This window comes from Chenopodium album, chromosome 26 (assembly GCF_948465745.1).
Source record: "Chenopodium album chromosome 26, dcCheAlbu1.1, whole genome shotgun sequence".
Lineage (NCBI taxonomy): Eukaryota > Viridiplantae > Streptophyta > Magnoliopsida > Caryophyllales > Amaranthaceae > Chenopodium > Chenopodium album.
The window spans coordinates 8,141,540-8,264,018 of NC_137859.1; the positions used below are offsets into that span (position 1 = coordinate 8,141,540).

The following is a 122,479-nucleotide window of genomic DNA, read 5'->3' on the forward strand; positions in this document are numbered from 1 at the left end:
AGCTTCATTGGATTACGATGATGAAATATGATCTATCACAAATATCAGTTAATATGATTAATGCACCAATTAAGATGTTTATTAATTTGTTATGCTTTAAATTCAAGCATAACATATTAATTCATCCACACAAATTTTTATATGTGGCTAGCCATATGTGTGTCCACTTCACATAATCACATGTAAGGCAATTAATTAAGTAATAGGGAGTCACGGTGATGAGCAAATAGGGTAAGTTTAACATATGTAGCTTACTTAAATTAGAAAAGGGGGTTACTTTCTGTAGACAATTGATTGTGTCTTCCCAAAAACCTAATCCAGTGATGAGTATCTTTCACGTCTTTGACTATCTAGTTATGTGAAGAGTTGAAAAGTCTCGTGAATTTTGCTTAAGCTTTAACCAATTCTAGTCTTTCCTAACTATTTTAAACCAAAATCATTTATTTCGTGCCTTTAAACACAAAGTAATTCTTTTCGTGTCCTTAAAATCATTAATTTCGTGTCCTCTTTATAAAAACGTTCAACCCAGTTTTTTTTTTCCACAATCTGGGTCCAATAATTGTGTAATTGTATAAGGCTTGAAAATAGTTTTCCAACGATATATTATAAGCCCAAATACGAGTTATAACGAAAAAGTTATAGCCAAAATACTAAATGGACCCAAACCGAGCCAATGATCATGTGGTGAGTCCATTAAGCTTTATCTCATTTCTAAACAAATTAGGATTAATTAGGAGCTTCCAGAAGTCTTTAGAAGTATCTAATGCGCCCACCATACTGGCCACCCTTGTTAAATCACGAAACCAAAAAGATCCAACCCATGTAATATCCAACTTATCTCCATTGAAACCATGGGCGGATCTAGGGGGGTTCAAGGGGGTTCATTGAACCCACAGATTTTTCGGAAAAAAATTATAAGTTTTAATTTTTTTTTTTAAAAAAAAAGAAAAAATAAAAGGGTTAAAACAAATTTATGTGAGATAAATAATTAAATGTGAAAGCCTGGCACATTGGTAATGGAGTGATTGTTAGAGCATTGAATCTCTTTCTAAGGTCTTAGGTTCGAATTCAGCTGCCCTCATTTTATGTTTTTTTTTTTTTTTTGTTATTCTTTTTCGAGCTGAGTTCTTCCTTTCTTCGTGAGTTTGTGAGACCGTTTATTCCTCTACTCTTAATTCTTAAATCTTTATTTTATGGTTAATCTCATTTTATGTTTTTATATTTTTTTGTTATTTTTTTTCGAGTTCTTCCGTTCTTCGTGAGTTTGTGAGACCTCTTATTCCTCTACTCCTCTTAATTCTTAAATCTTTATTTAATGGATAATCTCATTTTATGTTTTTTATTTTTTTTTTGTTATTTTTTTCGTGTTTTTCCGTTCTTCATGAGTTTGTGAGACTTCTTATTCCTCTACTCCTCTTAAATCTTTATTTATGGTTAATTTTATTAAAATTAGTGATAATTAGTTTAATTACATACTGATTTGTTTAACTGGTTTTGATATATTGTTGAATACTTGAATTGTTGACAAATTGAATTGTAGAAACTTAGAATTTTAGATTTTTACTTGGTCTTTTAATTGATAATTAGAAGAAGTTTACATTGTTAAATTTGTGTTTATTGGGGACTTGGGAATTTTTTTTTTTTTTTTTTAAATGTGTCATATTGATTCTTTGCAATAGAATTATAGATTTATAGAAGTAGTAATGTACTAGCACGCTTTCAAAGTATGAAAACTCGAAAAATGTTTTTTTTTTTTATTTATAATTGTGAAATCCATCCATTTGTAATTAAAAATAAAAAATAAAAATTGAACTTATGTATTGAATATTTAGTTAATATATGATCATCGTTTTTTTTTTTTTTTCCGAACCCACAGTTCGGAATTCCTGGATACGCCACTGATTGAAACCCAGAAAACACTCACCCACCTCTGTCAAAATTCAGAAAACACTCACCTCTGTCGAAACGAAACCCACTCATCAAGCCAGACAAGCGGTTAGCTATATCTAACATCTTGCTTGAAGCTGTTGAAGGTGCTGGTTTGCTGGAGTAGTTGATAAGATAAACTGCTTAAATCAATTCGAGCAATGCGACCCCTTTAATGATCAATGTTGCTTTGAAAACAATTGCAAATGCGTCAAAGATTAATTAATCGCCAATGGATCTGATATGCACGGCCATTACGCGTTATTAACTTTTTGTCTTTGTATGTTTATTTTGCATGCGTTTATTGTATGTTTTGCTTATTTATCAGTGTTATGTTGTTTAAATTGATGAGAACATTGTTGTTTATTTACCTATTAAATACATAATGGTCGTGGTTTTTACTAAGTAATTCAATGTTAATTATTAATCTATAGTAGACCCCGGATCATAATACTCCCGTACATGTGCGATGTGCCACCACCACCCTCCGGCCCTCCCTTTTAAATTAGTACAACATACGTACACGAAATAAAACCCGGATGAAAAAAAAATAACATTAGTTGAAGATAACAGAAACATCAACAAAAGAAATATCATTCAATTTAAAACAATATAACATGACTTTTAGGACTACTTTTTAGAAAGAAAATAAAGGCATGTTATGTTAACCTTATTTTCACTTATTTCATGTCTAATAAATTCTAATAAGTTTAGTTCAGGAAAAATAAGTTCAAATAATTCAGTTCATGAAATATATATATGTTTTGATAAGGGTTACCCTAATTCAAAATTACAACTAAAACAAGTTTTAATATGTTCAAATAAGTTCATCTAAATTCATATAAGTTATGATAACTTCAGTTAAGTGAAAATCAGGTGAATTGAACACACCCCTAACATGGTATAACCCGGGGTCATAATATAAATTGTGATTATCCTTTGATAATGAATTATACGATTACTTTGAAAATCAATTATAAAAGGAAATTTTATCAAATAAAGACTTTTATGTCATCACTTTTGTGGTAATTTTTTTATTTTTAGTTTTTTTTATTTTTTTTTAAAAGTGATTGACAAATTATGAGTTTTTATGGTTTTTGGTTGTGAGATGTAACCTTATCTCGGATTTTGGGTAATGGCTTCAATTCGTTAATAATCATGTGCATGTCACGTGAACTTTAAAAAAAACACGATTAATACATCTATTTACTTCTTCAATTAGGCGGGGCTAAATTGGTAAATCACTTAAAACCCCTTAAATGTCCAATTAATCTTGCATTTCGTTAATATTAATGCCTTGTTTTGCATTTCCGAATTGATCCAATTTCCATGACCAGAAAATTGCTTAGTTAAGGTTTTTAGGGGTCATTTCGACATTTAAGGGTCCAATTAGAAATCATTTTGACAAGTGCATTTTTTCGTGCCAAATAATTGCTTTGTTAAGGCTTTCGGAGGTTGTTTTGCCTCTAAAGGATTGAATTTAAGGTTAAATTTGACAAAAAAAAAATGTCTTGTTTTGCGTTTCAAGAAATGCCTCAATTTCTTAAGCGCATTTCTACACGTAAACTAAGTACGTGATTTGGTTATTTTTTCCAATTTGAACCTCAAGTTCAACTCTTAATGGTCAAAGTGTTACGATTAAATTATTACAAAACGGGGAGAATAATAGATAAGAGAAATAGTGATTAAAAAAAGTAGTATAAGTGAGATAGGTGGGTATGAGAAAGAAATATTTAGTGGGGGTATTTACCAAATAAAGGAGTGTTATAAATTTTACAAACGAACAAAAAATGTTGCGATTATTACGAAACAGGAGGAAGAGTATGAGAAAATTTGAAAAAAAAAGAAAGAAGACAAATGTGACATGACTTAATTACTGTATATACGAAGAAAAAAAAAAAAAAAAAAAAAAAAAGATGAGTTCCTAAATCATTTCATGCACGTATCCGTTATAACACGAAGAAAAAAATAGATAAATAAATTAGAACAAGAAGAAAAGGACAAATGCGATCATGTTTCACGAGTTGTATACTTGATTGATATATAAATGTAGGACACGGACAATTATTCAGTGTAGCCTTGTGCGTGTACTGTAGGTGTTGTATCCAATTCAAGTATGTGTATGTGTATGTGATTGTCATTTGACGAGTCGATGTCGGTATGTCACCTTTTTAGCTCTTTTAAGGACCTTAACCATACTTTACTACTTGTATGAGTTGTATGCCCTTGTATCCATTTATCATGCACGTCTTTCTATAGGAAACTTTACGGATTACTCTCTACAATCATAATGTAGGACACGGATGAATATTCAGTATGGCCTTGTGGGTGTGGGTGTGGCTGTGGGTGTATGTATGCATATATATGATTGATAAATGTAGGACATGGACAAACATTCAGTGTGGCCTTGTGGGTGTATCATGTATGTGTATGTGCTTTGGTGCTTGTCACTCAACGAGTCGATGTCAGTATGCAACCCTTTAACTCTCTGATCATACTTTACTACTCTCTCCGTCCTATAATAACATATTTCCTGTTTTCCTATTTGGAGATCTAAAATATTATTCCTGTTTCTATTTTGGGATAGTATGTGAAGACCGTTATTATACTCTCACTTTTTTAACTTTATTCATTGTGTTTAGCTTTAATTTATTCATAGAAAAAGTGATTGATAAATGTAGGGAATTTCCGATGGCTTTTAAAGCCATCGGAAATTATGTATTTTCAGACGGTTTTAAGTGGCCATCGGAATAAATATATCGGAAATTAATGTAAGGTTGGTGCACCCGGGTGCACCATGCGCATGGTGCACCCGGAAAGAACATTAGGTATATTTAAAAGAACATGGGAAAAAAAAGAACATTATAGATATTTATAAAGAACGTGAGCATAATATGTTCTTAAGTTTGATTAATATGTTCTTTGAGTTTGAAATATATGTTCTTTACTATATACAATATGTTCTTTAATGTATTTATAAAAAATAAAATAAAATAAAAAAACCGAGTAACCAGGAAAAAGAACATGTTCTTTAATGTATTATCATGTTCTTTTTGTTAAGACTTTATGTTCTTTGGCTAAAAGTGATCAAAGTTAGACCGGCCTGACCCGGCCCGATTTTGGACGGGTTTTGGGCAGAATTTTTTCGCCCCCACATCGGGTCGGACCCGAAAAACGGGTTTGGGAATGCGTTTTTATGCATTTTAGTTGATTATTTTACTCGGCCCGAAAAACCCGCATGACCGGACTATTTTGGGTGGGTTTGGGCACAAAAAATTTGGCCCAAAACTTGTCCCGACACGAGAAGTGATCTGATTTTTTAACTTTGGCCCGGCCCGCCCAATGATTACCTCTATCTTTGTCAAATGCAAGCATGTTCTTTTTTTTGTCAAATATTATGTTCTTTTTCAAACACGTTCAACCACCCGAGTAACCATGAAAAATAACATGTTCTTTTTATATAGACTCTATATTCTTTGTAATGTCATGCTCTTGTCAAACACAAACATGTTCTTTTGTCAAACACAGGTATGTTCTTTTTCAAACACTAGCATGTTCTTTCTTTTTTTTACCCATGTTCTTTAAAATATGTCTAATGTTCTTTACGGGTGCACTATACTATTTTCAATCGGAAATAGCGTGTTTTCTTGTAGTGTATCACCAAAAATTGCAAATGAAGATCATTAGGTTTCGTGAGGATAGGAAAGAAAGAAGAGGGGATTAGAAATAATGCGCCATCAAAATATTATTATACGAGTATGCGCATTGAAATAACTCTAAATTGTTACTTTATCAATCAAGACCATAATATAATTCATGAAAAATTAAAACTAATATTTCTATCATTGTGCGATGTACTTAAAACGGGCTCATCTTTTTAAAAGAACCCTCTTAACCTACAACTTGTTTAACAGGTTAACTCACCACCACTTTTCCTCCATCACCACCGTACCCCACCACGAAATCCCGCACCCCTACTTCGCAACTTGTCGCGTCGCGTTAGATCGAACATCCCCAACCCCACTAGATCGAATCATTGAAACCCCATCCAACCCAAAATCCATTGGCCAAAATAAAAGGAGAACTCAAGGAATGGGTCAAGAGATTTTTATTTGTTTCTTTATTTATTAAAAAAAAAAAATAGGGCCAATTTAACGTGACAGATTTTGGGGGTCAAGGAATTTTAATTTATTGTTTTTTTAATTATTCGAGAAGAGTGGAGTAAGGTCACTAGACACAGTTAAACAGAGCTGAATAACTAAAGTAAGGAGCTATTGGTTTGCTAAATAATTGACTATGAAACCCAATACTAGCTCTGAATTATTAGCAACTAAAGTAAGGAGTATTAATAAAAACACAAGCATAATACGAAGTATTAAGGGCATCCACAATAAGAAATTTGTTTAGAGGTTTGTGGAAATAAATTAGAGGTTTGTCCACAAACCTCTTATTGTGGAAAGAAGTTTGTTTCCAACAAGTTTGTTTATACAAATCGGTTCAAAGAGGCTTCCATGACCCACTTTTAGTTTTTTTTTAAGGACAGTTTTCAAATAGTCACAATAAAATTGTGGCCATTGTATTATATCAAATCAGAAGCGTTCATTTTTATTGACTAATGTGGACCTTTGATATAGTTTATTTTTATTTTATATTTAAAAAAATTGACAAAAAAAAAATGCACGTTCTTATCAGTTTCTTCTTTAATTACTTCTCTTCAATCTTTGTTAGTGATCCTTGTATACTGATTATAACAATAGGCTCCAAGTCTAACCATTCAAATAGAGTTGCTTGATGAGTTTCAAAAAACAAAAAACAAAAGAAAAAAAAAAAAATAAATAAATAAATAATAGAGTTGCTTGAATTCAAGATTGCTTTAATTTTTTGCTTAATCACAGATTTACAGGTACTCGATGCGGCAATATTGATAGGATACAGTGGATAGTTTGGTCTTTAAAAATACTTTAACTGCAAGTAATTTAAATCGACAACTAGTTTGCAAAAGAACAATGAAGATTAAATTACGTGTATCCACTTCAAAACAAAGAAAACATCAAAACAAAGAAATCAATGAATAAAGATTGTAGAGAAGAAACTGAAAAAGAACGTGGTAGTTTTTTATTTTATATTTTTACAGATAAAATAAAAAGTAAATTATATCAATGGTTTACATTAGTTAATAAATATAAACGATTGTGATTTGATTAATAAATTGTGGCCACTCAAAAACCATCCTTTTTTTAATTATTAATTTTTTTGCTTTAAACATTTAACTTCTTTGTTATTTGTTTTGATGAGTTGCATTGACAATGGGTCTAATACATAAATCTTTGAATATGTTTATCTATTGTTGATGAAAGGTTTGTTAAATGGAGGGTTTGTATAATGATGATGTGGCAAGTGAACAAACTCACTAGAGGTTTGTTCTATACTTCTATTGCTCATGCCCTTATTTTATTCAAAAACAAAGAAAAAAGACAAACATAGGTGTGCCGTGTACATGGAAGCTTAAACATGGTACAGATGAAGTAATTAAGTACGGGGTGGTTAGGAAGGAAACACAAGTAAACATACAACACGTACAATATAATACTCCGTATTATACTGTTGTTTTTATATATATATATATATATATATATATATATATATATATAAAATTAAACATCTCAAATCTCATACATTAATTTTGCTTATGTGGCAATTGAATTTCTTATACCTAAAATAAAATAAAAATTTCTTTTATCATTAATTCATTTTCATTCATTATTGTTAATTGTCAATTGTAGATGTCATATGACTTTAATTAATGAAGTAAAGTCTCCTTCAAGACTTCTGTAATAAAAAAAATAAATAATAATAATAATAAGAAGAAGAAATAAGCCCTTAGTTATGATGAATACTTCCGAAAAATGCCTTTTTTTTTTTTATTTATTGATAGATTTAGAAACCATAGCTGAGCGGTGTGACGCGCATCCAAGCTTAAAACATTCTACAGAGTAAGCAAAGCATACTTAGGAATGAAACACAAATAAACAAAGACAAACATACAACACAATAACACATACACTGCCGTGCGTGCACATTAATTAAATACTAGTAGCTACGAGTAACTAGTTAGTTAGGTTGACAGGTACCCCCCCAAAAAGGGCCGATGCATTTGTAGCCGGGGCAACATCCGTCAATCAATCCACAAGACTCGCCCGTTGTTGGGCACCATTTGCATTTAAATACTGGGCGAGTGATAGTCTCGCTGATTATTAATTTGCATGTCTTTTGAGGACAACAGTCATCTTTGATGAAATCACATTCTTCAAACTGTTCTTTACAACCAAGATTATGATTCACTAATGCACCACCACCACCACCATGGAGCAAGATGTTTGAAATTGCAACGCGCTCGTCGTCGCTAAATTCATCTCGGAGTCGGCCAGAAGCTGCACAACTAGTGCTGCTCATCACCACAACAATAGCAACCATTAACATTACTATCCATGTTTTCATTTTTTTTTTCTTTTTTCGTGAGGTTTTAATTAGTATTTTGGTGTGTAAAAATGGAGTAAGCAACCCCTCCTTTTATAGCCCCATTGCCAAAATTCCGTGCTGTCTTTTTTTTTTTTTTTTTTTTTGGTGGAATTTTCGTGCTGTCCATTGCATTTGTAAATTTAAACTTTATCAATATTTTAATTTATTTTGTGGTCTTGTTGGCAACACTATTTAATATACATTTGTGAGAGATTATTATATACATCCTGGTGTACGGTGCACTCAAATATATTAGTTTTCTCATTTGATGATAAAATGAATAATAATCATTAAAATGAGCAAATAAAACCCTTAGACACACCATACACCTGGGTGTATATAATAATTTCACACATTTTAAATGCGCTAATTGAATAATTAATAACTTTTATTATTATTGTGGAAATTTTTTTGAAAGAAGTTGATATTAATTAACTATAAAAAGAAATAAATTTAATAAAATATCACATGACAATATATTTTCTTAATTATAGATTAGAAAAGCTAATCAAAATGAAATATATAAATAGTAGGAAGTATAAAAGTCAAATTGTTGTATTTAAATACTAATATGAACGGATGAAGTCTAAAAGTAATAAAACTCGGCCTCCAAGTATACAACTTATTACTCTAGTTTATATACTCGTATATGCCCCACTATTCTTTTTTAATTTTTTTCTTTTGCTCCACCATTCTTGTCTATCTTGTTCATTCTTCACATGATTAATTCTTCGAACTCTTTAACTTTACTTTAATTTTTTTTCCTTTTACAAACCCACTTTAGGGGTATTGGGCAGCTAGGGGATTTTAGGGGCGGTTTCTAGGGTTTTCGGAGGGAAGGGAGGTGGGTTTTGGGGAAGGGAGGTCGATTTCAGGGACGGGGGATAGGCGTGGTGGTTGGGCACCGGTGTCGGTTGGGTCAGTGGTCTGGGCGTCGGCGCCTGCAGAGAATTTCCCTATAAATTTTAATAATTATAAGTAGTGTTAATTCTAATGATAAGTAGTAATAATTACCGTGCATGGCACGAGACATAATCTAGGTTTTTAAATATTATTCTATACTTTTTTCGTTGTTTTTTAAGTGCCCTCTACGGGAAAGTGTGCGGAGTTTTTGGTTAAAAAAATAATACTCTATCTGTTTTTAAATACTTGCTCCATTTCTCTATACGCCGAGTTTTAGGAAAAATTGAAGAAATTAATAAAATATAGAGGTAATGGGTAGTTAAGAAAATAAAAAAATTGTAAAAAATAAAAGTAATGACAGAATAGGAGGAGATAGAGTATTTTGTTGGGTCCACTAAGTGTGAGATTTTGAAAACGAAGGGTTCAATAATTTATAATTTCTTATGAATAGGAATAAAATATTTTGAAAAGTAAGAAAGAGAAATATAAATATGGGACTACTAGGTAAATGTGAAAGGGATAAATATTATATAATAATAATGGTGTCAAAAGGAAAAGAGAGAATAAATCTACTGTACAATGTGAGTGGGGTTTCTATGTAGGATAATGGGACACTAAAAATAAGCACCGTTTTTGAAAAATAGGGTACTTAAAAAAAACGTTTGAAGTACTCCATATCTTATAAATAATACCCAAATAGTTTAAATAGTGAATTGGATTTAGTATAAATTTTAATTATTAGCACGTAATATTTTACACAAAGTTTCATATGTGGCTGGCCACACGGTGTGGCCAGCCACAATTTTTTTTTATTTTTTAAAATTCTTTCTCTCTCCTCTCTATTCTCTTTCTCTCTCCTCTTTTCTTCTTCTTCAAGCTAGAACATTCATCTCATTTTCTCAGAGAACGTAACACAAATTTCGCAATCGTCATCAATAGTCGTCTTCATGGTTCGTTCGTCGGTGATTCGTTCGTCGGAAATAGTGGTTTCACTGGGAGGGTAGTGGTGGTTTGGTGACTCCGTCGTCGGAAAACAAGTTTAAAGTTTTTAAGGCCAAATTCGGCCATGAAAACTCTAGATCTAGAATTTTCATGGTCGAATTTGGCCTTTTTAGCCATATTTGAAGTGATTTTCGAAACCATTGTTAAATTTAAAGGTATTTGTTTGATTTGATTTTTTTTAATGGTTTGGTTGGATCGGAGTTTGTTTGTGGGTTAGGGGCTAGTGGCAAGGCGTTTAGGTTGGTAGTGGTTCGTTGTTGGTGGTAGTTTTTTGTTGGTGGTGGGTAAGGGGTTACTAGATCCTGGGTTACTAGGTGGTCCGGTTAGGGGTTACTAGGTCGTCGGTCAGGGGTTACTTGGGGTTACTAGGGGTTACTAGGTCGGGGGTTACTAGGACGGTTAGGGGTTACTTCGGGTTACTAGGTCGGCGGTCAGGGGTTACTTGGGGTTACTAGGTCGGTTAGGGGTTACTAGGTCGGGGGTTACCAGGTCGGTTAGGGGTTACTTGGGGTTACTAGGTCGGGGGTTACCAGGTCGGTTAGGGGTTACTAGGTCAGGGGTTACTAGGTCAGTCAGGGTTACTTGGTCAAGGGTTACTAAGTCAGTCAGGGGTTACTTTTGTCTTGGGGTTACTTTGTCATTTGCTGATTTGACAACCTGCCGCATGGTGCGGCCAGCCGCACCAGAAACCCACTGAATATTTTATTACTAGATGAAGCCCGTGCGATACACGATTTGTTTGAATTTTTTTAAAATATATTTTTTTATTTATGTGTTTAAATTTGTTATATAATAAGATAAAATTCCTAATATCAAAAGATAATATTTTATATTTAATTAGTTTAAACTTAAAAATCTCATTCGCCAATGTTGCTTACGTGGCATTTGAATTATTGAATTCTTAAAGAAAATAATAATCTCTTACATGACTCTCTAAAAACTCGTCAAAAAGCTCCCTTTATATATATATATATATATTACACCCTCTTTCTCGATTTATTTTTTTTTGGGAGTGTCCTACATTATGTTTCCAATTTCTGATCTTTTGTCAAAAATAATATATATATATAATACACCCTCTTTCTCGATTTATTTTTTTTATTTTTTTTGGGAGTGTCCTACATTATGTTTCCAATTTCTGATCTTTTGTCAAAAATAATTGTCAAAAAAAGTTACCAAGTATGGTTAAAGGTGACATTGACTCGTCGAATGACAAATATCGAAATATGTGATCAACTAATCAATTTAAAGGTCTTACACCTAAATGAACAGACTCGTGAAATATGCATGAATACATGATCACAATTCACACTTGTCATTTTTCTTCTTTTATTAACCCCTATTCTTTGGTGTTTTGGAAATAATTACTCCCTTCGTTTTAAAATACTTGCTTCATTTCTCCACTGGAAATTTTGACTTTTACCACCAAAAAAAATCAATAAATTGTTTTTTACCACCAAAACTTCTAAAACTTTTATTTTACCACCAAAAAAATTTCTAAAAATTGTTTTTTACCACCAAACGTCAAGAAAACCGTTAAATCTAACGGCTTAAAAAAATTTCCTTCGAATTTCGTGCGCAAAATATGTTTTTCATAGGTTTAGGGGGGCACTTTGGCCCTTGGGTCCAATTTGAGGTCAATATTGACAAAAAATGATCGGAAATGCCTCGTTTAGCGTGCTCACGCTAATCGAGGTTTTTTTAAACAAGCAAAACGAGGTATTTCCGATCAATTTTGTCAATTCTGACTTCAAATTGGGCCCATAGGGCCAAAGTGCCCCCCAAAACCCCTAAAGAGCATTTGTTTGACACGAAAATCGAAGAATTTAAAAAATTACGTTAGGTTTTTGACGGCAGGTAGTAAAAAACAACTTTTAATTTTTTATTTGGTGGTAAAATAAAAGTTTTAGAAGTTTTGGTGGTAAAAAACATTTTTTTGATTTTTTTTGGTGGTAAAAGTCAAAAAATCCTTTCTCCACGGCGAAATTTTGAGCGAAATTAGAAAAAGCAATAAAATATAGAAATAGTGGAGTGGGTGGAAGAATAAATAATTGTTAAAAACAAAAATAGTGGAGAAAATTGAAGGAGAGAGAACATGAAATTAATAAAATACTCCTTCTGTTACGAGTTACCCACCTTTGACCCCATCTGCTCAAAATGAGCTTTTTACCGGTTTGTCAAATTAGTAACCTATTTAAGAAGGTGACTTGACACGTGTCACCTTCTTATTGGCTTTCTTTTTTAAAAATATATATTTTTTAAAAAGAAATGATAATTAAAATCCCTTCCCACTTCCCGATCCCTTTTCGACCGACCCATCCTTGTCGGACTGACCTACCTCCCCTTGTCGGAGCTAACTCCTTCACCTTTCCGCAATTTCCCCTTCCTTGATTCTCTCTCCTGTCGGAATCCCTACCGATTTCTCTGTTGCTAACTTGTTGGGGGTGGTCACCTAGTACGGGTAAGGGATTTATTTCAAGTTGAATGGATCGGAGTGGTAGGACTTGAGTGAAGTCCCCGATTCAGGTGGGTTTAGGGCTAGGGGTTAGGCGATATTTGAAGGCGGGGTTTTGGGTGGTTTTTGACCTCGGTTTTGGAGGGCTAAATTGGTCGTGTTTCAGGGCGGGTTTAGTGGGTGAGATCGGGTTTTAGGGCGGCAGGGTTTCAGGTTGGTTGGGGTGGTCAACGTTTTAAGGTTGGGGATGGCAGGGTTTCAAGGTGGTTGGTGTTAAGGGGTTTTGTGGGAGAATGGGGGTGGTCGGGCCGTAGATTTCAGGGTTGCTGGGGTCTTGGTTAGTTGTGGTGGGGTGGTTGAGATTAGGGGAGAGAAAAAAGGTGGAAGGTTTAGGTGGTGATGTGGTGGTGCTTATGAAAGGGTGGTGATTGTGGTTATGGTGGGTAGCTAAGGCGGGAGATGAAAGATTGAAATAAATAAATAAATCAATAACAATAAAAGTAAAAAAAATCAAAATTAACTTGTCAAACAAGTTGTAGGTTAAAAGGCTCATTTTGAGCAGATGAAGGTCAAAGGTGGGATTGTTTTGGAAATTTGAAAAGGTGGGATTGTTTTGAGCAGAAAAACTAAAGGTGAGATTATTTATTTCTAATTTTCCATACAAATATTGATGGTTAAAGTTGTACACTGACATGTGTATAATTCAAAGTGTTGTTATTATTATAATACAGAGAAAGTAGTAATTTTTATGTTTTGTGAGTGCTGGTATGTTACAATCAAGTTTCTTCATGTTCCATGAAAATCTTAGTTACATATATACTTCCTATGTTATTTTATATTAAACTTATTTCCACTTCATTTATTGTCGCCTTTTCCATTCTATATATTTAATCATCAACATCTTTAATTTCTATTAAGAAAAAATTGCAATGAATAGATAGAATGAATGAATTTATTATTTGTGTTTCCCATTCCGTATATCTAATCATCAATACATCTATTATCGCGTTTTCCATTCCATATGTCTAATTATCGCGTTTTTTATTCCGTATATCTAATCATCAATACATCTATTATCGCGTTTTCCATTACATATATCTAATTACCAATGCCTTTAATTTCTATGCATATAAATCACAAAAGATGCCTTTAATTTCTATATATATGCATATAAATCACTAAACAAGATAAAAAGTGAGTGTAAGTCAAAGTATTTAACAAATAAATAAATAAAATAAATAAATTAAAATTTACCGAAGTAAGCATGTATTATCAAATTAGAGTTGATACTCTGTATGTGTAGACATGGCATGACAATAATATTAGTGTTTTGGACTCTTGCCTTTGCATTGCATGCCTACCACATAGGGTAACAAGATATTTTACTCTGTGAAACATCTCCCATCATTTTTTAGATACTCGCGTGAAATAAATATGGAGGAAGTATATAGATAATCGCAATTTCTACCCTACTCCTGGAGTACCGTGAGCATGATACTCCAGGGTCAAACGACCTCGTTCTTTTATCTATCCCTACCTTCTTCTCTGTTTTCCCCTTTTTCTTCTTGCTATACTTTGTTTTCTGTATTTTTTTTTTCAATTTCTGTGAATTTCTTCTTTCATGTTTTCCTCTTTTTCTTCCTGCTATTCTTTTCTGCCACTATTTTCTTTCAATTTTTGTGAATTCAATCAATTTTTTTCTTTCAATTGCAATTTCTGAAAATTAAAAATAGCACTAATTTAAAATAGAATAAAAGAAGATATGGTATTTTTGAATATCACATATTTAAAACAAAATAACAATAGACTTTAAATAGAATAACATCAGTTTGTGTACAAAGTAACACAAAGTTTAACCTAAAATAACACATAACTTGATAACTGAATAACTAAAACTTCTATTGAAAATAACATAAGATATTAAACAAAATAACAACTTAACTCAAAGGTTAAGTAGAATAATAGAGGATACATTAAAATAACAAGACAACACAAAGTTAGGATTTCATTAAAAACAACACATGATAAAAATAAGATAACATCAGGCTTAAAATAAAATATCATCATTTATGAAACAAATTTAAAAATGGTGTTTTAGAAAAACGTTAAATAATTCAGCCAAAACAAATCTACTTTCATAGACTAAAACACCACATGATGATCAACCCAAAATAACATTAGATTTTAAGTAGAATAACATTAGATATGAAGCAAAATAACATAATTTTAAAGAATAATATTAACAAATATAAACACATTTTAGAAATACAGATCTGACTTCACAATCAAAATAACAAAATATGCAATGTTGAATAACATAACCCTAGAAACAAAATTGATCAAAATAACAAGAACTTATCTAAAATTTTTGTTTTTAAATATGCAATTCTTTCATCTAGTTTTTCATTATCATTTAATTGGTTCACCATACTTGCTTGTTTTTATTGCAAATTTCATGTTATAAATGTACAATTGCAAAATAATTTATAAATAAAATTAAACAACTACTTACTTCCCTTGATATGCATTTCGGTAATTTAAGTTGTTTTTGGACATGATCTTGAAGTTAAATTTGACCTTTAATGGACAAGGACTGGTTCAAATGGAGAGAAAAAGTGAAAGTATTGGAGTAGAAATGAAATGATTTGATTTTTTTTCATCCACCTTTCTTTTATATATGGAGTTAGTTTCATGCTATTTGCTTTTCCTAAGTTGTTGTTTTGTCAAATTAGCCTTGCATGCTTTAATTTCGTTAACTGGGTTTTAATCCCATATATTAGATTGGGTTGGGCCTGGAGTACAATACTAGGTACTCCAGGAGTACCTAGTACTAATTGATCTTTTTTATTTAACATGTTTTGACTTACATAAATTATGATAGTATATATTCATATGCGTGAAATCTTGCCAGAATCATGTTGATGTTTTTTTTTATGTACTCCGTATATAAATATACTTTTTACTACCTTCACTAATTGCTATGTGCAATTTTGGGTATTATTTGTGAGAAATAAAAAATTTCAAAGTTGCAAATAACAAGTGACGGAGGTAGTATTATTTACTTGTTAATAATTAAACATATTATTAAATTTGTGTATTTAGAAGCATGATAAAAGAAACATGTCAATAAAAATATAGCTTAAAGTATATTCGAGGACATTAATGCCACGCATACCTTTATGTAAAAATTATCTATTAAAAAATGTAATATCAAAACAAATCTGAAATAAAAATCTTACATTTCAAAAAAAAAAAAAAAAAAAAAAAAAAAAAAAAAAAAAAAGCTCATTGAAAATATAATGGCAACTTTCACTTTTTTTACTCCCTCTTCAGCATCAATTACCTGACTCATGTCCTTGGATATACTGTGGTTATAATAAATCCTCGAGGGCCTCGTGGCAATGATACTCATCAACATTATGAAACCTTTAATTGCTAAATTGCTAACACTTCTAATAGTTTATGATGATGCCTACTTGAAAAGGTGATATACACTGCTATGATTATTATTACATTGCCGTTAGTACCATTACTAGGTTCAAATCCCGTGCAATGCACGGTTGTTAAATATTTTTGACAATAATATTACACAGTATAAAGTATATAACAAATATTTAGAAATATTCTTTTAGGTATATATGGAATATGATTAAACTAGAAAGAAAATACATAAGATATAAATAGTTTACTTAAAGATTTTGCAAAAAAAAAAAAATAAAAAAAAAATAAAAAAATAAATAAAAGAAGTGAAAAAGGCGGGAAAATTTTCCACAAGATAATAACAAGTGTCATTTTAGGTTTGCTTTTAGTATAGAGTAATAGATTTTCCCCGTTTCCTCCAAAAAAAAAAATTAAAAATAAATAAAAATAAATAAATAAATCTATGATTAATAATATCTGTAATTGAGCAATTATAACATGGTATAAAGTGTTGATATTCTAGAAGTATCAATGGAACGAATTTAACATAATTAAGTGAAAGAGATTTAAAAAAAAAAAAAAATTATATGTTATTGTTAATACGAGTATATTTTAAAAGAGGTCATACCAACAATATAAATTAAAGTAATTAATTACTCCCCCGTCTCTACTTTTTTTGCTCCATTCTTTTCACGCTCTCAAATACGCGTCTTAAAACGCATATATATTTCTTCATGTAATGAGTCGAATTAACAAGAATACTGTTGACTATATTATCTCTTATACATTAACGGTAATTTACGGTCAAAGTTTATGAAGTTTGACCCAAAAATGATAATGGAGCAAAAATAAAGGTGTGGAGGGAGTAAAGTTTAATATCTATTACGAAGTTAAGGGTGATCCTAATCTACTACTCTATTTTCTTATCATACAGCACATGCACGTACACAACCCCGTCTATAAAAGGAATAAAGGATCCTCCCCATCTCTTCATCTTATTCATCAATTATCAAACAAAAACAGGATAAGAAAAGTTGAAGAGCTCAAAAAAAAAAAAAAAAAAAAAAAAGAAAGAAACTAAGAGAAAAAAATGGAGATGAAAAAAGCACTAACTTTGCTAGTTTTGGCAACCTTTGTGGTGGTTGCTAGTGCTAGAATATCTGAACCCGAACCCGAAATCCGTCAAGTCCGGGACGTATTCCCTGAACCCCTTGCAAGCATTTTGCTTCAAGAGGTTGCTAAAAATGGCGGCAATGGTCTGAATGGTGGCAGTTGTAGAAATTTAGGGCAAGCTTGCGTACCATATGTCGAAGGGTACCGGTGTTGTTCGGGCTATGACTGCACTCCCGTCCCTGTTGTGTCATTTCTTCCTCCCGGTGTTTCAATGGAACTCAAATGTATTAAACTTCCATTCGTCAGCGCTGCCTAATGATCAAGTCGTAGGGAGCTAGAATGCCCGTAGCTAATATAAGTGTACGCTCGTCTACGTTATTGTAGCTTCTTTAATAATCATTACTCCCTCCGTTTCCATTTGTATGTTAGTATGAGTGTTGGGTTCGTCTCCAATTCTCGTTCAATAAATTTCATGTTGTGCTATGCGAGTGTAATGTGCTTTTGGGTATGTTCTAGCTAGTGTTCTACACTTGGTATCTAAGTAATCTTTAAGTTGTGATTATTGTTGCCTTTGTTGGTATTTTACAATCAAGTATTCAAGTTTCTTTGAATGATTTTATGGTATTCATTTTTAAAATGAGTATCAACATGAATTTATTTTTGATTTATTTTTTTATTTCACCATGAATATTCCAAAAATTACTTCTAGCATTTTAGATATTCGAAAATTACCTTAAATGTGGATTATACCATGGGATACTAGCAAGAGTTAAACCTAATTCAGTAAATAAAATTTTTGATCTTTTTGACTAATTAAAGAAGAAGAAAAGTAACATTAATTTTGGCCTTTGCAGAAGAAAAACAACGTTTTGAAATCAGTTGTCATGTTTTTGACTTATAATTGTCATTTTTTCATAAACTCAATCACTCAAAATTTTCATTTATGAAACTAAATATTTATAGACATAAAATCTCATGCCTTATAGGATTTTATTTTTAAGAATGCAGGATAAACAAACCTAAAAGATAAAAAATTAAATCTTAATAAACTCTATCTGGACTCTTTAATTCTTGATGATTGATCCGTATCAAATACTTATAAAAAATACTAATAACTTACAATACTATTCAATTTACATTCCTTTATTTTTGTATCTACCATTAGTAAATAAGCCTTATTAATAATTGAATTATCTTTGTTTTATTTTCCTACATAATAAATAATTAATAATTTGATTTATAAATCGTGCATTGCACGGACACTATGCTAGTTAACAAATATTAAGAGGTTAAGCGTGATCCTAATCTACTATTGTATTATCATCAGAAATATGCACATAACCTATCCCGTCTATAAAAGGTTCTTCCACATCACCTCTTCTTACTACTTTATTGTCATCAAACCAACTCAACAAACGAAAAATCGAAGTCCAAGCTGAAAAAAAAAAAAAAAAAAAAAACGAGCTCGGGTCATTTTATACGAAAATTCAAGTACCCCACATTTTCAGGTACCCAAAAATTTGTGTACCCGAATCTAAAAGCTCCTACTATTTAGAGCAATGTCAAGGAAGGCTCATCATGATACTGTCTACAATTTACATTTTATACGAAATTTTGGGCTGCAATGTGCAATTTTTTTTAAATGTCTGCAATTTGTAAAATACTAACTTTAAATGGCTACAATTTGTAAATTTTCCTTAATTTTACAAGAAAAAGATGCCAACTATTAGAAAATGCGATTTCAGTTTCTTCACTAATATAAAATTTAGTGACTGGTTTTAGAATCGTCACTATTTAGTTACTCCCTCTGTCCCATAATATAGTTCATCATGCTATTTTATTTTGGAGATCCAAAATGTTGTTCCTATATTTATTTTTGAATAATATGTAAAGACCAGTATACCCTTACTTTTTTAACTTTATTCATTGTACTCCCTAATTTGCCCTTGAATTTTGCACATGCCTTGTACTTTTTTTCACTTTCTCTATCTAATTTTTGTCTATAAATGTACTTTTCACTTTTATTAATGTATTTTAACCGCTTTCTCCTCCTAATTCTTAAATACCGTGAAAAGCCACAAACAAGAACTATATTATGGTACAAAGGAGTATTTTTTTTATAACTATCTCTATTTACTATATAGTGGTTGTTTGTTTATTTTACTGACTAAGGGCCTAATCTGATAGACTGAAAGAGTTGAACTGAATTGAACTGAACTTATTAGAGCTGAATTAAACTGAACTAAATATTGTATGAGATAAGGAAATTAAAAACTGAACTGAACTTATTAGAACTAAACAGAATTGAATTGAAAATAATTTGAAGAGAATAGACTCTAAACACGTGGCTAAAATCAAATCTCTCTATTAGCTAAAAATAAAATAAAAATTCAAATTATACAAGTAGTTGTTAAACTTCGTTTAATATATGGTTCTACAAAAATCAACCACAAAAAACAACAAGCTACTGCTAAAGTGCCTGCCAAGTATAATGATTTGCTTTATTAGTACACGCATGTGTCTCTGACTTTTTTATAGAGTAAAAAATGTGTAACACACTTTCGACTATCTTCCAATATAAACCATTATATTATTGAACTTCCGATTGATCCAAATAACAATTATTTGAGTAAAAATATCATCATCAATTTAATCTTTAATTTTCCGGGAGAAATTATACAAGTATTAACAAAAACACCAAAATTTTATCTCCAAAACTAAACATATATGCAGAGTGCCATATAGAAAAGGAAATATATTTAGGAAATTTTGACTTTTGCTACCTATCAAACATATCGATTTCATTTTTGATACCTATGAAAACTTTTATTTTATTTTACTACCTACCATATGCCCTTTTTTGAACTTTTGCTACCAGTTAACGTTTTCAGTAAATAATTTTGTTAGTGAGATCAAGCCACCCTCATTACCACCTTCCGACCACCACTACCTCCTTAGCCACCCTAATTCCTCCCCGTCAGCCACCAAATTTTTTTTTAAAAAAAAAAATTTTAAAAAAACCAGCCACCAAGCCCAGCCCTCCCGTAGTCCCGTTAGCCACCCAGCCCCCTCCCACCTGCCGACGGTCGGCGCCGGCGACCCCATCTCACACCCTTTCCCCTACCAATGCAACCCATCCCCCTCCCTTTTCCCCTTCTTGCTGCCCCGACCCCAGCCACCACACCGAAACCACAATTGCCAAACAACGAAATGCTTTGCCTCCTTCAATCTAGGTTTTCTTCTTCAATCAATTAATTCAATCATGAATTCTGGGTTTGCGATTGCAATTGTGAGTTTCTGAGGTTGAATCAATCTCAATCCAAATGAATAATAATGATAGTAATGGAAGTAATAATTAGCCGGAATCGAAGAAACCCAATGAAGAATCTGCGAAATAATCAACTGGGTCGAAGAATTTTTTCAAGAATTCTATCTTTAAGTTCATCTGTAAGCCGATTAATCTGCTGCAAGAAGCGATTTCAAGCAAGAAGATGGCTAAAAATGGAGGTGGATTGATATTATGAAATGGGTTGGAAATACTTTGAAGAATTTCCAAGATATTCAGTTGATTAAGCTCAGAGGTTGAAGAAGAAGCTCCTTCTACTGTGAATGATGATGATGTTGACTGAAGAACCGAGCTCGAAACCGAAGTGGCGATTGTGGGTTCGCTGGAGAAACGCCGAGAGGACAGAGGAGAGAGATTGGTGTGTGACAATTGTGGTTTTGGTATGGTGGTTGGGGTCGGAGAGACAAGAAGGGGAAAAGGGAGGGGGTTGGGTTGCGTTGGTGGGGAAAGGGTGAGGAAAAGGGTCGCCAGCGCCGCTCGCCGGCAGGGGGAGGGTGTTTTTTGATTTTAATTTTAATTTTATTATTATTTATTTATTTTTAAAATAAACTTAACGAAACCCTAACGAATTATGTTAACTGGTAGCAAAAGTTAAGAAAAAGGACATACGTTAGGTAGTAAAATATAATAAAAGTTTTCATGGGTAGCAAAAATGAAATCGATGTGTTTGATAGGTAGCAAAAGTCAAAATTTCCGTAAATTTATACAAATTTTATTTCTTGTCCAAATACTACCCTGTCTTTTAAGTTTACATTTTTTTTTTTATAATTAATATAAGCTACCAGACATATTACCCCAATCCCTAGCTAAAGCCCCGCTTACACTATTGATGAAATTTTTTATGGTATAGGCGTCTGTACCAAGGTAACAGACAAAATAAGCCAAAAAAACATAAATGTTTTGTAACAAAATTTGTTATATACCCCTAATGTACTGTATACCCGGGAAAATTTGCTCATTTAATCAATAAATGAGCAAATAATATTTTACTCATTTGTTGATTGAAAAATAAATGACCCAGAAAATACGGTACACTCGGGTGAACATAATAAGCCTCGTTTTGTAAAGAACATATACAACAATTTTGTAAAGAATACATAGTTGTTTTGTAAAGAATAATATTTAAGATTTTTTTTTTTCAATCTAAATATTATTTGTAATATTAATAAAGAACATGATAATAATATCGTGAACATAATTTATAAACAAATAATAAATGCAGTATAAAATAACCTAAATTTAGAATTTATAAAATAACAATTAAACTTGCTAAAGACTATACTACCCTTTTTATAACCCAATCTAATTTACTACGTAATTTTCATTTTTAAAAAATCAAAGTCCTTTCAACTTCCCCATTGCTGAATTCTCATCACATACTTATGAGTTTGATCATTCTGATCAGAAGATCAAAGAGGTAGAATAGAAGCAACAAGAAATAAGAAAATATTTTCTTTGGATTTTGGATTTTTGATATTTGATGATCTTTGATCGAGGGTTGGAGTTTCAAAACAATGAATTGACTTTATCAATGCAATATTAAGAAGCTAGATATCTGAAAAATCATTAACCATGATATGTTCTTGGCATTGTAGTCTGAAAGTTTATTGGCACGCACTAAAGGGCATTGGAAATTCATGCCGGTAGGCAATGAAGAGGCCTGGAATTCACAACCGGTAATAAAGAGAAGGTCTCGGAGATATTTTACGGTAGTTCAATCAAGGCCCCATAGGTATTTTATTAATTTTATATTCTCTCTCCCCTAATTCTCTCTACTACTTTGCTCTTGGAGAAATGGAGCAAGTATTTAAAAACTAAGGGAGCAGTTATTAAGGCAAAAGGTATGTTAAAAGAAAATTTATATATTTTTTTTACAAGATAAAGAAGGGTAATATTGAAATGATAAAATATGTTAAAAAATAAATTATCATGCATTTGTTGAAACCACACCTGGCCTGTATTTAGTACCTCCCTTTAGTGAACATTATTTCATAAATCAAATTAGATTACACTAACAATCTGAGAACATGAACATATGTTATTTTCACTCTTATTTTGTGAAAATATATATATATTTTTTTTCACTTTAGGTTTATGCTCATTACATTTTAATATATATTAAGTTTTTTTTATTATCATATGTTCATTACATTTCTATTATATGTTCTTTACTTCATTCCGTTTTTTTTTTTTTTTTTTTAAAAAAAAAAATGAAAATGATGTGCATCATACAGGCGCGCGCCTGTAGCGCATTGCATTATTGATATTTAATACTGTGTAATACATAGAAAACAAATCTAGCAAAAGATAAACGAAGATTAACTAGAAAGGGCTAATAAAGTTCCAAACACAAATATAATAATTTGGAATATTCTTCGTTTGTGCATTGATGAACATGCTTAGTTTTTTTTTTACAGGCGCGCGCCTGTAGCGCATTGCACTATTGATATTTAATACTGTGTAATACATAGAAAACAAATCTAGCAAAAGATAAACGAAGATTAACTAGAAAGGGCTAATAAAGTTCCAAACACAAATATAATAATTTGGAATATTTTTTTGATGAACATGCTTAGTTAAATGAACAAAATTAGAGGAAGAAGTAGTAAATGTATCAGAAACAAAATTAGAAGTAGTAAACGAATAAGAAAATTACGGCAGTTTTGTAAATGGCGAAAAAAGGGAAAAAAAATGAAAAATAAATAAATTAAAAAAAAAATTACTAGCTAGTAAATGAATTAGTGCAAGAAGAAAAGGACAAATGCGATCATGTATTACGAGTCTGTAAACATAATCGATAAAGGCAGGACACATTGAGACAAATACTCGTATAGTCGTATTCAGATAAATAAATATTCAGCGTGGCCTTGACGAGTCGATGTCGGTATCCTTTTTACAGTACCTCTTTTAAGGGCATTTAACCGTACTTTCCTACTTGTAGGAGTTGTATCCATTCATCATGCACGTCTTTCTATATGAAACCTTACGAATTACTCACTGCATGCAGATATGATTGATAAATGTAAGACACGGACAAATATTCACTATGCCAACGGACCTGTTCTAATTTGTTGAAAACAACTAAATTGAATTGAACTGATTGAGACTGAAGCGAAGTGAAGGAAATTAAAAACTGAATTGAACTGATTGTTTATAAGAGAAGGAAATTAAAAACCGAATTGAATTGATTAGAGTTGAACTGAACTGAAATTAAGCTAAACATAATAGGCCCTAAATTAATGCATCAACAACCATGATTAAAAAAAATAATTGATCCGATTTAATTTAACTTAATCACACTGAACCCAATCCAGTCATCCAAATTGACACCTCAGCATATGAAATAAGTTAGGTCTCGTGCTATACACGGTTACATCTACCGTTATATATAATTATAGATTATTCATTTGTAAGTATTATAATCATAAGTTAGTCGAGGAATAATAAAATTATGTGATATGTTGATTTTTTAGTTGTAGATTCTAATACACAACAAAAAATCTTTTTTTCCTTGTCACAACATTATTTTAAGAATATAATTTTAATTTATTTATAGTTGTCCAAATTTTTTTAAGAAATAATTTATAAAATATTTTCATTTTTAAAATATAATTATAATGTATTGATATAGAACATGTATATAAGATAATAATATTCTGTAAATAATTTATTTCCTTAATTAATACAAGTAGATTTAAAAAAATAATAATAATAATAATAATAATAATAAACCCTAAGGATACATGCATCAAGAGATGCACATGTCATTGCTGATATGTCTTTTAATATATAGTTATTGATTAATTGCCGTAACATTATGATATCACACACATTATGTGACATTGTAACATGCATGCCGACAAGGCAACGACCATACCACATATATCTTTAAATAGGATCATTTTTTTTTTTTTTTGAAGACATATAAATAGGATCATTTTGTTCATCATCAAACATACACAATATTTCAAATTTATCAAACATAAAGTGAGAAAAATGGAGATGAAGAGAGTTGTGAGCATGGTAGTTATGGTAGCCATTTTAATGGTTGCTACGAATATTCAGCCCATCTCGTGTGTTCGCGAAATCCCTCATATCCCTGATCCTGTTCATGCAAGCATCTTGCTTCAAGAGCTTACTCAGAATACCAATAATGATGTTCAATTAAGCTGTAGAAACAAGGACCAACGTTGCGTCCCACACTCAAGATTATACAGTTGTTGTGCGCCCTATCACTGCGCTCCCGATTCGTTATTTCCCGTTCCAAGTGTAAATTTTATTTGTAGAACCCTTCCGTTTGTTACACGTAATCGTCTCCAATGAACTTCCTCTCTAAACCTCGTTCTTGATCCGTACGTTGTTGTATTGTACCACTTCTAGCAAAGTATTGTGTTATTATCCCTGCACGTTGTTTAGCTGTTGTATTACCTTAATTTATTGCATGTTGTTTATCATCTCTAATAATTTTCCATGTCTTTTAATTATGTTGTGTTGTATGAGTGTTGGGTTTATCTCCAATTCTCTATCTTCATTTATGCTTAATTAATAAATTTTATGTTGTGTGTTGTTCAGTTGTTGGATTTTAACTGTCCATGTTCTACATTATTATGCGTGGTATGATCTGATGATTTTATTAGTTATTGGCTTTTGATAAAGAGTGTTAGCCACTCCGTTCCAAAATTTCTAACACAGTCAAATTTGACATATATAATTGCTAAGTCAGTAATTCCACGGTTCCACTCTACATGTATAAAGTGCAACTCTTGGTTAGAAATTTATGATTAAAGCTTATGATCAGTTTATATAATATATCTCTTTACATGAGAACCCCTTAGAAATGAAACATGGATGGATCATGGGCCTCTTTATATCTAGTTAGCGCAAAATATTCCATCTAAGACTAAAAGGAGGGGTAGATGAAATTTGAATCCACGATCTTAAAGTCATGTTGGCTCTAAAGCACATTTTGAAGATCATCTCAACAAAAAGCTTATTTTGATGACTGAAGTTCACGATCTTCTATCAAAAATAAATGTTGTTACAAATAATACTCATTAATTTGTAATGGACGCTGCTCGTTAGAAAATCCTAAATTGTTTGTAACCCTTGTAGGCATAACAAATGTTGGTTACCAAAGACCTGTTTTTGTGAGTTGCAACAAGAGGGAGTCTTTTTTTTTCACTAGAGAAAATAAGCATATAAATTGAAACAAACAAATTTGCCCTCGCAAGACATGGTTTTTCTTCTTACCTAGGATTATCTTTTCTCATTAAAAAGACAGGTTTTTTCTCCTTCTCTTTTGTAGCATAATTTGATTTTTTGAAATGAATTGTAGTGAATTTGCTTCATTGTTGAAAGATTTTGTGGGATTGTAAAATTTATAAATTTGTCAAATTAGGTTAGATGAATCAAATGAAATCCATCCTCATGTTGTTAGCTAGGGTTGTATGTTCCAACGACGATGTGAACAGAAGATGTTCCACAACACAAGTCGTACTCGACGATCATAAGTTACATAAAAGAATTCTTTGTTTGATTTAATATGTTATTATTTAAATTTGAATATCTTTTTTATGTCATAGGCTTTTTAAATTCTTTATTAATGGATTGATTTTACTTTTAAAAAAAAGAAAAAATTAACTAAATTAACCAAATAAAGCTTAATTTATTAGTCTGCGAGCAACTTGTGAATTGCTGTGATCAAACGATCATTGATAAAACTCCAATATAACTGTGTAAGAATAGAGGTGCTAATCGAACGAGTCGATCACGAGCAGAGGATTGCTCCTCTTGTGCTTGTTGATTTTCGAGTCGAGCTGAGTCGATCTCGAGTTACTCGTTTAAAAAAGGTTTAGGTCTCTTAAATTTCAAATATCTATTGATTATATTTTATTCTCTTCATATTTATTGATTAAGTGTCAAGGTATGTCATGTGGTCATGTGTATTACTTGTGAGTTGTGACGTTCTTTATATAATTTAACATTGTTCTTTATCTACAAACATGATTTATTTTATTTTTATTTGTAATGTACAATTAATTAATAACGCTATAATATTTTTATATGTCCATTATATTATTTTCATATGTCCATTTTCAATTATCGTTATTAGATCTTTATAATAAACTATTTTTTTAAGTTAATATTCATTGATTGTAAATATAAAGTACTTTTATAGTCACATGTTCATTGCGTACTTCAAAATGTTCTTCAAATTTTAGCCATAACATGATAGGTATATAAAAATAATGTTCATTATATAATATTATCATGTTCTTTATTAAATAATCACCGCCTAAAGTTCAAGCGACCAGCCACTAAAATTACGCCGCTGAACTTTGAGCTACCAGCCACCACCGCCTTCGCCTACTTCCTTTCAGAATTGTCAAGTACTTTTGAGAAATTTATGGCCTCAAAATTAGAGAATTTGGGAAAACGTGAATTGGAGAAAATGGAAAATTTGAAGTTTTTGGGATTGATTAATTGAAGTAACATAAATTGATAGTTAGAGAATTGGGAAAACGTGAATCGGGGAAAAATGGAGAATTGGGGAAGTAAATTTTTTAACATTAGTACCTTCTTCATTGATGTCATCATTTTTATTTTCCTTTTTTTTTTTTATTAAATGGTAATCTGTTGTAGTAGGTTACTTAAAAGTTAAGTACCCTCTTTGAAACTTTTCAAACTTCATAGCTGAAACTTTTGGCAAACTTCAGTACCTTCAAGTGTTATTAAATCCTTAATATTATATACAATGTTCATCATGGAATAGTACAATGTATATTATAACATTGATCATACTATATATGTACAAAAAATAACAAAACCATAATAATAGCTAAAAATACAGTATACTGGCATTGATTTCACAGAATTTAAAAGAACATAGTTAATAAATTAAACATACATACAAATCACTCCTATGTTAATATGAACCTTAATTTCAAACCTAAAACCTATAAATTAAACTAACATAATTATAATATGTAAAGAACATCATCTTCAACCTTTGATAATATAGTTTAAATTTGTATATACATAAATAATTAAAACAAAAACAACGATTTTCAGATTATAATTCTAAAAATTGTAATTACAATAAACAATAGTACCTTCTCTTTTGGTTAACAAATAATCAAATTCATTGATGATCGATATGGTTGCACAGCTTGTACTGTTAATTTGGTGATTGAAATTTGGCAGGATTATTATCATTGTAGTTGCAATAATGCTACTGGAAAACTCAGGTCATACAGTTCCACCACTAAATAATCATTTTGATTATGATATGCGCAAACCGTGGGCTAATTATAAGTCTTGAATATATTTCATGTAATAGAATTATTTTAGTAATGTATGAAAAAATCATTATTCAGTCAATGTTTGCGCTCAATGGTTCAATGCTTTATATTTGTCATTTTTTTTTTCAATGATATTTCCTTTTGCTTTACATTGTGGTATAACTATTTTTTTTATTGCCACAGACAGATAGGATATAAGTAAGGGATTATCATTTGAAATAACTGATTACTTTGTTAATCAAACTCACCAAGGTGCAAACAATAGGAGTCGAAGGTGTATTACCATTTGAAGTAGGCATCATCATAAACTATTAAGAATTTTCAGGATTAAGAACTTCTCAATCTCTCAACATTAATTAAAATCTAACAATTTCCTCAAAAAAAAAAAAAAAAAAAAAAAAAAAAAAAAAAAAAAAAAAAATCTAACAAAGTAACAATGCTAAGTATCATCGCCACGAGGCCCTCGCGCGAGGATTATTCACACAATATACGAGGCCTTGAGTTGTGTAATTGTTGTTAATTTAAGAGTAAATAATTGTAAGTTGTTTTTGCTAATATATTTTAAATGAGTACTTACCAATAATATAAAGCAATTAAATAAAATTTAATAACTATCACGAGGTTAAGTGTAATCCTAATCTACTATTTTATTATCATAAATCAAATGCACGTATACAACCCCGTCTATAAAAGGATCCTCCCCATATCTTCTTATTCATCATTATCAAACAAACACAAGCAACAAAAGGAAAAAAAAAAAAAAAAAGTTTCAAGTGCTCAAAATTAAGAAACTAGGTGAAAAAATGGAGATGAAAAAGGCGATTACTTTGCTAGTTTTGGCAACCTTTATGGTTGTTGCTAATGCAAGAATATTCGAAACGAAGCCCGAAATCCGGCAAGTCCGGGACGTATTCCCTGAGCCCCTTGCAAGCATTTTGCTTCAAGAGGTTGCTAAGAATGGCGGCAATGGTCAGAATGGTGGAAGTTGTAGAGATTTAGACCAATCTTGCATACCATACGTCGAAGGGTACCGATGTTGTTCGGGCTATGACTGCTCTCCCTACCCTGTTGTGTCGATTATTCCTCCCGGTATTTCAATGGAACTCAAATGTGTTAAACTTCCATTCGGAACCGCTGCATGATGATCATCTTCGATCTTCGACGTCCTAGCTTAGTCCACGAAGATATAAAATTGTCAAGTTGTAGGGAGCTAGTGTATGGCCGTCTATGTTATTGTAGCTTCTTTAATAATTAATTAGTATGAATGTTGTTTTGAATTTCAAGCTGTTCCATTAGTATGTCAGTATGAGTGTTGGGTTCATCTCTAATTCTCGATCAATGAATTTCATGTTGTGCTTTTGGATTTTAAAAATGTTCTAGCTAGTGTTCTACACTTGGTATTTTAGTAACTTATATGCTTTGTGATTGTTGGTATACTACAATCAAATTTCTTTGTTTGACTTGTTTTATTTTTTGCATTTGTCAAGTCAAATGCAAAAATCTAGTCATAAATCCTTTAGATTTTAATAATAAGTACAAATTACAACCGTTATAACGGATGTTTGGGATGGAACGATTTGGTAACTCACCCTCAAACAAAAAATAAAATCAATAACAAAACACAATTATAAACGAGACCACATTTATGAGGAAAATCATATATCACCCTTTGCTCTCCTAATTTGTTTCCATTTACTGAATTGATACCAAACGCCAAAAAAAATTAAAGATTAGAGACCGGGGTTTAGTTTAACAACTGGTCATGTATCTTACATTCTTACTCTGTTTTTTTCGACCAAAGCAATCGGCTCGTGCAACTTAGAGATCCGTTTAGTCTAACAATGGGTCTATGTTTCTTTTTTCCAACAGAAATAGTGGGCCTTATTGCACATTATTAGAGACCAGTTATCCTTACCCATGTATATAGTAGCAGCTTTTTGGTGCAGCAGACTACACTGTGTGGTAGGGGTTACCCAAGTTATTTTGTTAGGGGTTACCCGAGTTATTCAGTTAAGGGCGGGGTAACTCAAGTTACTCGACCAGGGGTTACTTAAGGGGTTCAGACAGGGGTTACTTGAGGGGTTTACTCAGTCAAGGGTTACTTGAGGGGTTACTCGAGTTACTTGGTCAAGGGTTACTTGAGTTACTCGGTTAGAGGATACTCAAAGGGTTACTCGGTTGGGGGTTACTTGAGTTACTCGGCAGGGGTTACTCGAGTTACTAGGTCAGGGGTTATTTAAGGAGTTCGGTCAAGGGTTACTCTAGTAATACGCTCAGGGGTTACTTAAAGAGTTCGGGCAAGGATTACTTGAGGAGTTATTCGGTCAAGGATTATTTGAGGGGTTCGGTCATGGATTACTCGAGGAGTTACTCGATCAAGAGTAACTCATGTAACCCCTGACTGAGTAATTTTGGTAATCTTGGAAACTCAAATAACCCCTGACCGAGTAACTTGGGTAATCCCTCACCGAGAAATTCGATCGAGTAACCCTGTCAACCCCAGGAATTGATAGATTCGAGATCCCTGTTCCTCAGTAGCTAGGAATCTTCTCGAAGCTGCTTTGGAACAGAAAGAAGCTACCACGCCGATTCTTCAACTTCGATGAAATAGGTTTAGTTCGGTCGATTAACCCTTGACCGAAAAACACGAGTAACCCCTGCTGCACGGTACATCAGGTCGCATAAAAAATTGTATGTATATAGAGATTTAATCCATGTCACCCATGAATTAAAAATATAAAAACAATAATAATACTAATAAAAAATTTCACTTCTGCTTTTTAGATATTTGAAAATTACCTTCAATACTTCTAATAAGTTGGATATGCACAAAGTCATCTACCCTCTAATTACAAGTTATGGTATTATTCACTACCCTAAAACATACAAGTATATAAGGAGTTATCATGTCAGCAAAAAATTGTGATGACTTATGCAATATGAGCAAATTTTGTACTAAGCACCTCCGTTTCTTATTATGTGTAACAAAGGATTATTTTATGTGTCACAAATAATACTTGTTTCTTGCATATAATAAGAAATAGAGATAGTAAATAAAAACATTAGCAACTAGATGGGTATGTCAATTTCTCAAACAATTTCTTTTGTATCTTCTTTGATTTCTCATATATTACTTGGATAGCTTGAACCAGGTAAAGATGAATTGAAGTCTTGAAGTACGTAACAACACATCTTTCAACTCTTTCACTACTTTCACGCAAGATTTGTCCACAAGTACTACGGATGTCAATGATAAAACTAGGTTAACAAGTACTTATTCTTCCTAATTGCTTGATTCATTTCAAGATTTATGAACAAAAATTCATCAGCTTTGACCGCGAAATTCCACTGATATAGACAAAAAAAAAGTCATGATACCTAGTATAATCATTCAAACAAATACTTACAAAGTAACAAAGCATCAACAAATATTTATTTTTTGTTGGTCAAATTACTTTAAAACCCTATTTTGTAATCTTTTAATCATTCTTTTGAAAAAATTAATTATTTTAAGTTTGGAATAGTAAAATAGTTAATTTTTGAGCAAAAAAAATGAATACTAAGCTAAAAAAAGAAAAATCATTATTATGTATATTTGACCAATAAGAAATGAATAAATAATTAGATAATCAAATTTGAGTATAGTGAAAGTCATTTTAAGGATAATTATCATATAATTTTCTTCAACTTTTTACACCTTCTATGAAAATCAAGGAAAAGCAAATAATGCTGCAAATAATAAGAGTTGGAGAGTTACCATATAATTTCTTCAACTTTTTATCAATGTCACCATTTGAAGTAGGCATCTCGATCTCTCAATATAATAGTTCGTATTAATTAACACTTCACGTTGCTAAATACCATTGCCACGAGGCCCTCGAGGATTTAATTCGGACAAAAAACGAGGCCTTGAGACATGTAATTGTTGTTGAATTGGCAGTAAAAAAATGTTCGTTATTGCTTATATATTTTAAATGAGGTCCTAATTATATAAAGTAATCAATAAATATAACGTAGTACGAGGTCAAGGGTGATCCTTATCTACTACTCCCTCCGTCCCTAAATTACATTCCTCTTTCTCTCCATTATGTGAGGAATTAATGCTAGAAAGAAGGAATGTAATTTAGGGACGGAGGGAGTAGTCCGTATTTTATTATCATCAAATCCATGCACGTACACAACCCCTTCTATAAGAGGAACCTTTTCTCTCTTCTTATTCATCATCAAACAGCACAACAAAAGAAAAAAAAAAAAGTTCAAGAGCTCAAAAAATAAGAAACAAAGTGAAAAAAATGGAGATGAAAAAGGCACTAACTTTGCTAGTTTTGGCAACCCTTATGGTAGTTGGTAATGCAAGAATATTCGAAACGAAATCCGAAATCCGGCAAGTCCGGGACGTATTCCCTGAGCCCCTTGCAAGCATTTTGCTACAAGAGGTTGCTAAGAATGGCGGCAATGGTCTGAATGGTGGCAGTTGTAGAAATTTAGACCAATCTTGCATACCATACGTCGAAGGGTACCGGTGTTGTTCGGGCTATGACTGCACTCCCATGCCTGTTGTGTCGTTTATTCCTCCCGGTATTTCAATGGAACTCAAATGTGTTAAACTTCCATTCGTCAACACTGCATGATGATCTTCTTCGAGATCATCGATGTCCAACTCAATGAATAGGTAAAGCTGTCAAGTCTTAGGAGCTAGACTGCTCGCTAATATAAATGTACTAGTACGGTCGTCTTTGTTATATGTTGTAGCTTCCTTAATTAGTACTCCCTTCGTGTTTTTTTTTCCTCAAGTACGTTGTTTCCCTTTGTATGTCGTAGAGTGTTGGGTGTATCTCCAATTCTCATTCAATAAATTTACGTCATGTAATATTTAATAAGAGTTGCTATGTAGACATGTTAATACTTCGTAACGATGCTTTGGACTGTTAACTTCGCATTGCATGCTTACAGCACAGGATAATAACTAGAGTTTATTTTGTGATAAAATTTTCATCATGGAAGTATATTAACAACAAATGTGATTTAATAAATGTTACTCCGTAATAGATTTTATCATCAATAATTTATAGAAAATTTTTGTCTAGAACTACTCTAAAGATAAAGATAAGAAATAAATTTAATCCTCTTATGCGAGTAGCCGAGTACACATCCTTTTCCCTAAATTAATTTCAGTTAATTCTTTCTCTAATATGAGTCCAATAATAGTAGCAACATACTAAGCAGTAAATTATTTGACAGAAATACTTGCGTGGACCTGGTCCACAATAATATTATTGTGAACCCGAGTTATACACACGCAACTGACATTATATTGAACATAGTGACCCTTATTTTTAACATAGTAACCTTATTTTTAACATAGTAACCTTATTTTTAACATATTGTTATAAACTTCAAGTGCGACGTTATAACCCTAATTTTAATATAGTGACCTTTATTATTTATATTGACCTTATGAAATATTTCATTAAAAAAATTAACCTCTTATAGCCTATATATTACCAAAATGACTTTTATTTTCAATATAATGACCTTCATTTTATTATAGTGACTTTTTTTTTTATTAATAAAACAACCACATTTTCTCTAATGTTAATGGTCCACAATAAATTAGTGTGAACCACGTCCATTTAAGAATTTGTAATTATTTGAATAAGTTATATGATGTGATGAAAATGCTAGAATTTCATTATATCACGAAGGTATAACACCGGCCACAACATGCAGCCCAGGCACTAACCATTAACAAAACCATCACTCAAACTAACTTTATCTTTCAAAAAATTAGCTTCTCTTTCTGGTTAAACTCCAAAAAAATCAATCAACCATAGAAACCTAGAAATTTAAATCATATAAAAAGATGGAGCACCATATATCAATTTATCAATTTTGGGGGAAATTCATCCGTTTGACCATGCAAAACTATAGAAGCCAGTTAGAATTTCAACCTAAAAATTCATAAACCAATCAAAATCATACCTAGGTAGGCGATTTCAGACTAAGAATCCAATTAAAAACATATAATTGAAGATTATGAGTATCAATTAGATTAAACACCACAATTTCAATAATTAAAATCATGAATAAAATACCTAAAAAATCAATTTCAAAATTCAACTTATGAGTGAGAAACAAACCTGAAAGTTAAGATGAATGTGCTGTTTATTGTAGCACGTACATCTTGAAATCTCAGTTGAATTGTATTGAAATGGGAAATCGAGTTTGGGAAAGCTCAACCGAATTTCATGTGAGGGTTTTCAAAACGAAGATGAGAGCAAAATTTTTTGGCAAGTGAACGAATTGAGGGTTTTATTTCGCAAATTTGTTTTTCAAGTCAAACGACAATACAAAATCAAGGGCATAATCATGTTATATATAGAGTTTTGTTTAATTAGGGTTTAAAAAATCAATTTGGGTTTTTTTTTTTTAATTGAAGTTAGGGTTTATAAATTAAATTTGCGGAGTTGATTTCATGGTTAATTAGTTGCAAAATTTGTTCTTATTTCGTGATTTACAGCTCATTAAGGTTGCAATTTGATATTTTTTTTTATTTGCAGGGATCTAAGGAGAGAGAGAATAGTTATGAATGTATCATTTGGCATTCAATTTAGGTCGATGATTGATCAGTAATGAGGGTTAGCAAAGAGAGATGAAGAAGGAAGAACAAAGGTAAGAATTAAAGGAAAAGAGAAGGAAAATTGGTGGCAGGCCCACAGTGGTGTCATTTAGGAACAAAGGTGGGAGTTTTTTTTTATGTTTGAAGAAATGTTGGAGGTTTAAAAAAAAACACTTGAGGTGGTAATTTCTAAAACATGAGCAATAGTTTGTGGTATTTTTTTTAAATTTTACTAATAACAACACGTATATATAATAGCGCTAATTAAATAACCGCTATTATAAGGCGAGTATCATTTTTTTATAGCGGATCCCCAAACCGCTGTAAAAAAATCAGTATAAAAAGCTAATTTACTAGTGTGCGTTGTTGGGTTAGTGTTGCCCAAATTTCATAGCCCAACTCATTATATGTCAAGGTTTATTAAGGTTTCTAGAAAATTCTAAAATAATCGAGCAATTGATGGAGAATGGTGGAGGAATCTAAAAACAATGAATGCTCTAGATTTATGTAGACAATTTGAAGAGCTTGTGTGTTGAAAATTCCACACACTTCCTCCACCTGCTTACATCACCTATAAATATAAGGTGTTGGGCATCATTTGGAGTATGTATCCACCTACATATCCTCCAATACTCTGATATTCTCATACACTCTATGAGTGACCCTCCACGCTTAGAGAGAATTTACCTAAAATTACCGCTCTCTAAGATACATATCATGATCAGAGTTTCTACATACACATAATCTCCCTAATCCACTATTCTTAATCTATATTACTCCTTTGTAAGTTCCTATAATGAGAAATCTCTTGTAATACTTACCCTTTCAGGGTTCTTGTACTCCTTTATTTTCATATAGTGGATTATTTCGACGCTCGTCGTTCGTGGGTTTTTTTTTGATAGTTTTTCCCACGTTAAATATTGTGTGTTCATTTTTACTACTTATCTTGCTATTACCTATCTCCTACTTATTTTATCAATCTCTACATTTTTAATTTGCTTTCGTTATGCACTCATCAACCCTAACAAGTGTTTATTATTAATATCTGTAATCGAATTTATAACATGGTATAAAAAGTTGAAATCTTAAATGTTTGTGTTCGAACAAATTAAATCTAAAAGAAGTTAGCGAAAGAGTTGAAGGATGTGTTATAACTTCGATCGAGAGGTCTTTAGTTGGTTCAATCTAACCTATCCAGATAAAATACGAGAAAGAAGACACAACATGTGCACTTTATTAGCTTCTTGGAAACGCAAAAGAAATATTTATATCGACATTCGAAAACATTCCCTACCTGATGATGTTTATATTAATAAAATTTGGTCTAATTGTTTAGACATCAAAAGTTATTACAATTTTTTGCTTACAGTTCTAATCTCTTATTTATATACTTGTTTTTTTTTTTAAGGGTTGTGAATGTCCAACTTGTTATGAGAAATGGAGGTAATTTTCGAAGTGGAAAATATTTTCTTATTATTCTTCATTGGTGATACATATGGGTTCATTATTGATTTGGTGAATGAAATTTGATTATATTGGCATAATTATTGTTGTAGCAAATCTAGCAATGGTACCACAATTAGGATTCGGAAACTCAATTTTACACTTCCACAACTAAATATACATGTCGATTAAGATATCTGCAATCCTTATGGCTAATTATAAGTCTTGAATACATTTCGTGCAATAGAATTATTTTAGTAATGTATGACAAAATCACTAGTTAGTCAGCTCAACGCTTTATATTTATCATTTTCTATATTTTTCAATGATATTTCTTTTTTCTTAATTTAGATTGTGGCATAACTATTCGTCTATTGCCACATATAGATACCTGTATACATGTAAGGGATTATCATTTGAAGTAACTGATAACTTTGTCAATCAACTCAACACAAAGCATAAACTATTAAGAATTTACAGGATAGATTATTAAGCAGTTAAGCACTTCTTAATCTCTCAAAATTAATTAAAATCTCACAATGCTAAATATTATCACCACGAGGCTTTCGAGGATTTGATTCACACAATATACGAGGCCTTGAGTCATGGAATTGTTGTTCAATTGGGAGTAAAAAATTGCACGTTATTACTAATAAATTTTAAATGCGGTCCTAATAATAATCATATAAAGTAATTAATTAATAAGTAATTACGAGGTTAAGGGTTATCCTAATCTACTATTTTCTTATCATCGTAACACATGCACGTACACATTACAACCACTCTATAAAAGGATCCTCCTCATCTCTTCTAATTCATCATTATTAAACAAACACAACAAAAGAAAAAAAAACATAGTTCAAGAGCTCAAAAAATAAGAAACTAAGTGAAAAAATAGAGATGAAAAAGGCGATTACGTTGGTCGTTTTGGCAACCCTTATGGTAGTTGCTAATGCAAGAATATTCGAAACGAAAACCGAAATCCGGCAAGTCTGGGACGTTTTTCCTGAGCCCCTTGCAAGCATTTTGCTTCAAGAGGTTGCTAAGAATAACAATAATGGTCTGAATGGTGGAAGTTGTAGAGATTTAGACCAATCTTGAATACCATACGTCGAAGGGTACCGGTGCTATTCGGGCTATGACTGCTCTCCCTACCCCGTTGTGTCGATTATTCCTCCCGGTATTTCAATGGAGCTCAAATGTGTTAAACTTCCATTCGGAAGGGCTGCATCATGATCTTCTTCGAGATCATCAGCGTCCTAGTCCACGAATAGATAAAGCTGTGAAGTCGAAGGGAGCTAGCTAGACTGCTAGCTAATATAATAAGTGTACGGTCGTGTATGTTTTTGTAGGTTCCCTAATTAGTACTTCCTCTGTTTCATTAAGCACGTTGTTTCCCTTTGTATCATTGTATGTCGTATGTAGAGTGTTGGGTTTATCTCCAATTCTCGTTTAATAAAGTTTATTCCGTGTATTATCTTATAAGAGTTGCTATGTAGATATGGCGATAATGTTTTGAACTCTTGATTGCCTTCGCATATGCTTACAATACAGGAGAACAACCGCCAATGGAGGAAATAACACAAAACACCTCCGACCATAATTTTCAAACATGTCTACAAAATCATAATTTTCAACCTTCAATTTACTCCTTCAGTCTATTTTTTTTTTTTTTTTCTTCTCACCATTTCTATTGTCTTTCTTTTATCGCACATTTTTTGGCATTATTTTTCTTTCAACTTCCACTTAAATAGGATATCATAATAATAATAAACTTGACAATAACATCCATTTTTTAAAACTTGGAATCATAACAAAATCTCATGATTGTACCGTAAGATAGTAAAGAAAATAGTGTATATATGCTCAACATGGCTAATAAGGGGTTAAAAGGTAAAATCCTAATGTTATATTCCGAATACTCTAAACAATAAAAGGAAAAATCCTAAGGAAAAAGAAAATTCGGAATGAAATAGAAACTACGAGTATATATATTTACAATTTAGGGAAGAATGAAGCAAGAGTAAAAATGAGTATTATTAAGCGTAATTTATTGAAAAGTGGTTTTCAAAAAAAAATATTGAGAAGTGGAAATGAACCCAACACAACACACATACAACATAGTCATTATTATGACTTGGGAGAATTAAAGAATAAACCCAACTAACGAACACTCAAACATCAATTAAAACAACATAAATTTTAAGGACAAGGATCATATTAATAATGACACACACGAACTTAAAATTAAATTTTGGAATGGGAATGCAATGTAGGGTAGAACAACACCCATCGACATATAATTGTGTGTTGAATATGATAAAGAAGTGATCACGTGTATGTCCTTAAATAATTTTATTGATAATAAGAAAGAATTTAACGAGTAGTGGTATGAGGTCGTGTAGCTTGCCACCTCAACTATTTCTAGCGAGGAAGTGTTTAGAAGGTTAGTTATTTATAAAAATCTGATATGTGTAACACACTTTCAACTTACACTACTATAACCTGGGCAATACAAATTCTTAAATGGACCTGGTTCACACTAATTTATTGTGGACCACTAACATTAGAGAAACTAGGGTTGTTTTATTAATAAAAAAAAAGGTCACTATAATAAAATGAAGGTCACTATGTTGAAAATAAAAGTCATTTTAGTAATATATAGGGCTATAAGAGGTTAATTTTTTTTAATGAAATATTTTATAAGGTCAATATAGATAAGAAAAGGTGACTATGTTAAAATTAGGGTCATAACGCCGTACTTCAAGTTCACAATAGTATTAAACGTTATACAACTTTTAATAAAGGTTACTATGTTAAAAATAAGGTTACTATGTTAAATATAAGGGTCACTATTTTCAATATAATGTCAGTTGCGTGTGTAAAATCTCGGGTCCACAATAATATTATTGTGGACCAGGTCCACGCAAGTATTTCTGTCTGGGCAAATAACGACAGTGTTTTTTACGACAGCTACTAAAACTGTCGCAATTTTTTTTAATTCTACAACAGTTTTAGTAGCTGTCGTAATATTACGACGGTTTTTTTTCAATTGTCGTTGATTAACGACGGATTTGGACAATAAAACTATCGTAATTGAGACACCCTAAATTAGAGTTGGAACCTGTATGTTCCAGATCCCAATTTCGTTCCAGGAACATGTTCAATAAGTTTCGATCCCCCATTTGAGGAACCTGTTGCAATAGGTTTCGATTTCGGTTTAAAGAATTGATTTCGGTTTCAAGAATTTATTAGGATATCTTGTTATGCTCACTCATAAGAAAAAATACTAGGAAATATGATAATTAACTATTTTTATAAACAAAAATTGTACAAGTTAACAACTACCGTCAATAATAAAAGTTAAACCTTAAACTCCAGCATTAACTTAATAATCCTCTTGACATTATTATGTACAAATCTACTAATGGCCTAATGGTTAATTATGGGTTCATATCTCTTTCCCAACATTTTTGTTTTTTTTTTTTCCTTTTCAAAATGTCCTTTTTTTATGTCATATTTATATCTGTTATCTTTAATAACAAAACAAAAAATCTTAAAAAAAGATTATTTGGATCATTGCTTAAAGCATTGAATTAGGATAATATTTAATTGATTACAGAATAATAAAGGTTTGATAAATATGCTTATTAAATAATTTTAAATCTATATATGCTTTGATGAAAGGATTCAAGATGATATGTTACCCTACCGGCTGCTAAAAAAACCTACAAAATTAATCACAGAAAACGATGGGACCTACGAAAAATAATGGACCTACAAAAATCAATCACAGAAAAACGACAAGCTAAGTACATACTAGTGATACTACTCGGTAGATGATTTTCCTTTCAATTATACATGCATGTGAACTTGACTTTAGAGAAATCATGTAACGCACTTATCCCCTATCTCTTAATAAGATCATATCTAACACATATACAAGTATTTGACATCGTGACACATGGATTCATCGAACACCATATATAAATCTATAAATAGGATGACTTTGTTCATCATCAAACACACACAATAGCATAACAAAAGATAAAAAGAAAAACAAATCAAAGTGAGATCGAGATGAATAGGGTTGTGATTATGGTAGTTATGGTAGCCATTTTAATGGTTGCTACAAAACCTCAACCCGTCTCGGGTGTTCGAGAATACCCTAATCCTCTCGAAAGCATCTTGCTTCAAGAGGTAACTCAGAATACCAACATTAATAATAATGGTCTCACTTGTAAGGCCTATGATGAACCTTGTATCCCATACACTGAAGATGGTTGTTGTGAATATAACTGCATTCCCATTTTCTTTTTCCCTTTTATGTTATTCAAATGTAGATAATTTTTCAAAAGATCTTGAACTCGATCGATCATGATCTCATAAGTGATAAGTTTGATTTGTGGTCGCGTGTTAAGTATTGTTCATGTACGTTGTTGTACCAGTGTACCACCTTAATTGTGTTGTATTGTCCAGGAAATAATTTGCATGTCATGTCTCGATAATTATGTTGTATAGTATGATCATTGGGTTTATCTCCAATTCTCTATCTTTATTTATGCTTAATTAATTAATTTTATGTTGTGTTTTTTGTGAATCTTGTCATGTTACGTATATATTATGCTATGACTCTATGAGTTAATTAGTTATTTGTATTTACTTTTGGGATGACTTTTTGAGTGGCTACAATAAAATTGTGGTCATTGTATTAGATCAAATCACATCCAATTATCTCTTTTGACTAATGTGAATCGTTGATGAAATTGACTATTGATTTTATTTTTGAAAAATATTGACCAAAAAAAAAAATAACAAATAAATCTCCCATGTTCAAACCCACTATCATTCGGTTTCCAATTATAAGATTTTAAATCTCCCATGCAAGGTTTAAAAATAAGAATTAAATTATACACTTTTAACATATACTAAGAAAATAACTACTTTCTCAGTTTTCCTAACTAATTTCTAATTAAATATGAATATGCAATTCCCAAAAGTGCACAATTTTCATATTTAATCAGAAAATTTCAATTAAATTATATTTTTAACTAGTGTTAACAACTCGTAAACAACTAAATAGCACAATATGTGTAGAAAACCCAAAATTTAAAATTTAAAAATTCAAATGGAATTTAATTTTCAAAGCAATGTTAAATAGGGTAGCTTAAAAAGGAAAAAAAAATATGACATCATCCTTGCATTTTTGAGGGGGGAAAAAAGTAATACCTTGACAGTGATGACATCAACGGTTGTTATTTTAGTATATTTACTAGATGAGGCTCGTGCGATGCACGAGTTTAACAATAATTTATGATTTCAACAATATCTTTTAGCTTATTTGTGTGTAATATGTACGTAGTAGAAATAATTTAAGAAAAATCTAATAAATTGATAAATTAATAAAGAGTGGACACCTCAATTCATATAACCTGTATAAAATATATGGAGTAGGAGAAAAAGAAACTCCGTAATGTTTATAAGAAAATGAAATAGTCCGACCTTCCTTTAATTCTCCAATGGAAATTGCATAATTAGTCCATTCAAATATAAAATCTATTAGAAAAATATATAGTTAATTTAGCATTTTCAAATTTTTATTTATGTTGATAAAAAAATTAATGATGTCACTATTAGTTTTGGAGGAAAAACTTTTTACAAGAAGTTGACATTTGGAAAGTACTGACATCAGCGATAATTATTTTAGTTATATTTATAGATTTATAGATAGAAGATTATACGAGTACTTTTAAGATTGAGAGCAACTGCCAAAGCGAAGTTGAAGAATGGACCTAGCCCAATTGTTAGTCTACTCAAGCGTTTAAGCCCAGAAATATTGGCTCAATTATAAACCCAGTCCTAGTCCTAGATTGGCCACGTTTGATTTATTTGGAGTGGAGATAACTTTGCTGTCCACATTAACAACCTCCTTAGACTTGTACTTAAAGTGTTTTTTATTTATTTATTTATTTTTTCCTTTTCCTTTTTCTTATACCTTCAGTGTAAAAGAGTCGAGCTAAGTCAAGTATTTCCATGCCTATGTCCATTTATTTTAACTTATTAGGTGAGCCCAACCGAGCTTGGGAGGTTAGGGTGTGCCAACACTGCCAATAATTCATGAATTGCTCGTTAGTTAACCACGTCAAGTTTATACAACATCTTCGATCTTCATATAAATTAAAAAACAAAATTTTATACAAAGTAAACAACTTCTTTTAAAATCAACTATTTCACCTTTCAAATCGAGCATAATAATTAAATATTAATCATAATTTTAGGGTTTTTTTTAAACAAGAATTTGTATTTAAATTAGCAATTGTGATATAAAAAAATTATTATTAAATGAGCGTTGGGCCTTTCTTATAAATAAGTTTGTTCATGAATATTAATAAATGAACTAATTGATGTACATATAAATGATTTTTCCATGAAAAAAAAAAAATCAAATCAGTGATTTTTCATGAATTAATATGAGTCATCTCGAGTATATTTTTGTTCATATACGTTGAAACTAATGTTTCAAACAAGTTTCAAAACTTATTCAACTCATTAACAAGCATGAGAGAGCTCAATTTTGTTGAGAATTTAAATTTGTTTACACCATTTATTTTTTTTGTTTTTTTTTTTTTTTGAATTGTTGCTTCACCAACTTATATTAGAGTACCACATAGATAGTTAAAGCCTTAATTAATAAATTCATAGTTGCTATTGAATGTTTGTTCTTGGACATTAATTCAATCATATTTAATGTAATCCCTCTAAATTATTCCCCTTGAATCAATCATTTGCTTTGGTGGAAGCAACACTAACTAATCAATCAAAAAAACCTACAAAATAAACCTCGTATCATAACCGACCTACACACTTCTTTTTCTCATAAAAAATAACTTTCGTCATTTTTCTTTTTTGAATGTAGCACTAAGAATCTAAGATCCTATTGGCCAAGAAGTGGGCCTACACAATCAATTCCACCTCTCATACATTGCCACGTTTGTAATTAAATATTCAGGGTAAATCATCATTCGAGACATTATTCCCCTCCTCTCAACTACTGCCACATGGTTCATGAACCTAAAGCTCCACATAAAACAAATTTATTAACTACATCAACATCAAACATTCGGTCGTTTCCATTTCTTTAAAGATTTTGTATAAAATGTTAATATTAAAAACATACATAGAGTGTTATAATATACTACCTCCGGTCCAAGTTAGTTGCAACTTTGGGGTATTATTTGTGAGATATAAAATATTCCAAAATTGCAACTAAATTGGACCGCAGGTAGTACATACAGTTACAAAGTTCATATTACTTTGTTTATGTAAAATTGGTTGTACTTTGTGCATGTACAACTAAGATCACTTTTTAATCCACATAGTTATGTTACTTATGTGTACCTTGTGAGGGTGAGGTATACCTCAAGTAGTCATAGCTTTCCTTCTGATTGTAAGAGATCTTGGAATCGACTCTCATCATCCGCCTTTGTGACTCCATCACATATCTGTAAATCTTGTAATTTCATCAGCCTATATTATTAACATTACCAAACAGCAAAAAATGAACTGCAAGTCACACTTATCATCATAATCCGTTTCGGTCCCTTCTTGTTTCCATTCCAATTCATTTCTTAAATCCATACCAAACATATATAAAAGTTGTCTTACACTTAACTTATGCTATGGTATAGTATTTGCAGCAAGCAAGAAAATTTGTGTAATAAATTAACTAATATATTATTTATTTAATTTGGACTTATGGAGTGCTAATTTGTTGAAAATGTACATAATTCAAAAATATTTAAATAATACTTCCTCCATTTTCTTTTACTTGCAACACTTCCCTAAAAAGAAAATGTCACAATACTTGCAGCACGCTATAAAAGGAAAGTTACTTTAGGGAAAAACTATACTGTTTCCCTTATTTAAAGCACATAGCCCACTAAATTACACTCCTAACAACCAGTCATCCCATTTAAAAGTGTATTACTACGTATATCATGTGAACCCCATATTTCTTAAATAACGTGAAAAAGTGTGTGTTGCATCTACAAGAAAACGGATGAAGTACATAATAATAATGTGGGTAGCAAAATTGCTAGGAAAAAAATACTTTTGAATTCTGATTTACTAAGCCTATTTTAATATTATAAAGTCAATTTATTCGATTTCTGATAATGTGTAGTTTTCTTAAAATAAATAAGTACTGCGCTCATAAATATAATAAGTATAGAACTATAGAAGTACATAGTCTAAACATGATACATACGAATATCGAATATATGATTACGTAACACTTATTTTCTCCTATATATACCCCCTCCAATAAACTTCTCAAACAAATCCAAAAGAACTTTAAAACATGGCTTCTGAAAGTAGTAGTAGCAACAACTCCTCCACATTATCTAAAGAATGGAGTTTTAGAAGCACCTCTTCTTCTTCAATCTCCAACAATAGTAGCACCACCACCAATTACCTTCTATCTCATTATATCCATATCAATATCGAACCGGCCGAAAAAATAATAATTCCGGTCCACCACCCTTATTACAAATGCATAGCCACCTTAAAAACACCAAACCACCACTACATCTCTTGCTTAGCAACCCATGATAAACTCCTCTACGCCGCGTCTGGCAACCAAATCACCACTTTCGATCTTACCACGTTCTCCCCAGTAGTTTCATTCCAGGGCCGGGATTTGTCCTCAGGAGGGTTCATCAAGTCCATTGCATTCTGCGAAGATAACAAAATCTTGACAGCTCATCAAGATAGTAAAATCCGGGTATGGAAACGACACCGTTTAGAAACAACCCTCCCAACAATGAAAGATAAGCTACGTCGTTTTGCTTGTGCGAAAAACTACGTGCAAGTTAGGAGAAATAAACGAAAACTTTGGATTGAACATAACGACGCCGTTTCAGGGATGACGTTAAGTAACGGGTTAATATATACCGTTTCATGGGACAAAACGTTGAAAATATGGAGGGCTTCGGATTATAAATGTTTAGAGTCGTTAACAGCGCACGAAGACGCCGTTAACGCCGTGGTGGTTTCGAGTAACGGGACGGTGTATACGGGGTCAGCTGACGGAACAATTATTGTTTGGGAAAGATATAATGATAAAGTGGTGCGACACTCCAGGTTAAGTACCCTGGAGAATCATAGATCAACGGTTGTGAATGCATTAGCGTTAAGTAAAGATGGAAAGGTGTTATTATCGGGCGGTTGTGACGGAGTCATAATGGCGTGGGAGAAAGAGGGGGAGAATGATCGGATGGTTGAGAGTGAGGTTGTTGGGAGTCATGATGGAGCTGTGTTGTGCTTGCTTGGATTGGATGGACATGATTTGTTTGTGAGTGGGGGTGCGGATCGGACGGTCCGAATTTGGGGGAGAGGTGAGGGCGAGTGTGGGAGTGGGAGTAGGGGGTTGTTTTGTTGCTTGGGTGTTTTGGAAGGGTATTATAAACCGGTGAGGTCGTTGGCGGTGGCGGCCGCTATTTCGAGGCCGGAAAACGGTGTCGTTTCGGTTTGTAGTGGGAGTTTGGATGGGGAGATTAAGGTTTGGGAAATTATGGTTTCTGAGCTCATTAACAATAGACCTCCCTACATGAAAAAATATTAGTGGTAAAAGTAGTGTATGGAGGGAGTATTAGTTATTACTAAAGATAGAAGTTTTATACGGAGTAATAGAGAATGGATGATTGTTTTAGGTAGGTAAAGATTTCTCCAAGGTAATTGTTATTGATTAGAATATACAGTATTGTTGTTTATACTACATTTTTGTCTTAGGGAAGTCCAAACTCCAAAGTTACCTTGGAAAAATCTTCATCCTTTGTATTGATGTACTGTAATGTTGTAATGATCGAATTGCCGATGAGAAATATTACTATAATACTCATCTAGCTTATGCTCCTGTCATGTTATAAATATATGCATGAATGTTTGTTTTTTTTTGTTTTTTTATTATTTTTTTTTATTATTACTATTATTATTATTATTTATCTTAAATATTGGCACAATTTTAATTAAAAATTTAAAATGCCTATATAAACTATAATTTATGTCAATTGATTTAAGTTTTCACATGTACATAAATAAATGAAAAAAAAAAAAAAAAAAGATTATCGATCTTTATTGTTTTAGCAATAAAAGAGCTAAGGATCAATAATACATTAGTATTAGTAATTAAATTACATTTGAAAAAAAAAAAAGTGTAAAATGATAGATTTTGAGATAGATCTACGGTGTAATATTATTTGTTATATATATGATCACCTCCATTTTAAATTATTTGACTATTTTTTTAGAGAAATGTTTATATATGAAGCTTTAAAGGTTGATCCGTTGATATAAGAAATTAAAAATGAAAAGATTGAGAATGAATAACTAATCATTTATCACAATAATCTAAATCTAAAAAATAAAATAAAATTGGCCTATGTGTGTTTGTATCATAATTCTCAAAGTAGCTAGGTAAGATAAACTGCTCAATATGAGAGTAGGGGAGAAGGGTAAGAAAAATCCTTACACTTATTAAAGTGTCCGTAATGAGAATTGACCTCGATCTCAAGGTTAGAAAGATCAATACTTAATTCCTTATTACCATTAGGCCAATATTTACTTGGTAATTAAATTCTTCGTTTATACCTATCCTACAAATATAAGTAGACAATTTGACGTATGCAGTAAAATTATGTAAACATAAAACGTACTGCAGTGGTACACATTGACATACAGAATGTATACAGTATACGCACTCCATGTAAGGGAATCATAACCTCCTGTCCTCCTAAGTCCTAATATCTATTGTAACACCTCTAAAGTCTCAACCAACTAGTACCTCGTATTTTAGTACAATCATAAACTTATTGTCAGGTTATTTGCTCCAAAAAAATTAATAAATTAACCTGTTAGGTTATAAGTCTGCTTCAATTGGAATTTTTAACTATAAGGTTATCCAATAATAAGCAGAAATTACATAAAATATGATTGAATGTACCGTAACAACCTAGCTACAATGCTACAATGCTACTCCCTCTATTCACCAAATATATTCCATCTCATCTTTGTATTCAAACTCTTTTACTTTTCAATTTTGTTTTGTTCTAATTTTGATGGTTTATGCCCTTTTTCATTAAACGTCCGTCGTTCATTACGAATGTAACCACTCGTTTCATTTGTTATATAGAATAATAGACGCATGTCTGTAATTAAAAACAACGCAATTATGTCTTTTTAATACAAAAATTTGAAAAAAGATAATTTGTTTCCGCTATTCCTCTCACTCTATTGTGAATCTTTTATGATGTACAACGGTAACCCGTTATAATTTAGTATAATACTTTCTCATTTCTTAACCAAAAATGTTTAGAAAAAGTTATGTATTTACCCACTGAACAATGAAATAGTTTGTGACAAATCCTACTAATGATGTTGACACCTTGAATTTGAGCTGCGTGATCGCCTTCGTAAAAGGATATTAATATCGATCAAGTGGGTAGGCTTGAAAATATGAGTCACTTGCAATTTGCAAATAATTATTGCCATACGTAATGATGCGTGTTTTAGGCTCAAGAATTAAATTATTGTGGATTTTTTTGTCATGAAAAAAAAAAAAAAAGAAAAAGAAGGGAAGTGGAATTTCAACAAGGACTATATATATATCCATGACATTATTTATACTTTAATAATTTAAATTTTCAAAGAAATTTAAAAACCCCTTTTTACAACCAATTAAATAGTATCAATAATATAATACTAAGATATCTCACCTGTTACATATCCTTATCAGCTACGTAATATGTTTTTCTAATTAATTATACTACGTACATTCTACGAAATTTGTAAGAAATTATCAAATTATTCAAGCAAATAATAGAATTTACAATTTATAATAGGAGCACAAATAATAGATTAATAAATGGTAATAACGCATCAATTGGTTGGAGATTCATTGTCTAGTAGAGTTAGTTGCAACTTATTATTAACAGAAACCGTACAAACACAAATTATATTGTTTAACAAATGTGAAGCATGCATGCTGATTGCATTTAATTTTTTGACTGAAACCGTACCAATACCACATATTATGCAGTTATTCACTATATGATGGATATTTATGTTTTTTTTTTCGTACAATAATCTACTTAAACTTAGCAAGAGATCGAAGTAATTACATGCACTTACACTTATTAATTGAAGGTTACGAATAATCATGAAGTCTTGGTGGTTATGTCACTTTGTGTATGATGTATAGGTCGAATTTGTAAATCCTTCCATCACCTCGATCCATTTTTAAGTTGTATATGGCTCTTATGGTTTATTCGGACCAAATAAAAAAAATAAAAATTATAAATCCTTATACGAAGTATATATGAAGGTTGTGTTATTATAACATTGAGTGAAAGCATTCCAAATCCATAATTACTCACATTAAATTAAATAAGTTTAGAAAAGATAATTTCTATTTAGATAAATGTTAGATTTTGAGATATTATGAAATTAGTCTATGCAACTCAAACAAGGAGGAGGAGTGTTTAGTCCACAAACAAGATCAAAGAGATTTAATTCTAAAATCAATTGGTAATAGTAGGCCAGAGTAATTTATCTACCTTATAAAGTGGAACTATCTTTAATTCTTTTTCCAACGTGGGATAATCACAAGTGGGTAACAATGGGTTTCAACGATAAAAATCAAATAAGTTCAAAAAAAAAGTTAAGACACATTCACAAAATAAGTTTGGACATTTAGACAAATATATTGTATAATTTCAAACAAAATAAAATAAACAAAACATAGCCTAATTAATCTAAAAATGGATTATTATTTCAAAACAAACAAAAATAAACAAACTTCCACTCCTAATTATTTGATTAAGGTTTTGATTCCCTAGATCTAAATAATAATCAAACATAATCCTAGCTGATTCAATCTTAATTGATTTAATATCAAAGGATTGGAATGTAGAATTTATTATACAATTAGTTTATTAGACTAGCTAACAAAAACCCTAGTGGTATAACACTAATCTAAGATGTACTTGTATACTAATAACTCTTAAATATAAAATATATAAATAATAACCTAAATTATTAAGTCCACCACATAATAATATAACGTCAACTAACCCATAAATAATCCAATCAAATCTAATAATTAAAAAATCGACCAAGTTAATCATCTTTTGTCTTTCAAATCCACACAAAATCAAATCTCATTTCCTATTTTAATAATGATTAAATGACATTGTTTTGGTAGTTAAGTTTAGGCTAATTAAGAAAATGATGTATGTATGTATCTTTCAAAAAAAAAAAAAAAATGATGTATGTGGCAGAGCTATATGCCTATACTAGTGTGGTCTTCCGTTTGGTCGGCGACTAGTTCTGCTGTTGGGTAATTTTTGTATTGACCAATAGTATTATTATTATTAATTAATTAATGGTTTCTTTTTGCTTTTAAATCTTTGATAATGTGGATGTTTATTTATAATATGGTTTCTTTGTCGGACCCTACTATTATTGATTATTTTGCTATTAATGTAGCATTGATGTCATATTATATTATTCAAATTCTATTTTACTTGTTTATGGTTTTTTTTTCTTTGCTGGAATTGGGAGACGTCGTCACGTGAAATAGACTTGCGAGCCATGAGAATTGAAGTAGGGTTCATTTTCATGTTTGTGTAGGATACTCAAAAGCATGCATTCAAAAAATGCATGATGCATTCAAAGGGAGCATTATGTTATAAAGTATATATAATCAAATGCATAATTATTTTTAAAAACTAAGACAAATTCATTAATGCGTAACTACGTACTAGTGACTCATTTTCTATAATGAAATGTGTAAAATTATATTGTTAAAAGAGTCAATATTAGTATTTTTCTTGTCTCAAAAGCACGTCATAGGAGCCATGCAAATTAAACAACATAAATATTGGGACAACGTTCGTTTTCATGTTATAAGTGCACGATACTCAAAGCATACATGCATGATGCATTCAAATTAAAGGGATCATATCTTCTAAAGTACTTGGTATATATTATCAAACGATTATAATATAATTTTCAGCTTGAGAACCCAAAAATATACGTCCTCCATAAATCATTTTCTCAAGTGGAATAAATAAATTAAATATTGTAATTATTAACTAATTATAATTTTTGTTACAAATTGTAATAGTTTAAAAACAGTACATATAAGTGATATAACACATGATGTAGAAAGTTAGCAACACATGAATGCATGATCATGCACTCGTACGTGTTGGAAGCAATGTGCTCTGCGCACATGGTATAATATAACATAAATGGACTATTGATTTTGGTTATTTTTTTTTTTTGGTGAAAATTGATTTTGGTTAATGAAAGCTTTGGTAGACACATGCATTTGAATGAATTTCTAGAGGTATTTTATTTCTATTATTTTTTTTGCGGTTTATTCTATATTAACCAGGTTTTTTTTAAAAAGTAATTAATTTGGTTATGAGACAATCTTATTGGATTATAATGCGTCATTTTATTATATCATCACAAGTTGATAATTATGTGTAGTATGTAGCATACTCATTCACTTTGAATTAATATCGACCTATTAATGTAATGTCAAATATACGTAGTATATGACTTTTTATACATTATGTATTTTTATACTTATCTTTTTGGGTATAGTTTTTTGTTTTTTGAAGCCTTGAAGTAAGTCAAAATATTAATTTAATAAACTTATGGTATGAAAGAAGGCATGCAATGCATTAAAGCTACTTCCTTGGAGTTATTCTACTCAAAAGTTGTAACAAAAGATGCTTAGCAAAAAGGCAAGTTTCTAATCATCCCCTAATGCCAATAATAACGACATTTTTTTTTGGGGGGGGGGGGGGGGGGAATGCTTACTAAAATCACTTTGTTAAACTCCATTTTTGTGGGAGCATGTGGCTTACACTAATTATCTTAATTAATTAAATTAATTAGCTTAATTAAAGGAATGAAGCATCAATACAGTATCAACTTCAACTATAACTCCACTAAACAAATTTGCAATTATATCATAATAGCGTAATTGCTTACGTCTTAGTTCATAATTAAGTATTATTACTAGTAATTAATTAATAAAACTTACATATTATATGTTTTTCTTGTATAATATTGGATCAACCAAATCAAATTATCCTTCCCCTGGAACTGCTTTGCTTAGACATTATAACTAATTGCACTTTTTTTTCATGCTCATTGCATCACATAATAATGATATTTTGTTACGCAATTTGTTCATCAATCAGATATATCCTACCCAATAACCCAATTAGCCAAAGATCATCCTCAGTATATGCCTAGGATCTTTTCATATTTACCGAATTAAATTCGAGTACTTCTTTTGTTTTCAAATATTTTTCTCACTTGATTTCTAGATACTTTATATATTACAAACTATTTCGTATTATAACGTTAATAAAATTATACGGAGTAAAAGCCTAATTAACATTTCATATGCTCGCTCGTTATTATTGCAAATTTTACCTTATGAAGTATTTTTTATTTTGAATTAGCTACCTTTTATGAGCATTTTTCTTTTTTTTTTTTTTTTTTTTTTCTTTTTTTTTTTTTTTTTTTTTTTTTTTTTTGCTGATAACACTACTCTAAAACAGCAATAGTTCAAATTTCAGCTTATGAGGCCCACAATCAATGCCATTCAACCCATTTACCTCTAATTACACTCACTAAGCCCCATTTACCCTTAAATACACCCATCATTTAGCCCCAATTAGTCAATTACCCATAATTAAGGGATTTTAAAATTTATTAAGGGGTAAATTAACAAAATAGCGTTGAAGTGTGTAGAATGGTTTTATTTAGGGCAATAAAATATAGGTTATTTAGGTGTAAGATTACTAAATGTTGGCCCCACAAGCTAAACTTTTGATGGATTATATCTCAAGGTAGTGTACACAAAAAAAGTTCATATACAGTACTCCATAGTTATTTGCAAATAGAAGTGTGAATTTAGGTGTTCGGGTCGGGTTTAAAGATGGCGGATCAGGTCTAATTTCAAACTTGAACCATAAATTATTGTGTCCATACGAGTCGAAATTTGAATCGGATATTTTTCAAGTCAGTATGGTTAAGTTTTGACACCTCTACTTGCATATAGAAAGTTATATACTACCTCCGTTACATATTATTTGCAACGATTTGACATAAAGTAGAGAGGGAAAGTGTCTAATCGTTGCAAATAATATGTAACGGAGGTAGCAGGGTAGTTTTCCAACAAAAAAAAAAAAAAAAAAAAAAAAAAAAAAAAAAAAAAAAAAAAAGAAAGAAGAAGAAGAAGTAAGGTAATTTAAACATTTTAATTTAAGGATAAGGATTGCTTAATTAGAGTCCCCTTAGTTTGGGCTGAAGAACACAATAATGTATACCAAACTTTTTCTATCAGCAAATAATACATATAAAAAAGATACACCAACCCAAATGTCTGGAATGCTGGGCCTTATACACAACTAGGTCCACGAATAATATATATTGGACTTGACGATTTACCAAACCAATACTTAGCGATGGCAGTTCTTGAATCCTTGTGCAGTTTACTCGGGTAACCTAATGGGTTAGTAGGTGGACAGGGTAACCTAATGGGTTAATCGAATCGGGTCAAAATACCAAACTTATCGCGTATTGCTAAGTGCTAACTAGGGCATTTTAGGTTTATAGTTACCAAATTGAAACTAGGAGTAATATAATTTGGTAAGGAATTAGATACAATAGCATGTACAAAGTACTTGCACATAACTCTTAGGCCTACATTGTGTTACATTCAATGTCATGTTATTTTAATAATTGTAGATAGCTATTTTGGATTAGTGATTGATGGAGATATGAATAATGGAATATAATGTGGAATTACTACAAGTGTTATATCTTTGTTAAAAAAAAAAAAAAAAAAAAATCTCACCTTTGATAAGATTCGATTGTTAAATATAAATTATGTATCAAGTCAAATAAAGTTGAAAGTCAAGAATTGATAAAATATTAGAATTCTTCACATTTTAGAAAAATTTGAAAGGACATAAGTAATTATAGAATTTGATGTACTTAGAGAGAATATAGGAAATCCCTTTTTTTATTCTTTTCATGAACGAAGTAGAGTATTAAGTAAATTATTAATTAATTCAATATAGGTCATACAAATTTGAAATTGTCATATCAAGTTATTCCAAGTTTCGACTATCTTTACTCTACTTATAAAGCCTGTAGCATGTCTACTTGGAAATTTAATACGAGTAGACAAGTAAGTTAAGTTTCTATAAGATGATTTCATGAGTCATGATCATATACTAGTATACTACATCATAAACAATATTTTTAAAATTATCATTTAGGTCCTTTTCATTAAAAATATATACGAAGTATATATATTTGTAATAACATGATATCATACTCTTGGAATATTCATACTACAGAAATAATTAAAGTTTCAAATCCAAAATTAATGGATATACCAATTTTAAGTTCCAAAAAATTAATGGAAAAAATAATTTCAAAACAAAAAATGCCCCCATGCAGGATCGAACACAGACCTTCAGTTTACAAGACTGACGCTCTACCACTGAGCTATAGGGGCCTTTTTATTAACATTTCCAAAGATAATTTATTTATAATAAAAACAAAAAAAAAGTACCAAAAAATCGCAAATAAAAGGAGAGAAAAACAAAAAGCGCCATTTCCAGTTAACTTGGATTCCATTAAAACACCTGAAGTTTCTTCCTCTCTAAAAATGGAGGATAATTTTGATCCTGTAAGTTTTTCTTCATCCTATTTACATTATTTTAATTCCTTCAATTATGAATTTTAATTGCTATTTAATTATTTTTAAATTTGTTGATTTTTCGGTAATTAGGACCTAGTTCACGCCATTTTCAAGCTCGTCTGGCGCAAAAAAGCACTCGGTTTTCACTCTTTCTTTCTCCTAAATGTTAATTACAGTCTTAATCGCGTAATTTGTGATTAATTATGCATTTAATTTGATTTTTGTGATTGTAGAGAGAGAAAGGAATGAAGGCGTTGATAATCTGGACAATGAGGTAAATTCCGGCACTTCATTTTTCATAATTGTAGTTTATTTTAATAAAATTCGTCAAATTAAGCAAAACCTAATTGATTTTTGAATTTTTTTTTAGCTACAGAAAAAATGTTTGGATTCTAATTTAGTTTAGTAACATATTGGCTTTCTGAACAATTCTATTATGTATGTTTGTTCGTCTGAATTCGATATCGAAATCGATGAAGCTCGGTGTAATTGTGAATATAAGCTAAATTGTTGAAATGGCTGTGTTTTCATGATAATGAACATTATATATAACATATGTTTGTAGAATTGTAGGTTTTGTGGAGGTTCTAATGGGGAGTGATAATTTAATTAAAGTTAGTGGTATGGGTGCTGTATTAGTGTGTGTTTGTGAAGATTGGAACTCGAAAGGAACGAGCCTACCGATAACCTTAGTTTGATTTCGATATCTTGCATTGTATATAGAACCGAATTTTCTTGGAGTAGGATACTAGGATTAGTAGGATATGTGCACTCATTGTTTTGTGATGTTTGTTTGGTCGCGATCAGTTGGGATTGTATTGCTTATATAGTTCTTGTTGTGTGGTTCATTTAGGTGAAGCAAACCCTTCATAATCTTACTATTATCTAATGCTTATATCGTTGCAAGATGTTTAGCCTTTTTCTACCTATATATGCTCTCTTAGTTAATCTTTGTATATGATCCTATCTCACACGTTTTTCTGTTATGTGATTGAACTCTTACTTGGCTTGTTTGTAAAGTTGAAGGGTGCTTTAATAATCTAGGGTAATTGCAAATTATATGATCAATGATGATGAATTTGATGAATGTTAGTTTTATGATTTTCTACCATTTGATATGTACTTCGTACTACACCAAAGAAGTGCAAATCTGATGCATTTAACTTTGGTTGCTGCAGGGAACAGCTGGGACTGCTAAAAAAATTCGGCCAACATCTGGTACATAAAATTACTTGGTCATGTTCGTTAATGTTTAATTTTGTATGCATACTTGCAAAGGTCTTGTTTGAATTTCAATGTGACACGTTTAAAGTTATTTCTGATTGCATACTGTCTTGCAATACTTAGTTTAGTGATATGAGGGCTGATTGTCAATTCTATAGCAATAATACAAATTGAGCCCTACCTTATGAGCATAGTGCAATCTTGTTTTTCTTCTGTTTTAAGGGGTTGATTGCATTAAAAAAATTTACTTCACAGTAAATACATATTTCTATGTTTGAATACTGTTTTCATCGTGATACCCAGAGCTCCGGTAGACAGAGAGTTTTGTGTTTTCTCTCTTCAGAAAATGTACCATTGTAGAAATTAGGTTCTTTTGTTAGTGTGGACTTCCCTTGTTTGGAATAAGGGCTCTGAGTTTGTTTCTTATGTTGGTGTGGCTTTCTGACTCAGACAAACCACTTAGTTCCTCAACCACATTAATGCTTGATGGTCAAATGCTTTTTCCTGACAGGCTCTTTTAGCTAATGATCGTAAAGAAAACTTTTGCCAGCGATCATTTTGCAAGTCATTTGTTCTTAGTGTTATCAGTTATGAATTACATAGTGTCAACAATATATCATCATTAGATAAGCTGGAGCTTTCTTCATATTAATGCGATGAAGATAACTTTAGCAGTGTAGGGTTTATTTGCTGACTTATATTTACATCCATAAATGTCAAGGGTGCATATGCAATCCATAATGCCTGTTATTTGTTAATCCCAAATTTATAAGCTCCACTTTTCTCGTCTTTGAAAGTGGGGGTGGGGAGACTCTTTTGGTATTTTTGATGCTGATTCTCTTATTTCATCAATTTAGCTTGAAATAATAGATGCAAGGAATCATATAAATTGCTTTATTGACTTGTAAACTTCAGCTAATGCAACTGCTGTGAAATTGAGTTGTGAACTTCTCCGGATCTTCATCGCAGGTCTGCTTTTAGCTATTTTATCTTTATATTTTCTACCATTTCCAATGATATTCTTGACATATGGAAATTTTTATATAAATTATATAACCTTATTTCAGAGGCCATTCAAAGGGCTGCCACCATAGCTGAAGCAGAAGGTCTTAGTCAGATTGAAGGTACTCATTTAGAACGAATTCTTCCTCAATTACTGCTGGACTTTTGAGGCACTGGAACGGGCACTGGAACGACCGTGATGTTTGTGTTTAGTCAAAATAATGTGTGATTTTGGAGTAAGTGAATTCAAGCATTAGAATATTCAAACTTAGAATCTTCAATACATGTTATAATCATCAATAGTGTGAATATAAAGAGGAGTATATTTGAAACTTTTGCACCATGATACGAGTATCTTTGCATGACCGAGCTGTATTTTGGCTTTCTTGTGCAAAATTTTCCATTACTCATTTACTCATACATTTATGCTGCGGTTGTCACAGAAAGGCTCAGTTGCTCCTCATTTTTTTGATTGGTAGCACATATAAAGTATCAGAAAACATTTGGATGATCTTTGATTCAGTAACATATTTTAAAAATCAGAACTATTACACTTAATAGATGCACTAGATATGCTTTCGTGTGGCCAAATCATATACTACATAGTCTACATTTGTTGCCATCTTGGTAAAATATTTAGCTTAGATTTAAGTGGCTGATTTGAGCCAACATAACCCTAACTTCCTTACTGTTAGGCCTTTTTTTAGGATCGTCTCGAGTGCAGAAGCAAGCAATTTTGAGCACTTGAAGCATTTGCTCTTCATACCCATTACCCAATAGCTTAGGATCAATTGCTCTTTTAGGATCCTCCGAAGACATGACATTCTTCATCCATATCACCAAGTTTAGCTCAATTGTGTCTTGAAAGAAAACATCCCCTGGTAGCTTTCCCATTACTATAACTCCAAGAACCACCCCGAGACTGTATATATCACATTTGTCTGTGAACCTCACAGTTTGGTGATACTCTGGAGCTATATACCCGACTGTTCCAGCAACATTTGAAGTTGACATGTGGGTATTCTCGATTGGCATTTCCTTTGCAAGCCCAAAATCCGAAATTCGAGGCTCCATATCATCATCAAGAAGGATGTTGGCTGGCTTGAGATCCCTGTGAATAATACGGGGATTATTGTTCATATGGAGATATTCAATTCCTGAAGCCACTCCGAGTGCTATTCTATATCGAGATAACCAATCTAACTCTGTGGTTCCATTGGCAAGTTTTGTCATTACATCTTGCAAACTACCATTTTTCATATACTCATACACAAGCAAATGACAGTTGGATCGTGGCACATGAGCAAGGAGAGGTAGCAAATTGCGGTGCCTGATTCTGCCAACTGTTTTAATCTCCGATCGAACTTGAAGCATCTTTTTGTTTAACATCTTACTATCTTCTTCAGTGATCTCTGCAGCCTCCTTAGGCGGTTCAAGTATCTTCTTTATTGCAATCATCTTGCCATTGCTCCCTGGCAACTCTGCTCTGTATACTTCACCACATCCACCTTTTCCTATCAACAGTAAGTTAGCCAAACCATCTTCTTTCTCCAAAAAAGCAAGGTCCTCTGCTTTCTTGATAAGTGGACTGTAGATTGATAGTCCAAAACCCTTCCCTCCACCACGTAACATAACTAAGCACATCTTCACAAGTCCCGAAAATATCATCCCGCATATACCCCCCACTATTGCTCCAGCAAGAAACCCAAGTAGCCATGCTGCGAGCTTCTTGCGTCTGTGGTGGCGGCGCTTAATTATAGGTGGAGATGGCGAAGGAGCTTGAGCAGGACCAGGGCTTGCTCTTGAACCGTGGCTCCTCCTAGTTGTATTTATATCAAGTACATATCTTCTTGGAACTAAGCTCTTCCTTGACACTTCTGATGATATATATTCTACCCCTTTTAGAGCAGGTAATGGACCTTGAATATAATCATTCCCAGAAATGTCAAAGAACTGCAAGTTCCTAAAAGACTTCAAAGATGCAGGAACCTTCCCAGTGAATAGATTATTAGCAAGTGAGATGCTCTCTAAATTCGGGAAGTACCTCAAGAAGGCCAAGTCCCCAACAAACCTATTCATGGAAAGATCAAGCACTCGAAGACGAACAAGTTTCGACAATTCAGAGGGAACATGGCCAGTAAAATGGTTGTTTTTAAGGTTAAGAACCTCAAGTTTCAAACAGTCAACAATTTCTTCTGGTATTTGGTCAACAAGATGATTAGTTGACAAAGTCAGTTCTCTAAGCTCCGAGAGCTGACCAATAACCGGAGAAATGAGCCCATCAAGCTGCTCTGACTCGTAAACAATACGAGTGATCTTCAAAACAGAGTTGTAACTTGCAACCCTCCGCTCACAAGAAACAGCAGGAGAATTGCAGGGGGTTCTAGTAAAAGAAGGGTGGTATTCACTTATGCCTAAGTCTCTTTGGATGACTTGAAAGGCTTTGTAGTCGGATGGGTCGAGGTATAGCTTCGCATGAGCGGCGAAGACGAGAGAAAAGAGCAGGGAGAAGTAGAACTGAAAACTAGTAAATGTAAGCTCCATTGGAGCTTGAAAGTGTAGAAAATTTTAGTGTTTATTTTGTGAAGTTTAGTTGATGAAGTGAGTATTACAAGAAGAATTTATTTATAAAGGCAATTGCCGTGTGGAATATTAAGGTTATTGGGCCTACTATTGACCGAGACTTTGATTATTTTGCGACGACTTGGGTTGGTTGGGTCTCTAACGTGCTCTTTGGGGCAGGGATACATAGTGACATTTTAAACTGTTTTTAGCATGATTTTTTTGATTATAAACCTTGTTAATTTGTTATAGATTTGGTTATTTTCATAAGAAGTACATTCTATTTTCCAACATTAACATATGCTAGTAGTAGTAATATTTGTGCTAAAATAATGTCTAACATCTTTAACTAACTTTAGGAAGTACTGAAGCACTATTTAATACTAATATAACTAGTAATCATTATGATATTGTTAAAATTGGCTTAAGTAGATCATTGCGCAATTAATTGTTGTCCCGAATTATTATGCTCTCCGAATCCTATCTCATTTTACATTATAGCGGTATAATTTGTATAAATGCCCACACACTATTCATGAGTTTTTTTTTTTTTTTTTTTTTTTTTGGGTGAATAAGCAATTAACATCAACAAGGGAAAATAAGTAAAATAGTTAGGAAATATAGAGATTCGTAAAATTTAATAGAGTATGTACGAAAATAAAGGAAAACTTAAGTGCAAAAGACAAGAGTGGAGGCTGTGCTTTTCTAGGCTTTGGGCCATGGGTTAGGCTTGATGTGCTAGCCCATAGGCCTAAACTCGGCTCAAGTAAGCCTAAAAATCGGCAAAGGGCTGAGTTGGCTAACATCACAATAAAAAAAATCTAGGCCCAAGACTAGCCCGCTTACCAGCCCTCATAATACAGGCTAGGACGGGCTTTTTAAGTGTTTGGATGGGCAACGAATGGGCCCAGGGTCCCAACCCAAAGCCATCATTACAGTGTAAGTATTATTACTTCCTCTATCTCATAATATTGACACATTTATCATTTCGTCCGTCCCAAAATACTTTACACGTTACCAAATATGGAATGAGACCACTAATAAAAAAAAATGTTGTACTCTCTTTGGGACCACAAACCCCAAACTCAATTAAATCCTACATTTTCGCTCTCGTCACTACCCACTACCTCCACCTCCCCCACTTTTTGTTTTCTTACAATATAAAAATACAAAAGAGAATTCTTTATCTAATAAACAAATATTATAAATGGACCTACTAATAATTTTTTTTAGGAAAAATACATTTTAATAATCTCAACTATTGGCGATTTACTTTTAAAAGGCTTATTATCTAATAATCCCAACTATTGGGTATGTTTGCCTAGAGTAGTCCCAATGATCGGTAACCTGTTAAAAATGTAAATTTTTTTTTTTTTTTTTTAAAAAAAAATCCACAGATGCTGAGAAAGGAGAGTTGAGAATAAGGGTTTTTTTTAGTTTATATATGAAAAGGAAAGTGGTTAGATATTTTGAAAAAGAAAATTAGGCTTAAAGTAATGGGTCAAAATTCGGTTTGTAATTCGATTTTCGGTTTTTTAAACCCCAAACCGAATCCAATCCATAATCCATCTTTTAAAATTTTTCCAAACCGATCCAATCCGAATAAAAAAAATCCAAACCGAATTACTAATTCGATTCGGTTTCAATCCAAATTACTTTCACCCCTAAGAAAGAATATCACAAAGAATGGCATCAGGTAGATTACTGATGTAACCATGATCCACAATACACCCCTGATTTGTTGGGTTTGACATTGAACCTTCTGACTGACATGATAAACAAAAAGAAAGAACAATCAAATATCAATCCAAATGCTAATTAAGGAAACCTTCAAATAATGACCATCTCAACATAACATCAAATTAAATTAACCCTAACCAACAAATAGATCAGAGAAATTAGCAAGCAAGTTATGAACAATCACAAAAGCCTGCGAACAGAAGGTTTCTCTTTGGCTTTTGTGATTCCCTAAAACCTGTTCTTAGGCTTTTGTATTGTGTTCATATACTGTAATATTTATATACTGTAATATTTTACTACGTAGTAAACCAATCTGATCAGAGAAATTTGGGATTCTATCCTAATTTAATTCTACCCAAAACCATAAATCAACCCCATAAACCCCAAAATTCCCTAAAACCCTAAAACCAACCTATAAAACCTCCAAATTCGACGCTAAAAACCCAAATTTCGCCCATAAATCCCAAATTCGTTAACTAAAAATTGAAAAGTTTAGGCAGTGATTACGTAGTAAAATATTACAGTATATGAACACAATATTTTCTCAAACCACTAAACTTACTTAACTAGTACACCTACTACAAATCAATTAAAGGTGATAATGACATACAAATTCGCATATCCAACACCGAATCACCAGTTTCTTGTAGTAGCAAAACAAACCCATATAAATGGCATAAAATCCCAACAATATTAACAGCAGAAACAAACAAAATTAATAAACTTAATTTTATTGAAATTTACCCATTTATTAATTGGAATTTAAATCTACACCTAAAGTAATCACCAGTTTCCTGTAGTAGCAAATCAAACCCATATAAATGGCATAAAATCCCAACAATTTTAACAGTAGAATCTAACAAAATTAACAAACTTAATTTTATTGAAATTTACCCATTTATTAATTAGAATTTAAATCTACACCTAAATTAATCACCAGTTTCTTGTAGTAGCAAATCAAACCCATATAAATGGCATAAAATCCCAACAATATTAACAGCAGAAACTAACAAAATTAATAAACTTAATTTTATTGAAATTTACCCATTTATTAATTGGAATTTAAATCTACCCCTAAATTAAAGAACGAAAACAAGACGATGAAGAGAAGCCTACGATTGAAGGCTGACGCTGCCGCCGTTGATCTAAGCGCAGGCCACCGACGGTCTGAGAGATTGTGAGGAGAGAGAAAGAACTTAGGGTTGAGTCTTGAATTTGAAATTTGAATGACAAAAAAAAAATGAGGTGCTGGGTGAGTGACTCTTACTGGGTTTCGAAAACTAATTTTTCTCCTAAAAATCAAACCTCCGAGTCTCCGGCTAGGGTTCACGCTTTTCGGGTTTTTTTTTTTTAATTTTAGGTGCAAATCGAAGGGCTTAGATCAGGTAACCACCGGAATTTTTTACCTCCAACCAAGTTTTCACCAAACATTAGTACCTTACATTTGTATTTACTTTAGCTTGTACTGAATGAGTATGTAGTTAATAATTGTATTATTTTATTTTATTTATTCAAATAAATAATCAAACATTAAATGTATATATGATTGTATATATAAACGCCTAATATCAATTTGCCTTTTACAATCTTTATGATGAGTTTTCATGGAACTTCTAAACCTACAAGTATATATTGTAGTTTTGGTGTCAACGTCACGAAAATCGATCAAATAAATTTATGCAACTCCTATGAAATTGAATGTGAGAGTTTAATTCCAATGAAATGCAACTGCATATGAGAAATAAGTTCTCATATCAACCAAGCAATACCGAAGTTCACAACTTTTTTTTTTTTTTGGTAGGAGAGAGATTTGATTTTAACTACAAACTTAGTCACTAAAAAAAGTTATTAAAGAGTGACGGTTTTAAAAACAGTCATTAAATTTTTATTTAATGAGAGTTAGAGATAAAAAGAAAGAGAGAAAAAAAAAACACTTTCTTCTCAAATTGCTCTGTATATATTGTCTTTATATTAAGTATATAATAATTCAGTTTCGTAAAATAAAATCCTTACAACTAAATGTTCCATGCATTGAGCTAACTTTGAATATATACAACTTTTTCATATTGTTTTTTATTAATACTTTGGGACTGGTCGAATTTCGTTTTCAATGATATGCATTAGTTTTTACAATGATATACTACATTAAAAAAATGATTCTCATCTCTCTTTGTAATTTATATACTTTATTGCAAATAATTAATTTCCCTTGCAGTCTTTATATACCCTATATATTTCCGAATTGCAACAGATGGAGAAATCTCGGTGTTTACTTGCTTTGTAATTTAGATTTTATCATAAACGAAGGACTTCATAGATATTGAACTGAATTGGCTTATTTTTTAGAGCATCATCAACCACGAAACCTAAGACACATACACAACTATGTAAAAATTGTTCAAAATGATTGAATTCATGAAGAATTAAGGTGTTTATTCTAATATAGTTACGTTTATGGATTAACAAAAAGTTGTAAAGTATTATTTTATTTGTATCCTACGAATTATTTTGAAACATTTTTTTATTTTATGCTTTTCATTAGCGCCATGCATCAGGCATCACATTATTCATATCTACATAATTTATATTTTCAATGTTGAGTTTAAATTTTTAGGCTCCACTAAAATCTTAATTACTACTCGCATTGTTTTTATCAGGATACTTAAATCTTAATAGTCACATTTCATAAATATTATGAAGTAATAAATAATCTGGTTATTGTTTTAAAGTTTTAAAAGATGACAATTAATAAAATAGAGAGGAAAAAAATATTGACGTTTATTCTGAAAAGTCATTGTGCAATATAAGATCACAAATATGAAAATGTACAGATTGAAAACAAAGATAGATATTGATCCTTTATTTTAATTTAAACAATAAATGAGAAATACATTATTATTCACGTGTTTCCCTTTCCTCTTGAATAGCTTTTACCCATATTATGGGTCGCGAACCTCTTGAGAGGGGTTCTCTGAAGGAAAGGGAATAATGGGGACAAACGAGGAGAGTTTAGATGGAAAGAGGTTGTTCGAGGCAGAGGGGGTAATGGGGGGTTGGGGAATAGGGATTAAGCTCCTGTCTAAGGAGGTAGAAGGGACAATAGGAGGTTGAGGAATAGGAATTAAACTCCTGTCTGAGGTAGATGGGACAATGGGAGGTTGGGGAATAGGGATTAAACTTCTGTCTGAGGTAGAGGGGGTTATGGGAGGTTGGGGAATAGGGATTAAACTCTTGTCTGAAGTAGAGGGGACAATGGGGGGTTGGGGAATAGGTATTAAACTCCTGTCTGAGGTAGATGGGGTAATTGGAGGTTGGGGAATAGGGATTAAACTTCTGTCTGAGGTAGAAGGGGTTATGGGAGGTTGGGGAATAGGGATTAAACTTCTATCTGAGGCAGATGGAACAATGGGAGGTTGGGGAATAGGGTTAAACTTCTGTCTGAGGTAGAGGGGGTTATGGGAGGTTGGGGAATAGGGATCAAACTCTTGTCTGAAGCAGAGGGAACAATTGGGGGTTGAGGAAAAGGGATTAAACTCTTGTCTGAGACAGAGGGGATAATGGGAGGTTCAGGGATAGGGATTATACAGGCTGCCAAGGTAGGTTGAGGGTTGGTTGGAGCAAGTAAAACAGATGCCAATACTAGCAAACTAACCACATTCTTCATCTCCATCTTCCACTTTAATTTCTCTCTTTAGTTTCTACTATAGCTAGCTAATTCTTTTCTTAATTACTTATGGATCTGATTTTGTAGATAGGAATGTTTGTGTGTGTTTGTACGATGTAGTAGATCACCCTTTTATACTATTAGTCTACCCTATTCCCTAGATGATTTTTTATTACATTTTTATTTATTACTATATCAATCAATTCCAATTATTTCTTGATTTAATTTGTATTGATTCTCTTTAAAATTAAAATGATATGCATGGATACACATATGATTTCAGTGTCTACATACGTGCATAATGCTCATATTTGATTTGTTAGTCATTATTATTTACAACTTTTTATTAAATTAATTTGTAAAAAAAATTGTTACAAACTTACAATGAACAAGTCTACATACATCTTATTGTCTAATTGTCTTACCTTATACCGAGTAATTAATTAAATAGTGAGATTACATGTCTAGCATGGAACCTAACCAAGTAAAGATAATTATGGGCTTTGTAGCACAATATCCTCACATTAACTAGTGTAAACAATACGGAATACCTATTTACTTATGTAAATAACCCATGTTTAAGATATTTCATCCTTAATGCTCGGCTCTATTACCTGTAGTATATTATGTTCATTTAGTCATTAGCTTGTATAGAAAAGATAAATGTGTACATAATTATCATTTTACATACTTTTTTTTGAAGGGGGGAGATTAAAATTCATTAATAATAAGCCATACGGCACTTACATAAGAGATCGTAATCGAACAATACAAAGACAACAGGACCAATTACAAGTTCGAAATAAAGGAAACTACAATTGCACGCGCAAAATGACATTCTTAAGTACCCTTGGCTCATATAACGCTGTCCTATGCAGCCTCTTGCAAGGGGGTCTGGCAATATGTTGTAGTTTCTGACGTGAACCTTCATTGGCTCAGAATCCCGTACTCCTCGACCTAAAATCAAAATTGGTGTCGTACACTTCACCATAGACAAGACAATCTCCGATTCAAACACGAATATCGGCATGGAAGCATACCCCTTTAGCCCAAACAACCAGATGATCAAACCGAAGCCCCATAGCCAAAAAACCCGGTTTAAATCCTGCACCAGAAGATCGGTAAACCGATCTGCAAGCCCCAAATCACCCAAACACACCACACAAACAGAAAAAATAACAAAACTAAAAATCACACAAAGGCACCTAAAAGAAAAAACAGGAAAAAACTTAAAAACTAAAACAACGAACGAAACCCTAACAACCCACCCCGCCGCCAAACCGAGCCCCACCACCAACGGTCCGAGGTTCACCAACCTAACCCACAAACCGCCTGATTTAAAAGCACGGACCGCTGAAACCCGCCCGAGAAGCCCAGACCCCACATACCCCCGAGCTGCGGCACCGACGACCCTACACGAGGGACTCAGAACGGCCCTACACGAGGGACTCAGAGGGCGATAACTCACCCTCCCCGTTCTCGAAATCAACGTCGCTACAACAGCCAAAGAGGTGGAGCATAGGCGCAGCGAGGAAGCAGAGAAGAAGTACGGCGGCAAGCCGGCCTCACGGCCGGTGATGAACAGAGGCGGCGGACGAAAAGGAGCGGCGCAAGTTGTAAGGCTGAAAAGACAAAAAAGCAAAACGGAAAAGGAAAAAAACAACTTAAGGGAATAGATCGGAGGCTCGCCGACGATTTGGCGTGGGCGGTGAGCCACACGGCCGCCGGCGAGCCTCATCGCCGGAGAAAAAAAAGAAAGACGGAGGTTATTTGGAGAGAGAGGGCTGGAGAGAGAAAAGATTGAAAATTAAAAATCTTCTTGTTATCATTTTACATACTATATTGGAGAAAGTATTGTTATGAAAGAACTTAGATCTGACGCATGTAGAAATGGAAAAATTAAGTAGCATAAGAAGGAACAAAATTAAAAGATCTTCCAACCCTTTGATGATAATAAAAAGTAAAATAATGTACGTGGTAGCCATTTAGGGTGCAAATAAGCATTATATACTTTGTGGTATAAGGAGGCAGGAAAGACTTGGGTAAATGGGAAGAGGAGGATTGATAATGATGATGATGTTAGGGCCTTTTTAGAGTCTAAGCATAGTGAAGGGCATGTGGAGTTATTTCAAACTGTGGGGTTACAAGAGTGGGACAGGTATCACCCCACTAGTGTTAGTGTGTCAAACCCATCTCCTTCCAACCCAACTGCATCTGGATCCCACCCACCCAATTCTTATCCAAGTGACCCAAATCCAAATGATAATGGATCCCAGCCTTCTCATTCACACCAATCTCAGCCCTTACCATCTCAAAAAAGAAACCTCAGTAATGTACAAGCTAAGGCAGCATCTACAAACATCCCAACAAAAGTGAAAGCCCAAGTAACTAGGAGGAGCCCTAGGAAGTTAAAGCTTGCTGAATTTAAGCCACATACAGGTGAGAGTAAGGCAGTTACAGCTGACAGTAAGCTTCCTTTAGTTTCTCATCCTAGATCTAAACTACAACCTAGGAAAGCAATTCAACCTGTGTGTAGGAGAAGCCCTAGGTTACTTAAGGATTGTGGGAAGGGGGATAGTGAGAGTGGTGATAAGGAGAAGGAAGTAGCTGTTATAGAGAAGGGCAAGGGTGTAGCTGCTGAGGCAAGTGAAGCAGGGAAGGTTGAAGAGAAGAGGCAGTTGAGGAAAAAGTGTACAAAAAGGTTGTTCAAAGAGGCAGATTCTGGATCAGAATCTGGGTCATCATCTTCAGAGCAAAGTGAGTTAGATATTGATTGGAAGGCAGGGGAAGAGGAGTTGGAAAGTAGTGATGAGGAAGAAGACAAGTGGCATGTCCAGACAAGAAAGAGCTTGTTAGGTGAGGTTCAGAAGTCTTTACAGATTGTGGCATCTAGGGAAAGTTCCAAGAAAGAAATTCAGGTGAGAGAGCAGAAGGTACTGCAGCTTGGACAAGACATTGGGTGTAAAAATCTAGAGCTGCAGGTTGAGGGAAGTGAGTCAGATGAATTAAGGAGTGCACATGGGTCAGATGAGGAAGAAGAGTCCTGTCCATGGTTTAGGGAGGACACTGACTTTAAGAAGCCAGTGGTTCTGCTAGAAAGGCAGTGTTTTAGCAACAACAATGTGCTCAGAAGGGCACTAAGAACCCATGCTGTTGAAAACAGGTATGAGTTTTATTACCTGCATAATGGTGGGAAAAGGATCACCATATTTTGTAGAAAAAGATGCAACTGTGTTTGGAATTCAAAGAGAAGTTGCTTGCCACAATGCAACTGTGGTGATGAAGTGAAGAGGTGTGAGTTCAAGGTGTCTGCCAGAAGAATTTATAACAGTTGTGCTTGGCAAATCAGGGAAGTGAGGTTAGAGCATAAGTGTATGAGAACTAGGGTGAATGCAATGATTTCAGCAGAATATTTGGCTGAAAGGTATGTTGAGGAGTGGAGGAGCAATCCCACATGGAAAATTAAGACCTTTAGAGCAAGGGTTTTGAGTGATTTGGGTATTCAAGTTGGATATTCATTGGCTTGGCTAGCAAGAGCCAGGGCAAAGTTCATGATTTATGGCTCTTCAGCAGAGCAATATGCAAGGGTTTGGGATTATGGCAAGACAGTGCTGAAGTACAATCCAGAGAGTGGGGTTTATGTTGTGGTACAAGGAGCAGATAGACCAGAACCTCCTATTTTTTTGAGGATGTACATATGTTTGGCAGCATTGAAGTGGGGTTTTAATAGAGGTTGCAGGCCTCTTATAGGCTTGGATGGGTGTCATTTGAAAGGGGCCTACCCTGGTCAAATCCTTGTGGCAGTTGGGAAGGATGGGAATAACCAAATATTCCCTTTTGCCTGGGCAACAGTAGAGGTAGAGAACAAGGAGACTTGGGCATGGTTCATACAGTGTCTTCAACATGATCTTGGAGATTGCAGTGAAGGGTTGGGTCTAACCTTCATGAGTGATAGACAAAAGGTTTGTCCTTATCTGTCTACTTTCTTTATTTCCAATGTTTATAAGTATGCTTCAGTTATTATTAGTCTAATTATTATGTGTGTATGACTTCAAATTGCAGGGATTGCTTGAAGCCTTTGAAGAATTAGTCCCAAATGCTGAGAAGAGATTTTGTGTCAGGCATATTTGGGCTAATTTTAAGCTGCAATTCACTGGATCCACCTTCAAGGAACTATTTTGGAATGCAGCAAGGGCAAAAACTCTGGTAAGGATAAGTGATGATATGTGTTCTGGTCATTTCAGATTTGTATTATTTTCATTAATCTTGTTAGTTGTCCTGTTCTTAAGTTTGGATAACATTAGGGATATGATATTCATGCTTAGCATTAGTGATGATATGTGTCCTGTTCTTTTATGGTATACATATGTGTTATGTTTTTAAGTTTGGTTCATTTAGTCTGGTGTATTGCTGCATTAGGTATGTTCTGGTTTGCATTAAGTCTGCAGTATGTGTGTGTGTCTCCAAAGCTCACCTATTTTGGTAGTGTGTATGTTCTGGTATTGGGGTGTGTGTGTTTTTTAGTTGCAGCCAGTGTGAATAATTCACTTATGTTAGTCTATGTGTATTGTTGTAGTTTGACTTTGAGGTTGCAATGGAGTCTATTAAGTTCCTGTCAGAAGATGCATATGAGTACTTAGCTAATATCAACCCATCACACTGGTCAAGACATGCATTTTCAGATTGGTGTAAGTCTAACATGCTCCTAAATAATCTTTGTGAGACTTTCAATGCAATTATAAAGGATGCAAGAGACAAACCCATACTAACTCAGATGGAGTGGATGAGGTGTTACATGATGAAAAGGAATTGTGAGAAGTGGGAGGGAGTTCAAAAAATGGAAGGGAAGAACATGTCTTATGTTTCCAAGGTTTTTGGGAGGATTGAGAGGGCTGCCAGGTACTGTATTGTCCAGTTGTCAAGGGGGGACAGCTATGAGGTAGACTTGAATGGGGATAAAGTGGTGGTTGATCTCAAAATGAAGTCCTGTACTTGTTATCACTGGCAGTTGACAGGGATACCATGTGTACATGCATATGCTTGTATTCTTGACAAAAGGGTGGATCCAGATGACTATGTTGATGCATACTACAGTAGGGCAACATACATTCAAGCATATCAACATGCAATCAACCCTATGCCAGGCCCCAAGCATTGGGAGAAGATTGACATGAGACCACCACTCCCACCTGCAGTAAGAGTCATGCCAGGGAGACCAAAATCCAAAAAAAGGAAGCTGGAGAAGGGAGAAGGAGCCTCAGGCAGCAACAACCAACAACCAAAGGGCCCTAAGTTTCAAAAAAGATGCAGAAACTGTGGCATCTTTGGTCATTATACCAAAAGTTGTAAAGCTGGACCAAAAGCTGAAGCTCCAAAAGAGGCTGAGCCAGTGCTGTCAACCAAGCCAGTCCTCAACACCCCATGGCTGCAAGAACAGAGGAGAAAGAAAGCAATGAAGGCTGCTGCAAATGTAAGCTACATGTCATGTAACTTACAGTTGTCAAATAGTGAAGTCTGTCATTTTTTTGGCTTATGTGTTTGTGTGTGTTCATTTACAGAAAGGGGCAACTGCAGGACCAAACAACATTGGTAACAAGAAATTCCCCCAAGAGCAGCAGAAGAAGCAAGCTCAAAGTTCACAGCAGGCTCAAAGCTCACAGCCTGTAACTTGCAGCCAAAATACTCAGGCATCAACAACCACAACAAGGTCCAAGTCTAAGGGAAAGAAGCCATGTGTTTGAAAAAGATGTCTAGCTGCCTTTTGTAAAACCTTGACTTTGGTTTCATTGAATTCTATTTTGAAAATGTATCACTTTAAGGTTCTGTAACAGCTTGGTTTGGAAGGACTTGTTTTTTTTTTTTTAAGCTTATGTTTTTTTTTTTTTTTAAATCTAAGTTCTTGTCAAACAATTCCTGTGACTGAATTTGCAATGATCAAAACAGTTGTTTAATTAGACATAAATTGTCCACTTTTCATTCATGCTTGAAATTGTTACATATGCATACTGTCCACTTCATTACAGCAGACTTAAGTACTAGCTTACAACATCAAGCTTCTTGAAATACAAACAAACACCCACTAACTTACCCCCTACACTAACCTAAGCTACTTTAACCACAACTAACAGCCCTAGCATCATCAAAACAAAACACAACACCTACAGGTACACACCCAAACCAGTTACTGCTCTGCTTCCCTTCATTGTTGTACCTCTTCCTGTCACCATTAAGAGCTCTACACTTCAGCTTGAGGTTGTCAATCTCATTGAGGAGGCACCTCCTCTGCCCATTGAGATCCTCCACTTCAGTTTTCAGTGAGCTTATCTCACCCTTCATGAGTTTTTTGTCGAGGATCAATTGATTAATCACATCCCTTTGCCAATCTGTCCCATCATCTTCATCCACCCACTCAAAGCTCTTGCAGCCCCTAGTCTCAGTTTTGGGATCATAGAACTTGCATGTCAAAAACTTCCTCCCAGGATTCTCTTTAGTCCATGAAGTTAGCCTAGCCATTGGTATGCCACAATCACACTTCTTGTATTTTGAAGGTGAACACCTAACCAAAGCTGCCATTTTTCACTACAAAATACACAAAAACCACGATGCATTACAACTTTTCATACTTGTTTCACCCACCAACACTTTCAATTTCATGATTTGCACACCCATCAAAAAAACCCCAAATTTAGATTACACTAAAGAACCCTAATTCGTTTTCCAGAAAATTATTGCAATTAACAAACACCTCCATTCAATTAAATCCAAATAAACATTCCTACATACATATAACCGTGCTAATTACACAAATAATTGAATAAAACTTGCTGAAATTGTTCGATTTATTAAGAGAACTCACCTTTTCGACCTTCGCAATTTCCGCCTACTTTGGCCAAACAATCACCAATTACCCACACTCACTGAATTCGCACTTAGTTGTTGTAAGAAATTTGAGTTTTAATTTGATGATTTTGTGATTTAATTTACTCCAATTGAAACCACAACCATCACAATGAAATCAACCAAGAACAATCGCATTTAAATGGGGGTAATTGAGGAGTAGCCGTTGGAGTGGACCCCACTTGACAGAAACAGTAACGGCTAAACCCAGGTGGTAGTTATTATGAAAGTTTGTGTGTTTGAGTGGTAGTATAATAAAATAAAATTTTTGATGGGTAGCAAATGTGAAACATGCTGCTTTCAGTGGTAGTAAATGTGAAATTTTCCTTAAAAATAAAAGGCAAATTTTCATGTAAATCGAGGTAATTAAATATTACATGTAAATCGGATTATTAAAAGTCATAACATGTAACCTAATTAAAAAGATTCGGGGGAAGTATGGGACTATATGATCGATAACTAGACCAAGGGGTGATTAGTCAGTTTGTAGTCTTAAATATGCTTATCAGCTTATGTCTTATCGTCAATAAAACCTGTGATCAAAATTTGTAGGGAATGTATGTAGTGAAAAACATAACAAATCAGAAAAAAGAACAAGTTTGTCACTAGAATTTAATAATCTTACATTCTTAATCTTAATACTGCATTACATGATCACACACTCTGTTGCAGACTATTACAAAGCTCTAAAACTCAGTAATTACTTGTAAACATATCAGAATCTTGAATTGGCACTCATTAACCATAAAATTGTTATACACTGCATAATCAACTTATCATATAAATAATCGAATGAACTGAATAATTTCGGGTTATAGAAGATGAAAGTAATTTAATCAGTGCAGCAGCGGTACATGAAGTACTTCTCCATAGGTCTTCCACACTCGGCACACACCACCTTCTCAGGGATACCGCCTCCAACCCCAGGAAGTATAAGCCGGTTGCAGTGGTGTGGAGTATGAAGTGCCAGCAAATGCTCCTTTAAAGCAGGTAAAAAACCTATCATTAATGCATTTTCCTTCCATTCGTCGAACTTCATGAGGCAATCTAGTATTGTGTCCCCTTTGGATCTAGCCATATCAGTTAGTCCGAACCACATTGTAGCCCACCCTTGGTCACTTCCATCGAAGCTAAGTACTGTCATCACTTCTTGCATAATCGAGTCATTCTCCACACCCTTTCCATGTTGCATTTTCGAGTAGAGCATGCACTCGAGCCTAATCCAAAAGTACCACATTGAGTTCAAGTCAGGCAAATAATGACTGAGTCTATCTCTGTCTATGGCTGTCACCATTTTCCTCAGTCGTTCCTTTGCATTGCTTTTCCCGGCATATACAAGCTCTAGAGTGATTCCTGCCTCGGCTGCTACTTTATTGGCAATGTGAGTAAACGCCTTTATCCACTCCATGTCTTCCCCTCCATACACACAAACGTACCTTCCTTCATGAGCCTACCAAAAAAAAAAGGCACACATTTATTAAGCATAAAACTCATTACAGTTATGCCAATGCAATGAATCTATTCTCTGTCTTTTCTCTGAAATATCATATAGAAGAAGTGAAATAACCGAAAACTGTTAAAAAAAACAGTGAAATTTGACAGCGATATGAAAGAGGATATACCCAATCAAGGATTTGAGGTTTGATGTCATCTACAAAAAGCTCAAGTGTCCAAGACTCATCTCTCCAAAGAGCTTCTTCTTTCATAGTAGTAAAAGGGTAGGCTAAATTTCCCCAAATCAAAAACATGTGAAGGGCATTTTGGCAAACAACTTTCCCTTGGGGGTCTAGCGCGACAAGGATCATTTTCTTTTCAAAATTCCATACCTCCCTAATATACCTTATAGCAGCAGGCTCCATAATTTTTGGGTGATGCAGAGTATACCATGACATCATGGACTCGAGTTGCTCGAATCTTTGCTGTAGTGCATCATTCCAAGGGACTGTCTTGTCTATTATCGGAATCCACACAATTTCATACTGCAGCTCAGGCTTTGACCTTGATTTTCTGTAAATTTGGTCTAGAATCATCAGCTCTTCTTCTGTGACATCAAAGTCTGAAATGAGTAACAGGACTGTTTTTCTCCTGAGGGCTTCAACATGAACCTGTTACACTTGAGTCGTTAGGATTCGATATTTTTTAGGTGGAAAATGAAGTAAAATGGATGGAAAAAGTATGTGGTGTAAGAGTTTACCCTTGAATTGGTAGGCTTTTCATAAAGGGGCATCATATCATCCTTCAAGTATATCAAATGCCTTAGTATCCTGGTGTTGTCAAGCTGTGGTAAGTCGAGGATGCGTACAAGATTGTTGTATGCCTCAATGTGTTTCTTCTCATCTGCATATCAAAATCATTTCTAAGAATGCCTACGAAGATTCAACTCGATGAATTCACTAATCCTACTAGATCAAACATTTGTCAAATATACTTAAAAGAAACAGAATTTTTAAGGCAATGCAGGGGAATCATGAAATACCTTACAGTTTTCTAAATAGTTTACAATGTTTATCAATCGTCATTATAGATCAAATACATAAATACTATTGTAAACAAAATTTCTAAGAAAGATTGTTACATTCTTAAAATAGTACTGGTTTGTTACATAAAGGATCTATCACGAAAAATATTACATTATTAGTAATGATAGATTAGGACAATGCAACAATTAATTTTGGAGGAAGTACGAAGAAGATTGACCTATATGCTGATAGCAAAGTGCAAGTTGTTGCATAAGGTGGTCATGAATGTTCCTCTCCTTATGAGCCAAGCTTGATAGCTCCCATGCTTCCGTCGTTGATGAAACATACCTACAAAACAATTGAAATATATAGTAAAATTACCAAAAGAATATTTAGTATAAAGTTAAACTAATGATCTGATTAGATTGTTTAAGTTAAGAGTAACTCACTCATAGCTCATCCCAATAAGACTAAAAATCTGCGTGGCACAGGCTACGACACTCCTGATAGTCCAGTAAGCAGCAGTTGGAATGTGTGTCATAGCAACAGATAAAGGCGGCTGCTCAGCTGAGATGTACTGCTGAGGCAGCTGCCTGAACTCCACAATCCTCTTTGTTACATCTAACATCGCCCCAATGAGACTGTTGAGGGCTTCAAAGCGGGATTTCAGTGCATTAGAGTGTTCCATTACATCAGGTAGCTGCTTGAGGACAGCAACAGACTTGGCGAGAGGGTGACTAGAGAAGAGCTGAACCACTAACCCGAACTCTCCATAGGCTATTGCTAGTGCCGTGAGAGCTATGGCTACCTTTGCATCCCATGAATAGCTTGACAGCAAGCTGAGAAGTGCCATTGTTGTCGCGTGTGCATCTCCTCCTCCCGCGCATTTGCATGTTATCTGCCAATATACAGGACATATGTTATGAAAACATGAAATAATATGCTATATCAATATCCACGGCCTCTGCTTTTACTTGTGTTAGAGAGTATTTTATTTTGCTCATTGGAGATTTTTTTATACTACCTCTGTTACAGGTTATGTACTTATGTGCAACGATTAGACACTCTCTACTTTATGTCAAATCGTTGCACATAACCTGTAACGGAGGTAGTAAGTATAATTGCCAATCTATGCAATGAATTTTACATCTATTTCATCAGTCTGAAGGTTTAAAATTTGTTTTTCCTTAGATGTTTATTTTTTAACACACAATTACAACATTCATATGAAATGACTAGGTGTGGTCCTGAAGGTCATGGCCGAAAGGGGCAACAATATTACATAAAATCGCGAGTAACACTCTTTTAGTACCTCACAGGAGACCTTCTGAATGACAAAAGCCAAAGCTTCAAGCATCCCATTTTCATCAACAATGGCTGCACCAGTCTTGTCATCCAAAGATTCAATATGTGCCCCCTGCATAATGAACAATAAAATGATCACAATCGAAAAAAAAAAACACACGTACAAAAAAATTAAAAATGGACCAAAGAAAACGAAGAAATAATAAACATACAGGAATGCTAGGGGCAGCACGCTTAAAGACATCCTCAATGATTTCTAAGATCGGCCTGACATCTACATCGCGGCCATCAGGAGCATGTGTTCCTTGGATCTGCTTCAGCATTGTGCTGTCGTCGGATGCAGCAAACATCCGACGTTCACTCCTAGCCATCTGCCTATGTGATGGTGCACTAGACATTTTTTTTTTCTTTCAATTCTTACCTACCTTTGTACTAAAAACTTTGTGATTGTTACTAGAACAAGTAAGTGTAACTGTTCTACTGGCGGTCAGTGAACTGAACATTATATAGTGTTAAAAATGTGTAACAATTTTACTTTTTTTGTTTAATTTCATAATAAGATAATGTGATATAAAGTCCTAAAAGATCTTTGAATCAAGTTCCTTACTTGCATAGAACCTAAAGCCATGTAATAAGATAAGGTTATGTAGCTTTGGTGGTCCCTTCTTCAACGTCTTTACAGCATCCGTCCTTAGAAGTTTAATATTATCATTTAGTTTGAACATCTTTGCTTACAAACAGAATTAGTTACTTCTTAGTTCTTTTTTGAGTAATTTCTTCCTCCATTTTTTAATACGAAGTTCTTGCGATTTTACTGTAAGTTACGATAAGCTTTGATCGTCATCAACATGACATAATGCCCAAAAAAAAGAAAGAAGTTTTACCTTTAATCTCAAGTTATAGTATCCTTTTCTTCTTAAGGTTGGCAATTTGCTTGATTGGCCAAATTTAACAACAATAAAGATGAGTTCTAGTGGTAAGATTTGATGATCTCTTTAAAAATTAATTTGGTTACTCGATTCTTCATTTCACTTCAATCAAACACCCGTGATAATAAAGTAATTTGGTGCTAAATGGCTTAATAACAGTCATTATAGAACTTCAACCATCAAATTAATTTTTTTGGTTTAACCGGTCCCCTAACCAGGCATCAATAGCGAGCTTAACAGTATTTAACAAATAAACATGTACATATATATATATAATTTTCGTTCTTTAGTACTTGTATGATTTAGTATTACAAATAAATTAAAGTTTTATCTTCAAACCGTATATACTACAGTGGATTTATATACTACAGTGGATTTATATACGAAGTACAATTTAAGAATTATTCATCATAGGTTTAACATCCAAAATGTCTCTAAGAAATGCTTCAAAAATGTTGTTAAAGAGATTTAGCATGTCTAATGTGAACATTTTTACATCTCTTAGCTTTACTTAGGGACATGTGGTTGAAAGTCAATTTTGCAAAAGTTAAATTGCTTTGGCCCTTTAAATTACTTTAACTTACGATAAATTTTGATCATTATCAACATGACATAATGCCCAAAAAAAGAAAGTAATTTTACCTTGAATTTCAAGTAATAATATTATCCTTTCCTTCACTAGGTCGGTAATTTGCGTGATTGGCCAAAATTAACAACGATAAAGATGAATCCTAGCGGTACAATCTGATGATTTCTTAAATATTGATTTGGTACTAAATTTTAATCACAAGTAGACTATTCCATACATGCACGTTAATTATCTTTGCAAAGTACTCGTAGTTATGTGAAGCTTAAGTTTTTCAATTCTTCATTTTACCTCATACAACGTGATAAAATATAAAGCTTATCCTTAAATTTAACTGTCGACATAATGAGATGGCAGCAAATTATAGTTTCATGCACTCTTTTTATATTAAATTAAAATAGACGTATTCTCATGTTCAACATGAATGTTATGAGTAGTTAAGTTGATCTTTTGATAATCTGTTTTAAATATTCTACAGTACATTTTCACATCTAGTTTACGCTAATTTTATATTGTCGAGTTGATCCTTTGACAAAATGCTTATAATATCCTAAGACACTTCTTTATCTAATTTGCGCTAATTTCATATTCAGATATGCAGGTACTTGTATCAGATATAAATATCCAAATTCCATTTACCGTGTAGTGTGGTGTAGCCTAAATCTATATTGCATTAGGAAAAGCATGTTTTGTGTGTTACAGTGTTGAAAATATGCAAGTATCTTCGTATAAAAAGTATTAATAGTACCATGGCCCAATACACGTAAGCCTATTAATTACTTTATTCTCTCAATATTCTACACAATGACTTGTTTAGTGTTGGCAAGAACAAGGAAAAAACGAGGTAAAGTGAACAATAACGAGAATAATGTTCCTGGAAATTAAAACAAAAGGTGAAGCAAATTCTCCTCTGAAATCTTTGCTGGAACATTGGAAACAACTTTCCTTTTAATTATGGGCCTTGCATTTCAAGTCTTGAATCTTTAAAGATAGGATAGAGAAGAGATGAATTTCAAACATTTTACTTGGAGGGAAATTAAAAACGGAAACACTAAGGTCATGTTCTCTTCACCTTAAAAAAATTAATATTAAGTAAAAATAATTTCAATTCAGTAAAAATAAGTTCAGTTCAGTAAAATGAATTTCAGTTCAGTAAAAAGAATTTCAGTTCAGTAAAAAAAGTTCAGTTCAATAAAATTCAGTTTTCTTAAAGAATAATTATAATAGAATATTAGTAAAAATAATTTTAGTTCAGCAAAAAATAATTTTTTGTTCAGTAAAATTAATTTAAGTTCAGCAAAAATAATTTCAGTTCAGTAAAAATAATTTCAGTTTAGCAAAATTAAGGTGAAGAGAATGGGGCCTAAGTATTAAAATTCAATATCAATACAAAATTAATGGACAAATCAAAAACACATTGAACACTAGTAAAGAGGCTAGAGTAAATTGAGTAATTTTTTATTTAATTTTTGTAACGGGGAGAACAGAAACTTACATAAAGATAATTTCTACAATAATCTTTTTTTTTTTTTTATCATCTATATATATTAGGGTTGAGTGACACTAATAAACGATGATCACTTTCATGTGCAAAAAAAATTAGAGTTATAGTTTGGTCATATAAAAACATTTCCTCCATAAATGGTCGTTGTTGACACTAATTGTTATGCAAAATCTTAACATCATATAGATGTTGTGGAGACTTGGGATCAAATTGACTAACCACATAGTATCGTTCGTTACTACTTAAATTGTAAAGTTTTTGGATGGAGTAATATGTTGTTCTATAAATGATGCTCTTCTATAATATATTAATATTTTCATCTTTTTTCTTCCTTGGAAATCCTTTAGTTAATAATCAACTAAGTTTTGTCTGAAGTATATGAGAATAATATGATTGCATTTCATGTGGTTCATTATATTAAAAGTAAAAGCAACTAAAGTAAAAAAAAAGAAATAAGATTCTGCCTAAAACCTTAAAACACATTTTGTTAGTAATAATATATTTATGAACCCTCGTACTAATAGTAATCATATATTAGTATGATCACATTTATCTTGTGTGAAAAAGTGGTATGGGAAAAAGCCTATAGGTTACTTACTTCACTAAATATAAATAATGACAATGAGATTTCTTTTGCCCTTTTATAATTACCACAACAATTGATCGATTTTGACCATTAATTGTGATTTTTGGAATTGAAGATAAAAATATCTATAATAATAATGTGAAATCATATTATTCATTTTGTTTTATATGTAAAACATATTTTTATTTAATTGTTTTAATTTTTGATAGATGTATGAAGATATTATTAAATTAAGAGATCAAAGTTTATTAATGTTCTGAGCTTTGACAAATCATTATTGACACAAAATTTTGGCAGAGTCAAGCAAGCTAAATAGGAAACTCCAAATATTTTACTTGGTCGTAATTGTTATTAAGCTCTTGAAGTTGCACATCAATGACACTTAGAAATTCAGTGAACATTTGAAAACTTAGCGAAGAAGTCTTTTGATCTCCCAATATCTAAAAAGTGGGGCCGTAGATGGGTAATTCATTATTAAAGAAAAATAATTAATTATTTCCAAATTTGGTCCTTTATAAGTATTTTCTAACAAATTTCCTTTGAAAATTTGTGCATCCACTCACTTTGCAAATTTCTCAGTGATCCCAAATGTCCCCCTCTTCCATCCTAGGGATGACCATTCACAGATTTAGATCACATTTAGGTCACTTTTGGGTTGTACTATAACATAATATAATGATTATTACAAAAAATAATATGGACTAAATTATGTTGACTTTTTGAGTTATTAGGTTAGGTTCAAGTTGAGTTTAAACTTCTTGATAACTCCAGATTGGGTCGGATTATGTATTGCCAACCCTACACCAGTACACCACATATTGCTTATGTTCTAGCCACTCTAGCCCACAAGTATGAGATTGCTTCACCTGTTTAACAAACATCATTTAACCCTATTATATATTTGGGTTGCAAATAAATTGAATTGGGCTATATATTCAATCAATTATCTTTACCCAACCCAAAACAATACAAATTTTTGCAAATGGATAATCCAAAATTCTAAAAAATAAATAAAAAAATAAAACGAAACTCCCAGAAAATTCTTTTTTTTTTTTTAGATAATAAAAAAAGAAAATAAGAAGAGTTGAGAAAAGAAAAGAGATGCAATTACTCTCATCTCCTATGTTGGCGTATGGTTACCGCTATCGTGCGCCATATTACAAGCAATTTCTTCCCGTTTCTTCTCCCACGTTTCAACTCCACTCTCGTCTCCTTCTGCCACGTGTCACCTCTTCTCTCTTCAATTCTTGCTCTCCTCTTCCCACAACGGGCAACTCTCTTCTCTCTCGCATGGAGGTTCTCTTTCTCTCTATCTATTTCTTTCAATTTTTAATTTCATTATTTTATTGGGTTTTTTTTTTTTTTTTTTTTTTTTTAAAAAATTTAGAAAATTATTTTTATTTTTGGCGTAATTTGTGACAGAGAAAGGTGTTTGGTTTGGTCCTACTTGTTTTGATTTCCTGCGTCTTAATGGTAATTTGGGTTTTTTGTATTTTTAGTCAAAACCCCACAAAATTATGGGGTTTCTTATGATTTTTATTTGATGATGAATGTGTCAAATTATGTAATACCATGAATGTTTTGCTAATAAGATGAATGGGTTTAGGTTGATTTTACTAATAAGGTGTTGAATTTGTATCATTATCATGGAGATGATTATCTTTGACTCTTGATTATTGATATATGTGATTAAGTGTTGTAATTTGGCTAATTTGTGAAAATTCCCATGCTTCTGACTCCAAATGAAGTGCCCAAATGTTGCTTCTTATGTTATTGGAGTGTCGAGGGTCTGACATGGGTACTTGAGCTGAAATAAAGTGTTTTAGTCAGTAAAATAGTTGGCATTGCTTTGTTTGATTGAGTTTCGTCTACATCACTATCCTTTGCGACTCCCTATGCCAAAAAAATAAGTACTTGGACTTTGTAATTTGGTGTTGTATATGTAAAAATCAATGGCTGTACAGAAAGGCTTGAATAAGTTGAAGAGATTTTATTAATACTAGTACTTACATGAATATTGTAGAAGATGGTGGTCTTAAGCACTCTTTAAGGTCTTCTACTGATTTTTGTTGCTTATAATTATAGTCTTAATTAGGAAAAAAAGATTTAGCTTTTTGTTGTAAGTCATATTTGGCTTATGATGCTGTATTAAATCTTTGAAATGAATTAGGATGGTGTAGGTAATTTAATTTGATACTAATCAGAATTCAGTAATCAAAAATTGGTGGCTGGTATAGTGAAATGTTCATTATACAGTGACCTGTTAGTTTTAAAGTGCTGTCATTGTTGTTTTGGAATCCTTTGTTTGGGGGTATGAGTTCTCACTATCAGCATAAATCAGATGAATTTGTGGCTGAATTGAATATACTGTGTTGAATTTCGTAAACGAACACTTGAACAGCCTGCAAAGATTTTTGGCCTGATGGCTTGGAAGGTTTTGTTGTACTCGTTTATTGCTTGCACTCTGACTGATATCATGTGTGTGTTTCACTTGAGTAAAGTGTTTGTTTATTTAATTTCGTGTTTTTTCTATCTGCAGAAATACTTTTCTGGGTCTGGCGGCGACATGAATCGAAACAAAGGTATGGTGGATCAGTTACGGCGCTGTGGAGTTTTTAGATCTGAGAAGGTAGCTGAAGTTATGGAAACTATTGATAGAGGTTTGTTTGTTCCTGATGGAACTCCAGCTTATGCGGATAGCCCCATGCCGATAGGCCATAATGCAACAATATCTGCTCCTCATATGCATGCAATGTGCCTTGAACTGTTACAGGAAAACCTGCAGCCTGGGATGCATGCTTTAGATGTTGGTTCAGGTGATTTTCTGCTTCATATGCTTGCCTATGCAGTCTCATTTTGCTCTTTCTGTATAGACATGTTTATTTCAAGTTCATAAACTATATCGATAATAAAATGAAATGTATACAGTATGTGTATTATTACATGCAATGTCTCTAATACAGTTCCTGTTGGTCAGTTGATGCATCTTCATCAATGTAATGTATTTCTTCATTCATTTTCATACCACTTACTAGTACTACCTTTCATGTGGGTATGATTCATAATGATAATGATGAACAACAATTACTAGCTATTGAACCCTCGTCATTATGGTTCTTAGACTTATCACCAGATATTATAGACTATCTTTTCTTTTTTTTTTTTTAATGCGATATTATAGACTATCTACTGCTTAAAGGATCTTGTTAACGTATCTATGCTTTTAATACCGTCTCCAATGTTCCTGTTCCTCAGAGGTGGAGTTCTGTTGTGACATCAAATGTGTTAGAACTTCTAATTTTCTAAAGCCTTGAAGGTTGCTTCTGTACTTTTATCGTGTGACTAGTTTTGGTTAGGCTGAGAACATACTATACAGAAGCAAATAGGATTTTTTTTCTGCCACTGAACTATCTGGTTGAAATTTCCGATTTCCGATTTCCTCTTCCTCTTTTTTCATGAACATGAAGTACAGTTGGCATTTCATTCTAATCACCCTAAGCATCTCTGTAAGGGAAGAGAACAAAGTTTCGATTGTGCGTATACTTGATTTCCTTGACAAGGTGGTTACCTTAGATATGTTTTGCTGATGAAAGCAATTAAAGCTGAATGAGGAAGACTAGGCGATGATGTGCTGATAACAAACAAGCATGATCAAGCCTGGTGTACTTTAAACTCTAATTGAATTGAATTGTTGAGGATGAGGGATTGAGGGTTGAGTTTGAGAAAAATAAATAAATAAATGGAATTGATTCAATCATTCAATAGTTTCAATGCTTCGTCATCAGTTGAACACCCTTTAAATTGGCTGCTATTAGTTTAGCCCTGTTTTATACTCTGCAAGTGAGTGATGTTGCTAATATATTACTGCTTTTTGCTTGCAGGCACAGGATACTTGACTGCATGTTTTGCAATGATAGTTGGATCAGAAGGTCGTGCGGTTGGCATTGAGCACATACCTGAACTGGTCAATTGGTCTATTGAAAATATCAAGAAAAGTAAAGCTGCTCCTTTGCTGGAAGGAGGATCCTTGTCTGTTCATGTTGGTGGTAAGATCACAAAGCAGTTTCACTTTACTCTATGATTTCTTTTCTTTTTGTCCTATAATATATTAGCATGTGTAATATTTTCTGAATATATTGATACATCTTGGCTTTTTAATTGCAACATTATGGTGTTACCAATAGGTTACTATATGTTGTTTATGATGATGTAATTCATTTCTTCTAACGCAATGATCGTATGGCAATGTGGTGATAGATGGAAGGCTAGGATATCCTGAGGCTGCGCCTTATGATGCGATCCATGTTGGTGCTGCAGCACCAGAAATTCCGAAGGCTTTGGTTGAGCAGCTGAAGCCTGGTGGCAGATTGGTGATTCCTGTGGGAACGTACTTCCAGGATTTGAAGGTGATTGACAAAAAGGAGGATGGCTCTCTCAGTGTCAAAACTGAAACTTCCGTGAGATATGTTCCACTGACCAGTCGAGAGGAGCAGCTGCGGGGTTAATTGAACTCCCTTCAGCTTATCATGCTCTATATTGATCATCTTTTTTTTTTTTTACTTTTCATCTGCCAAGACGTTATGTTATGAGTTATGTTAGTATGGAGTTCCCCCTGTTTTTGTAAATATTGACAGAATGGTTGGGGCAAGTGTATCATCACTTGATTTACCTCAGAATGACTCCCTCCTCCATCTAATTACAGATTAGGTGCATATATTCATATAATTTGAAAGACGAACTAGTCGTGCACAATAGAATGTATCAGGAACAGGAGATGAAGGTACAGGTGGGTCGTTGTCTGGAGTAATGGAGCTCATCTACTTGCAAGTCATGACAACACCATGTTGTGCTTGAGCATCACTAAAGATTTGTGTGTGATACAGGTTATTTTGCTAACTGTATTTTGCATACATTGTACGAGCACGAATTTTCATGTGTAAAGATTTGCTCTGTTTAGTTGCATTAGGGGAAAAGTTAAATTTGTTCAGTTATAGGAAGGGAAATATTTGGAGTGAATTTTTGATGATTGGCAATGTGATGACTATGCTCCCATACAGGCCAAAGCTATGGTAATTCTACCATTGATTATCTCGGCATGTAAGTGAGCATGCCCAGAGTTCATCAATGGAAAAGAAGGGGTTCTTCATTACAATTTGTTTCATTGGTTTTACTCGAAACACAAAAATATATGCGGTATACAAAGACTTGACATGATGAAGGCTTCATTGTCTTAAAACTTGGAGACAGTTGAAAACCACTATGCTGCTTGAAGGAAGTTACGTAAATTCTAAAGTAATAATTCAACACCCTAAAATATTTTTCAAAAAACGCATCTGAGTACATAAAGAAACAGAAATCAAGATGACAGGACCGAGGGAAGCAAAGGGTGCAATGGGCAACTTATTGATCCTAAGGGTGTTGGAAGTTGGAATGACTTGAAGTCTTTTGAACAATAGATATTGCATAAAAATCAATTGCTGCTCCATATACAGTACAAAATATAAACAGCAGTTACGAAACCTTGAAGAATGAATTTTAACAAACTTTACGTATATTAAAATATGAAATGGGTTTGTATCGCCATAATTGCAGCCATTGCATAAACTAACTAAAATCACAACATTCTTTGGAACCGCCGCTGTCAAAATATATGAGCTATAAATAGTCTCAATCAAAAGGTTGGGGGCAAAAAATAAAAAGACAAAGAACTAATACTATCAACCAGCTGAGTTGTACTTGTGGAGCAGATCAAAAACTACGCCTTGGTCTTTCTTCAGCAACATTTACCCTGATTGCCCTTCCATCCAAGCTCTGTGACAATAAAGAGCATTCAGAGATCAGTAACACACCATAGAAAAAAGCATACAAAGTTTACAAACAACATATACTGAACCTCCTCAGAATGGCATATTAGAGTTACCTGTCCATCAAGAGCAGTAATGGCGTCATTCACCTCTGATTCAGAGGCCATTGTGACAAAGCCAAATCCACGTGAACGGCCAGTCTCCCTGTCAGAAACTACTCTGGCACTAAGAACTTTTCCATGTTCACTAAAAAGTTGCTCAAGGCGTGAACTGTCTACATCCCATGGAAGGTTACCAACATAAATTCTGCAAGAAGGTTCAAACTCTCTGGGAGGCCTTTCAGGGCGTGATCCTCTTGGGGCAGCCTTGTTTACTGTTAATAGCCTTCCATTCACATCCTGTTCCAAATACAAGAGATGCAACACAACTTATGAATTCATTTCAATAGCCTCATATGCACATAAACAAAAACAAACAGCCCCCAAGTCTGAAGTCTACCCCAAGATACCAGGTCAAGTCTTTATTGCTTCCTAAATATTGGGCAAGCTTAAAAAGTGATGCTAAATTAGAACTTACACAAGTCTAGCAACTTAATCGCATCAAAGATGTCTAACAGTGCAACTGTAGGTCATTAATCTAGGAGAAACTTGTTCATCTATAAGTTATCAGACATCATAAACAGATTCACTCTTTTCCATATTTGAACTCACAACAGTACTTCTTGCATGTCAGTTGACCTCCCTCTGCTCACACCCACCAAAAGAACAAAAAAAATACCCCTAAATAAAAAATATGCTAAGAACATCTTTTCCTTTCTCATCATAAAGTCTAAAGTCACTAAACTCTTCCCATTCATAAGCTAGAATTGCTTCCTCATTTTAAAATATTGTAGCATCATTTACATGAACAGGAAGATCCCATGGAAGGTTACTAGCATTTGCAAACCACAATTATCTAGAGTTTCTCTCCTCCATCTCGAAACTGTCATATACAATTATACATTGATAAATTGCAAAATCATAGCACTAAATTGACCATAAAATGCATAATTAGCAGAAACTTTTCAACAGTCATGTTTATGACTCCAAAGTTTGCACATAGAAACATCATCTAGATACACCTCATAAGCCATAACATATACTCATCACTGAACACCAATGCCAAAAATGGTCATGAATATATAATCCAATCCAGCCATATGAACTAAAATCACTTCTTTGTAGCAATAACATCAATACTTGGAACACCATTTCCAAAATTAACATGTTAAAACTTTTTATCACTATATATGACACCAAATTTTGCACATATATACGTACATACATACATCATCTACAACAAAACCCAAATTCACAACAAACAAAACAAGCAAACTCAATAGCATTAAGCAGCAAACTAAATAAGAAAGTAAACTTACATATCCATTCAACAATTCCACAGCTTTCTCAGCTTCTTCAACTGTACTCATGGTCACAAATCCAAACCCTCTACTCCTATCAGTCTCCCTGTTGTAAATTACCTACAAAAATACAACATCAAAGAAAAGCCCAGAAATTATACCAAATTATCAACAAAAACCCATCAAAATTAACACAATTACAACCAAGAATAAACCAAATTATCACCAAAAGTCCAAAACCCATCAAAATTTACAAACTGTAAACCCAATTGTATCAGCAAAACCCATTAAAATTAACAAACTTTAAACACAACCAATTAATCAAAATCCTCAATTATCAACAAAACCCATCAAAATTAACAAAATTAAAACCCAAAAAAGAAATGAAATTACCTCAGCAATCTCAACAACACCAGCACCATCAAAAAGCTGAGCCAATTTCTCACTATCAACATCATAAGGCAAATTACCGACAAACAATTTAGCCTCTTCAGGAGGTTCAGGGAACCCTTCACCACCTTCAACAGCACCTTCATCTTCACCTGCAAATTCAGAAACTTGAGGTTCAGAACCCCAACTCGCAACCTCTTCTTCTCCTTCAAGAACAGCATTGGTGGACCCTTCTTGCTCCCAATCAGAGGTCTGCGCAACATAGGCAACAACAGGGGGTTTTTGAGAGAGTGAAAGACTTAGCTTGGTGGGTTTTAATGGGGTTGTGAAATACAGAGATTTAGGGTTGAAAATTGAGGGAGTATAGAAGCAAGTTGGGGACATTGAGAGGGTTTTGAGTAATGGGTTTGCTGTTGAAGTCGCCATTTTTTTAGGAGAGATTGAATTGGGAGGCGAAGAAGAAGGGAAGAGAAGAGAGGGTTTAAGGAGAAAAGGGGTGAGTGAGGATAAGAGGATTGATGGATTGATAGAGTGAGGCTTTTTGTGGGAGTAGAAACATAGATACAACCAAGAACAAATGAGTCACACTTACTCACCCCCACTTGACTCAATGGGAGAAATATAATCTTAAATTTTGGTGTTATATCTTCAAATCTAAGGGTTGTTGTCAATTTGGTTCTATGGATATGGGGTTTTTGTTGATGTTTGGATGGCTTGGAAGAAATTTGAGCTTGAGAATTCAAGTTTTTGTTAGGTTGATACGAAATTCTAACTACTGTTTGAGTAAATAGTGCGATGAATTTATATGGAATCAAATTTCATTTTTACTAGATAAATTAGATTAGATTAAACAAAGCACGATTTTGAATGACTAGTTTATGTACTTTGGTTTTTGTACAAAGCTTTAGAAGATTTTTGTTATTGAGTTAAGGTATGGTATGTCAAAAGTTGACTCGTATGACCGATATCTTGCATTCTAAATTGGTCCGTGTAAGGTAACAATTCAATTCTTAAAAGTGGGAATATGCAAATTATCGGTGTGAAATTTGACATGTTTTGGGCATCTAGTCGTATATTCTGTAACACATAAACTTTTTTTTCCTTTGTCAGTAAGTTGTAATACTTATGGTCATGTTAGACCTGACAAAGCTAATCAGTATTCGATTACTTAACCTGAGATCCGATTTTGGACTCCAACAACAATCCAAACTTGACTAGAAACATGAAATGACCTGGCTAGAAACCCGAACCAGCTCGAAGTGGAGTACATGTTTCAAATAAATTATGAATTTTATGAATTTATGTAGTTATATAAGATAATAGGTTCCAAAATAATTACAAAGTCTTACAATGCTATTCTTTTCATTTACATTTATAAATGCTCAACTTAATTTATACCTTATTTTACTATGTGAAATTATATAAGGTCAAGTGGTCAACTTAATGGTCTTAATCTATGCCTTAAACTCCAGTTTTTTCTACTCCATTTGTCCTTAAATTTCTTTTCTTTTCTTTTCTTTTTATTTAATTTTTTTTAACAAAAGTTCTTTAATAATTTTTTTGTTAAGCTTAAACTCCATGTTAAAGAATTTAGTAGGTAGAGTGAGGAAACAAGTGAGATAATCCACTTCACATGGATTGAGATATTGAGTAGGAAATTTAAGTAACAAACAGATTACCCGGGTCACACTTCACCATTTAGTTGCTCTTTTCAAAACGATTATTTGAAATCAGTCCATTTGATATTAGGAAATACGAGTACTACATTAGCTATATATGCTCCTAAATATCTACTGGATTTCTCCTTTTAAAAATAGGGATATTTTCTGAGTAGGTATGTTAGGAGTAACTACTCTGAACTCTGAAGGATTTTCACAGCACATTTGACTACATCAATATCCCCCCAAAACTAACATATAAATTAATCATAAATAAAGGAACAATTATTGTAGGTAACAAAAATGCAATATTTGAGACTGATGAAATCATAATCAGCCATTCGGTTATTTATCATAAATCGTCAGCATATAATGTTAAATCATATGTTATTTAAACAAACAAATTCCACAGCATAGGAATAATTTCCCCTTAACCAATATAGAGATTAGAGAATATCAAGTAATCAACCAAAGAATCGTAGAACAAATCAGTTCCTGGATGAAAACATCTCATGTTAATACACAAACTCGATATCTTTAAGTTGGCATCCCCCTTCAAGTGTCATGGTCAGTAATCCATCTTCCGGACTGTATGTAAAATCTTCTGTCTTCGTGTCAACGGTACAATGCTGTGGTTTTGTGCTTGAATAAGCTCCAAAGCGGCCACAACCCGTCACTTTGATTTTCACAATGCATCCATCTGGACCTGTAGCTGAACTCAAAGCTTCCACAGCTCCACCAGAGTTGTACATGTCAAGTAATCCGACAGGAGCAAAATGAACAGTTTCATTAAATACCTGAACACAAACCAAAGTAAAAATTCGCCACACTTAGAAACAAGAAATGATATTAAGGATACTGAAATGTTCCGTAAGAACCTGGTATGTTGATTACTAACCTTGATAGGACAGATTGTATATAATTCACATGTAAGAACGCCTAATGACACTTCCACTTTTCCATTAGCTGGAACTTTGGTAATGGTTCCTGCAATGTATCAGTTAATAAGAATAATTATTAGTAGTCGAGCAACTACTGAAACATATCATATCAGGAAGGTTTATTAGGCTACGTAGACAGCAAGAGTTTACAGGACAAGTTTACCAGAATTGAAAGCATAAACTGCACAATCTCCTTGCCAGTTATCACCAGCAACCTCTCCCAGGAATTCGACATCATTGGGCCTGATTTGGCCTGAAATAACTTCTGGTATTGGAGTATCAAGAGTATTATCCTTCAATGGCCAACTCCCTGCTCCTTGGCAGTTAAACACTCCGATAATGCCAGATAACTTGTTCAGGTTCCAGATCTTCATTAAACTATCAAGCGGCAAGAATTGCAGAGTAATTATAATAAACTAAAGTTATTCATGCAATTTGGACTAATTTATTGAGACAAAGTTTTACCTTTTCCCATCCATAACAGGATCTTTGAATAAGCAGTCTCGTGTAGGCCGACCAGCATATCTGCCTCTCAGGATTGAACCATCAGGTAACACAAGCTTTTTAAGAATTTTGAAATCATGAATTCCAGGCTTATCACTGCAGTTCAGCAACAACTTCATCAACTATATATCATTGTACAAATATTCAGAAATTGAAATTGATATGAAAGAAGGAAAATTCAACAATTGAACTAAATGACAGCAACTGCTAGTGTTTAACCTGACATATACTGCACAGCCACCCACTGCTCGGGAGGCAGCATGAAATTCAGCAGTGTCATGTTTGCTCTATAATGTTAACACCATCAACAATAAAAGATTAGATTTTTCGGCTGAGCAGATTATGTACATAACCACTTGAAAGAAAAATTAGCATAAGTTAGAAGATTACTTACATGGAACATGTCCCAATCAGGAACCACTATTTCTCCTAGAAGGAGACTGTTAAAAGACACAGAGGCAATATGAAGTGTCTGAAGTGTAGGCTCCCGAGGCATAAAATCCTCTGATGCTCTAGCAACTGCACTCTTCTTTGAGCTGTCAAGCAGATATTCAATCAGAAGTTACTTCAAACATATCGAAGAAACCCACACTTTCTTCATTACAAACTAAAACTGCATACCTGAATATAGAGTCTGAATTGTGACTCATGCAAGAAATGAGGTTATTGTTCTTAAAGTTCCTTGCAACAGATTCTTCGAGTGCCTTTTGGTGAAGACCAGTAAAATGAACTCGGCCACCATAACCAGAACCAACTGTTTCAACTACATTCTGAATATCCACTTTGACACCATCCACATCAATGCTGGCAAGATAACTATGATAATCGTTGTAGAAGTCACTAATTTTCTCTGGATCAATAACTCCAAGTCCATATTTCTCAATGCTGTCCATTGCAACATCTCGAAGATTTCCTACATTACCCGGTGATTGAACAGGATATACAATCTTAGGATTGTACTTCTTCAGTGATTCAGATGATGGCAGGAGCCCTCCCCAGTATCCAACAAGAGCATGCCACATATAAACATATCTATATTATCCAATTACACCTGCCTTAGTCTTGTTGTATCTCACAATCTAAAAGACAAATGTAATCACAAAAACACATGCAAAGAGCTTTACTTCAATCCATATGTCTCTTTGATGAATTTGATAAACTCGGGAAGGGTGGTGTAGTCATCTGAACTAAGCCTTTGGAATTTCTCATTTTCCTTAATGTCCCTTAGTCGTATAGCAAATCTATCAAATACCAAAACAGAAAGGTGTTAGCGTTTTTCAAGGAAGCAAAATTGTCTTGCAGATAAACTCTTTACTAGAAAGACAACTTACTGTGTCCCTTCAATGGGCTCTTCACCTTCTTTTCGGAATTCATCATAAGTGTCCTGCCATCCATCATCAATAATCAAGAACTTTGGAACACAACCTCCTGCTGAAAAACTGTATTGCAGAAAGAATATCAAGTCGTGTTAGACAAAATGCACAATGCAGCAGTCGACACTAAGGAGAATAGACTGATGCAGGATGAGCAACAACCTGTTAATTACTGCTGAAAATATGCCTTAATGTAGATAGTTCTAAGTAGTAGCAAAGGCCTATTGTAACAGACACAAAACAACAAACTTCATCAGATAATTTTGACTTGAATACCTTTCAAGACCCGCTCTGATTCCTTCTGGATTGACGTCTTGATAGAAAGCATCCCAGGTGCACCATCCAAACCAGTCTAAATGCGCAGGCATCTGCTAGTAACCAAACGCAACACCAATCAGAAAAGTGTGTCCTTTTTGATGAACTGATGATACAAATTGGTGACCTACTGCTTTACCTTCTTATTCTTTATGTGACTGAATGTCCCTTTATGTTCAGCCAGTATCCTACATTGAGACAGTAAACACACTAAATATCCTCCTCCACAAAAGTCGAAAAAAATGCCTAACTAATTCTATACTAAGATATGTATAGTGCTGCAACCAAACATACTTGATCGAATTTCTCATTAGTTCATAGGGGTTCTCCCCCGAATTTATAAATACTGATTCTGACACATGGGTAGTCTGAACATCAGGATCTCCTGCATCAACATGCAGAACCACGAAAAACAATCAGAACAAACACACTACCATCATACAAAACTCGAACCACTGCACGAGTTTAAACCCATTAACTGACCACTTTCAACACAAAATTCGAGCTCATTTGTTGCAGTCCCCTGCAAGCTCGCTCGAAAAGCTCCCTCCAAAACAGGCAATACCAAAATGTAGAAAGTACTGTCAGCATTCCTCTCAGTTTCCTGATCTACTAGTTCAGATTCTTCTTTAGCTTCCAACAGCAACATTTGTGTTTCAATTGGTACTTCACTTCCAGAATGTCCAACTCTAGGTATCATCCACCATATCTTAAATCTAAAAAGTGATAGAAATGTGTATTTCCTGCAACACCCATTCATAAATTCATTGCATTACTATACTTTATTACTCCTTTGATCGATACTAGAAAGGTTGCATATATCTGAACCTCTCGATTCATTAAATACTCGCTATTGACTTATTCTTGTCCAAGTATTACTTGGTAATCACAGCAGAAATTAAACAAACATACATTTGATTGGATTTTTTTTTACTTATTTTGAAAGAATTAGAAATTTTGGAGTATCAAAAATCAGCCCCTCCCCCCAACCCAACACCAAAGGAAAAAAAAAAAAAAACAATATCAACGTGACAATTAATTCCGGATACAAAAATAAAAGGAACAAATTAGGAAAGAAATAAGTGAACTAACTCAAGGACGCCGAGGGAAAAAACATGACGGGAACTAGACGTGGGAGAAGTAGCCCCAATGAAAGCGGACCCAAACGGTGCCGGAGAAACGACAACATTTTCCGGCACTCGGGTGAAAACAGCTTTACCGTTGACCAACAGACAGCCATCTTGGATTATGGGGGATGTGGGAATGCTAGTGATCGTCATTTTTTTTGAATTTTTCTCTCCAACTGCAATGTGTAATGAGTATATGAATCTTCTTAATGATTTAAATATATAAAACCAAAACCAATCAGAAATTAAAAAATCAAATTCTATAAAAAGAAAGTTTGATTGAGTACCTTTGCAGGAAATGAAACTATGACATGAAAGTGAACGAAATGATCGAAAGTTCGAGAGGTTTAGTGGAATGTTAAACGCCAAACTATTACAATAGTGTTTAGTCTTCATGCTGAGCTGTCCATGACTTGGATAATATAAATAATTCGCAAGTTTGAGACCTTCGCGAAGTAGCATTTCAATGTTTGTTGTACTTGTTTCATTTGTGTGCAAGATTTGTGGTTCATGTGTTTGTATTATAGGGAGGTTGGTGGGCAGACAAATAATGGGCTTGGATTTAGCATTATAGAACTAAAGCTGTATTGGGTATGGGTCTGGCTGTGTAAGCCCACATCCCGTGTCAACGTGTCTTGTGTCAAAGCGAATCATATTTGTAACAAGTCACAAAAAAATTTGTATAATGTTGGATTGTTGGGTGTATGTTAATTTTTTTTTTTTATAAATGGAGTCCATAAGTGATCAAATGTCATGACATGCCATGCCAACGAATTTTGACTACTTTAATAATTTATTTGTAAATTAGTTAATGATAAACACGCAAACATACTCATCTTGCTCATGCTAACTTTTAAAATAATTTAGGGGGCGCTTGGTTCAAACAATGGTATGGGATTGGAAAGAGGAATGAAACGTGGGTGGTATGGGGTTGGAATTTGATACTTGATTTCATGTGTTTACGTAGGAATGATAGTTTTTCTTTTAATTTTAAACTTAAAGGTATGGGTATGAGCCATACCCACCTCCCCCATTGGATTTCAAAAACTCATACCTTGGGAATTTGAGATATGAGCTTGAAAAATAAAATTTCAAAAACAAACACAAGGTATGGGTTTTGGTCATTCACTCATTCTAAACTCATACCTTATACCTATTATGCTTGAACCAAACACCCCCTTACTACTACGGTTTTTTTTTTTTTTGACAAGTACTACTAGGTAGTATATTACTAGTATATGATTCCTTAAAATTAGATATTATATTATTCATTTAAACTAATGAAATGAGCTATTTAGAATATGTTTACAATTATCTTTTTATTAATGGATTGATGTTACTATAAAAAAGTTATTATAAAGTATATAGGAGTAATAATAATAATTAATAATTCATATTCAACTCTCTATTAATGCTTATAAATGGAAAAAAAATGCAAGAAAATTACCGAATATTTTACAAAAAATTAAATACAAGGTAAATAATTTATATTAAAAAAAAGGTATTGAATGGAAAAAATTTGTGTATACAGTAAATATGTACATCCGCTGAAAGTAGTTCTTAATGGATCAAAAGTTATCCAAAATAAATAAAAGTTACTTCCCCGTCAAAAAAAAAAACAAAAAAAACAAAAAGTTACTTCAATATAAATGAAAACTAGATGAAACTCGTGCGATGCACGGGTCGATTTTTTTTCTTTTTTTTTTTAATATTTTTCATATTTATGTGATTACATTTGTTATTTTATTATTGTACGTAATATATCATTTTCTCCGTATTTGTTTTAAAATATTAGATAAAATTCTCGATCTCAAAAGATAATATTTTGTATTTAATTATTGTAACCATTAAAATCTCATTGGTCAATTATGGTAGCACTTGAATTATTTATTGGATATAACTATTGTTTATAATCTTACGTGGCACGTTAACTAATCTTAGGTGGCATAATCTTATTATAGCGTTTTAAAAATATTAATCAGAAATACTTGCGTGGACCTGGTTCACAATAATATTATTGTGGACCTGAGATTTATACACACGCAACTGACATTATATTGAACATAGTGACCCTTATTTTTAACATAGTAACCTTATTTTTAACATAGTAACCTTTATTAAAAGTTGTATAACGTTTAATACTATTGTGAACTTGAAGTACGACGTTATGACCCTAATTTTAACAGAGTGACTTTTATCATTTATATTGACCTCATAAAATATTTCATTAAAAAAATTAACTTCTTATACCCTATATATTACCAAAATGACTTTTATTTTCAACATAGTGACCTACATTTTATTATAGTGACTTTTTTTTTATTAATAAAATAACCATAGTTTCTCTAATGTTAGTGGTCCACAATAAATTAGTGTGAACCAGGTCCATTTAAGAATTTGTAATATACACATATATTAGATTAGATTAGATTATCCGGTTTAAATAAAAATGAGATATACTTTATTGATATAATCAAATCTCAATGGATGAAAGTGAGAATATCACCCTTATAAAAATTATTCAATTGTCTATGTATTTTAAAAATCATACAAAGTTGAAAATTAACCAAAAAAGATAGAAGTTATCCAAAATTAATGGATAAAAGTTTCCCGAAAAAAGAAAAAAAATTGCCAAAAAAAATACACTAAAAAAGGGTTTAATACTGTTTTGACTAAATCTTTACCATCCAATATCTAAACTCTCAAAAAATTACTTTTATTATTTTAAAAAATAACAATTCTACAACATAACAAATTCTACCCTAACTAAACTCCGAATTTCTAAACTTATCTATCTACACTTAATCATCCTATTCTCTTTCATTAAACAAATTTTCTTTTAACAATCACACACCATAATCCATTTGAATCAAAAAACACACCATAATCCATCAAAAATTCCACATTATTAAACAAAAAAAAATGTCGCCCATCAAAGATTTATTTTTGTGTCGATTGTCGACCTCAAGCATTCGATGGTTCGATGAGCTAAAAATTCAAGTCCTTTTCGCCGAAAATCTCACTAGTGATCCTAAGCCGGGTGGTGATTTAGTCAACAAGAAGCCATTGGAGCCACCGCGATTTTATGTAAAATCCATGGTTCGAGGCCAAAAGTTGCGCATGAACCAACAAACGACTAAAATACAACTCACAAGAAATGAAGAAGGGACGTCTTGCGTTATATGGAATTACCCTATGACGTTCAAGATTTGTATTCAAAGTCTATTTCAAAGTCCTACACTCGAGTTTCGTGTGATTCAAGTTAAAGAGAATAGGTCGGACCAAGAAATTGGAGTTGCTAGCGTGTTTCTTAAGGAATTATACAATAAGGCATCTCATACTCATTTGCGCTTACCGATCAAGCCGAAGTTCGGAGAATCGAATAAGGGTTTTCTTTGTGTTTCCAAGGTGATAAATTCATGAAATAGGAGTATTTACAAATTTTTTATTTGAGCCATTTGCGTCGATTTCTAAGTTGTTTATTTAGTGTTTGTTTGGTTGACGACTAAACCTTCAAAATCGTGGAAGTGGAAGAAGATTTAATTTCTTTTATAGGAATTTGAACTTCCTATACAAATTTAAAGAAAGTTTGTTATGTATTAAGTGTTAATATTGCAATAGTTACACCTTTTTTTATTAAAAAAATTCTTTTCATGTACATCCGTTATTTTTAGGGAAAATATCTATGTTTATTTAATTTTAATTTTCTTCTGTGTAGAAATATTGATTAAAATAAGTCAAATGATATAGATGAAATTTATATCGATTTCCAATAAGTTGACTAGCAGAGTAGCAGACTAGGTATATTCGTGTTAAATGTAAGTAGTATTGTAAAGTAGGGGTGTTGTTAGTGGGCTGATACTCTGATAGCCTGATATGGTTTGCTGAATTGTTGCACATATGCGCAGGTTTGGGTCATGTTGATGGTTCATTAAAATAAGTTCATGCAGTTAGAAGTTTACACTCTAAATTGATGACAATGAAACTCACATTATAAAAATAAACATCTTTTGCAAAACTATTCCTACTTAAGATTGCACGTTTACAACAGTAGCAACCTGGGGCTACTCACTAGTTTACCCTTAAAAAGATGAATATATGTGGAGTAAATACTTATGGATTGAGTTAGGGATTGGTTATGGGAAATTCCCCAAAAGTAAATCAACTCCTACTAGTATGGCTTATATTGATCTCATAACTCCCTCTGTTTTTTTCTTTTTTTAATTTTATTTTATTTTATTTTATTTTAATTTTAAGTTTTACACTTACCAATTATTGATTTTTTTTTTTTTTAAAGTGTAACACTTTTATTTTTGGCAAATAACTACTTCGTACATTTTTATCTTTCTCTCTTCCAATGGTCTCAATTAAACCCATAACTACTTTTTTACTTTTTAATAAAACATTAACTTCACTATCCTATTCTACCCTATAATATATTAACAGAGCTTTTTCAGTACGGCAGGTCACATGGTGCGGCAGGGTTACTTGTATTCTGGGTTACTTGTTTTTGGAGTTACTTGTATTCTAGGGTTACTTGTATGGATTACTTGAATGGGTTGAGTAACACCTACCAGTAACCCCAGACCAAAACCTCGTACCAAACCAATAACACCTTACAAGTAACCACTGAACAAAACCAGTAACACTCATACAAGTAATCCCATAATACAAGTAACACCTATAACGGCTATAAAGTAACCCCTGACCAAAACTAGTAACACACATACAAGTAACCCCAGAATACAGGTAACACCTACAAGTAACCCCGGACAAAACCAGTAACACCTACAATAACACTATACAAGTAACCCCTGCCGCACCATGTGGCCAGCCGCATACAAAAATTTGTAATATTTTAATGCTCCAATTACCTCACTTACCTCTTAGCTTATTATATTAAAGTAAATTTAATTGTGTAAAACTATGTGCTTTAAAAAAAATAATAAAAAATTGAGGGATTAAGGGCCTGTTCACATTTACTGAGCTGAACTGAACTGATTGGAGCTGAACTGAACTAGACTAATTAGAGCTGAACTGAATTGAATTGAGCTGAAATGAATATTTTATGAGAGAGAAAAATTAGGAGCTGAATAGAACTGAACTGATTGGAGTTGAACTGAACTGAACTGATTGGAACTGAACTGAACTGAAATTAAGTATATATGAGGTGTGGAGCCTTAGAAAACTAAATAAAGGTTAACATAACTTTAATTATGTTTTCCCGTAAATAGATACAATATTTATAGTGCCGATCTGAAAACGAAATAAAGGTTAACTAATAAGCTAGCAAAAAATCTAATGAAAGTGCTAAATATTACTTCCTCCGTTTCTTTTTACTTGCAACACAGCCTTGTGGCACGTATTTTGAGGTCGAGTTTATATGATGTAAACGGACAAATTATTTAAAATAATTTTTACAAATTATACTTAACCCTATTCTAATGTTCGTGTAAAAATTATATTGATAAAATCGTTCGTTTATCTACACTAATCATCTCCTAAAACTGCGTGCCTAAAAGGTGTGTTGCAAGTAAAAAGAAACGGAGGAAGTATATGTTTATAACAAAATATTGCTTGATTAAATTGACAAGATGTTATGGAGCTAAATTTATGTACATTCAATATATAATGTCTTCGATCACCATGCATATTGCGAGGTTAAGCTTTAGTGGCTTTGATCCAGATATTTCAACAAAGCTAGGGTTAGTTGTCACACACAATTTATTTTTCTTTTCTTTTCTTTAATTTGTTGATTGTAAGTTAACCAAAAAATGGGTTGTTGATTATAGGGCCATGCATTTTTGCGTTGCAACTACTAGAACCGCAAACTTGTCACGAGAAAAAAGGTGCCAAAAAGTAGGTAGCTTCGGTGTGAAATTTTATACGGAGTATATCAATTCAACTTTATTTATTTAATTATATTTTTTTTTTTACCATTTTGTGTTTTTGTTAGAATAATTACGGGAAAAACATAATTAAAGTTACTTTCAAAGATTAAAAAAAAAAAAAAAAAAAAAAACCCTACATTTTCATTAATAGTAGTAGGATCATTAGGAATCTAGGATGAGGACCATGAGGTGTGGAGCGCTTATAATTTAAAAATGTGTCACATATCTATGAGTTCCGCTAAATCCTCACTTAATAGAGTCATTACTTTTAAACTACAAACAATCATTCAAATTGCTATCAATCAAGGAAAAGGAGAAATGTGGGGGCAACATTATTATTGCGATTATGAGCATTATGAATATATCTCAAGGGAATCGATGAATAAATTGAATGAATATATAAGGATATATAAAGTGATTTTATATTTTCAAACTATTAAGCACCTTGTGACAAATAATCGTGCTTAGTTACTGTTCACATTTACTGAACTGAACTGATTAGAGCTAAACTGAACTGATTGGAGCTAAACTGAATATTTTATGAGAGAGGGAAATTAGGAACTAAACTGAACTGATTGAAGCTGAATTGAATTAAACTGAACTGAAATTATGTAAATGTGAAATTTTGAAATTGCATGGTGAGAATGGTGTGGAGGAGGACGGTGAAAGAGACATCATTTTGATGGTACAGGTGCGATCGATGTGAATGTTGTCCCTCAGTATAATATCTTGTGTCACGTTAATATATTTCTCTCCCTTATTTGTAATGAAATTATGGATGGTGACGCTCAGAGTAAGAATACAGAGAAGGCAAGCTTAATTAAGACGGGGAAGAGATAAGAAATTACTGCGGAAACAATTTTCTAATCCGGCCTAAACACCATTGTTTAAGTTGCAAAGTGCAAGTATGTCGATTTCTTTTATGCTATCTAAAAATTTTGACGTGTGAAACGTGATGTAGTGTCGCATTAGGCTAATAATAAAACATGGCCGGGGTAGCTAATTTCACGTTAATCAGTATATGAGAAGTTTATATAATGCATTTAACGTGTACGTAATTAAGTTTTCTTATTGTATTATGGGCAAAATTCATTATATTCAAATGAAGTGACAATTGACAACCACACCTTAGGATTTTCAAGGCTCAATTCTTAAAATAATTGATCACGACAACCCTACTGCCCTACACGGCTACACGGCTACAAGACTACAATTAGCATATTATAACCCCAATAGTACTTTTTTTTTTTTTTTTTAAGGGTCAAGAATTTATATAGGGTAAGATTTTCTCCATTTATATACGTAGTATACAATTTCATGAGTACTTGTTTACTTTTTTTAGGTGATGAACCATCAAATATGTACATTAGGAAACCTTTCTTTGTACGATAAATCTGGTATATGTGGTAAGTATGTCAGAGTCTATATATGAATAAAAAAACTAAGGGAATTTTTTTTTTTTTTTTTTAATTTTTATGTGTTCTACCGGCTTAGACTTTGGGCTAATCCAAATTCGGGATCAGTTATGAGTGATTAGGTTTTAGCCTTCTCCCAATTGTTATAGTGTGGGATTGAACACGCAGTCTTCCTTACCAAGTGCAGTCTCAGTCACTACTACATCAACCGCTAATTGGTTTTAAACTAAGGGAAAATATGTAATTTGTTAGATTTCGAGAAAATTTCTTAATTTGAAACATATATGTCCGGTTGCAACTTTTAAGACTAGTACTAACCGCGTTAGGAAATTAACCTAGCAATATAAGTATGCATAATACATAAAAGTTTATCCTAAATATATGACAAAGATTGTCTTAATATATATAATCTCTATTATAATTAATGATCCCATCAACTGCATATTCATGAAAAAAAAAAATTGTATCCATAAAAAAAAAGTAAATATCAACAAATCAAAATGAACAGAACAAAAATTATATATGATTAAATCGTGATTCCATAGTAGATGTGTTTGTTCATAGTTATCAAGAGTTGGATTTTCATATTAAACTATATTAGGAGGATATTATTAGGGATTATCCTTTCGTGATAAGAGTTCTGAATATTCCCTAATTTTCATATTTATTTTAGTTTGTTTGGGAAAGATTTCATAGTTTGACCTCAACAAAGAATGAGGAACACTTGGAGCACAAAGAGTGGTGCATGGAAGAGCATGCATGGGACAAAAATAACAAGAATACGCGTATAATCTTAACATACAATTAGACCGACTTTTATGCATAAAGTTTTGAGCTGACAGACAAGATTTTATAGTTAAAAGTTAATGCATTGTTATATTTTGTTAAGATAAGTAGGTATCAATGGGAGATAGCTACTTTGATCCAATAATTTCAAAAAATAGGGACAAGTGTTGAGTTAGATTTCAATATTATTATCCTTTATATATTAGAAATAAGTTAATTAAGATATTTTCCGTATTGATTAATTTTGTTTTTATCTTAGTGGTTGTTACCGACTTACCGGTATCTAAAAAACAAAGGAGAAAAAAGACAAACTTGAAGAGCATAGATTATCAATGTTCGTTGTCTCGAGTAAAGGCAAACATCTATATATCATACGATTGTAACATCCTCTAATCAACTAGAGTATGTACGAGCATATTAACTTTGAAAATACAAGAATTCCAATATAATCTCCCAACAAGTCGATTCAAAATGTGGTAACAAAAACATGAAGAATTAAAGAGAAAAGTTCTAACTTTAATATATGTCAAAAGAGAGTGATATTCGATCTCTTACCAAAAATGTTCTTGCTATTAGAGAAGATAATGATGAAGAGATTCACCTTTTCTCTTTTGATTTATATATGATAGGTACAAGAGTTCTTATCCTTGCAAGGAATTTATGTTTAAAATTGTACTTTAATTTTGATACTCTTTTTCAAAAGAAAATGTTTTCCATATCGTTTGTCTTTATGCACCAATTATATACCTATCTTATTATTATTATTTTCTAAGAGAATACCAATCTTATCATTATTATTATTATACTTATGATCAATATCACAAATTTTTATAAGTGGCTAGCATATGATGTGCCACTTCACATACAAGATTACTAAGCATAGTAAGGGTTATAATGGATGATTAAGCAGGGTTACCTTAATAAATTACTTCAATGGGAAAATAGGGCTACTCTCATAATAAAAAAACTCTAGTCATTCTTTCATCATTCAAAATAAAAGAATAGGCGTTACTTGAATGAACAATTGGGTTTACTTATTAATTACTCGATATTACTCATATAAAAATTTTGGGTTACTTTTATAGACAAATAGGGTTACTCTTATGAATTAATGAGGTTACTCATTCAATTGAATGATAATTACTCTTATAAACCAGTATATAGCCACACACAAGACATACTAATCAGATGAGCCTTTAATTTAACACAAATTCTTATATGTGGCTAGCCACGCCATCAAGGAGGTTCATTCGTCAGTGTTGTAGAGGTTACTCAGTCAGGAGCTACTCGGTCAATATTATAAGGGTTACTTTATTCTTTATAAGTGGTCACATAGTGTATTCAGCCGCACAAAAGACGTGTTGTTTATTTAAAAAATGCTTATGTTTTTTTTTTTTTTTTTGAAAAGGCTATTTATTTATAAATTGAGGCGGGAAAAACATCCATGTGATGTAGAAAAATTACTCCATAAGTGTGATAATATCACGTGACATATAATTTAATAATGCAAGCAACACATATTATACACTTATACAATTATATACCATCATAATGAATTAATGTTGCATGTGTTTTATTTATAAAAACATTTGTAGCCTATCATACAACACTTTTACACCTTGAAACGAAATAGAAATTAAAGGAAAACCAAACTAATCAAACAACCTACAACCCTACATTAACTAAAGCTAAAAGCAGCGTATACTTCATGTGCCTTAAATGATTTGTCCCTAGGGTTTTAATAGGATCATAGGTTTAAGTGATTTTAGTTTGTTTTTTTATGTATTAATAAGGATTATCCAAGTATTAATTACAACTCTAATAAGGTCTAATAAGATAAAATTGTGAATTTATACAAAACCGAGTGAGGTGACACATTTTTTGACAAAAAGGGAAAGGAAATTTAAGGGAAAAAAATTTATTGGACAACCTTAAATGAAAAGTGGGATGAACTTCACGAATTGGAGGGAGTAATTAAGCTGTTAAAAAATTACCTAAGTATTAGTATTGAATCATTTGAATGATACAAAAAGTGATGAGTTGAAATGATCAATGAGTATAATTTGTTTATTAATAAACTGACTTTGTCTTAATTACTTTATTTTACTTATTTAAATCTTGTAATTTTTGAAGCAAATATATAATATAATCTTGTCTATATTTTATAGTCCCTAATCTAGCAATAAGAGCAACTCCAATAGTAAGCTAATTAGCAAATTTGGTTGTTAAGCCACATAAGATCTCTAAATTAATCTCTTTTGTAGCTAGTTATGCCCCAAATGTTAGCTACTAGCTTATGATTTAAATGAGTCTTAATTTCTTAATTAGCTTTTTAAATTTACTTTTATTAATATATCAACCCCTCCTTTTAGCAAGTTTTTTCTTAGGAAATTTTGATTTTTACCACCTTCCAATAACGACTTTGTCGAATTTACCACCTCCAAAAAAAAAAAAGATTTACTTTACCACCTCATAAAAAAATTAAACATCAGTTTTCCCACCTTCACCCTGACTCCGGTGACGGAAACTGCCAGTGAGGCCCACTAACTGTCACTTCCCTCCAATTTATTTCATTTAAACACGATTTCCCTCTCTCTCCTCCTTTTCTCACCTTCCATAATCAATTTCTCACCGAATTTCTCACCTCCTCATCAATTTCGTCTCTCTCTCCTTTGATTTTTGCTGTTTCTCACTGTAACACCTTCTCTCTCCTTTGATTTTTCTCTTTCTCTCTGTAAAAACTGAAACCGTGGTTGAAATCGCGCTGGAACCAGAAAATTGCTACACATCAGCTTTGCTTGTCATCTTCATCAGGTGGAGGGAAATTAATTGTATTTCAACACCAATCACCATTATCTAACCCTAATTTCAGTAACCAATTAAGAAATCAAAAAACCCCAAATTAATTTAATGTTGCATGAACCCTAATTTTTTAAATCAAATTGGGGTTGAATTGATATAACAAAGCGTTTTATTTCAATTATTCTAAGCAAATGCATCAAAATCGCACAAAGATTTGCAAAAAATTACAACAGAATAAACACAAATTGCTTACCTGATTGATGTTTGATGTCGAAGAGTTCAATTGATTGCTTTACAATTTGATGGTTTAGGATTGTTAAGGTTGCCCAAAAATACTGATTTGTGAATAAAATCGCAAAAAAAATACCCCAAATTTGAAGAATTCGGTGTAGAAATGAAGACCTAGGTTTAAATAGAAGAGAAATCGAGAGAAATTGGGGATAAAATTCAAAAAGTAGCCGTTATGGTGGGTCCCCATGCGTTTTCCGTCACCTGAGCTCAGACGAGGTGGGAAAACTGATGTTTAATTTTTTTATGAGGTGGTAAAGTAAATCTTTTTTTTTTGGAGGTGGTAAATTCGACAAAGTCGTTATTGGAAGGTGGTAAAAATCAAAATTTCCTTTTTCTTAAACTAATTTCATTTTTTATTGAAAAGCTGACAAAGTACGTTTATTATGGTAAAATAATGTAAAATGAAAATAAAAATACGAAGTATTAAAAATAGGCAAATTTTGGGACATCAATAAGGAATATTGACACAATGGCGTTGTTTAGTAGTAGTGTTTCAAGTAGCGATTAACGTTTGGACCAAGTCAAATTATATTAATAGGATTAAATAAGATTGGTTGCTAAGGAAACGCTCCATGTAGCGATAAGTGGTAGAGGTAGTGTTTTGTTAGTTTTTCACATAGGTTAAAAATGTTAGCGTTTCACAAATTTTGTGTACTTTATTGTATTTTAATATTTTAACCCGCTATTTTTGTCAAACATTCATACTATTACCTATTACATAAACAGCTAAACTCAACCTTATACTAATTGGTAGCTACCCGCTACTCGATCGCTAAAAGATGATCCCTCCATTCTTGAAAGAAGGTAACATTTGTTTATTTTACGCAATTAATAAGAAAAATAAGATAGTGAAAAACATTGATTAGATGTCACTCACAAATATCAAGTATTAAGACATTTAAATAACGTTGAAAATAAGAATGTTTGCATTGGTAAATAGTATTTAGTTGATATGAATACTTGCATTGAGAGCAAGTAAATAATACTCCATCCGTTTCATAATGTTAGTCCCATTTAGATTTTTTTAACTCTTAAAAATTAGAGAGAATCTTCTAAATTTCTATCTATATATAATAACAAACATATTCAAATGAGATCTAGCTAGTTTTATTCATCTTGACGAGTACTTTATTAATATCTAATTTTTATAATTTTTTCTCGTGTGAGATTAAAGATATTTGCAATCAAAGGTTTGCATCGATATACGTAAATAAGACTTACATTATGAAACAGAGTAATAAATAGAATAATTGCATTGGAAATAGGAGTATGAGGGGAAAAGTGAGAAAAAATTTAAATTAATCTAAAAAAAGTTGAAACATAACCCTTAAAAAAAACGTTTAAAATGACAAATATAACTCTCTTTTAGAAACCATTTTGGGAATACAAAGTTTAGATTTTACTGAGTTTACCGAGAAGGTCTACGGTTCGAGTCCATATAGCCCTACTAAATATATAGTAATTTAATAAATTAGTAATATTTGAGTGTTAGTTAAAACCAATCAACTGCAATTGAATGGAAGAAATAGATCTAGGAACATCTTACTTAGGGCCTGTTCTCTTCAGCTTATTTTCAGTTCAGTTCAGCTCAGCTTCAATAAGTTCAATTCAGTTCTTATCTTAATTTTTTTTCTCTCATTTCAGCTCAATAAGTTCAGCTCAATAAGTTCAGCTCAAGCTCAGTTCAGTCAATCAAAACAGACTCTTAGATTTGTTTAGTAGAATTTGATTTGTAGCCAAGCCTAGGTTTGAATTTGAAAAGAAATTTCATTGGAACATTGTTAAAGAGAATTTCAAACGGATGGTAATAGCAGGTTTTGCCAAATAGGACCTATGAAATTGGGAGAGTAAAAATAATATGGAGCAAAGACAATTCAAATGTTAAGCCAAAAAAATAAATTGTAAAGAGATATAATTCATATAAAAAAATAAAAAATAAAAAATAAAAAATAAAAAATAAAAATAAATAAAAAATGACTTTTGTCATTATTCATTATTATTTAACATTATATTTAAATTAGAAAGAAAATTCTTTTTTTTTTATAAAGAAAGATAATCTTTTAATATAACGTTTATATTTAAATAGTTAATATCATACGTAGTATTATAAAGGGGCATATTACAATCCAGTCCCTGGATCTAGCAATAATAGAGATCACAAGTTTACAAAATATGAAATTACCGACATGAAATTTGCAGCCAAATATCGTTCCTGAAATAAATGACAATTTTTCATACTCATTCATAAATCATAATGCCCTACTATATCAACTTGTCTATATTTTTGATTGATGGAGCTTGGAAGTGGTGTGGATCCCATCTACTTTCCTCTTCAATGAGTGGTGTTGCGCAAATTTTGCATTTGGTACTGTTTTGCTACTTAACTAAATTAAATGGAGTGAGAAAAGAATGCATCGTAAATTCATAAGACTATGTCATATCCTTTTTACTCCTTATTTGATGATATGAGTTAAATCTGATTGCCAGTTAAATTAATTCCGAACAGAGAGAGTAACATACAGGGAGTCACGTTCCTTGCCGACCACTCCTCCGAATGCCATCCCTAGCCAACGTGAATAGACCACAACCTGCCAACATGCATATATTACCAACCATGATAGAGATCCTCACCAAAAAGTTGGGAAAAAGAGAGACAAATGAAAGAGGAAGTAGTGGCCAAGTACACATGGAAAATAATGAAGCAGCAGCCAGCAGGCAAAAGTTGTAATATATGGTCATTGATTGATGCATATTGATGGTCCTTACACATCAGATGTTTTCCTTATAAAGAAGTAACAATTGGCAAATGTAACAATATCACTCTCAAAAGTTTAAATAAATGGAGATAACAGAAAGCAAAATTAGGCAGCAAGAAACACTTAACATTGAATCTGGATCAATTAGAGATGATCAAAACCAAGAAGAGTGTCCTACTTCTGCTCACACTATTGGAAATGGTAAGTTTTTGTTCATCATCTAAGCTTTTAATTATTGTTATTTTTCTTTTATGTCATCATCTAAGCTTTTGAATTATTGTTCTGACAGTTCTGCTTATTAACACTATATGTCACAAAGTTATAAGTGCTAGTATAATTCCTATTCCATCTCCACGCCTAAGTCCGTCCGTCCATCCTATATGACATTATAAATAGTATGTGTGACAATTTATTATGAACAAAGGGAGTAGAATATTAGAAAGAAACACTTCTAATAGTGGGAAGGAGAGAAGACGATGTCTCTTGGATTTAGGCCTATGATGTCAATCATCACCCCGCCATGCACTAACTTAACAACAAACATACCTTTCCTAAGAAACATAGTACTGCGTACTTCCTTTGTTTCCCTAAAATTTCAGCAGTTTAAAACTGAGGTGAACGAGAAGACCTAAAAACAAGCAAGATTACTATAAGTTTAGTTTATGTTTAGCTATCTTCAAGTCATCAATGTAATCACCTCAATAATTCATGCAAGATTTATATAACAGCCCACAACCAACCTAGAAAAAAAAAAAAAAAAAAAGACACTAACCAAAAGTATGCAAAATTTAAATAACATCCTATCGCTAAACAGGAAAACTTTTATCAGCAAACATTTTGGTAACATACGAAGTTTTTCTCCATTTTATTTTATCCGAGCATGACTCGAGCACTACCTAGTTATATATAAACCTCGAGGGACCTCTTAGGCTCTCACTAGCCAAAGACACTGAATCACATATACAGGGGTAATGAGCTTATGGGCTGAGACACCTAAATCCTATCCCAACATGTTCCCCTCTCCCTTATCCTTGAGTCTCAAGTGATGAGATAAGTGACCACCGAGCCATTTTTTGTCTTCTTGAATATAACGGCTTCTTGTCTTATATGCAAGATATCGACTGCAACATTAGAAATTTCAGCAAACCCTCATTTTCTAGCACCTCATTATTGACTTGTGAGAAAAATATAAGTATAATTTATAAGATATTTGTTTCATAATAGTATTAAAAGAAAATGCAATTAAAGAAGAATCTTATAAATGAGCATATAACATCCCTCAAAAAGTATTGGAAAAGAGAGCATATAATCCTTATTGGATCTAGTTAAAAGCTAATAAAATAACCAATCAATCATTAATTCATTCATTTACCAAGCAACACTTAGCATCTTCCAACCTTGTGGTAGGAACTTGGAAGTTCATTCCGCACTAAGGGCACTTGAGAGTGAGTATCTCCTTACCCTCCCCTCCCCTCCCTCACTCCCAATGTATCTAGCTACCTAAAAAGATCATTAATTCATTTCTATAAATAAAAACATCACTTTTCCAAAAATATTGAAAATGACTTTGTTTGCTTGAATGAAAATAAATGAAAAAAATGTAAATTTTTGAGAAGTATTTTAGTTTTGTTCTCTCCATTACAAAAACTGTTTAGTACTGTACAAATAAAATTTCAATAAACAAAAAATATTTTAACTAGTAGATATTACTTTCAAGAACTTTCAGTAATTTAATTTAAAATAAACTAATGACTAATTAAAAATTAGTTATTTATTCAAAAAAAAAAAAGGTTATAATTGACAAAACCCAGTTTAATCATTAATACAAGTAATCGAGCTTAATCAACTGTAATCATTTTTAAACCCGTAAAAACAATTTATGCAGTAAAATTAATTCAGTTCAATAAATTTAGGTAAAGAAAATAGACCTCAGTCATAAATCATACAAGGCCTAAAGCCACGGCTGTATATTATGGCTTTATGTATGTTTTTTTTAAAGGTTAAAGGACCCACTTTTTAACAATAGGTCCAATGAATAAGACTCCAAATCTAAGCTTGGGACGGAGTATCTATCAATATTAATTCTTGACCATAGATGCACCATATATGCATTGCTAACATAGCATGATTGATCTTCAACCAAAAAACTGGGAATATTGAACAAAAAAAGAAAGAAATTAAAAAAAAAAAAGACAAAATTAAAAAAGGAAAGGAAGAAAATAAACAAAATTTAAAATAATTCACCACTGTCCAGTGTCCACCAAAACAAATACAGTATATAACGTTATGTGGTCCTTTAAACTTCATACCATACGCTCTCCTTATAAAAATCCAGCAAGTGGCAACAATCACTAAGCTTAGAAAAAGAAAAGAAAACTATGGAGACAGAAGGCAAAACTAGTCATCCATCAGCTGTTAACTTAGAATCAGGCTCTATAAAGAATGATGATCAGATTCTAGAGGAAGTTCCGACATCGGCTCATGCTATTGGGAATGGTTAGTTTCGGTCACTCGCCTTAGTCTGATAGAATCAAATAGCTTGTTTAGTATAGTATACTGCTTGTATCGTGTGATCTAGTACACTATTATATTTGTTCTGTGTTCCATTCATGACATGTTACCAAGACTTCCTTGACTTCGATATTACGTTACATTATATCTGCAATTCTGCATCGTAGTTGGTTAAGTCTTAGGGATGACAAATATGACATGTGATCAGATATTGTCACATAACTCACATTAGTATAGAATCTTAGTACAGTGACTATGTCCTTAGTTTGTTTTTGAGGGAGGAATGAAGATTACTTCTCATGTTAAGCCTAAGGTGCCAGTTCCCTCTACCATAGAGCAATACCTCTTAGCACTAGATCAGTAAGGTGTAAAAAAAGGAGGGAAAATTTGTTATCCTACACTTATTTAAATTTATAAATGTATCTTCTTAGATTCTTGAATTCTTCTATCTATAAGCTTGATGAAACAGAATGTTTTGACATGATAAATTTGTTATGGTTTATATACAGATTCATGGCAGCAGGTAAGTTTGATGCTTGTAACGAGCTTCAACTGTGGATGGATACTAAGCTTTTCAAACCTTATGTTGGTGCCCCTGGGTTGGGTATGGGGTATCGTCTGTTTACTTCTTGTTGGGTTCTTCAGTTGCTACTCAAGCTGTCTATTAGCAGGCTTCCACTTCATCCAAGGTCAGAGATTTATCAGATACAGAGACATCATGGGGTATCTATTTGGTTAGTATGCTAAAATAAACTACAGTATGAAGTTTTAACTTTATTATTCAGATGTATTTCGTTTTGGATATGAAGTAGACACCTAACATCAAACATCTAACTGTGCAGGGAAGAAATTGTACTATGTAACATATATGCTCCAATTTTCAACCTTTATTTTGTCAAATATGGGTTTCATCCTTCTGGGAGGCAGAGCACTGAAGGTATATTGTTCATTTAAGCTCCTTAAAACTAATAACATTCACACTAAAAGTTAAAAAAAATGATATGCAGTCTTAGTCATCAGTAGGAAAAATCCGCCATAAATGATATGAACACTTTTAATCTAGTGAATTATCAAGAAGAAATGGCTATGTTTGGCTGTGTGAAAATTAAATAGTTAAGGGTAATTTTAAATAATTTTGAAAGAAGTTTCCTTCTGTTAGATGCAGTTTGGTTATAATCAGCAGCTCCACCTAAAAGAAACAACATATAAGCAAATATTGAGAAGATCGTAATACCTGTTAAACTTGTAACGGTCTTCTTGCAGGAAATCAATCTGGTGTTCAGTGAGACAGCCTTGAGGCTCCAGTATTACATCATTATCACAGGAGTAGTATACTGCATATTTGCTTTTATCGTCCCAAACATGTCTGCCATGAGAGTATGGGTAGGAGCTTCTACATTTCTCACCTTCGGTTTCATTGGAGTCCTTCTTGCGGTATCAGCAAAAGATGGTAAGCTTAATGCTGTTAATGTTTATAACCTCAACCTGCAATAACACGTACAGATGCCAAAGAATTATGTAGTATACTAAATTTGATAGAGCTTCAAAGGTTTGAGGTATTTCCCCAGCAGCTAGGTCTGTCCCTAATCGGTTTTGTTAGGTCTTTAGCCTTTCGCCTAACAGGCTAACACAATTTTCCCATTCCTCCACAACAACACTAGTTCATTCCCCCAACTTGAGGTAAAACACGGAGCAAACCCTAATTCAGAAAGCAAAAACAAAAATAGCATTAATTTCTTTTTAAACTCCCTTGTCTTAAGGTTGAAAAGTGTGCTTCGAAATTCGTAACTCAAAACGGATAGATCTATCAAAATTTATGTCAATTAGATGCTGAACTGGATGTTGCATCCTTACAATGCCCGCTCAATGCATAAATAATGCAAGTGATGTGATTGTGTGTATTATATACAAATGCAAACGTGTGAGTGAATGAAAGCACTAAGCACAGTAAAATTTATACACATAACAATTGTTTCTTTAATTTAACAGTTCTACTCCACCAAATGCATATTTCAGCCCAACTTATTCATCCATTCACTTTGCAGGAAATTCTAACAGACACAGAAACTATGAAGTTAGGGGTAGCACAGTGGGTAAGGTGTTTAATGCCTTAGGTGCAGTATCGGCCATGATCGTAAGCAACAATTCAGGCATGGTACCAGAAATACAGGTGAAATATACCACTTAATATGAGCTTTGAGACTATAGAAAGTATATAGTTATGCAGAAACAAAGAGCAATATTCAAACTAGCTTCAATGAGACAATGACCAAATTTTATTTTAAATCGTGCAGTCAACTCTCCAGAAGCCAGTTGTCAGGAACATGAGAATTGCCTTGTGTACACAATATACTGTTGGCCTCATGGTATATTATGGTGTTAGTATCTACGGATATTGGCTTTATGGTTCAGATGTTCCAGATTATCTCCCTATGGCACTAAGCGGCCCAAAATGGGCGAAGATCCTGATCAACTTAGCTGTCTTTCTACAAAATGTCATCTCTCAACATGTATGTGTTATTTTGCTTCTTCTTACTTAAATTACTCCCCATCTCCCCCTTTTCATACTTCTGCTTCACATAAATTCCAGAATAAAATCATATTATATTAGACAAATCAGATAAGTTACGTAAGTCTGTTTCAAAATTTTAAATAAAAAAAAAAGGTCTCTACAGAGTACAGACTGCATCTACATTAATTCAAATTAGTAACTAAAAATTATTTCAATATCATAAGGCAGTTTAAAATCATGGTGGTGGCACTATAAGTAATTCTGACATGGAAGACGAAGAGAGAGGGTAATAGGATAAAGGAGTGATAGAGAAAGGACTGATAAACGAGGAATTACAGAATCCATTGAAACAACAAGGAAAAATTGTTGTTTTCAAAAAAACAAGGAAAAATTGTTGAAAGAGTCTCCAATTAGCAATAAACATTTTAATACATTACTTCGTATTACAGTAGTAGATCAATGATCCAGGTGCTATTTATTGTGTAGTTTTAGGCACATGAGCTATATTTTTTAGGTTTGGAGGGAGAGAATGAGAGGGGTCAAAGGTTTCACTACTACTACTTTACTAGGATATTTCTAAATAATATTATATTGAACTTCCTAAAAATGCTTTAATTGTAACCAAACAAGACTACTATAATATAAAGACATGATCGTAATATCTTCATACAACAAATTACAATGTCTCCAATTGAGCTCATAATCAAAGAAGGAATTTGCAAGGAAAGTATCTTAAGCTAATTAGTTGTGACTCACAATAGTATATTGATAACCTACGAATATTTCATACAATGTCAGATGTTCTTCCAACCAGTTCATGAGGCGCTAGATACCAAGTTTCTGAAAGTTGACGAGAGTACATACTCAAGAAGAAATATAAGAAGGCGATTTTTGCTACGGGTACTTGTATTTACAGGCAATACTTTGGTGACAGCAGCCATACCTTTTATGGGAGATTTCATGAACCTCTTGGGATCATTTACACTTGTTACATTAACTTTTATCTTTCCAAGCATGATCTTCATCAAGGTAACTTCTACCAAGGCTAAGCAGTTTCAATAAAAGTAACAACACAAAAATCAGTTCTAAATTTTGACTCTTATTTTATGTCATAGGTTAAGGGAAAGACAACTAGGACTGGGATGAAAGCATGGCATTGGACTCTCATCATTGTATTTTCCATACTAGCAGTGGCAACTACAATCTCAGCAGTCAGATTAATCATCAATAATGTTAGAAACTATGAATTATTTGCCAATCAATAATATATTGAAGTACATACAGGCAGCAATAGGCTCAAGTCAAGGTCATAGTGTTCCTAACAGTAGCTTCTACAGCATTGCTCCAAAATAAAAGTGCAAGAATGCCCCTGGCTGCAATTCTGGGGAATTGTTATGCAAAAAGTGACACAACCAGCACTCCTTAAATTAGAATATTATATAACTATGGATTTGCAAAGCAAAGCAGATGAAGGTTTTATCAACAAAAGATATAAAACAAAAGGGCCAAAAAAATTGCAACAGCTACTGGCAAGGACATGCTGGGGGAGTTTAGACATCATCTTGACAGAGGTAACTCACGGGGAAAAAGTTACCTTTCTTTAAGTGTTGGACTTGAAAGATGGCAGGACTGTCGGACGGAAACAGAGAAACAGCCCAAGGAGAATGTCAAATAAGCAATGTTGGAGAGCAAGAGAGGGAGCAGGAAAAGTTGAAAAACAGTGGAGACCAATTTAGCCATGCATAAAACAGAAAGGAGCGAATGGGCATGCAAATGGAGTTAGGGAGGGGAGCAGTAGCTCCCTACCCAGTTTCTTTCCCCTGAGATAGAGGTTGAACTACTACCAAGACCATGTGGAGATTATAGCTTCTCTCCATTCACTCTCCTTTTTACCTAAAACATAACCAAGTAGAAGATTAAATGAATTGCATGTGTAATTTTCCCAGATTAAGGTCTTAGAAGATAAAATCAATTCCTGTAATTATAGACCACCAAGTGTATGCAACCTTTCCACATTGGTAAAGCAGTAATTCAACTATATAGCATGGTACATTTGGATTTTTGGACATATATTAGAAAGTCCAATCTAATGGCGGCATAATAAATGTGTATGTAGCAGAGTAAAGGTAAACTACAGCAAAATAATGGAAGAAAAAACACAGCAGAAGCTTTCAGGCGCTTTAACAAACAGCATTAAAGTCGTGCAATGCAAAATTGTCTGACTTGCTTCAACGCTGACTTAGACCAAAATTTTATGCCAAATACAGCAAAAGAAATTGTAGAAAAATGTAGCAAGTTAAAGAAAGGTATACCTCAGCTCAAGCATATCTGGCAGTCTCACCTGCACTCTATATTCTGCACATAATCCAAGATCAGTGCCATGAGACATTGACTGTAAATGCGCTAGTTCTATTTAAAATGTACAAGCCAGCAATCATATTACCTAGATCAAACTAGAGGCACAGTTATTCTGAGGTGCCATTAGGAAACTGATAAGATATCTTAAATTGATAATGAGATCAATGAAAGATTATAGCTCTACGTATTTTATAATCAAACGGAAGGCTGATGTTCCTGTACTTGGACTCCAGAAAACAGAACAATGCACCTTAAAGCCTCAAAATCGGAATCCATCGTTACATAGTCTGTTTTCCCTTTGTCACGATCATTTACCCAGTGCACTCACACTGGGCCACTATAAACTCTTCCGTATTTGTTAGATTCAACCCAACTATGACCAGGTAATTTAGCTGTGATCTTTTTCTTCATAGCTTTTCGAACTCTTTCAGCCTCATCCCATTGCTCTCTTTCAGCATAGATACCAGAGAGAAGCACATAGTTACCAGTATTATTAGGTTCTAATATAAATAGTTCCTGAGCAACAAGTTCTGCTATTTCAACATTGCTATAAGTTCGACAGGCAGCAAGAAGAGCACCAAAAGCTGCAGGGCGGGGATCCATTGGCATACTCTTGAGCATCTTATACGCTTGCTCAAGTCTCCCAGCACGCCCAAGCATATCAACTACACAAGCATAATGATCTGCATCCGGCTCAATCTTGTAATCGTTTATCATGCTCTCCCAATATGCTAAACCATCATCAACAAGTCCCGTATGGCTACACGCATTCAATACTCCCACAAAAGTTATATAATCAGGTTCAACCTTCGCCATCAACATCTTTTGAAACACCTCAAGCGCTCTGATGCCATGCCCATGTGAAGCAAGGCCAGTTATAAGTGCACTATAAGGGTATACATCAGGCTGAGGAATCTCCTCAAATAACCGACACGCTTCTTCAATGTTGCCACACTTAGCGTGCATATCAACCAAAGAAGTGAGGACTTTTACATTTCGCTCTATGCCTTCCTGATCCACTAATGTCATGATCCAATTGGCCAAATCAGGACGTCCTAACTGTGCCAATGCAGATATTACAGCAGACATTGCAAAAGCATCAGGCTTAACATGTACTCCTTGCATTCTACGAAAATACCTCAATGCTTCATTCGGTTGTCCATTTTGAGCATACCCGGAAATCATAGCAGTCCAACAAACTAAAGTCTTCTCAGGCATAGCCTCGAAAAGGATTTTAGCCATATCCATCCTCTTATTTTTAGTATAACCAACTAGCATTGTCGTCCAAGTTACAACATTCTTCTCAAACATCTTATCAAATGTAGCTCGAGCCAAATCCAAATCACCACTATTCACATACCCTACAACCATAGCATTCCAAGAAATCAAATTTCTAACAGGCATTTCATCAAAAATCATCTGGGCATCCCCCATATCATCCCCAACTTTAGCATAAGCACCCAGAACAGCATTATAAGACTACATCTCTCTGCGGCATTTCGTCGAACACTTTGCGTGCACAACCCAACTTACCACATTTCCCATACATATCAATCAAAGCATTAAAAACTTCAACAATTGAACAAAACCCAGATTTCACAACACGCCCATGAACCTCACATCCATGATTAGGGTCACAAAGAGCAGCACAAGAGTTAAGTAGAAAAGGGTAAGTGTAATTATCAGGTTTTACATTACAACGAACCATTTGAAGGTACAATTGCAAGGATTCATAGCAGAAAAATGGGGTTTTAGAGAAAACTCTGATTGAGTGATTGAAGAGAAATGTAGTGGAGTAGTGAGAGAGAGAAGAGAAGAGGAGATGGGTGTGACGAGGAGAGAGAGAGGTGTACAGAGTAACAATGGAGGAAGTTATTGAGTGTTGTTCATGGAGATTGTGGCGTAGAATTTGAGCGTGAATTTGTTTAAGGTGAAAGATTGAATTGCAGTTTCTTAATAGAGATTGAATTGATTGATCTGCTGCTTTCATGATTGAAATGAGAGTGCAAAACTGCAAAAGAGTGAGTTAGTGAGTATTCACTGAGTAACAAGATGAGGTCGTGTTTCATCGCAGCGGTTATTCAAAATAAAAATAATTTATCCAGTGTTATTTCAGTAAATAAATCAACAAAAAATAAAAAGTTTCAATCAACATGATTTTTTATAAATTACGGAGTAATATTTATGAGTTATTGATATATATAGGAAAATGTCATTATATGAAGTAGGGCTTCTCATCGGTCCAAGATCAGACCGGATCGGATCGAATATTAGGATTTTAAGAACCGAATAACAGACCGATTAAATTGGTACCGAATCTAGACCAGACCGAAAGAATAGTTTCATTAAAGAATTTGAAAAAAGTAGAGAAAAAACTATATTTTAACGTTTTTTTTTATGTTTAGTATAAAAAATAACTTATAAAATTTAAGTTTTCTACCCTATTAAGGATAATCTTAACCATTATTTAAGGTTTCATGCATATTTTAATCAAAAAATCGGTCCGGTCCAAAACAGGTTCTTATAGGATTTTGGACCGGACTGAAGACGAGAAAAATAAATTTCCATACCCAAAGACCGGATCGATTAATTTGGTCCGAGGTAGTCCGGTCCATTTTTTCGGTCCGGACCGATTCACAAACACTCCTAATATGAAGTATTAATTGTATTTTCCCTATTAGAAATAATTGAGAGAAATTATTAGGGTTTTTTTTAAACAAAATATCCTAACTAAGAAACTACGAAAAATTTAACAAGAATAATCCTATTCTCTCTAAAGTACCCCAACCTTCAAATCTGCCCAAAATAAGGCTAAGTTTGTATTTTATTTCTCTCTTAGTAATCCTAAATGACCTGTGAGCCAGAATAACCGGTCATTTTAAAATTTTAATTAACTTTTTCAAATTAACAAAATAAGATAAAAATATTTTTTTTAAAAAAAAAAAAATAAAAAGAAAAAAACTTAGAATACCCCTACCACACTACCAGCCACCCTCTCCTCCCTCCCATTACCAGCGGTCGATGTCCAATCTACCCACGGAGCTAGTGACCGCACCCCCCTTTCCCCACCCACGGTTGCCACCCCTTCTTTTTCCCCATTCCCGCTGCCCACCCTTTTCCTTTACTGGAACAACCCCTTCCCCTTCCTCCATACTGAAAATGACTCTCCTCCTCTTTCCCCACCCGAACTGTAATTGCTACCTCAAACCCTAAGCCACCTTCCCGAAACCACCCTAAACGAGTAAAAACGAAATCCCAAAACCTGTTTCGATGGTTTTCGGGGTGGTTATTTAGGGCTAGAGGTAGCGTTTATGGGTGGGCAACGGTTACCGGTGCGGGAGGGGGGTGGCTGGTGGGGAGGGGGGGCTGGCAGTGGTGGCAAAAGGGGTGGTGTTTATTTTTATTCTAAAAAAATTATTAAAATAAATACTAACCCGACTCTAACCCAAGTCGTTTATCCGAATTGACACCTCTAGATATGATAGCCAAAAGGTCCAAAAATAGTTATATGAAAAAGAGTGGTTATAATAGTATCAAACTATCAATTGTCCAATATAAAGTGGTGGGTAGTCTGGGTACGATAGCCAAAAGGTTCAAAAGTAGTTTTATGAAGAGAGTGGTTATTAAAGGAGCATTGATGGGAGGAAGTCCTAATATATCACCGTTACACACAAATAAAATTGCATATCAGCCTTTTGTACTACTAAAAGTCCTATTAGTATTACTGAGATATATATTATTTTTTTTCATACTACTCAGAGTGTCTTCTTTACAACTGAACTCATATATAGTACTACTGAGAATGTTTAATCGTACTATATATTGTCTCTCAGTAGTACTATTAAATATCATTATTTACAAAATTGTCATTGTTATGTATTTGCTTGTGCCTAACTGTGAGGCCCTAGGAAGCACTCGGCATTGGTGAAGGCACTCTTATAAAGTTATAAGAAATATCCAATATTATCGACTTCTTGTTGTATACTTAGCTTGAATATTTTAGATGATGAAACCACTCATTATTTATTAACCATACAAACAATTTCAAACTCAAGGAATCTTAGTGCTCTTACTTTAGTTTGAATCTGTATATATATTAAAATAGAATTATAGTATATTTATACTTTATTTAAAATAAAGGTTCTATTTGTTTTGATGGAAAACATTTTTTGAGAAACTAATTTTTCTAATTTTTCATTTGGTGGGTTAGTACATGATGGACAATTATTTTTCCAAAGGTGGAATATATTTCTCCTAATAGTGAAATTGTTTTCCTTTTTATAAAAACAGTGTGTCATATTTTCCTTCCACATCCTTACATCTATGATCTATCCCTTACCTCTCCTCTCAATCTCTCATCCATCTTCTCCCTTCCACTTCTAATTTTCATAGACTCATAATTTTTCTTAAAAAAAAATAAATAATAAAAAAAAAAATCTATTTTTACAATTGTACGTAGTATTTTTCTTTGAAATTTTTTTTCATAGACTCATTTTTCCAAAAAATTGTTTTCCATTAAAAACAAATGGAGTCTACTTATGATTTACGACAAGATAATAAGTGTACTTATAGACATGATAGTTCGATGATTGATATGGTGGACCCAATTCGATGATTGACAATAAACCTGATCAAATATAGTCACACAAATATGACCTAGTCAAATCAACAGCTATTTGGCAAGTAGCAAGTAGAGTGTGAGCCAAAAAAAAAAAAAGGATTTTATTCTTTAATATTTTTTAATTATTATTTTGCAACAAAAATAAATGTAACATGAATACTTGATCATCAATTCAACAAGAAATTTTTAAATAAGAGTACACAAGTAGGTTAAAATATATATATATATATATATATATATATATATATATATATATATATATATATATATATATATATATATATATATATATATATATATATATATATATATATATAAATTACTCCCTCCGTTTTATTTATTTATTTATTTATTTTGTTTTTTTATTTGCATCACTTTGCCAATTGCACTATTCACATATCATGGTTGACTTAATTTTTTCACCTCTAAAAAATGAATAAATGTTATTATATTATATATCATAGATTCGTCATAATGTCTAGTTTCATAATATAATTTTGTTAAAATTTTAACTAATACACAATTAAAGATATTTATGGTCAAAGTAGCATCTCGGCAAATGTGTCGGTCAAACTGATGCATATACTTCCTCCGTTAATGGTTATTTGCAACAAAGGAATATTTTATATCTCACAAATAATACCCCTTTGTTGCAAATAACCATTAACGGAGGAAGTAAATAAAAACAGAGGGAATAAATAAAAGTGAAAATGTGTGTGAAAACATGTCATGTATTGGGGATATTATTTAGGCAAATCTTAGTTGGTAGATATAAGAATTTGCTTAAGGTTTAAGGGGTAATAACAATCAAACCTACAATATCAATCACAATAATCAAGAACAAAAATAAAGCAATGAACGAAAGCAATGAATTGAAATATGAGTTTGATCGAAAGGCAATGTTGAGTAAGGACAAACTCTTCGATCAAAATAGACATGGAATTCGTAAGTAACTTGCAAATATATTTTGCATTAATGTATGAATGTGCGTATGAAGGTGTACCGTGCTTCGCTGCTTAGCTATTTATACTTAGGGATTGCTAGGTTTACATAAATATCATAATAATATTAAACAGACAAGATCTTTTTATTTTGTTTTTCTATCCTTGTATGACTTATGTATCTTTGGCTCATTTCCTAGCTGATTGATTCCAATTAGTATTATGTGCACCATGGTGCACCTAGAAATAGGTGCACCACACTATACTTTTGAACATTTAGTAAAAAAAATTGAACATTTTACAAAAAATGAAAATGAACATTTTAGTAAAAAGATTATGAACACGTCACAAAAATTGAACATAAACATGCAATTTTTATGTTCATATTTTATCAAGAAATGTTCATTTTGTATTCATTAAATGTTCAGTTTATTTTACAAAACTATTGAATTATTACGAGTCAGTTCAAAATTTGTCTGGCCCGTAATAATTTAAAATTTGCGATTGTTCAGATTTTTTTACTAAATGTTCAAAATTCTTGATTGTTCATATTTTTTTACTAAAAGTTCAAAATTATAGGCGTGGTGCATTGCGATTGTTCATATTTTTTTACTAAATGTTCAAAATTGTGATGTTCAGATTTTTTAACTAAATGTTCAAAATTCTTGATTGTTCAAATTTCTTATACTAAATGTTCAAAAGTATAGGCATGATGCATTGCAATTGTTCAGATTTTTTAACTAAATGTTCAAAATTTGCGATGTTCAGATGTTTTTACTACATATTCAAAATTTGTAATTGTTCAGATTTTTTTTACTGATTGTTCAAAAGTATAGGCGTGGTGCACCTAGAAATAGGTGCACCATGGTGCATCTTAAAATTTGCTTTGGATCTCTTGGTTGTGCCCTATGACCTCTGGGCTTCTTAGGAGTATGGGCCCAACAGATGTGAGTGACAAAACAATACTACGTGTCTACGTAGTAATTTTTTTAAAAAAAAATAATTTATGATGAAATAAAGTAAAAGCGAATTTTTTTTAGAAAATGAGAAAACTTGTTTTCATCCTGCCTGTTTACTATATTTTCACTTATTTCAACTCTTATAAGTTTAAATAGGTTTAGATAAAATAAGTTCAGGACAAATAAGTTTTTATAGGCTCCATTCAAAAAAAAAAGTTTTTATAGGCTAGCTTAGGAAAAAGGGAAATAGGATAAGACTTGTTCATCGTAAGTGACAGATTCATGGGTAAGGCTAATAAGGATTTACTAAGTTCAAATTACAATTAAAATAAGTTAATAAATTATAAGATAAGTTAAAAAAAAAATTCAGCTCGTCGTGTTTGTGGATGGTCGCACCGTGTTGTCACTTATAAAAAACAAAGTAATCCTATAACACTAACCAAGTAACCCATGTAATACTGACCGAGTAACCTCTGTAATATTGACCAAGTAACCCCTATTATACTAATTGATTAACCTTTTTAACACTGATCAACAGATCAAATAACCCCTTTAACACTTACCAAGTAACCCCTATTACACTATCGAATTAATCCTATAGGATTATAATGGCTGGCCACACGGTGTAGCCAGCCACATATTAGAATTTGTGTAAAAAATAAGTGATAATTAAGAAAATAGATCACACCATGATGGCCTAACAAAAACAACTCAAGGATCGCGAATTAAAACAAGGTCCTAATAGGACATGCTAATCAAAGTTTTTATGTATATATATTTTTTATTATTTATTTTTTAAGGTAAGGAGAAGGATTATCAACCCTTATGATTTTTTTGGTCCAGTATTTACGGATCAGACACTTTATGTATAGCACTGTGGATAAGTATTACGAAGTATCTCGTCTATTTCCCTGCAAATCAGCCATATATGTTCATTAAATTATTTACCCATAAAGTCATAATGAACACTTGTTGGCATTTTATTCTAGATACTACGTATTAATTAAATAACTACAACAATAAACACAAACAATGTATACATTATCATTCTATACATTAAACATTAGACGTTCACCTCGCAGAGAAAGTCTCTTGAAATTTAAAATTTTAATTTCCGTACTTTTTTAAAGAATATGAAAATGATTGCATATATCATTCGGATTAGAAGTTTAATTACAATCATATCACAGAAACACCTCCACCTCGTCCTTGAAACCCTACCCTTCACAGGAACCACAGCTGATTTATAAAGATATAAGCCTATACATTACTAATTCAGGTTTTAATTTTGGTACTATTTTGTTGTCAACTACTTCTTAACTCTCTTCATCTCATTTTAGTTGTCTTATCTATCAAAAGTCATTTTAGATTAAATGAGACAAGTTAGAAAAGAAAAAAAAAAAAATAACAAATAACAATGACTCCTAGATTTAATAAAATATGTAACGATTATAAGAGTAAAACTAGTTGTTTACGTCTGAATTTATTGCTTATAATTAGGGTTGTCAATATAGGTAATAATATGGAGTTTGGGTTGACCTACGATGGGTCGGATATGTTCGGGGTCAAGGTTACCTTTATAACCCACCTCGGTGTAGGTCGGGACTATTTTAGGTTAAGATTTGATCGGTAACTATGTTTAAGTAAAATAAAAAGGAAGGTCATGAATAGGTTGGATTTAAAATTATATTTGGTTTGAAATTATTTCGGGTTGATATCAATTCGGGTTAAAACAGATCACATATTTTGAATCGAGTATTTTTCGGGTCGGATTGAGTTCAAGTTGGGTCAAACTGGTATGGTTTGAGTTCAATTCAGGTTAAATTAGTGTCGGATTGAGTTTAGATCGGGTTAAATCTATTTCAAATTAAGCTTAATTTTTAGATCAGGTCAAATTCAAATCCGGATTGGGTTCAAATCAGTGACAAATTAAATCAGGTTTGGATTCTAATTTCTCGGATCAAATCAAGTCGGTTACAATTTAAAATGCATGATTTTTTCGAATCGGGTCGGTTTTGACATCTCTATGGATAATAGCCAAATTGCTATAACAATGTGGTGTAACCAATTGTATAATTAAAATATCTTCCATGATTATGCCTCAAGTATTATTTCGTAATATAAGATCTCAACCACGCAGAGCATTAACTTGTCAACATACATACATCATACATGGTCTAGTTCCCCACCTAAAAATTGAAAATAAGATTAGGAATTCAAAGATGGACCTACATGGAAAACAATGTATGTGATCCACCATCTAGCAATGCATTTATTAAAGGAAAAATAAATTTATTAGTTGTAGCAAGATTGATTAATTTTTATAATAATCAATCAAACAAAAATGAATTGAATTAAATAATACAAAGTATATATTTTTAAGCAAAACTACTTTCATTGCTAACCGAACATATCTTATGCCCTTTTTTTCATATCACAATGATCGATCTACATCATTCCTCGTTTAATGAGGTGTCTATGATCTATTGTAGGCCTTGTAGTCATGAAAATGTTTTCATTTCAGTGTATGGTATAAACCTTTGAGAGAAACTAAGGAAAGAGTTAAAAGGCTGTAGAGAAAGATATAGTATAAAACCAATTCCGAGACTTTAACTATCATTACCTCATAACTTATTTTTGAATACACATAATTAGCTTATAACTTTTGATCAATTTGATGACATGAAATTAAGAGTTCCTTGATATCTCATATGAAGGGACATGATTCATCGGGGACCAACAACTGTCCTCACAGACCAATAACACAAGTCCTTTCGGCGTATTTTGTTCTCATTAATAATGCTCACCCCTATAATGAAAAAA

The 122,479-nt window shown here is 32.8% G+C and overlaps 7 protein-coding genes, 1 non-coding gene and 2 pseudogenes across 9 annotated transcripts; 4 read left to right on the forward strand and 6 right to left on the reverse strand.

Annotated features, from left to right (window-relative positions):
• Positions 1-44,406: 44,406 nt before the first annotated feature.
• Positions 44,407-46,124, forward strand: LOC145616240 (protein JINGUBANG-like). Its single transcript, XM_081670934.1, has one exon. It carries the CDS (start codon positions 44,407-44,409, stop codon positions 45,667-45,669), a length of 1,263 nt encoding a protein of 420 aa, XP_081527060.1. The 3' UTR covers positions 45,670-46,124.
• A 7,463-nt stretch (positions 46,125-53,587) lies between these two features.
• TRNAT-UGU (transfer RNA threonine (anticodon UGU)) lies at positions 53,588-53,658 on the reverse strand. The gene has a single exon. It is a non-coding gene; the product is annotated as a tRNA-Thr (tRNA).
• A 111-nt stretch (positions 53,659-53,769) lies between these two features.
• Positions 53,770-56,434, forward strand: LOC145617740 (protein MHF2 homolog). Its single transcript, XM_081672491.1, has 6 exons — positions 53,770-53,832; positions 53,935-53,983; positions 54,078-54,118; positions 55,023-55,062; positions 55,984-56,037; positions 56,136-56,434. The coding sequence occupies exons 1-6, from the start codon at positions 53,812-53,814 to the stop codon at positions 56,237-56,239; spliced, it is 309 nt and encodes a 102-aa protein (XP_081528617.1). The 5' UTR covers positions 53,770-53,811; the 3' UTR covers positions 56,240-56,434.
• Positions 56,435-56,560: 126 nt separating this feature from the next.
• Positions 56,561-58,649, reverse strand: LOC145617739 (leucine-rich repeat receptor-like serine/threonine/tyrosine-protein kinase SOBIR1 pseudogene; annotated as a pseudogene).
• A 12,863-nt stretch (positions 58,650-71,512) lies between these two features.
• LOC145617239 (protein SIEVE ELEMENT OCCLUSION B-like) lies at positions 71,513-75,190 on the reverse strand. Its single transcript, XM_081671931.1, has 7 exons — positions 74,910-75,190; positions 74,705-74,809; positions 73,842-74,290; positions 73,631-73,740; positions 73,128-73,270; positions 72,556-73,038; positions 71,513-72,383 (listed from the first exon to the last, which is right to left on the reverse strand). The coding sequence occupies exons 1-7, from the start codon at positions 75,093-75,095 to the stop codon at positions 71,766-71,768; spliced, it is 2,094 nt and encodes a 697-aa protein (XP_081528057.1). The 5' UTR covers positions 75,096-75,190; the 3' UTR covers positions 71,513-71,765.
• Positions 75,191-79,372: 4,182 nt separating this feature from the next.
• Positions 79,373-83,293, forward strand: LOC145617508 (protein-L-isoaspartate O-methyltransferase-like). Its single transcript, XM_081672217.1, has 4 exons — positions 79,373-79,598; positions 80,842-81,118; positions 82,184-82,348; positions 82,560-83,293. Exons 1-4 carry the CDS (start codon positions 79,404-79,406, stop codon positions 82,805-82,807), a joined length of 885 nt encoding a protein of 294 aa, XP_081528343.1. The 5' UTR covers positions 79,373-79,403; the 3' UTR covers positions 82,808-83,293.
• Positions 83,294-83,831: 538 nt separating this feature from the next.
• Positions 83,832-86,462, reverse strand: LOC145616333 (28 kDa ribonucleoprotein, chloroplastic-like). Its single transcript, XM_081671036.1, has 4 exons — positions 85,899-86,462; positions 85,524-85,625; positions 84,223-84,504; positions 83,832-84,113 (listed from the first exon to the last, which is right to left on the reverse strand). Exons 1-4 carry the CDS (start codon positions 86,319-86,321, stop codon positions 84,051-84,053), a joined length of 870 nt encoding a protein of 289 aa, XP_081527162.1. The 5' UTR covers positions 86,322-86,462; the 3' UTR covers positions 83,832-84,050.
• Positions 86,463-87,886: 1,424 nt separating this feature from the next.
• LOC145617666 (putative galactinol--sucrose galactosyltransferase 2) lies at positions 87,887-92,291 on the reverse strand. The gene is made up of 15 exons (XM_081672393.1): positions 92,101-92,291; positions 91,779-91,989; positions 91,170-91,429; positions 90,981-91,071; positions 90,826-90,874; positions 90,648-90,739; positions 90,330-90,437; positions 90,123-90,239; positions 89,620-90,030; positions 89,393-89,534; positions 89,218-89,285; positions 88,960-89,094; positions 88,658-88,872; positions 88,452-88,540; positions 87,887-88,350 (listed from the first exon to the last, which is right to left on the reverse strand). Exons 1-15 carry the CDS (start codon positions 92,273-92,275, stop codon positions 88,069-88,071), a joined length of 2,445 nt encoding a protein of 814 aa, XP_081528519.1. The 5' UTR covers positions 92,276-92,291; the 3' UTR covers positions 87,887-88,068.
• A 13,507-nt stretch (positions 92,292-105,798) lies between these two features.
• Positions 105,799-112,862, forward strand: LOC145617642 (proline transporter 2-like). Of its 2 annotated transcripts, none has more exons than XM_081672365.1 (8): positions 105,799-105,955; positions 108,775-108,999; positions 109,108-109,202; positions 109,529-109,715; positions 110,311-110,435; positions 110,560-110,775; positions 111,576-111,806; positions 111,893-112,862. In XM_081672365.1, the coding sequence occupies exons 1-8, from the start codon at positions 105,838-105,840 to the stop codon at positions 112,040-112,042; spliced, it is 1,347 nt and encodes a 448-aa protein (XP_081528491.1). In that variant the 5' UTR covers positions 105,799-105,837; the 3' UTR covers positions 112,043-112,862. The 2 variants fall into 2 exon arrangements, with proteins under 2 accessions (XP_081528491.1, XP_081528490.1); XM_081672364.1 differs by lacking the exon at positions 105,799-105,955 and adding an exon at positions 107,755-108,250.
• A 157-nt stretch (positions 112,863-113,019) lies between these two features.
• Positions 113,020-115,140, reverse strand: LOC145618413 (putative pentatricopeptide repeat-containing protein At5g37570 pseudogene; annotated as a pseudogene).
• Between the last annotated feature and the right edge of the window lie 7,339 nt (positions 115,141-122,479).

Bases quoted from the DNA above. Each gene is read 5' to 3' on its own strand.
- LOC145616240 (XM_081670934.1), top strand. From the start codon at position 44,407: ATGGCTTCTGAAAGTAGTAGTAGCAACAACTCCTCCACATTATCTAAA.
- LOC145617740 (XM_081672491.1), top strand. From the start codon at position 53,812: ATGGAGGATAATTTTGATCCT. The intron at 54,119-55,022 runs GTAAATTCCGGC...TGGTTGCTGCAG, and splicing joins TTGATAATCTGGACAATGAG to GGAACAGCTGGGACTGCTAA. The intron at 55,063-55,983 runs GTACATAAAATT...TGTAAACTTCAG, and splicing joins AAAAATTCGGCCAACATCTG to CTAATGCAACTGCTGTGAAA.
- LOC145617239 (XM_081671931.1), bottom strand. From the start codon at position 75,095: ATGTCTAGTGCACCATCACATAGGCAGATGGCTAGGAGTGAACGTCGG. The intron at 73,271-73,630 runs GTCAATCTTCTT...TTTGATATGCAG, and splicing joins ACTTTGCTATCAGCATATAG to ATGAGAAGAAACACATTGAG. The intron at 73,039-73,127 runs GTAAACTCTTAC...CAAGTGTAACAG, and splicing joins AAAAGCCTACCAATTCAAGG to GTTCATGTTGAAGCCCTCAG.
- LOC145617508 (XM_081672217.1), top strand. From the start codon at position 79,404: ATGCAATTACTCTCATCTCCTATGTTGGCGTATGGTTACCGCTATCGT. The intron at 79,599-80,841 runs GTTCTCTTTCTC...TTCTATCTGCAG, and splicing joins CTCTTCTCTCTCGCATGGAG to AAATACTTTTCTGGGTCTGG. The intron at 81,119-82,183 runs GTGATTTTCTGC...TTTTGCTTGCAG, and splicing joins TGCTTTAGATGTTGGTTCAG to GCACAGGATACTTGACTGCA.
- LOC145616333 (XM_081671036.1), bottom strand. From the start codon at position 86,321: ATGGCGACTTCAACAGCAAACCCATTACTCAAAACCCTCTCAATGTCC. The intron at 85,626-85,898 runs GTAATTTCATTT...GTATTTTTGTAG, and splicing joins GTGTTGTTGAGATTGCTGAG to GTAATTTACAACAGGGAGAC. The intron at 84,114-84,222 runs GTAACTCTAATA...TTATTGTCACAG, and splicing joins TTACTGCTCTTGATGGACAG to AGCTTGGATGGAAGGGCAAT.
- LOC145617666 (XM_081672393.1), bottom strand. From the start codon at position 92,275: ATGCTACTTCGCGAAGGTCTCAAACTTGCGAATTATTTATATTATCCA. The intron at 91,072-91,169 runs GTCAGTTAATGG...ATGTTGATGCAG, and splicing joins CGAATTTTGTGTTGAAAGTG to GAGATCCTGATGTTCAGACT. The intron at 89,286-89,392 runs GTAAGTAATCTT...TTAACATTATAG, and splicing joins CTGATTGGGACATGTTCCAT to AGCAAACATGACACTGCTGA.
- LOC145617642 (XM_081672365.1), top strand. From the start codon at position 105,838: ATGGAGATAACAGAAAGCAAAATTAGGCAGCAAGAAACACTTAACATT. The intron at 109,716-110,310 runs GTAAGCTTAATG...TTCACTTTGCAG, and splicing joins TGCGGTATCAGCAAAAGATG to GAAATTCTAACAGACACAGA. The intron at 111,807-111,892 runs GTAACTTCTACC...TTTATGTCATAG, and splicing joins CAAGCATGATCTTCATCAAG to GTTAAGGGAAAGACAACTAG.